Raw genomic sequence first — 121,665 nt, 5'->3', positions numbered from 1 at the left:
GTGGGAGATTGATGATGCTGGAACGGATTGTTTCTGTATGAGTCAATATCCGAGTAACTCACTATATGGAAGATGGGATATTTCCTAGAAAACAATGCCCTCTAAAATGCACTACTTTTCCTAATCGGCAGTATAAAGTATACAAAAATACAAGTAGTTATTAGAATCCGAAAATGCAAAATTAAAAAAGTTTTATCTCGAGTGGAAATCTTTTAAGATTTAAAATTTGAAATCCAAGAAAAAATGTGATGGATGAGTTTGGACATCCTGAATCCTTTCTTTTGTTCACCGAGCGATTACTTGTTAAAGATGCTCCACCACCGACACAGCATAAATGATATTCATTATATGAACAATAATTGGTATTTAATCGTGTATGTATATGCCTAATTAACACAAAAAAATAATTTGAAATAATATCTTTCGCCTTTGATGCATGCGCAATCAGTACTTCATTCCATATAGGATATAGTGCCACGGAATTTTTTCGGGACGCAATTAAATATTTTTCATATTTTGAACTTGAAATAAAATAAGAAGCTCGAACTTTTTTAATGGTGGTTATGGTGTAAAGTAAGTAATTTTTGTAACTAAAGAAAAATATTAAATCGTCTGCTCCTGTTTTTGATAGTGAAAAAATACCATTTGTCAGCGGTGGAGCATCTTTAAGAATTAGGATTAATACTTTAAGAAATTAATCATGATTGCTTTTATTATTGTTTCTTTACAATTTTATTTTTTATTTGATTCATTTCATTTTATCTTTTCTTTAATAATACATATGTATACTGCGTTATTACAAGTTTACATCAAAACAACTTTGTTACCCATTATCAGTTCTCATAAACTATCATGTAACTATTTAATCTAGGCAATACAGTACTGTATATATGTCTCTTTCTGTACACATTTCACAAATCATTCGTCACTAGACGCATTTGTATTTATTTTCCGGTTGTGGTAAGCTATTTCTCAGAAAGCATCGCTTTCCTTAGACATAACACTGGCCATTCTGTGATGTGCATATGTGTTCCGGAAATTTACGACCGTTTTATGTCCATGTATTACATACATTTTCGGTTTCTTACACCGTAGAACCATGTTCACGTTAAACACGACATAGCCAGACAAATATTTTATTAACAACCGGTAAACATGCGTCCTATTTTAAACAACAAATAAACCCCTCAAAGAGAAAGAGATAAAAAAAAAAAGCAAAAAAGCAAAAAACACAGAATTTGGACCGGATTACCTTCGCTATAGGATGCAAAACCTATCAGAGAATAAGAAAGAAACTACGTCAGGCACTCCTGTATACAAAAAAACTGTTTGTAAGTTTAAAAATCTGCATTTGATTGTAAAACTCATTCAATTGTTTTGATCAGACAAAAAGTTTTACTCTACTGGTACTTATAGTCTTTTGTTTCCATTTCATGTTATAGCTAGGTTGAATTCATTTTCGTATTTCATTTTGTGCCATGACATCCATGTAAAGTTATGTTGTTTTTATTTTCGTATTTTTCTCAAGCATCTAATTGATTATATATATAGTCATTCTCAGCGTCGACCATATTGGGGTTTAATGTATCGAACGATTTCAGTATTCAAAAGCAAATTTTGCTACAGGATGATATTCTGTCAAGGGTCGTTAAAATTGCCGTTGATCGCTTGAATATAATATTAACTGAAGGGGATATTTTCCTTTGTTTTGAAATTTGCTTTCCATAAAAAAAGTTCAAATTAATCTTAAGATTACTTTTTATAACCATTCAGTATAAAATGGCGTCAGGATCCTTATTTCCAAAGAATTTCTTTAGTTTCCAAAGAAATAAATTGCTATGGTTTTTCTTATTATTATTTCCTATTCTGCTTGAATTCATCGAAGTCATATTTCCAAGACCTAACACGATTTTATTTCATCTTTTAAAATATTTCACGTAACGAACCAAGCATAGAGCTGTATTCTGACCTTCCGAATGACTTGGTCTCTGTTCTACCGACTCTAGATTTGTGCTCTACCCTGCCGAAGGACTCTGTTCTGACGAGCCTAGATTTGTGCTCTGCCATTCTCTGTTCTAACGACCTCAGTACGTAATGAGCCGAACCTAATAAGCACTGACCACTCCACGGGACTACATGACGTAGCCATTTATCTCCCTGACAGTTTGCACTTGTCATGGCGTTCCTTGGCCCTGTGTATCATGTCCAACATTCTGTCCACACACGTTCGCGACAAGACAGGAAATGTTGTATCCGCGAATACACAATATCCTTTGATAATATGTTGTATGTGTAATCAAGTTTTAGGGATACGGCGTGCATACACCATACACGAAACGGTTTTCAAGCTTGGATAAACATAGTATATGGATAATACAGTATGACAGTTGCAGTAAATGCTGTTTCTAATTTGACACTGAATTGCAAAAGGTTATTTAATTGCCATTTTTAAAGCGGCAACTGTCGTTGTTGAAGTAAAAAGAAAATCCACTTTAAATATTCACAAAATTGTAAACATTGAAGAATATGTTTCTTAATTTATTTTTATACTTTCAAGCACATTTAAAGATATAGAGTACATAAACATAAAAACATTAATAAATTAAAAACATTTAAATAGAAAATCGTTACTCGAATCATTGATCAATTGTACCAGGACAAAATATTGCTTTGTATGAAAACTTTCGAAAGGTGAACGTAGAACAGAACCAAGCATGTCAGAAGAATTAGCGTTGATTGCTTCAACAACAACATTGATCATACACATATAGGTCTGATAATAAATGTATTACAGCTTAAAAGTATTTCATCAAATACCATGAATTGGGATATTTGGCGCCGTTATATGTTTGCGCTTTTGCATCAAAATGAAAAGTTAAATGGTGTGTATAAATTTGGCGTTTCCATATGTGCTCTTTAGACTTTTGACTTTTGACTTTTTCATAATGTTGATCTGAACAATATAAAAAATTCTTAATATGTAGTTGTATTTCGTAGGCCAATGATTGATTATCAATGTATGATATCAATGATTTCTAATTCTAAGAGATTGGCATTATTCGCACTTTGTGCATGTTCAATATTTTATCTTTCCAACAGGTACTATTTTTGGTGACCTCTCTTGGTAGTTGTTTAAATATCCTCTTCAAACATTTTTCTCGTCTGGGTCTAATTTCAACCGCATTCTTTGTAATAATTAAAGGAAATACCTTAAGTTACAACAATGTCCATAGGTATCAAATCAAACTAAACATTACATATGTTAAACACCTGTGAAATAAAGAGTGTGGTTCCATATATCTCTTCTAACGATGTTTAACATAAACAATGAAAGACTTTCGTGATGCCTTTGTTAATTTCAGTGGCTTGTCTTTATTTTACCCACCAGAAGGTGCAACACACAGCCAAAAGTATCTCGAACAATTCTAAACATTGAGTGCGTCATACATTTTCTGAATCCAGTAGACTTACTCATTACTAATACCTATTTTTATCATTTCCAGTTACAAAGACGTTACCATGACAACGACGGATATGAAGATGAATTCGGGAATTATCACAGAACAGAGAAACACCGCCACCACCATCATTATAATACCCACAATTCCATGGGTGCAGGACCGGGTCTCGCGGCGGCCAACGAATTGTATAATATCTCCACAAGTAACTCTTCCATAAACAGCAGAAGGAAATTGAAATCCGGTGAAAGACATAATCAAAAGAGACTTGGTTTAGTGCTGTTATTATTGGTGGGAGCTTTACTCATAGCTTTTGGAGTGGGACTGTTGGTGTACTTCCTCTTAATGGATGGTACGTATGACGTCATAATTTGATCTAGCTTGTAACGAGCATTTCCAATGGCATTAAAATTAATTTATCATCGCTTAAAGGAAAAATGACGTTTACGTTTGTAATGTCGGTTCTGATTGGTTGATACAACGGCGTGATTGTTTCATAGAAAAATCGTCTATTAATATGGAATTATGAAAAATATCTATAAATGTTTGATTATAAGGATTGACGAAATTTTCTTTAAACGTTACGGAGATATAACACAAAAATCTTTGTGTGATCCCATCATAAACCGCTAAAATAACATATAATACAGATATAAGGAAGACTCTCTGCCCTTTTAGGTCTAACCTGTATTTCTCTACGTTTAAAACACGCTTTAACAACTTTTACCTCTTATAACGATTGCCAACGTACTTACCACTAAGCTGGAATTTGCTGTAAATCCTATAAAAAATAGGAGAGAAAGTTGTGTTATCGGTACCTTTCATTGGTCATATTTACCGTTAAAGGGCGTTGGACTTCAAAATCGCGAAACTATATCGCCGCGTAAATATGCTGTTTTACAGTAAGTTTACAGTATTCAGGTCATGAAACATCAGACAGCTGTAAACCATCTTTCTTTCGTGAGCTTTTTACTTTCGCAAATTTCGCGATCAGGGTAGATGCGCCAAAGTTTATAGCTGCGAGTCATTATTTACCCCATATTTTTATATCCGGGAATTTTAATCTTCCCGGACTTATCTTAAAATGGAAATCGCGAGTTTATTAGTCGCGAAAGAAAGTTGCTTTGCAGTAACATAAAGTGATGAATCTTTGACAGCTTATAGAGCTGAGATTAGAAATAAATGCATTCAGTATATTTTTTTATTTCATTTTTACCCAAAAGAAAAATAAATCTTAATATGTTTTTTTCATATCAATGCATGTTTTCATGTCTTTTTTTTTTTCGATGACTAAAATCTCTCGGTATCAATCCTTACAACTATCTACTGTAAGGAGTGATATGGAGAAACATTAAGAAACTTATGGAGAAACATTAAGTTTCTCCTGTGATACTGAGCCCGGAGGTTCGTCTTGTGGTGTGGTGAAAAATTAACGACTCCCGCTACACAATGAGAAATGATAGCTCCAATTTGTTGAGGGCCGGGGGCGGAGGTGTACTGCACGTGCTGTCAGTCACCACCTTATAACCACACTCGTCTTCTGGACAGTTGGGTTACTCATCATCAGCGGACAGTCCTCCAGGGGCAGATTTAGTCGGGAGATATCTATACAGGCATGGCACACAGGATTAGTGATAATATATATATATAAAACAATCGTGAGATGTTTAACTGAAGAAAATAAATAAAACAATCGTGAGATGTTTAACTGAAGAAAATAAATCTTTGAATATATAAATGAAAATACTTTTATGCGTTTTTTATGTATAAATGTGTACACGGAATCCAAATATTTTTAATATTTAACTATGATACCTTCCCTTAAGAGATAAATAGATAAATATATACAATAAGTACATTTGCATTGAAACATTTATGAAATATACAGCAAAGATCTTTTAGAAAGTTCAGATTTCTTCAGTTGAGGGCAAAGGTAGATTAAAGCTTCATTAAAGAATTTTACGATTTTATTCATTGTTCATTTATAACAGAATCAAAGTATGGGAAATATAAATATTCCATTTTAAAAAGTCTTAAATACTATTGGCCCTGTATCGCGTACATGGATAAAACAAAATAATTTCACGTTATGTTGCATTATAATGCTACTACATAAATAAATTCAAATTACAAATAACACATTTCGTTTGTACATTACATACATTGATACAGATAAAAAAAAATCGGAATAAACATTTTAACAATAAGTTGAGAGTAAAGCATTTTTAACAAAAGATAAAGAATAAAAATGCCATGGATGAGACTTTTCCGTAATTGCAGAGCTCACCTGATATACATTATCGCAAATGAAGCAAAATACGAAAATATCATGACAGATTAATTAATAAATCCAAGTTGTTTTGATATGAATTTATTTCATTCAGTTTCATTTTTACACAATAAAACAGAGATAGCACTTAGTAACAATAAAACACAAAGAAATACAATTTGGAAATAAGTTTAAAACTTAATAAATCCGTAACCTTTGCGGCACTTGTATCCGAAATGGGGACTTTAAACTTATATGTAACAATGAAACAGAGAAACAGAAATGTGATAATATATGTTTATATAAGATCGCACAGACATGGTTAGAATACGAGAGGGTGATGCTCAGAAATATAATAAGTGAAATAAGTAATTTTCTAACTGATGTTTTTTTAGAACGCGAGGAATCTACTATTACATGTCAAAATTCTAATTGGTCATCCTTCTTTATGTAAGATTTTTGTTTCCATTTTCATTTTTTTCAAAACAATGACCCCACGGAATGAGTATAATGATAATAAATCAGTACGTGTTATCAAACACATAACGGCTAGGGTTAGACTCTGGTGTGACAGTTGTAAGTGCAGAAAGACCTCAGGGGCTTGACCCTGTCTAGAGGTCAAGCCAGTTGACAGGACGCTGGCAGCTCTTGGTATAACTCCTTATACTGATAAATGTTCCTACTTTGATGGGAATGCATCCACCTCCTATATGAAACGTGTTTTCTCAATGACTAGCTAGATGGTATCCACCAAAACTTATATAAAGATCGCTGAGAGCAACTCATCTAATACATAACCGGTATTATATTGTGTTAGGGTTGGTATATATTAGGAGGATGATAGTGATTCATGTAAATGTATAGAGAAGACTCATAGAGTGGTCAGCGGCACTGTGAGGTGTATTATACTAGTGGTGAATTTACAACAACAGTAAAACCTGTCTTAGTGACCACATGCTTAAATCAGAACATATTCTTTTATCCCAAATGACCAATTCCAACACAATATTACATACATGTAAAGACCGCCTGGCCATAACGTCAGCTATTATAGAAATACTGCTTGCTGAAATAAAGTTCATCTGATTACGTAGCAAAATCTATGTAAAAAATGCGAATTTAGAGAGTTGAAGTTTGAAATAAGATATATAACTTAACATAGGAATACAACAAATACCCGATATTTCCCGTACATACACAAAAAGAAAACTTTTGGGGATAAGGTACATGTATATTTTAGTGTTACTTCAATTTGACCCCTAAATCTTGCTAAGATTTTTGCATGCTTATAGACAATTGTATCATATTTACTTATAATATTTTAATCTCCGGATATATGATGTTATTAGTTGCGAATTAAATATACCAAAGAATATAAATTATGTATGACCGTGGATGTCTCGGTAGAAAAAAGACCTCGCAGGCTTAAACTACACGCAATCAGAATATTAAACAGGATGAGAGAAGCTATTTAAACATAATACTACATCATTGATGTCTTAAATCTATAAAATGTTTTATTTCTATTTCAGCTCCTGGGCATATCAGTTCAAGTAAGTCTAAAGTTCATCATTTTTTATCTAGTAGTATACACATACAATTGACACACCTTTCTTATGTTCAATCGTATCATTTGCCAATTTTGTATTGCCTATTATGCAATTATATAGAGTTAATTGCCCTTGCGAGTAGGTATTTTGACGTCATGTCTTTTCGAGCGTAACGTCATACATTTAAGAGAAAATGACACGGGTTTTACTAAAATTTATAACGTCATAATACCAGCCACAAGGGAGTAGCTAGCTCTGCAAAATGCTCAGACTGAATATATATTGGATTAAACCAATCATATTACCACTTGGACTACATTTTGGTTCGTCTTCAATCCACCTATCTATTAAATGACGCATTATAAATGTCGTCAAAATACAATATTGTTTGCATATAAAGAGGGATGAGTTTATATTTTGCATGTCATAAAATACATAAAATAAACGGCATTCAGAAATGTCTATTTGCTTTATTTTTCACATGTGTAAAATGGAGGATGATTTGGAACATTCTGTAAATACATGCAGATGTAAATGTCACTTTTTCAATTGTTTAAAACAGATATATTTCAAATGTGTTTTACCTTTCATCTTAGCCATTTCTATATTATGTAGTATAATATTTCATTATGACAATATCCCAAAATCAAGAGTTGAGTCTCCCGTGCTGTGATATACATAAAATACATAAAAAACTTTACTTTTTCACAAACAAGCATTTACAAAATACCTATAGTCATTTTACAGATTTATACTGATATTTCGCTATGTTTTATCTACAGATGCACACACAGCCAGCGTATCAGTGCCCTTGCTGAACCAAACATGGCAGCCGGAAATGGCTAACATGTCGTCTGCCAACTTCAAACAGATAGCAGACCCGTTCTGCGGAGAGGTAATACTCACTTTGTTTTCAGAAGCGAATATCCCTTAATTGTAAATTCCTTCCGATAAATAATAAAATTCATTCCTCTAAATAACAACTTAAAGTTTTGAAGAGGCATAACAATGATAAAGTAAGCATTGAAATATCTTATAGTGTGAAAAAAAAATCAAAAAGCGAAAGAAAGTTTTTATATGTTATGACAAAGACTTTGTAAATGATGTAAACCGATTATACGCCGCGATTTAATACACATTTTAAACTCTAACGTCATTTTATAACGATTTTAATGCGCCATTTTGCAGTTTTAATACACCTGTGCTGGACCAGTTTTGCGGTGATCTCTTTTCGCGGTTTCTTACCCAACACTTAAACGCGATATTTGATTGTACGCGGAAATATACTGGTTTACAGTAAAATATCGGTAGCAATATTGATATATAATAACATGCGAGAATTGCATTAGAAGAGTCGGAAATGGACGACTGGTCACTTGATGGAGCGATCATATCATAATGGCCGAATTATTACCGCGCAATGACCACACCAATAATTGTACCGTAAAAGTCACCGCGGTTATAGATCAGTGGGCGAAATCATGGCCAACAATTAATTTGTCAGACTTGAGGTCAAAGCTACCTTCTCATTGGATAGTTAGACTTAATTTATTCAAACGTCACAAACGAAGGTGAAATAGTGCATGTATTGATGGCTTGTCGCGCAGAAGAAAAAAAATGCGAACGCTAAATATGTACGAGGTAATTGCCTCCCCCAAGAAAGGTATTCTCTCAATTTATCTGTAATTTAATTGAGACTTAAACGTGTAAATTCATTAAAATGTTATTGCGAATGAGTTAAATATTTGTTATTCTACTTGTTTACATTATTTATATATATATATATTTGACAAAAACCAGTCCTTCAGACAGTAAACTAAACATCTCAAAAATCTGTATTACCAATAAATTAAACATTTGGAATTCTCGAAAATCTATGTATCATTGAAAGAATAAACAACTGTATGTGTTCGGATCTTAATGTGTCTAATATCTTGGAAGAACTGTTTCTTACCAATAAAAGTTAGGGACTTCTCGAGCATTTACGTGTTTCTTTATGAAGATGGCTCCTAAGATAGTAACATTCACTCACGCTCGGAACCCCTCCTTGTTATTCGTTATAATTTTTATGATATCTTTACGTCTTGACATAGATGTGTCATTAGTTTTGGCTCGTTTCCATCTATGGCAGCAAAAACGATGAATGTCGTAAGGTGGTTATCAGAAAGTAAATAATGTGTTTCTTTATATGTTGTCTTGTGTTATCTTTATCACTGATATATGAATTATTGCCTTTGTGAATACAACTCAAACACAGAATCTTTCTTTTTTATTCTTTGATATTATGAAATGAACACCGATTCTTTAGGATGGTAATGAATTCACAATACCAAAGATAAAACTGCAAAAAAAATATAAATGCTACCAGTACTTGTGTAAATAGGCTGTACAGTTTTTAATGCTATGCGCAACCGGAAGTGAAGTGACAGTTGAAACTGTAACCAGTAATTAAATGACCACGATGTATCTTCACAAGCTAGAACTAGCTTACAGCGATCCGACCACAGCGATTCAGCGATATCATGAAATGAACACCGATTCTTTAGGATGGTAATGAATTCACTATACCAAGATAAAACTGTCAAAAAAAAAAAAAAAAAAAAAAAAAATGGAAAACAAAACTGTTTTAACGTTGTGAATCTAATGAAAGCGTCATCGAAAATATTAAAGTCTTGGTTGAAGTGTAATACTCATGCATGGTATTTCAATTGTTCTTTCCATGTCATTTCTTCATTAACGTGCATATTGTAAACATTTTTATGATTCAATAATCATAGAAAATGAATAATGCGTTTTTGTGTTACGATATCGATACATAAATGCATTGATGTCTGCTTTCTGTTTTAGGTTGACAAGTATTTTATGAATGCGGGCTACATCTCTGACAAGTATCGTGCGTGCAGCGTCAAAGCTCTCAGGTAACTTTTTTTGTCTTTGTTACTGTATACAAACTTTCCTCCGCGTGCAATACATATTTGCGAATTTTGCGATCAAGGGAAATTCGAGAAATTTTAGGTCCGCAAATTGATTCCTTCCACAATTCTTTCACAACTAAACAATAAAAATTTTCATTCAATTTTAAATTCGTGAAATTTTATCTCCGCGAAAATGTTTGAAGCGGAAATCGCGAAATTTAGTAGTCATGAAAGAAAGTATGCAGATGGTATTGATAAGGATTAAAAGTTCTTTGTGTGTCTTATAAGGTATTTAAAGTACACTTGTATTATACGGTATTAGTTTTATGTAATTCCATACTTATTATATGTTTTTAGAGTATTTGTTGTAAACAATGTTGTGTAGGGCCGTAACTGAAAGAATAATTTGATGAAATAAATATCTTTCCTTTCAATTTTCAGAGTTAACCCAAATCCTGTTGCCTGTAAATGTTCAGGTATAATTGGGTAAGTATGAGTTTTTTTTGTTTCAAATCGCTCTCTGCATATCTGTGAAAATAGTGTTTTAGATGTACTTATTTTATTTCATTTCGATATATAGAATCAATATATGTGCCTATATTTTTATCTTTGGTTAACTGCTTATAGCACTTCGATTTTAGAATAAGATAAAGCACACAGGTACTGTAACCGCGGATATTTTTGCGTGTGCTTAGTTTCGCAAATCGCACCTGTACACATTTCGTGGTGTTATTTTTGCGAGTATCAACAAAGTTCATACATATATAAACGATTACGCCCGGGTAAAGTTTCGCGATTAAGCGATCTTCGCGTAAGTCGCAAAACTGTCCCCCTCGCGTAAATTTCCTTATTTTCTGTACACAAAATCTAAATGAGATCATCTGATGTATCCTCTGTAGTAAGTTAGGAATTTGATATTTTATATATGTTTTAATCTAAATAAATCAATATCGGTTTCGGTTTTTTTCTCAGGACACAAAGCGGAAAGACTGTGATAGTAGATTTCGACCTGTCTTTCGCTGGCATGGTCACGCAAGGGGAGATAATGCGAACATTACGAGAAAGAACAAAAAAGATATTTAAAGATGGATTCCATGTGATGTTAATTAAAGACTTTGTCGTAGACGTCACGAACATGAAGGTTCCAGTTCCGCCGACACCAATCCCAGATTATGGAGTAATTGGTAAGTGGATTTTTTCTGTACTACGTCATCCTGCTGGTTAGTTTTAGTATCCCAGGAGAGAAAAACACATACAAACAATTTTAAGAAACTGAGCAATAGGGAACTTAATGCTTCCTGACATGTTCAAAAAGGTAACATTAAAAAAAAAACCAGAAATAAATGAATAAGAACAAACAAATAATAAATCAATAAATAAATCTAAATTTGATCCATTGTGGTAAACCACTTTTGTTTTGGAGAACAATTCATGTAAAATCTGATTTGTAGATGCGGTGTTGATTAATCTGACTGTCCGTGTATACAACCTAACATGGAGTGATGACCTCGCCTTTAACTTCTCTAACGAGTACCTGCGACACTCCATTCCTTTCTGTGAGGATGTAAGTCTAATGTTTTATGTACCATTATTGTTTTTTATATAAAGATTGACAATAACATCTATAAAGCCTTGCAGCCTTTCTATGATGATATATATATTGTGGAGTTTGCTCTCTGAAATCTTATTGTAGGTTTCTATACTTAAAGTTTCCTGTCCTAACAGACCGTTTTGATGTTTTCTTTATTGTTCCTTCCAAACTCATCCCTGGAATGGTAAAATGAATGTTATTACATTTTGTATTTTTTTCTGTATTTGCAGATTGCCAAAATTTTCAGTTCAAGTCTATTGAGTAGTCGATACCATGACTGCCATGTTCAGGGATTTGGGTAAGTGTTGGTGAAATCAATTACTGTCTTGTATGCCATTCGAATCAAGTATATTCTGAAAATGATCATAAAGATGAAATCATACATGTATTACTACTATAATAGCATTCTTTTAATTCAATGATATTTTACTGTAACTGACTTTCTTTCATTATATAAATTTTTCACTCCACAAAAGAAAATCTTCTCAAAAAAATCCTTTGAAAACTTAGTAGCTGCGAAAAAAAAACAATTTACAGTACCGTTCAATCAATTAATAATGTTTAATTTCATATTAATTTCAAATTAATGATGCATTTTAGAAATAACCCTGTCACCGTAAATACCCACGTGACATTTAAGGGTAAACGATACCCATTGATGCAGAACCATGTGATACAAGTAATCAAGGATAAATCCAAGAAGATCCGAGTGAATGATAGAGAATTGAGGATGATCGGAACACTTCTAATAGAACCTTTCGATGGCGGCAGTGTTGACGTCATTGACGTAGGCATTGACTTGGGACCTGCCCCTACTACTACCATTAAACCCACGCCAAGCACACCAAATCGTGAGTAACCTCTGAAATACGAGACACCTTCCGGTGATTATGACGTCACACAAATCACATCAACATATGACGTCAGAATCACCGGAATGTGGGACTATTGTAATCGACACTAAATTGTACTTTACCCACGCCGTTTTAGTATTTCGAAATCGACTTATCGTTGTTACAACGACCACACTACTTACCGTGTACCTCCACGTACTTTTCCTGTTGAGCATCTGTCAAAAGCTATAGTTACACAAGTGGTGTACAATTGTATTTTAGCGGTAACGTTGTGTTAGCGAATTCAGAAACATTGCGCTAAAGCATCATGCAGCAATTCCTGCGAAAGAAAATTAGTTTTGAATTTGAAATTAATATGCATGCACTTTTTACGATATTTCTTGATGCGATTAATAGCTTATTTTTCATTTCATTTTAACATATGTTGATAAAAGTGGGAGTGTAGTTATATTGAATGAAACAAAGCTGTGTTATTTGCGTACAATTTGATGTTCACTTCATTTGGTTGGTACTACATTTGAGCAAAGACATTTGTTCTAAGTTTAAGTATATTTTTTTTATTTCAGCTGACCAGACGATGATAGCAGAACTGACAGTTTATCTATATAACCTCACATACGGCAACGATCTCAAAGATATCAACGGAGCACGTGCATCATCACTGGCACGTGCATTCTGTAAAAATGTAGGTCAACTGGTTATAATGTATACTTTTCATTTTCATAAATGTAGATTTATTGCCCATGTGAACATTATTGTAAAATGCTAATCGTAGATTCTTGCTGTTGCATGGCGTTGTGATACATTAGATATACAGGTACATGTAATTACGTGATATTATAAAATATATAATTACATGTAGATATTGTTTAACCATGCCAGATGATGTTAACCGTTCATTTAACGTTCAATATTGGCATATAATGTTAATTTTGTTTTCAGTTAGAAACATTTTACGTTCGAAGTGATTTGAAAGATTCCTTCCAAATGTGCACAATGACAGGTTTCCTGTAAGTAAATTACTCTCTTAATAAAATATTAAGATATCTGTTGAAATTAGAAAAATCTCACTGACGGTGACAGTGATTCGAAAATGAAGATAACAACGTTTGCATTCTTGCTCCGATCTTTCGAATCAAAAGTTTAGACTATCTTTATGTAACATTTGTAACGATGTAACAATTTAGCTTAAATCAGCGTTTGGCTTAACTTTGTTTCAGGAAATCGTGGTCTGATATACATGATGTTTAAATAAAATGCCAAAATCAAGACACCCGCATGAACAATTTTGCAAAAAGGACACATTGCTAGAAGTAAAATCGTGATTTGATGATTATTCATACATAAACGTTTACTGATATTTTGTATTTCAGGCCACCCGATCAGGGTAAAAGTTACAGCAAGGGCCAGTTTTCTCTCATGTTTAAACATCCTTGGGGATTCAGTGTCGACCATTTTATTTCACTAATAAAGAAAAACGCTCCAGAATTCATAGTGGATGATAAAGACACAGAATTAGATAAACTCAAAACATATCTAGTGGGCGATCTTCTGGTTATTCTCGATGGTATAGAGGTCAAGATTGTTTGGAGAACAGAGGCCACTATTATGCCCTCTAAAGGCGCTCAGTCTACACTGACCACCTCTATGCAGATCGATACACTGACCAAGACAGTATACGTCAGTGAGACGCCGATGTTGACTCAGCCAGGGAGCTCCGGAACATCAACCGTCTACGTAGTGTACGGTAGGTCATCTTCATAACTCATTTCCAAAAATATATAATGATAGCGCTGTAAGGGGGATGATTGGTAGATATGCTAATAAATTAGTTTATTCTGTCGACGTATCAAAAGTACATTTATTTTGTACGTTTTTGGTATGTGCTTCCTGACATGATTCCAATAGGAAAATGTATATATATAATTCACTTTTAAGAACAATTATTAAAAAATATTTCCCTGTTGATTCTCGTTAAATGTGCGTCTTGAAATTATGACCTGGTATCTCCATTTTCCATCATACTCCTCTGTACTTTTGTTGATATATATCAAATGAAATGAAAATAAAATTAAAGATTTAGAAAAATGAAAAGCTAACGGCTCACACAAGTCAAATATTATTAGTCGCATTTGAAATAAGATTCGTTACCAACTATCGGTATTTGTTTGTTTGTCTTTTAATCTCAATAGCAATTTCGTTGTTGCAAAAATGAACAAAGGTTAACATTTGCTGTATTTTTATGTTTAACGTCGGTTTATTTTAGATGCCACATATGCCAATATGACGTATGGTCTCTACGACTTCAAATACACGAGTGACCTGGCTAATCCAAACTCTCAGCGATATCACGAACTCCAGTCGACGTTCTGTGATGAAGTAATATTACCTACCTCTTTATATCTTGTTATATCGAATTATGTTTTTTGTGTGTGAACCAGTTGGTGTATCTATTGTCACTAGGGATATAGAAAGCAAATATGTTATGACATATTTTAATTAAAAAAATATAACGTTGAAAACATAAAAACGGTAAAGGTAGCAATGCTGTAAATCACACATTTCATCGAATTCAAATCTTAGTTTAAAAGCAATCTTGAATCGGTTAGCCCAGTGATAAATTTGTACAGTTTTCATTACAGATATATAAGTGACTGTGTAAATCATTATTAAACCAACATTCTTTCGCAACTAATTATTTTCGCGAATTCTGTTACAAAACCAGTTTGCAGAGATAAATATCTGCGAATAAAAACAGAATGGAAATGCTTCTCATAACAAGTTAGCCCGATATAGATTCTCGTATATAAACGTTCGCGAATTTACTTTGACCGCGTAAAGTTAATTGCATGAGAAAGAACGTTGGTTTATAGTATACAGAAAATACACTGCTGAGATTTGTTCGTTAACAGTAAATTATAAAATTTAAAACATTATTTCAGCCATATTATTTACACAAATCTTTTTATTTGTTTTAGAATATCATGACATGACTTTTACTGTACATAATATGATATGGTGTTTACTTTCAGTTACGTCGTTATTTCAAATCCGCAAGCGTCTCCAAACATTTACAGCAGTGCCAAATCGATTATTTCCAGTAAGTAGTTTTTTGTCTTATTATTACAATATTTATTTGATGTTATAACTGCTGTTTATTATTTGTATTCAATAGTCGACATTTCCTTTTACCTATTGTTGATATTAAATAATCGACATTTCCATATAGTTATTGTTAATATTCAATAACTGACATTTCCGTATACCTATTGTTTATATCAAATCTTATATTCAATAATCGACATTCCCATCTACTTATTGTTTATATTCAATAATCAGCTTTTCCAACTACTTATTGTTTATATTCAATATTATATGTAATATTCAACATTTCTATATAAACTGATGTGGTCGTCTCAAAAGTTTCAATTCATCGACGCTATCGTGTGGATTTCGATCCTACCAGCTTCAATAGAAGTAACATGAACATAGCCGATTGAGCTACACATTCAGTACGTTACATGATGCATTTGATTGACTAATGGACTCTATAACTCGTGTGAATATGACCCCTGTCAGAGGTCACCTTAAAAGCTAAATCTCATTTACGGCAGTTGATAAATGTCTCTCAATACAGGTAAATGTATATTGTTCCTTTTCATGTTTTCAGACGCTTCCCGAGCAATGTCAACTTTCACCTCACCTTTTCGGCTCCCAACGGAGATTATATAAGGGATGACATCACACACGTATTTAAGAATGTTGCGCCTCACGAAATGCGGGACGGCTTTGATCTGGTAGATATCGGAGCTCTGAAGTTAATTTGGGACCGATCTGACCTTGACCTCAAGGTCACAAATTACACTGTGGATACAAAGACGATCAACATTTCTCCAACAATATCTACCGCTGTGTCTGCCACTACCACCATTGTATATTGTAAGTATATTTTATTTTGCTATAAAACTTAAAACACATTGTTTTAGCTAATTGAGAATGTGCAAAACATTTACTGTACTGTTAAACTTTTCGCGAAGAGAACAATTCGCGGTTTTATTTTGGATACTAATACAAGGCGAAAATTGAACGCATATTGTCAGTACTCAGTAGCTACATATAGAGTATCAATTTTGTCATTCGCTCCTCTCCTCTTTTATTCCCGGGTATGTAATTTCGCGGAGATTAAGTAGACCGCGAAGGTAGCGAAATTGAATCCCTCGCGAATAAAAGTAAATATACAGTATATATTCTTTTTTGTAGTTGGTTGTAAAATAGTAATGATATTACTTCGTGTCTTGTGTTTATATCATTTTATCTTGATTTTGTACTTTTAGGGTCACTTACACCAACAAGTTCAAATGAATAAGTAGCAAAAAATCTTCATTTTTAAAATCTATTCAATGTATTTACCATCATAACAATTATACTATCGCATTTTGTTGTTTCAGCGGCAACAAAGGTAGATCTCACTTGTAATTTGTACAACAGGAGTCTTCCAATTGAATACTCTGATAGAGCTACGTATCCTTTCAAACAACAGGAGAAAAGCCTTTGTAGTGATGTAAGTGTAATAAAGCAGTTTCTTATATACTGTATAGAAGAAAAATCCGTTTAATGATTATAATTATACTAAAGCAACCAATCTGTTTCTCATGACTTCATATTTAAAATTTATCTCAACTTGTAGTTGATATTCATCAGTTGTTTCACGTAACCATATTATATTAACAGGTGAAGAAATTTTACAACAACAGTGTGTTGAACTCAGAATTCTTGGAATGCTACATAATGAATTTCGGGTAAGTTTTCATTTTCATGATCCATTTACATCATGCAAAATGATAATAAAAGAAAAACAATAGACCGTTTAGCAATTAGGATTAAGAATCTAATAACGACATTGGTAATTATAAGAATGTTTTAATAGACTCATAATTAAATTGTATTTATGTGCAGTGGCACACCATAAAAGTTATGCCATTTTATGTTTAATGTCGTCCTCGATACTCCAGTGGTTACTATCACTGTCGTCGTATTTACCCATGGAGTATGTCATGACAAAAAGAAAGGCAGTCACAGGCCAGCAGATTCTATGAAGATTACAGAGAGCGAAGCCAAATTTCAAAACCACAAAATCAACGCCAATGCACTTGCTGTTTCATCCGTTAGTGCAGACGGAGCCTTCAGTTTTGCTATGTCACAGTCCAGGGGTGAATGTTACTACAGTGATAGTAACCCTTGTAATATCGAGGATGGTTTACTGTTGAATACTAATCATTGTTTTAGCCTCAACACATCACCTAAGACAATCAAGTTCAGCAGCTACTTCAGCCATGCCTATACCTCGAGTCTAGCCGGCCTAACTGTTGACATCCTTCAGGTCAACGCACCGAAAGTGGTAATTGCAGGGAAGGACTACTTCCGGTTGGATAATCTACTCCTTGAAACCGGAAGTTGTAAGACGAACATGAAACCAGCGAACTGGACAATGGAAGATCATTCACAACATCCACATATCTCTACTACTCCTACTTTCCCCGAAGCAACTACCTCACTTAGTAAGTACTTTGTTAATAGAAAACGTTGATCGATATATTTGCCAAACTGCTGATTCAGATAAGGTTATGTCCAGTTCCCGAACTAAATTTGGAAAAATTAGGAAAGCAAGCTTTCTGGCAAGGGAGTTCACACTTTCAGAGCTTAAAACATTTATATCACAATATTCGTTTTAGTAAAATCAAGTCACCGCAAGATCAATACTGGAATGGATTTATATTAAGATATAAAAGTTGAAAATAACTACTAGTGGTTCTTAATTATGTGTATTTTGTGCACCTTTTCATGTTTCACGTCTTTTTTTTTTCTTTTTTCTTTTTCGGTCAACGTAATTTGTGCAAATTCAAAAACCTGCAAATACAAAGGAAATATTAACAAGGGTTTAAAATTGACAATGCGCGAACATTTCTACTCTCGAAATTAAACGATTAGACATTATATCTATATAATAATGTTAATTTGTATTCCTACACAGCTATGATTCCATGCCTGCTGAACAGATGTCAGCACGGATCTACATGTATTCAGACGACACAGCAAGGCAAAAGCAACTGTATCTGTCCCCCTGGATGGAAAGGCGCCTTCTGTGAATATGGTAAACATATTTTAAGATAAAAAAACTTCATAAAAACGCTTTTCGCAAAGTATTATGATGGACGCAAGCAATCATTATTTTCATTAACAAGAAATAATTTGAAGATACAAAATTTCTATATATCACATCAAATAATCTGTTTGCTTTACTCTCATGAAAAACGTTTCCCTTTACTTATGTATGAAAGGCGCAAAACAAAGCCTTATCTTCTTTAGCAATGAATACGGGCATTGTGATATTTTATAGCACCAGACAAGATCTCAGACGACCATCTCACTTGTGTTAAAAACACCATAGAGAGAAGCGTAAATTATAATGCAGTTATGTCTGAAGGTGAATTCTATAACTAATCCTGATGTTCCTGTTGTAGATGTGGACGAATGCGAAGTGAACATGTGTCAGAATGGAGGAGTATGCGAGAACACACCGGGATCCTACTACTGCAAATGTCCTATGGGATGGACCGGAAAACACTGCCAAGACGGTATGTAATAAAGCTATTCAATGAATTACCACAAGAAGGCGAGGAGAACATATCGAAACATACTCTCATCACACGAGTAAAGAGAACAAATACTCATACATGAGTACAACTACAGTTATTTTTGCAGTGACTTTATTTGGCATTTCCATGCCTCACTGCTTTTTCATGCCGATTTTATTTCCAGATTTAACATATCATGGGTCTAATTTACACATTCATAAGAATTCCACGGCAATTACTGTTTACAATACCTGCTCATCCGCAAAATGCGCGAAATTCAATAGAACGCAAATATGTGTTGTTTTAAAGTGTTGTAATGTTTAACATTTCAGACTCGAACGAATGTAATATGATGAGTCCATGTCTGTACGACGGCAGCTGCGTCAATACTCCTGGTTCCTACATCTGTATGTGTGTACCAGGAAGGACGGGCACAAACTGCGAATTCGGTATGTGTTTATGAGTGTTAAGTCATATTTTAACGGGATTTCCCTCACAAAAAAGTGTTATCAATACTTGATGATGTTTGTATCCGTGTATATATTTTATCAATAGAGTAACTTTTTCGTACATGTTCACATACTTGTTACAATATGCGGTTAATGACTGCATTCAACAACTCCTTTGATAAATTGGGTTGCTTGCCTCTGTCTTTTTTTTCAAATTTGATCCCATAATATTTTGGTAGATTTACAAATATAGAGAACGTTTCTGTAAATATTCCTTTTTTGAAACTGCACCTATCATTACGACTCCTTGTGAAACCGTCTTTTTTTGCGATACCGTATTATTATATGTTTTTGCGATACCTTATTGTTAATAAATCTAAGTTCCGTATTGAAATTAAATTTAAATGTTTTGTATTTCACAGATGTGAATGAGTGCATGCAGACCGACATCTGTCAAAATGGTGGAACTTGTGTCAACATCCCGGGTTCCTTTTTCTGTTCGTGCGACAGAGGCTGGACAGGAGACCTCTGTGACGTCGATATCAATGAATGTACACTGAACGTATGTCAACACAACGCTAGTTGTCTCAACACCCAAGGATCATTCCGCTGTGTTTGTCCTACGGGCTGGACAGGAACCTACTGTGAATTAGGTAAAATGCCATTCACCTTATTCCTAGATACACCGGCAATATTCGTATAATATAAAGACGTTGCGTCAGGCATAAACCTTGCCTAAAGCTTTTTAGCGATTTCTTTGATGTAAATGCCTTAAATAATCTGTTTTGACACCAATCATCAACGGACTGAATTAAATAAGCTACCATGAGGACATTTAGTCCCTGGAAGAGGAATGATATTTTTTTCGGATGACGCATCACAGCGTCTGTCTTAAGTTTATTCGAATATTTATCTGTAGTTCATGTTCTTTATTAACTCAATATGAAAAAATATTAACTTTATCTCGTATTTCAAAACTTTGAATCATAAACTTTTAAACATTCATCTCCAGAATTTTCCTCACGATATATTTTATATCATTAATAATCAAGAATCCTCTGTATGGCTGTCCATATGACATCGATACAGTTGTATGGCGCATTCTGTATGTTTAAAGGGAATATATGTATTTTTTGTCTTTTGTGTAATTCTTTTAAATGCGGAAACATTGGCCAATAATATCGCAAATACATAATTATATATTTCAGATGTTTTCGAATGTGTAGAGTATCAAGGTATTTGCGCTAACGGAGCAACATGTATCAATACGCAAGGAGGATATAGATGTCGCTGTCCGCAAGGTTGGAAGGGAGACAACTGTACCGTCGGTAGGCAAATATATGCATGTTTTTTTATACAAACTGTCGTATTCATTCTTATTTCAGAAGAGGAATTTCAAAGTTATCATTTGTGTTGCATATTACCAAATGTAACAAAAGAGATATAACAAAAGAGATAAACAAAAGAGATAGAACAAAAGAGATAGAACTACTATATGATTTAATTAAAGGCAGATAAATGAGGCGTGCATAGCCTCATCTAATAACGCAATAATGCATATTTCAGGTTTTTTTTTTAAATTCAAAACATTTTGACTTACTAAAAAGTGTATTATTTTAATGTTTGTAACTTTTGTTTATAGATGAGCTCGAGTGTGCCACAAGTCCCTGTTACAATGGCGCCACCTGTGAAGAGGTGGGAGGAAGCTACAAGTGTATCTGTTTACCTGGGTACACAGGTGTTAATTGTCAGCTTGGTGAGTTATTACCTTTACTGAAATAGTGTATTCAAGATTCATCTCTTCTTGTTAGTAGGTATTGATTGTGACGATGTGAGTTTGTAACCATGAATTCTACTTGACAAAGAAAACGTTGATTATGTTTTTACATAAAAAATAATGACGTAACAATCAATACCTATTCACAAGAGATCACAAAGATGTAATTTGTTATTAACGCCGTTAATTCAACTAGAAATACAACAGAGCGTTTTACCTGTACATCGCCATATTTAACTGCTGTAAAGATGTCGTAGAATATAAAAATGTGAAATTTAGTCGCCGGGAAAATGATTTGCTTTGCTGTACATTATGGTTGGCGATTAGAACGGGTCGAAACAAGGCCGAACGAAACACAAACGATCGGGACCACTGAACGGTTATAACGTAATATCGCCATTCATGGTATGGAATGGAGCTTTGCAAAACTGCCTGCCAGTCAGTTCAGCGCCACAAAAAGGAGGACGTATTTACGGTCGTGACTGTAGGTTTGATTGGCCTTCTACGGAAGTTTTATTGCGATTATTTTTATACATATTAAAATGCTATTGAAAGGACAATTTTGAAAGATATTCATACTTGAGTTATAGTTATGTATTACTGAAATGAAATGTAATTTTCAAACGTATTGTTCATTGCAGACATCAATGAGTGTTATACCATGATAAACGTCTGCTCAGGTCGTGGAGACTGTATCAATACCGACGGAGGCTATAGCTGTAACTGTAATCAGGGATGGATTGGGCAATTCTGTGAAAAAGGTAATATCATGAACACGACATACTGAATGATGATTTGTGTATGAATATTGCTTAACCGATATTCTGAAGTAATTTAGTTTTGTTTGTAACAAGCATTTTCATTGGCTTAGAAATTATGTTATCAACCAATAACGTAAAAAATGACGTCACTGTTTGATTAGTAAGTTATTGCTTATATAGTCCTTGCCTGTTGCTCAAACCTTTTGATTTATTCAATAAAATTGGTTGAAATGAAATGAAATTATTAATTGATACGATAGCGTAATGATGTTTAAGAGAAAAAAATCTATAAAAATAAAACAAAGATAAAAAGATTAAATTCGTGATTTGTTTAGAATACACTTAGGTTTTTGTCGTATATTTCCATAACATTAAACGCTTAATAACTATATAACGAAAACAAGAAATCCATGTATAAGTTATTTCAAAATCCTTTGTTTCCTTTACAGACAAACCAGAGTGCCTTGACTCCCCTTGTCAAAACAAAGGCCAGTGTGTGGAACTGGAGGGATTCTATCGCTGTGACTGTCCAGAGGGTTTCATGGGCACAAACTGTGAAACAGGTGATGACAAAACACAAAAAAAAACGTTCAGTAGAACTCTGGTGCCTCGAAATCGAGTGACCTTGACTAAAATTCGAGTTAACCGTACCTTCGAATTAAGCAAGTTTGACCTAAGTTTGTAAAAGTTCCGAATAATGCGAGGGCGTTAATTATAAAAGGGTACTCTACCAATACAAGATATATTTATCTTGGGGAAAATATAAAAACTACGTAGTTTTTGCAATAATTGATTAGTGTGTTAACAAAACATAATAAGATTGTTGTATCTCATATTTCAGATGTTCAAGAATGTGCTACAAATCCTTGTGCCAATGGTGGTAGCTGTTTCGATACTTTTGGATCGTTTTACTGTGAATGTCCAACAGGATTCACTGGGAAATATTGTAGAGCTGGTAAGTATTAAAGACAGCCATCACTTACTACAAAAATCTGCAATTGAATTTATATCTCTTTATGTTTTCTTACTTTCTCAGTCTTTAGTCGTTCTGCACAACATCAAGAATATATAAACATAAATAGAAAAAATCGATAAAGGCTGAGGCTGAGAATCTGTGACCGTCATTTTAGCATTATCCATCATGTCCTCTATTCCTAACCTATACACACGTATAAATATGTATAAACGTATAGCCCTTGCTTGCTATTGAATATGTGGTTTACCCTAAAATCAGCAACCGTTGTTTAAAAAGGAAACTATATTAACATTTCTCGAACATTTAGTGAAAATAACAACATAAATAAAATCAACAATATTTGTTTTACTTACCCAGACATTCCAGAATGTGATGCTGCCCCTTGCCAGAATGGAGGAACTTGTGTTAACACGTTCGGTTCCTACTACTGCACATGTCCACTAGGCTGGGTAGGACTTAACTGTTCCTCAGGTATGCAGCTATATACACTGTATACATCATTATCATATTATTGTTTTGTTATTTTCATTTGTAATATTTTGTTTTTCAAATACCAATAATTTTATGTTATGAATATCTTCGATTGTATGGGTAAACGATTTAATTCCATTTATTGATTAACATAATCATTTATGTAGCTGTAGAGGAATCACGGTAGTTGTGACACGAATGGCGTTACCTTATCATTGAAATCAGTTATACTACTTGAGCAGTAGAAAGGGACCCGACAAACAATGTGGTCAAATTTATATGATTATGTCGTTTCTGCTTCGAAAAGATGTGAACATATTATTTCTGCTTCTAAGGTGTGTTCAGATACATCTTTTTCGCGGTGTTTTGTTCAAAGTGATTGTGTATTTCTGATTGAACAGTACATTGTTCATAATTTAGAGTTATGGTCTTTCATGAAATATAGTGTGTCGATATCGTATTTCTAGTTTCAAAATGAAAACTATTTATTTGCCAGGTGTAAATGAATGTCTACAATTCCCGTGCGCTAACGGTGCTACGTGTGAAGATAACCCTGGATCCTATGTATGTCATTGTCCGCCCGGCTATCACGGATCGAACTGTGAAATCGGTAGGTGCTATTACAATGTACTGAGAAAAAAATTATGCCTCAAATCTGTAGGTACCTAGCAATGCTTCCCCGTGTGTTTGAAGAAGTAAATGTATATATAGAAATACAAGGCATATATACATGTATTGATTGCAGAGAAGCTAAAAGGCCCTGAGCGAATAAGAAATATGAATTATAACCGCTATGGATGTTAACCATATAATCATTATTTGATCAGGAACGTAAAAAAAATAGTTTCAGTAAAAAAATAAACTTTAATGTTACACCCTATAGCTATAATTTTGTAGATGGCCATGAGTGTTTCCTCAGTAACCCATGACTTTATTATCATGAACACTGTGATATTTTGTATATAGTTAAGTAAATGACGATGAGTATTCCCTCAATAGCTTTTGATTATATAATGATTTTGTAGATGACGATGAGTATTCCCTCAATAGCTTTTCATTATATAATGATTTTGTAGATGACGATGAGTACTCCCTCAATAACTTCTGATTTTATATAACATTGTAGATGACAATGAGTGCTCCCTCAATGACTTCTGTTTTTGTATAACTTTGTAGATGACGATGAGTGCTTCATCAATATCTTCTGTTTTTGTATAACTTTGTAGATGACGATGAGTGCTCCCTCAATGACTTCTGTTTTTGTATAACTTTGTAGATGGCGATGAATGATTCCTCAATTGACTTCTGATTTTGTATAACTTTGTAGATGGCGATGTGTTCCCTCAATATCTTCTGATTTTGTATAACTTTGTAGATGGCGATGAGTGCTTCCTCAATATCTTCTGATTTTGTATAACTTTGTAGATGACGATGAGTACTCCCTCAATGACTTCTGTTTTTGTATAACTTTGTAGATGACGATGAGTGCTCCCTCAATGACTTCTGTTTTTGTATAACTTTGTAGATGACGATGAGTACTACCTCAATATCTTTTGATTTTTGTATGACTTTGTAGATGACGATGAGTGTTCCCTCAATATCTTCTGATTTTATTATGATTTTGTAGATGACGATGAGTACTCCCTCAATATCTTCTGTTTTTGTATAACTTTGTAGATGACGAAGAGTGCTCCCTCAATGACTTCTGTTTTTGTATAACTTTGTAGATGGCGATGAGTGCTTCCTCAATATCTTCTGATTTTGTATAACTTTGTAGATGACGATGAGTACTCCCTCAATGACTTCTGTTTTTGTATAACTTTGTAGATGACGATGAGTTCCCTCAATATCTTCTGTTTTTGTATAACTTTGTAGATGACGATGAGTGTTCCCTCAATATCTTCTAATTTTGTATAACTTTGTAGATGACGATGAGTGCTCCCTCAGTAACCCCTGTATGAACGACGCCCTGTGTATCAATACGGTTGGGTCATATGTTTGTCAGTGTGGAGATGGTTGGAGCGGTCAATTGTGTGCAGGAGGTAAGCACCTCTTCTGAGGATATACACTGTATATCATATTCACTAAATATGTATATCATATACACTAAATATATATATCATATTCACTTAATATATTTGTCATATCATTGCTTTTCTACTCCATGTCAGATTTCTTACGTTCGTACAGTTCTCATCAGTCTTGACTTAAGTGATCAATGTCTTACGAGCTCTTACCATTAAGTGATCAATGTCTTACGAGCTCTTACCATTAAACAACTTTTATATTCATTATGTTTTGGCGACATATTTTGATATGTATTCAATATTTAGTAAGATTGTGCACTTATGTATTCGATAGATGTGAATGAGTGCGTGATGAACCCGTGTGATAACAACGGCACGTGCGTGAACTCTCCTGGATCCTTCACGTGTCAATGTGATCCAGGCTGGACTGGTCAACGGTGCCGCATAGGTAGGTTAGAATTTAATAATTAAAAAGATATTCTAATAAGATTAATTATTCAAAAATCCCCGATCACTTTCATCAACACAACAAAGCTGTAAAATAATTAAATTGACGTAAAAATTGCCAACGGAGTAAACACCATGACAAATAGTTAGCATGCACATTTCAAGAAACCAATGAGCAGTCTTTCTTTGATAATTACACGACGTGTGCAATAACAATAGATGATACTATATCACAAAGATATATTTCTTCGTGGGATCTGTTGTAACATTCAGTTTTAGCAATTTTGCAATAAAATGAACTGTTTGGGAGTATCTTTTGAAAGATAATTACATTTCTTTTTCATAAATAAATCGTGATAAAAGAAAATTTGATATATTTAGATTACTTAGTTATTGCTAACATGTTTTCTTTTCGGGAATAAATCGTTAAGTTAGTTACGTATATCAAAACTTGGAACGAATTAAAGCTGAAAGTGATGATGATGTAGGAAATCAGAAATGTTGATAATTATGTTTATGTTTCAGATATCAATGAGTGTAACACGCAGATCTGTCAGAATGGAGGGACTTGTATTAACTCCGCTGGATCGTATAGGTGTGCTTGTCCCCTCGGCTATTTCGGACGTCATTGCAGTCAAGGTAATCCATCAAATTAAAAACACCGTATGAACACAATATGAGTGTTAAGTAAAAAGTATCGTTGAAAGTTTTCTAAAGATATTTTACGTAAGTCCAAAAATGATAACAAATGAATTTTTAAAAAAATGTTATGCGGAGTTTGTTCATTGAATACTTTCGTCCACCAACAAAAATGGCTTTCATACGATTTAGACTGTTAATAGAACGCTAAACAAAACAAACCTGACTTAACCAAAGTGTTTTGTTGATTACAGAGATAGATGAGTGTTCACGTAAGCCGTGTGCCAATGGAGCGGTTTGTATCAACACGCCAGGATCATACTACTGTAACTGTAAAACAGGCTGGACAGGCCAAAACTGTTCTAAAGGTGATTACTTTTTGGTACCTGTATGTAAAACGCTTTACTGTTTATCGTCGACATAACTCGGCATATTGCTAGTCACCTACCTCAATGAAATAACAATTAAATGCGCCTTTCTAATGTATGGCAGAAGTGCCGATTATTAGTTTGAAATAAAGTCGTATAATATTATAATGATATATTATATATGACAATTTTGATATCGCACCCTTTATCAGCCCGAGACCGCCATATCAGCCCAAGGGCCGCAGGCCCGAGGGCTGATATCAGGTCAAGGGCTGATAAAGGGTGCGATATCAAAATTGACATATCATAACCTTTTTATCACACATTTTGAAAAAAAAAGAGAAATTTTTTTTAACAATTTACAACGGACATGAATTATGAATTCGACGGGAAAATTAAACTACACGTATTAAACTGTCTAATTTATTCCTGTGTCTCTTCTTGTTGACAAACGCATGTCGTTGATTTCATTTATACCGAATACATTCTTTTCGTGTTATAATTATGTGAATTGCGATGCTTAGTTTTCGGCACTGTGGACAAAACTCATTTCAACCTGATCTTACTTAAGACAATATCTCCAGTAAAATCATCATGAAACAGACTATTTCTGATTTCTGATATCTTTCTCAATACGTTTATCCGAGAGCTATTTTGAAATTGAAAATTGTATCCGTTATTCAACTTATCGTCTGTAGGAAACTGAATCGAAGCGGCAACTCTAAAATCCGGAGTGAAAACCCCGGATGACGTGATATCAGCCCGGGCCGATAACTGATATCAGCCCGGGCTGATAACTGATATCAGCCCGGGCTGATATCAAATTATGACGTCATAATGTGATATCAGCCCGGGCGCTGATATGACGGCACGGACAACACTAATATCGCATGGGCAAAACGTTCATTATCAAAGACAAAAGTGTGATAATATAATGATATATCTTCTATACAAATGTAATTCCATCTTTAATTTCATCATGTGTTTTTCCACAGAATGTATTTTCAATTAAAGCTTTTGTATAGTGTATACATCCGCAAATCAACGATATTGAATCGTTTTTAACCAATCCAATTGATTCACTCCACATATTCCACGTCCTACAAATCTAATTTTGTTGGCCTATTGGCAATCTAACGTCCGACCGATAATCAGTTGTATGACAACGCTGTGCAATATTATTAAACGTATGTTATTTTTTTTCGCTCTAGACGTGAACGAGTGCGTATCCCTCGCAGAACCTTGTCTATTTGGTGGTAGCTGTTCGAACACAAACGGATCATATGACTGTTTCTGTCTCCCAGGCCGTGGAGGACCCACATGTGGAGATGGTAAGATCGGAAAGGGACCTAACCTAGGATCTAAAATGTGTTAGGACTTCGAACTGAATCAGTAAAATTTCGGACATTTGTCTTGTAGATGAAATAATACTAATAGGTCGTATTAAGATAATGTATAAAATAACATAAATTTTGTAACTGCTACCGATTTTAATGCTTCGATAGCGCAATCAGGGCAAAAACTATCGTGATTCTTCTACTATTACAAAACTGATTATGTTTATTCAAAATATCAGACGTTTATATAGTAAAAGCGAAGCTGAGACCTATGGTTATTAAACATGGATTATTGATTTGTTTTATTATTTCATTCTTTTTATTATTATTATTTATTTATGATATATAATATTTTGTTGTTTTTAACATTGAGTTAAGATTTTAAGTTTCTAATATACAATCCTTTCAGATACGGATGAATGTTCACTTTTTGCCCCGTGCCAAAACGGTGCCACTTGCGTTAACACAGAGGGTGCATATACCTGTATTTGTTCCAAAGGTTGGGCAGGTCAGAACTGTGACGTAGGTAAGTGTCATAATTTTTTAACATTTTACGACCTCTGAATGTATAATTCTAACATTTGGTACCGATGTATGTAGTTATTCTGTAATGTTACAGTCATTCCACACGGAATTTTCAGATGAAATGGGGACTTGGAATTTCTATTTGAGTGATGCAATGAACACGAAGGTGCAAACGATGATTTTATATTATTGTTTCCTTATTTTTCCCCCACAGACGAGGATGAATGTCAGACAAACCCCTGTCGTCATGGCGGCACGTGCATAAATCTGATTGGTTCTTATCGCTGTGACTGTCCTGATGGTTGGATGGGAAATCGCTGCGAAAGAGGTACGGATCATTTGTTTTATTAATTGATTTGTACCATTATCGAAAGGAAATATATCACTTGTCATTAATACAGACACAGTACGAAATACAAATATTTTAATGAACTTAAAAATACGAAACTAAACTATTTAAAAAAGTTCTAATTTGATTTCGGTTAATATGTGGATAAATATGACTTTTGTACTGTCTTATATGGTTACATGCTGTATTAACAGATCTAAATGAGTGCGAGTCCTCGATTGTGTGTATGCATGGAGGCACGTGCATCAACAACCCTGGATCTTTCACGTGCCGCTGTCCTGCTGGCTGGACCGGCACTAAATGTGAACAAGGTATGTGTAACAGGTTAATAATAGATTATATAGGACTAACTAAAACTGTAATACTAAGTTGACATTTCTGTTGCTCTCAGCATACGTATGCTTATACCTCTTTTATAAACAATGCATTTTCAACTGTAAATACAATATTTCATTATTGGGTTTTTTTTTCGTTTTAGATTTCAATGAATGTGGATTCCAAAATCCATGTCTAAACGGAGCTACATGTAATAATATCAACGGCTCTTTTGTGTGTAACTGTGTGGGTGGCTGGACTGGGCAAGTTTGCGGTGAAGGTAAGACACTCGCTTTGTTGTATAAGCAAATACTCAAAACTCATAAAAATTGCATAATTCACATCTATGTGTTCGTTTAATAAAATGTAGTACAAATCTTTTGAACTGAATTTCATCTTCCTGTCTGAAGTCTATTTTCCTCATGTTTGTCTACAGATGTAAATGAGTGTCGGGAGTTGATCGCTCCATGCTCTAATGGAGGGACCTGTCGGAATACTCCTGGCTCCTACTATTGTGTTTGTCCACCGGGCAGGACTGGCAAGCTCTGCAAGGAAGGTAGGCCATGATAATATCGATAAAACCACGTTCTACAGATAATTTATGCGCTTTCGAAGTACATGCAAATAACCCTTGTCTTGATATTTCCTCTAGCTTTCTCGGTTTTGGAGTTGTAAACAGTTGCGGTTTGACCATATTTTAGGAGTACATTTTATCATCTTTCTGAAAGTGTACTTAGTTTGGCACATTTTTACGTTGCTCTATGATACTAGATTCTAGTTGATTTCGTAGAAATCGATAGAGATCAATTCAAAATGAAAGTAAAATATTTACGAAATGTGAAAATAGAGAAGACAACAACATGACACAATGACTTTTTTGTTTCAGACATAAACGAGTGTCTACAATTCCCTTGTCTCAATGCTGCCACTTGTATCGATATGGAGGGATCCTATCGTTGTGAATGCTCCTCGGGATTTACCGGAAGTAACTGTCACCTGGACATCGACGAGTGCCTTACCATGAATCCATGCCAACATGGCGGTAGTTGTATAAACCTGTTCGGGTCCTACACCTGTCAGTGTCCGTTGGGATGGACGGGAGACAATTGTGAGACTGGTACGTTAAAATTCCTTTCCTTCATTAGAATCTTCTATTACATAGTTTCTAATCACAGTTGTTGATATTCGCGAGAGTTTTAATTTCACTAAATTTCCTGATTATCTGATGTTAACGAAATCATATCTCTCGAATTTAGAGGGCATTGTCATGTCAATAACGATTTAAAAAACTACGAAGGGCTTTCGGGAATATACACCCTGTGCGAAAATTCACCAGCGATATAAATTATTATACTATGAACTTTATGGATGCCTTTGCAGTTCCTTTTTTGGTTTGGCATTATAAGGAAACATCTATGCAAATTTCTTAGTTGATGAGGCGTTTTATTTTGTGTATAATTAAATTTTAATGAATGTTATTTTTTGGTGTGCTTTATTTTGTAGGGACCGAAACCACTATATAAGCAATAGCCAATGTCTTATCCCTTAGACATTGTTTTTGTCATTAAAGAATGAAATTGATACTGATAAGAAAAAAATCATATGTATTTCAGACGTGGATGAATGTTCCGTAATGATTCTTCCTTGCCGGAATGGCGGGGATTGTATCAATACCGTAGGGTCATACAATTGTCAGTGTGTCACCGGCTGGACAGGCCCTGACTGCAGCCAAGGTAAGCCTGAAATATGGTGTTATTCTTTTATTTCTTTGCTTTCTTAATTTACTTATTTTGTCTACTTTGGTGTAGGTTCAAGCTTTTTTTGTTATGTTAAAGCGAATGAAAAGAATCTTTTTTAATGTTTCGTCAATATCGTTTCTACCTCAAAAATAATAAATTGAGACAAACATATGTTTTTAATCATTTATAAGAAAGATGTTATGTGTGTTTCCATTACCTTTCTCCTACATTATTGTCCTAAAAATGCATTTGTTAAATTTTGATATGTTGCGTGTTCATTTCTATTTTATAAGTTTAATGCCTCTTACAGACTTAAATGAGTGTACGCTATACCAACCTTGTCTACATAATGGTCAGTGCGTCAACACGGACGGTTCTTACGCGTGTCAGTGTACCATGGGCTGGACAGGCAAAGACTGTAAAGATAGTGAGTATCTATTAACATTAGATTTTAGGAGGAATATAGAGAGTAACTACGTCGCTGTGGTTGCATGGCTCACCATGGTTTATGCTAATGAATACGCAATAAGACTTCTAACGCGCTCTAGAACACGTTCGTTGCGTTCATACTACCGTATATACATTCAAAATGAAGATATATGTCTAAATGAATGTCAGTTACCCTGTGCAGAAGATTATTCAATATGCCATACATAGAACAAATACATATATGCAATACTAGTTAATATGAATAGTTATGCACTCCAGTTTAGAATTGTATATGTAATCCATATTTGATTTAAATATATTTTTGTTTGCTTGGCATTCAATTAATTTTCAAATTGTTATCAAGACCTGTCCCTGCATGTATTCCATTGTTAACTTACATTGTTCACAAACAGCCAAACCTGCCTTAGCGACCACTTTCGTATAAAAACAACCTGCTTGATAAGGTCACTTCCGTAGCATCCCAAATGCACAATTACTTAAACACAATTTAAACTATGTATAAAGACCACATGGCTTCAAAGACCATTTTATATTGATCTTTTGATGGTCTTTATAGACAGGTATGATTGTACATGACAGGTTTGGTGGTTTGCAATGTATAATATTATGTTTTGAGAACGAAACAGTAACCGTGCCTTCTTGATATCTACTTCAGACAAGAACGAGTGTCTGTACGATCCGTGCAGAAATGGCGGCACCTGTCAGGATCTGGACGGCACCTTTATGTGTACTTGTAAATATGGATGGACCGGACCCGAGTGTGAAACTGGTAATTTGATATTAATTTGATACTAGCTATTTACGCTAATATACCCTGATTATTGCTGATAGCATCGATAACATTCAGTAGAGACATAGTAATGAAGATTTGGTAGGTAGTGATGACGATTTCATTGATAGCGAGGAAGTTTTGGTAGATGATAATGACGATTAGGTGGAACAGTCAGGTATGACGATTTGGTAAATAGTGATGAAGATTTGGTAGAATATTGATGAAGATTTGATAATTAGTAAAGATGATTTGGTTAAATAGGGGTGACGATTTTGTAGATAATGATGGAGATTTGGTAATAGTGATGACGGTTTCATTGATAGTGCTCAGGTTCTGGTAAAATAGTGATTAATATTTGTTGAATAGTAATGAAAATTTGGTAGATGGTGATGAAACTGTGGAAGATAGTGATGAAGATTTGGTAAAAAGTGATGAAAATTTGGTAGATAATGATGAAGATTTGGTAGATAGTGATAAAGATTTGGTAGATAGTGATGAAGATTACGTAGAAAGTAATAAAGATTTTGTAGATGGTGATGAAGATTATATTCTGCATCTATTTTTTCAGATTTTAACGAGTGTAATATGATACCCTGCTATAACAACGCTACCTGTATCAACACGCGAGGATCATTCACATGTGTATGTCCATCCGGCTGGACAGGCAGTCTGTGTAATATAGGTAAATATTCATTTTCTGTTCATAATTCTATACTTGACGACGTTGTATTACAGGCCATGAGAATATGTGATTATTCATTTTCACAAATTGGTATTACTATTATCTCCGTAACTGTGTTTCCATCGTAGATACACATTTTGTCATAGAAACGCTTACCCTTCAGGAACGTTTGATCTTTATAGGTATTCAATGGATAGTTATGTAATTAACTTTTTGCTCGTCCTCGTAAAGGTAATGCTGTGATGGAGTATATCGTTTCTACACATTACAATCACAATTTGTGTTTCCTATAAAAAAAATCTTCGAACTTGAGATACATGCCCAGACTCCGATTTCCCATTAGAAACTGAAGTCAAAACGTTATACAAAGGTTACATATGAAGAAAACAAAACTTCAAAGTCTTTCGTTTTGAGAAATCGCTGCCTGGGGGTCACTTCTTATTTTGATCAATTATAAATATGATAAGATTAGCCTCGTTCTATTTACTTTTTCAATGTTACACGTACAGATTGGGATGAATGTCAGTTCAACCCGTGTCTTCACAACGCCACGTGTCTGAACACTGTTGGAGGATATCAGTGCTTCTGTCCACTGGGCTGGACCGGAGATCGCTGTGAAAGTGGTACGTCTTTACATATCAACTTTTAATGTTTTTTGAGGAATTTGTACTAATTCATAGTTTAGAATAGTAATTTTGGCAATGATTTGAAGCACTCTTTTTGATCGGTTATACTAATTTCGCGTTGCTTTTTTATAGATTAAATCTAAATTAATGCACTTAACAAATTTTGATTTAGACAAAGAACAGTAAAAACAATGATACATGAATTTACAACGTTTCGTATTGCCCTCGGTTAATAAAAAAGTGGCAAATATACTAAATGATATCAATTGAGTATATCGGTATATAAAAGAAACTCGTTGGTAGATATCACATTGTTACTTTTTAACAATTGTGTTGTAAATTAATCCTTTATGATATCAAAATTGGACACATTTAATCATTACAGATGTTAATGAGTGTGAGGGATTGAGTCCGTGTATCAATGGTGGAACATGTATCAACTCGTATGGTTCCTACTACTGCAGGTGTCCTTCCGGCTGGGAAGGCACGAACTGCATGACGGGTACGCATTCAAATATGCTATAAATCCTTTAACTATATCCAGTTCATGAACTTTGTAAAACTATGTATTAAAGAAGGGAGATTATCCTTGTATCACCATGCGTGATTTCTGTTTTAAAACATGTATTAATAATGTCCGGTAAGATAATAATTCTATCAGGTTTTATTTTGAAGTTTGACATTAAATAAATTAAATAATATTCACTCTCAAGCAAATCTTTTCGTATCACTCCTATAACTAATTTATTGTTTATCTTTCATTTTGCTTGTTATAGACACGGATGAATGTTTGCTAAACCCATGTCTCAATAACGGTAAATGCATCAATACGGCTGGGTCGTATCAGTGTCGATGTCCACCGGGCTGGGAGGGAAAAGACTGTCGACAAGGTATATACTGTGAACTGCTCTATTTTCATGAGATACAAATTTTCGCGTTATTACACGAGAACTGAAACGCGACGATCTCGGATGTTGCGTAATGAGTATATGAAAGGTCAAGTGAACGAAGTATTTTCTGTAAAAAGCCTTGATTGGAAATTGATATTTTTGCGAATATGTATCAAAAATCACTATAGAATTTTTCCCCCTTAATTGCCTTAAACTTATTATTCTACATTGCCATGCGCAAAACATAAACAATAGATTAAGAATAATTGTTGTTCATACTTTCTGTGCATGCATTGTTGATGTAAACAGCAATGTCGTTTATTGATAAAACCTAATCATTTTTTTAAACATTGCAAAACTTTAAGTGGAGTTTTGAAAACAATATATATGTCCATACTCATATGAAAAGTAGCATGCATACTCTAAAGTCAATAACCAGTTTACCTAAATAAATGGTACAAGAAAATTTTCGAATATTTTATATAGCATCATGGAATACTCTCTCTGCTTTATTGAATTGTTCCTGTGGTTAACTTTTAGATACTAATGAGTGTTACTCGAATCCTTGCCTACACGACGGATCGTGTATTAACACTGTTGGCAGCTACATGTGTTATTGTCCGGAAGGATGGAGTGGAAAGATATGTTCAAATGGTAAGATTTATGATCGAATTAGACTTCAGATCAACCTTTTTTTTTTTTTTTTTTTTTTACTTTTTATTCAATATACATAAATTATTTTTGAATAAACATTGGTTTATATTGATGGTTTAGCAAGTTGGTTGATTTTTCGGTGCCTGTTTTATTTTAAAAAAAATATTAAAAATACGAAAGCCAATGTGTTAAGGTTGTTAAAGAGCCAATTCAACTTGGTCAGTAATTACTATTCTGTAATTGCGTCTTAGAATTTTGACGCACAGGAAATTTATATAATTATGTACTCATTTTAACTTCTTTTTTATGATTATTTTCAATATCTGAATGATATCCATTAACGTTTTATGACGCAGATACAAATGAATGCGCCCCTGGTGTTGATCCATGTAAGAACGGCGCCACATGTCGTAACTTAGAAGGATCTTATATTTGTGATTGCCCGAAAGGCTGGCTCGGCAAGAACTGTCAGGAAGGTAGATATCATACGTATTCCATTAATTGGAGATTGGATTTGTCCATTATAACCGCTCATAGGTAAAACAAAGTGAACAGATATGTATAAAATAATATCGAGAAATTAATGTTGTTTCAGCATTTTTTTTTATTCTATTTTTATCTCATTTGTCATATAATCACAGTGCACTCGCCATAACTCAGAAAACTTACAATCCAAATACAAGTACCAGGGGAAAACTTTGATTATTTACTAATTAGATAAATTCTGTCCGTCCGGAATATATAGCTGGGATAGATAGACCACTGTAGTTCGCTTATCACTTGTTGTGCAAGAATAATATAGTTTGTCTTTTTTGCGTTTTATGTATCAATATTCATACACGTCAGTAATCAAGTATCCGAATCTTCTATCATCAATGGAGCCGTAAATATTTCACTGGTTTATTGTCTACGTTGCAGACGAGGATGAGTGCCAAAAAGAACAATGTTTCAATGGCGGTATCTGTATAAACACCAATGGTTCCTATACGTGTCGCTGTCAGGCTGGCTGGAGAGGCGACACCTGTCTGGATGGTCAGTTTGATACAGTTTTATCTCATTTGAACAATTTTATCTCATTTGAAATCGGTTGCTTTATAATTCAACTTTTAAATGGGCATTTCCTAGCACATATATGATTTATCAATTTATTTATCCATCAGATAAGTTTTTAATATTTGAGTGGAAGTATGTTTTATTCTTGGTAAAAGTTTGTGTACGGTCAATCTAGATGGTCATTTAGATATTGATTATATCGCTTAAGCGCAACCATCAAAAACTTAAGAGCATTGCATCAACGGAATGAATAAATAACACAACGGAATGAATAAATAACACACAATTTGCATCACGATATACCGTTTCCTGTAACTATTACAGATATAAACGAGTGTGTAGAAGCCCCCTGCTTTAACAACGCCACGTGTGTAAATTCACCGGGATCTTATAGCTGCCGATGTCCAAATGGCTTTGTTGGACCTACGTGTTTCATTGGTGAGGATTACATCAAAATTAGAGTTTTATTACATCAATGCATTGTGCCACTCTATACATGTACATGTATAAGTAAATCTTTTTCTGTATTTGCATATTAGAGAGTTGTCTACCCTTGCAGGTGGATATTGATTGTTTTTAATGTTTTTTATGAGTTTACGTCATTTTTCACAGGATATGACCTGATATTTGTTCAGCCAGTTATGGCGTCACAATTGATACATACCCAAAAGGGAGATAACCCTGTGAAATACAAAGACTTAATAGAGCGTAAAATACACCAGCGAATTTTAAAATTTAAAAGAATTATATAATCATGAATTCGGTTTTAATATATGGAATGCTGTCGTAATCGCCTTATCTGTTTTTGCTTCTGTAAAGCAACAAAAGGTTTTCTTATGAGTGATTAACCAATTTGAATGAATAGTTTGAACTTATATGAAAATATTCGTGCTTCAAACAATAAAGTAAGAAAGATGGCACAAAGTCAGAACTCAAGGATTTTTGATAATTTTCCGTGTTAATTTGTCATTCTGATATTGATATAATAAATGTCATATTATAAATTGTTTAATGATTTTGTACAGATGAGGACGAGTGTAAAAGGTATCCTTGCAGAAATGGAGCGACATGTATAGATAACCCAGGTTACTATACCTGCGAGTGTCTACCCGGCTGGCAGGGACCTAACTGTGAAAGAGGTAATAATAACCCAACAGTTGATCGCAAGGCGGCATGTAGCCATTCCTAGGGCTCGTACACCCACGTGGAACTCAAGAATGTCGGAGCAAATTTGCTATTGCATATCTCTCTTACAATAGAATGACGCCTTCTTTAATTATTTTATCTCGTTTAGACCCTATTTCGTGAACAAAAAAATACCCTATATAAATATTCAAAACACTGTTGAATCAAATGATGGAATACCTGGAATTTTTAATAATTTCTGGCCGACTTCATGGACAAAGTATGACTTATGAATATGAGATATCACACAAGGGGAAATATTTGCAAAGAATTTTAATGTTTGTCTCGACTTTATCTAATTGGAAACTTTATATCCATTACAATATAATTTCCCATCGCATTATTTACGGAGGATTTATGTATTTCTCGCAATTTTATTTGATTGGAACTTAATATTCGTTAAAAAAATCCAAATGAGCCTTGATATATTTGAATACATTTAATGTTTACAGCTTATGCTACCGACTACCTAATACCATTTAAAGTGTGTGTTACCTATGCTACCTATTGTGTAATGATATTTGACGTCTGTTTTGTTCCTTAGATGAGGTTGATTGTCTAAAGATTGACATCTGTAACTTCCATGGCACCTGCACAGACTTACCTGGCTCCTACAGGTGTGACTGTGACTCTGGATGGCACGGATCCGACTGTCAGATTGGTAAGGTTTTCAACATGATTATATTACTTTAGTCCCTTTATTTGAAAATTTCATGTATATTTGGTCGACGTAACACGTAATTCGGGATTTCATAGAAAATATTTGTATTGAAATATTTTTTCGTCGTGTTATTGTTAATTACATCTTAACTAAAAGGACAAATCGTGTTCAGAAAAAAAATCTTTTCGTTTACGTATTTGCCATCCAAAAATTGAATTATTTAAATATAGCGAACTTCTTGTAAGATATTAGAATTAATGGTTTCCGCATTACCATTTGAAAATATTTTATTTTCCCTTTGTTCATTTCTTTAGTTTACAGAACGACAAGAAGATTAAGAATTTAATCAGATTGAGTTTGCGTTTGTTGGGCGAATTTGAGTTTTGTTAATGATATTATTACGATGCCGAGATTCGTTTTTATGTAATAAAATAATCGTTGTGCCTGATATATATCATCTTAATGTTTTATTTATGATTGAAGATATAGACGAATGCACCAGCGATCCATGTCTGAACGGCGGTACATGTAACAATCTCCCTGGGTCATACGAGTGCGTCTGTGCTGAAGGGTGGACAGGCAAGAACTGTGAGGGAGGTCAGTGTAACGTAGAAGCTTATAATAAACCTACCGTGAACGTGAAAATTTACGCGGGTTATTAAAAGGCCTTTTCACCACGAAAAAAATCACACACAAAAAATGAGAAAAAAATCAGGTTTTTTTGTGTGTAAATTTTATGTAAATGACTTGAGATGCACATAAAAGAAAAAACGGTTATATTATATATAATTAACAATAGAAAATACAAGAAGTCAAATGAAACAAATATGATAGCAAAAAACGCAATATCATCTTCAGTGAGTGGGGATCCGGAATCAAGTTAGGTTTTCTTATGACCTACAAAAGAAGTTATCGAATATCTGGTCACTAACAGGCGAACAGTTAATTTGGAGTTGGAGCACAAATATGTCACTATATTTATATTATTCATTATTTTCTGACAGATAAAGATGAATGTAGTAAGATCCAGTGCCAGAATGGAGGACAGTGTGTCAACATTATGGGATCATACAGATGTAACTGTACAGACGGCTGGCTCGGACAGTACTGTGGTATAAGTATGTATAAGCTAAACATCATGGAACAAATTCACGTACCACGATATACCGTACGTCAATCAATTTGTTTTGAAGTACAGTCGAATCTGTACTAACGACCATCTGTATTAAACGACCCTCTGCATTTTCACTATATATTATAACTCTATTAAACGACCATCTCTCTTAGTGTATCTATTGTGCGAAAAATTATTTTTACGAATCATAATTGTTTAATTGCTTTGTTACATTCAGTACCAACTTACAAAGAAAGATGACGTTGTCATAGGCTAACGCAAACTAACATGATTTTGTCTCTCCTCAGATGTTGACGAATGCTTATTATCGCCACCTGTGTGCATGAATGGCGCCACCTGCCAGGATAAACAAGGCAGTTTTAGTTGTATATGTGGTATGGGCTATAAGGGACCTTTCTGCGAAATAAGTAAGTATATAAATGATATAAGCGACCTTTCTGTGAAATAAGTAAGTATATAAATGATATAAGCGACCTTTCAACATCAGTGATATCCCAAAAACTGCAATATCCCACTACAATTATGTATTTTGGTAAAATGTCATAAAATACAGCAAAACAACTATTATAGTGACATAACTATTTTTCTTTAGGGCCTTTGAAAGTACAGTTGTACTGGAAAATACAATAAGCAGTTTTGAATGTCTCAATAAGGAAGGCTGTTTTCTAGCATGTATCTTTGATCGAAATGACAGCACGAACTTGGTATTGATCTAGTTGACATCGGAGGTTACCAGTACTATTGAGAGTGCATCGATCAGTGAACTTCACTTTTTTATACTCTATAACTGTTTCAGACATTAACGAGTGTATTGAGGGCGCTTATCCTTGCTTCAATGGTGCGACTTGTATGGACAATGACGGGGGATACCGGTGTATATGTCCCACGGAATGGTCAGGCCCTCAATGTAACAACGGTACGCTTCTGTCATGGTCTTACTTTGGTTTTGATAGGGAGGGCATATATTATTATGTATACAATTAAAAGGAAGCCAGATTAAACTAGATTTGTTTTGTTTTTAGTTGTCTTTACGGGGAAAAAACCATATAGAAACGATATATTCAACATCGTTAAAAATAAGAATAATTTATTTTCCTATTATTGTGTTTGAGTATTTTACAAATTATCATTATTTCTTTTATTATTATTTTTATAATATACTTATAAAACAATAATAAAAACAATAATTTTTGGATTTTAAGTGGTGTAATTGTTACCACATAGTCATTTTCAATAAGATTCAAGATTAATATTTACCTTGAATTTCAATACATCACATAATATATATGAAAATCTGTTTAATTTGCTGATAACAGATAATTATGTTGTTATCAACACACTCTATGATACAGATACGGACGAGTGTAACCAGAGACCCTGCGACCATGGTGGTAATTGTATTAACACTGAAGGAGGCTTCTTGTGTGAGTGTCCTGCCGGCTGGAGGGGTCCTCTCTGTAAGGATGGTAGGTATACCATAGGGGAGGTAGTGGAATGAAAATGTATGTGAAATAGTCTTCCATTAATTTTTTATGTTCTAATTATACATTAACAATTAATTATTTCAAAGCATAATGAATGAGAAAAAGGCAGCGGCTATAGACGTTATGTTGTAATCATTTTTCATCATGATACATATAGTTTAATTTTTAATGTGATGGAAATCTTAAATCTGCTGTCTTATTTTCGTCAATATATGTGGATCATAGGACACCTATTGCAATTCTCACAAACGCAATTTAAAAAAAAAATGTGGTAGTAGCGACTGACAAGGAAGCTTGCAGCTGTCAAACAATATACATTCCCATTTATTTTATTAATGGATACTTTTTTCAGACGATAATGAGTGTAACAAAGTACCTTGTTTGAATGGCGGAACGTGCACGAACACCATCGGCTCTTTCCGGTGTCAATGTGCCGAAGGCTGGCAAGGACCCGTATGTGACAGAGGTAAGGGATCAAAAACATTTTTTAGAAAAAAAAAATAAAAAATAAAAAGCGTATGATAATAATAATTAACATTGATGTAATTGAGTGTTTATCTTAAAAGTCAATAGTTGGACAAAGTTCTGCGTTAATTGGCCTTCCATTAGTCCTTACATATTAAAACGACGGTCAAGTTCTGTTTACGTGGTCCAGTTTTGACCTTTGAAATTATGGAAAAGCACTGTGTACATTTATCACAGTTCTAAATATAAATTCACCTAACTCTTTGAAAGCGAGGCTAGGTGGAAATGTCACCACGGATATAACCAGCCGAGAGGACGTTTTAGGATTCCTATAATATAAGTTAATTTCTACGCAAAAGAGCGATTTTGATGGGAAATTTTATTATTCTATTTCATACGAAATTACACTGTATATATTAACACGAGTTTACCGACTTTAGCCTTCCTTTGCTCGACTATTCACTTTAATCTCGGAACACTATCATCATCATCTTTTCGGTGTATTTTGTATTTATTGGGATTAACATTTCAAAGAAGAATGGTTTTAATAATACTTCAGTACGGAATTTAGAACCATACTTAATGTATCGCTTGAGGTCTATGGATATTGGAACAGTTTTAAATTCGGTGTTCTTGAATATTCCATCTTCTTATGACGTAATTAATTCGTGAATAAAATTTACGTCGTTTTCTCTAAAAAATAGATATTGACGTAGTGCTCGTAGACACATGACGTCACAACTAATACCTACCCGCAAGGACAGATAAGTCTGTGATATGTAAATTCGGAATACAAAAACTATGATTGCAGATGTGAATGAGTGTCTCCGAATGCCGTGTTTACATGGCGGAACATGCCAGAACACCGTCGGATCCTACAAATGTGTGTGCTCGGCCCAGTGGAGCGGTCAGAATTGTGAAGTTGGTGAGTCTCGTATTCTGTCTCCTCGTCTGATAACATCGTGTATATATTTGATGATACTTCTGATATCTAAGTCAATATTATATAATACAGTATAGCCTGCTAAACCTGCCTTTGCTAACAAAAGATCTAAAAACATGGATATAGCGGCCAAATATGTTGGTCTCGATGATCAAAATTTTACATTAAAAGTTTTTATCGATTGTGTGGTAAGCTCTATTTATGCAAAACTGTTTTATTTGAACCAAATTGTTTTACAGATATTGATGAATGCCGTAATATTCCATGCCAAAACAATGCTTCCTGTACCAACTTGGACGGCTCATATCAATGCAACTGTCTGCCTGGATTCTACGGTACCTACTGTGAAAATGGTAAGTTTGGAGATTATTTTTCATAGAAAAATGCTAGGCATAACCAAAGACAACATTTAGGCATAGAAAATAAAATCTAGCATTGTCTTCTTGGTTAAAGTAACGCTTAATACATGTATATCATTTAATTTAATCGTTCAGCTGTTCGAACGGAAGAGAATGACATAATCTTAAAAAATCGGAGTTAAGATTGCAGCCATAGTTAATCCTAGAAAATGAACTATATAAATGCGAAACATAATTTAATGTGATTGTTAATTTAAAAAAAAATGTTAAGAAAAGAAAGTGATTCAATTAACGTGATGTTTTCTTTAGATGAGAACGAATGTGAGATCCTAGCTCCTTGTCTGAACGGCGGCACCTGTCAGAATACGATCGGATCATTCAGATGTATCTGTCCAGTCGGATGGTATGGACCCACATGTAACCTTGGTGAGTCTTACTTCCAGATGAGAGATCTTGATTACGTTTTACAAATCAAAGCTCAGAATTGCATGAGACATATGTGCTGATGAAATAGAACATCACAAATGTGGCATTGCATGATGATGTGTATCCTTTAGATATATTCGCGACTTTGTATGACGTTGAGAGGATCTCGAGACTTTAATAAGTGGTGTGGTAAGAAATGACTAAGTCGTAAGTTACCTTTCAGCCATATGCAAAAAAAAAATGATTTGATAAAAGGAAATTTTTGTTATAACAGAAAATATATGTTTACTCACGAACACATTTGCCTTTATAATAACATGATATAACATTACACTTTGTACTATAATTTCAGACAAGAACGAGTGTGACACACGACCTTGCCAACATGACAGTACCTGTATAAATAATGATGGTTCCTACACGTGTCTATGTAGAATGGGATGGTATGGACCGGACTGTGCGCTTGGTAAGAATTTGGTTCTTCTGTGCTTCATTTTGGAGTTTTGTTATTCTAAGAGTAAAATTAAAAGAATTAAAGTTTCCAAAAGTACACTCATTATATATCTGCTGTATGAAATGCCTTTTGACACAACACTGACTTTAGTCAATATTGGAATTAGTTCAAAAACCACAGATTATATCTTAAAACTACCATAAAGTGTACATTAAAGATATTTGTTATTTTATAACAAAATTATTATACATTTCATTTTAGACAAAAATGAATGTGAACAAATGCCATGCAAAAATGGAGGCAAATGTACCAACACCGGTGGTTCCTTCTACTGCGACTGCTCGCGAGGATGGTCGGGAAGCACGTGCACAGAAGGTGAGCAAAATTTGTATCTTCGCAGGAAGTCGTACATGCTAAATATTGAATAAAAATAACAAAATTGATTAACGCCCACAAATATCATTTTAAACAAAATTTCTTAGTTATACGGTAAACACTAGTCTTTTGGACCATATGCTTAATTTTGGATGCCAAATAGTAATTTCTACACAATGTGACATGACACGTGAATAAAAAAAACCTGACCATAAAGACCTTGTTCAGTTTGTTACTTAGGTGGACTTTGTAGGCAGGTTTTGATTTTTGTTTGTTCTTATCAGTATTTAGTATCGACTCTGCCACATACAAGATACACATAATGATAAATGTTCTTAGTGAAAACATATATTACAATATGCAGTGTATTTTAGCTGAATATTCCAAGTTTCATTCATAGATAAGTTTGATACTTTCTATTGGATCTCGCCCGCTGCTCTTTGAGTCAACATATAGACCGATTAGTGATTTATATCTGGTTATATTCCAGACGTGGATGAGTGTGTCAACAATCCCTGTTTCTATGGCGGATCTTGTATCAACACCCCCGGATCTTATATCTGTCAATGTTTGCCGGGCAGAGAGGGGACAAACTGCAGAAACGGTAAAGCAATGAATATGGTTACCAATGCACTTAATATAGAAATCTACGCACAAAATATGGAAACAGGATCAATAAATCAATTTGTTATAACAAAAACATATACCTTGCATTTTACGTACTAAATATGTAATTCTACGTATTAATGTGGAAATCATATCAATTTATCAAATACATTTCATTTTTGACAAGCATCTTTTTTTTAAGTATTTCAAGAATGAATAGGTATATGTTGAAATTAAACTTTTGTTAAACCCTGATAGTATGCGGTCAATTGATACCGAATTATCCGTTCTTGATACAAAGAACATTTTACAAATGGTATAATGTGGTTATTCATTGAATTTATATTTTAGATACAAACGAATGTCTGACCATACCCTGTCTGAACGGAGGACAATGTATCAATACCGACGGCTCGTACTTGTGTCGATGTGGTAACTACTGGAAGGGCAAGAATTGTGAAATAGGTACGTGCATCACATGTTTGACATATAAACATTTTAGAATTAAATACCCTAGGCTAACAATGCGGTCATATTTTCATTACATCTTGTTCTAAAAACATTTTCAGATAATGCAAAATTTTTTAATTGCTTCAAGTACAAAAAATGTACAAACTTAGGCACTATCAAGATTTACGTAAAATAATTTGTTTTTAAACATTAAGATCAATAACTTTTATTTATAATAATTACTTGTTTGGCTAGCTGAATGACATATAATAAGACGAGCAGTGTAATAATATTTCAGATATATTGCTATAAAGCGCATTTAGCATATCGCTAAATGGTGCTTGCAAAAATTATGACGAACACTTACAATAAATTGTTGAACAAATTAGCATTTTTATGGCATAATGCTAAATGTTATTTTCGGTTACAGATGTGAACGAGTGTACGGAGATGGATTACAGTGTATGTATCAACGGGGGAACCTGCATTAACCTGGCCGGTAACTACACCTGTCAATGTCCACAGGGCTGGTCCGGACAAAGCTGCAACATCGGTACGTGATCAAGAAATTAGAAAATGTAATACCATACTAATTATAAAAGTTTGATATTCATCTATAATTTTTTTTTCAATTACAAATGAAGTGACAAAAATGTAAATTACGATTTTTCCCCTTTTACGTAAAATGCATTTCATTTGACGTATATTTCAGACCATGGTTCGATGCTGTGTGATGCAAAATCTGTCATTATGCACTTTTTAACTTTTATGAAATATTTTTATCCAATTTTTACTAATATCGGTATGTGCATTTAAGTGCTGCTCCATTGGGCAATGCGATAGTTTTTTTATAGTTACAAATCATGGCAGTTTTGTCTCTATTGAGACAGTAAATGGGAGATTCAACTTTGAAATTTTGCGTATTTCAGATTTTAACGAATGTATAAACGATCCTTGTTACAACAACGCCACTTGTCGGAATCTGGACGGATCCTATATTTGTCAGTGTACTTCCGGTTGGAGTGGACAAAACTGTCAGATTGGTAGGTTGACTTGGTAGGATCCCAACATTTATTTAATTTCTTTGTGTTCCTTGTGTAGATTTTTAATGGATTGGGTTTGTTTATATGTGCGCATTTGAAATTTTCAACGTGGTTCATAAGTTGTTTGTGTGTGTTCTGTGCATTATTACATAAACTTCTAACTCGATATTCATACCTTGAAATATATTTGAATTTGTATGTCAATAATCCAATAATGTTTTGTTTACATTCTAGATGAAAATGAGTGCCAATTTAACCCATGTGAGAACGGCGCGTCATGCTATAATAGACCTGGGTTCTATGAATGCACGTGCGCCCCTGGCTGGGAGGGCAAGAACTGCCAAATAGGTATGCATATTCTGTACTCATTCCTCAAGGATGCTTTGTTACAATCCATGCAGAACTCTATATTATTACTTTCATTGCTGCATTGGATTTATTCCGTCATAATGCCATTAATTGTGCCATCGAAAAGGTCAAGTCTCGTATTGTACTACCAAAAAGCTACATTTCAACACTTTAAAAAGAATCTAGTTTTGGTGACAGATAGCTCTTCAATAACTTTGGATATTGCCATTGTTTTTCCGTTGACATATTTCATCGTAACATGATCTGCTCTAGTATAATGCAAAGGGACTAAAGCACGTGCCACGGGATACCCTATAACGTTTGTGCGGGACTAGTATCTTTTTAAGGTTAACTTGAATGATTTTTTATGTTATGGGATATAACACAAAAATCTGAGTGTACTCTAAATAAACCGCGAAGGACTCTTTTGTCTATGAAATCATTACGCCGTACCTTAGCCAATCAGAAGCAACGTTAAAACGGCGACGGAATTTCCTTTATGGGCTGTTTTTTTAAGCCAATGAAAATGCTCGTAACAAGCAAAATTGAATTATAGTGGAAATATTCCGCTAAAATAACGTTAACCCGGAATATCATTGTTTAACGTCATACCATAGAAACAGTAGTCCCACAGAAACCTTACTTTATATCATGTGATACGTGAATTGGTCCAATAGAATCCAATGTTTGATCTTACAGATATTAACGAGTGTTTGATGATGCCATGCCTGAACGAAGGATCGTGTATAAATAGTGCCGGGTCATTCTCCTGTCAATGTCCGCGTGGTTGGCAGACAAGTGTGACGTGGGTAAGTCATTACTTAGGTGAATTACTGCAACCTAGATTTGTATAGCGAAAGTGCTGTAACTAAGATGGGTATTCCAGGAATTACTGTGACTTTAAGTTATATTGACCATAACTGGGCGAACAATTTGACATGTTCTTTGTCTACTAGTTATCTATTGAATCTCATAAGGTTTGATGAATAAAGCTGTGAAATCACACCACAACTTTGCTTCTTGATTTGAACATGAGTACTCATTTTACTATAATGTTGACGTTTGTATGATCATTTCTAGCAGTCAATTCATTATTACGTTGTGGAAAAGTAAACGCTAAGCGTTGTAAGCATTGTGATTCTCTAAATGCTGGTAAATTGTGGTGGTAGATAACATTTTAAAAGTTCTTCTTCATAATGTATTGTTCTACAATCCTTATGAAGCATATGACAAGAAATAGTGACAAATTCCACAACATTATTAAGTATTTTAATTAATTTCATTGAAATTCCAAATCGTTAATCAACACGATTAAACAGGTACAACATGCACGCTGTACCCTAGCCCGAGTCAAAGTCACGCACGTTAAACAAAAGGAATACATAACCACCGAGGAGTTATGAAATTATTTTTAGACAATAACATGCATCTAATAATGTTAACACAACTGTAAGAGCGTTTTTAGAAGTTCTAGACAAAAACTTCTTTGCAACATAGGCAAGGGTCAGGGTTCGGCATACAAAGCTATGTGTAATGGCGATTGAACAGTTCACATACATTTGACTACAGTGGGCTTTTCTGACATATCACAGTTAAACCAACTAATCTAATTTTCTTTAGAACTAGTTTGTATCCGAAATATGTGCAAGTTTCAATGTACTCTTAGATCGAATTGTCTCTTTAAATATAAAGACTGATTATAAGTTGTTCCCAATCGGTTAACCTTCCATTCATTTTAAGGAAATTGGTTACGTTGATATTGTAATATGTTAACATAAATAAAAAATATCCTTCCAGCGAGCTAGCTTACAACGATTTCAAAATTTTAACGTCTTATTTTAAATTACCACAAAAGTTCCTATATGATGTGTGTAACATGTGTATAACTAAATATTGACGTAGGAAGTGATAATGTTGTTAAGGATGCCAAATTAGTATGAAGTTGCTTATTGTCAGCAGACCGATTGCAAGTATTGAAATTTACATTTCAACTATTCTATTTACGTTAGACGTGGACGAATGTTTGCGCTTCCCGTGTCAAAATGGCGGTACATGTAGAAACTTACCTGGATCGTTCAAATGTGATTGTACACAGGGATGGTACGGAGACGAGTGTCTTAAAGGTAAGCCAAAATTCCGTAAAACAAACAAATTTAAAAAACCTGCATCGACCTTTAAACAAAACTAAATATAGTGTTCATTGCAGTTCTTCTAAAACAAAGTGCACTGCGATAAAACAAATAATGCGTATAGTCTACGTTTCAATTATTTCGTCTGGATATCAGGGAACTTATAATGAAACAACTGGATAACCTCATGATTATACTTACATTTTGTATTTGATATAAACTTAACATATGTATAATGTAGATATACGTTTTAGCGCTTTCACTCCAGAATGTTTACACTTTATTTGCATTTATTGTATTTGCGTTTTCATTTCCATTGTTAAAGATATTGACGAATGTAAGAACCTGACCTGCCAAAACAATGGTCGCTGTATCAACACCCCGGGCTCCGTTCAGTGTCTGTGCGGAACAGGGTGGACCGGGAAATTCTGTGAAGTTGGTGTGTAACTTGATAATCTTCAATTTCATCAAAAAATAACTGTATATTCAAGATTACTTATCTTTATAATAGACATAACTTATAATAGATTACTTTTAATTTTGGCAATACGATCTAGGTAGCATACAGCTTTAAAAATATGTTAACCCTAGTAACTTAACCATATCAAATTTAACACAAGTTTCAGAAAGTGTTTGGTTAATTGTTTTGCACCCATAAAAATACAATGAAATTTGTTTTGTTCCATTTTATTTATAATTACTCAGTATCTTCAAAGTTTAAAGTTCGGATGCCATGTGATTCACCGTATTGTTACTTGGCTCACTGTTATTGATTATTAGTGTATTATTTATTAATATCTTTTACGAATTATGGCCTAACAAACCAATTGCGTTGCACTTATATATTAGATTAACAACATGCTTTCGTATATATGGATATGTAAACGTAAATTTATTTACATTCTCTTTTGTAGATATTAACGAGTGTAACGTCATGTCATGTCTAAATGGCGGCACGTGCATGAACACCCCTGGAAGCTACAAGTGTGTCTGTCCCCCAGGGTACACGGGCGAAGTCTGTAATCTAGGTAGGTAGATTAGAAAATGATTGATTAGTTTAGCCAAACAATGGACAATTGCGTTTTTACTTCAATAAATGAACATTGAAAATAAAATATTTAAGTCTAGATCCACTCTTCTGACCATTTATATTTTTCGGCAAATATCCCGGATTTAAATACTTTGGTATGTGATTGAAAGTCAAGATTATGTTGAAAAATATAGACCTTTCAATAGTACTTCTATTCAATAATAGTAATAATATGATTGTAATTGCGGATTTAAGTGTTTCTGATCATCTTGATTTACTTCACACATTTCGATATACAATGTAAAAATGTATTTCATCAACAACCATTTACTATTTTTCCCCAGATCGTAACGAGTGCATGCTGTACCCAGGAATCTGTCAGAACGGTGCTCTGTGTGTCAATACCATAGGTACCTACACGTGTCGATGTCTGATTGGCTGGACAGGAACCAACTGTACCGAGGGTCAGTAACTATACAATTACTATATAAATATACTGTATAGTTGTGTTTATTGGTGGGGGATTGATTTTGCTATATTGGCGTTAAAAGTAGTTTCCGCGAACTTAAGTACACGCGAATAAATGGCCACATTGACAAGAAAAACGTGTACGATATAGCTTATTACTGTTCCAAATAGACTAATTTAAATGCGAACATATCTTAAATTGTAGAGCGGATCGCGAAATGTTCCCTAAGTAAAATTAAACAATTATACAGTATATTCATGATATTTGCACATGTTGAGAGAACAACGTTATGGGAAAATTATTTAAAAAAAACCTTATGATAAGCAAGATGAATAACGGCGATTAAGAAACCAAAACTGATTGATATATTAAAAACAATGAAACATATGTATTGTGCAGAAAGACCCCACCTTATCCGTGCAAAGTGATGAAGTTACAGGAAAACCAGTACTTGGTTATGCTCGTAAAATATAACTCAAATGCTTATGTCTACAGACGAAAATGAATGTCTCCAAGACCCCTGTCTCAACGGAGGTACGTGTAATAACCTACCCGGAACATTTGAGTGTACTTGTCCAAAGAACTGGGAGGGCCAGCGATGTGAACTCGGTAAGGTTATATAAGTTATAATTCAAAATATTGTACTGCTAATCCAACACCATTGAAAGAGTTCATTAGTTCTTTGAATATTATAGTAGCCATCCAGTTCAACGAACTCCATATCAAATACTTATCTTGTAAAAAATATCAAGTTCAGGTTTTAGCTTATTATGGTGCCACATGTCAATTGTAAACAATTTTTAAAACACATAAAAAAGATATTGGAAAAAAATCTATAAACACCCAGCCAGTTTGGGCTTATAATACAATTATTTTACATGTAAATAAGTTGAAGCTCGATTGTACATACATTTAATTTTGAGCTATCTTAACATACTACCGCGTAATTTCGCACTATTTTCTTATCCATTACTCTGTATTGCAGACTATAACGAGTGCTCCGAGATAGGCATCTGCCAGAATGGTGGTCTGTGTATCAATATACAAGGATCATATACCTGTCAATGCCGAACAGGGTGGACCGGAAATAACTGTGAAATAGGTAAGTCACGTGGTTATAACCATTTGAAGGTCAGCATATCATAAAAAAAAGTTTATTATCAAAATGCTGTGCTATACTTTCAGCAACCAGACATTTGGGAGATAGCGTATCATATATTTCAAATAAACGAATAAAGATATCTAGAATAATATGCCGCCCCTTGCAATTATAGCAAACAGTATTACCCATATCCACCACGCCATGTCCTTTCAATTCAAATCACGTCCCATCATGGCCGATCCCGATTTCATATTATTATAGTTTATGTAATTCTAATTTCAAATCAGACGCTGTATAATAAATATAGAAACATATTTTCGTTCCAAAATTTAAATAATGAATTGCGTTTTCAGACGTAGACGAATATTTGATAGGACAGTGTTTAGTTTCAATTAAATAGGGTATAATTAATAACATATTTGAATGCAGAAAAATACTCAATCACTCTTTTCAGATGTAGACGAATGTTTGGTTGGACCGTGTCTAAATGGTGGCACCTGTCAGAATACACTTGGTTCATATCAATGTATATGCGAGACTGGCTACACAGGAGATAACTGTGAAATAGGTAAGTGCATACATGTATGGATTCACATTATACATTTAAATGTTCTGTGTTGTCATCAATATACTTTAACATAGAATGTGTTTAAAACTTGTGATGGTTATGATTTAAATGTTTTAAAGTGAGTTTTGAACACGAGTTCAGGTTTCCACTGATTTGACGATAAACATAGTCCAAGACTAGATTAAAATGTCTGATAAATCCATGATTTTTTATTTCAGATGTGAACGAGTGTCTGACAATGCCATGCCAGTTTGGTGGTACATGTATCAATACTGTCGGTTCTTACCTGTGCCAGTGTCCTCCCGGCCGATCAGGTGTCAATTGCATAGGCGGTAGGTAATCTTAATGTTTTGCTGACCAGTTCAGAATATGTCATTCCTTTTACTTGCAATCTATCCCCTGACTCGCATTTATCATATGTTCTGTTCGCAAACCATGTATTTTGATGTTGTTATTATGTATATTTTCGCCTATCCATATCGATGCATGTTATTTAGGGGAAAGTATTTTGCGAAATATCATATGCAGTGCAGTAATTGATAGAAAATGTTTTTCGCTTTGTTTCCATAGATGTTGATGATTGTCTGTCAAGACCATGCCAGAATGGTGCCACATGTGTGAATGAGATTGGATCATACAGCTGTATCTGTCGAACAGGCTTCACGGGACAACAGTGTGAGAGCGGTGAGTATTGTTCCGCCGCTATTCCGTCTTAAGTTATCTTCCTTTTCAGGTCATCTGACCCGAAGGGTCAGGATGACCTATTGTCATCATGCACCGTCTGTCGTCGTACGCCGTGCGCCGTGCGCCATGCGTAAACTTTTCATTCAAACGACTTCATCTCAATAACCAAAAGGCCCAGGGTACTGATATCTGGCCTGTAGCATGCTGGGATAAAGGGCTACCAAGTTTGTTCAAATAAATGACCTTGATCTTCATTCAAGGTCATGGGGGTCAAATAGTGCTAAAAACTTTTAACGACTTCTTGTGAATAACTAAGAGGCCTAGAGACCTGATATTGGGCATGTGCCATGCTGGGATGAAGGGCTACCAAAATTGTTCAAATGAATGACCTTGATCTTCATTCAAGGTCACAGGGGTCGAAAAGGCTAAAATCTTTTAACGACTTCTTGTGAATAACTAAGAGACCTAGAGACCTGATATTGGGCCAGTGACATGCTGGAGTGAAGGAATACCAAGTTTGTTCAAATCAATGACCTTGGCCTTCATTCAAGGTCATGGGGTCAAATAGGCTAAAATCTGTTAACGACTTCTTGTGAATAACTAAGAGACCTAGATACCTGATATTGGGCTGCTGGACTGAGGGAATACCAAGTTTGTTCAAATCAATGTCCTTGATCTTCATTCAAGGTCACAGGGTACAAATAGGCTAAAATCTTAAACGACTACGTTGTATTATGCCAATAGTTAGATGACCGTTAAGACCCATGAGCCTCTTGTTTCTAGTAGGTATCGATTGTGACGCCAATACTTTATGGGCAAGCATGACGTCATACGCTCTGAATAATATAGCATTTTACGCTCATAAAAACATGACATGATAATTAATATCTACCCGACAAGGGCAGATTACTCTGTAATATGTTGAACAAAATTATATTTAACTGTTAACAAACATATTTTGGTGGCAATATAAGCTTAACGAGATTGTCAATAACATTTTGTTCGTGATTTACACTTTAAAAGTCATGTTGTACTTGTAGTTGAAAAGTTTAAGCTTCGACATTTTTTCGCTAATACCAATTGCTAGCTAAATACGAAATTTTGTCACACACGTGGAAACAAGCTGGTTTACTGTATCTGTTATATTTATCCGTGATTATACTGGTAAAATCAAATCGTAATAATTGTGTCAAAGACAAATGCTTTTAGGCGTAATTGTGCTTTTTATTCAATAGATATAAACGAGTGTTCGCAGACGCCTTGTCTAAATGGTGGTACCTGTATAAACAGTGTCGGATCGTACTCCTGTCGATGTCCAGCGGGATGGACCGGCGATAAATGCGAGATAGGTGAGTAAACTATGAAATTGTAGTGTCCATGATTATTTTTTGTTTCAGTCAAACTATTGTAAATGTGCCAATATAAGAATGACTGACTCTAGTCGATCATAGTCACGTTCAAATTGGTGAAATTTATTATAAATATACCCAGAATTCTTAAAGTAAAGTGTATAATAAATTTCGACAATGAAAATACAAAGTACTTGCTCTACAGGAACGCCTGGTCTATACATTCCGTCTGCTTTATTAGTGCTGTATAAATGGTATTGTTTCCATTCTGAAAATATGTAATTATGATGCTACTTATTACAATTTCAAGTTTAATGAAATATGTAGCTTTTTGTCATAAATCAATATCAACAGGATGGATGCCAAGTTAGATGACAGAAGTTTACGTGTACATTTCATTCTATTATTGTGTAGATGTGGACGAATGTCTGACCAGTCCATGTCGGTTTGGCGGTACTTGTATCAACCAGCCAGGCTCTTACTCATGTATCTGTCCGCCCGGCCGTACTGGACAGAACTGTATGGGAGGTATGCAATCCATGATACTTATTACTTTAGTTAGTAGTTGATTTGTTACCCAATCATCTGTTTGACGTGGTTGAGGTTAATTTCTCTTATTCATATAAACCGAATAGTTCCCTAGTTTAGAAAAGAGAGAGCATAAGAAATTGGTTTCAGATACCTTGATTCTTGCAAAACGTGAACATTTTCGCATGTGGACATTTTCGATAATTCAATATGATTGCTGTGTGATCATTTTCGCGTTGTGCTTCTATATATAGTGTTATCTGAAAAATTGAAAATTAATATCTCAAGATTTGTACTTAATTATCGTGGATTTATTGATGAAGATTCAATGAAAACAAATTAAGCACGTTGGGAATAACTCCTTTATAGTATGCCATCGAGCACTCATTACCTGAAGTATTCGTATAGTAATTACATTGTATAAAATGTGGTATTATGTAACCATGTACTTCTATAAACTATTAAGAATTCCTTTACAAATAATGCTATTTGTTTCAGATGTCAACGAATGCTTGCAGAATCCATGTCTTAATGGCGGCAGCTGTATCAACAACTTCGGATCCTATTCCTGCTTCTGTCCTGTGTTCTACACTGGAAATGACTGTGAAATTTGTAAGTTGCTATTCCATATGAAACAAATGAACTGTTCTATTTTGTATTTCAAATTTAATCACAACCCCTTCCATGATAAATGTTTTGGTAAAAAAGCTGTTCGTGTCCACTGAGGGCATTAACTGCCTTGACTGTATTAACCAATCGTCGGTCCTCATCCATTCCTGATTGAATTGAATTTTGAATGTCGCAAGGTCAATAGCGTACTTTTTTACCTAGTATGATCGATGAATATTGAATTTAATATCTATAAACCAACTTACTTTTGCGTGCAATTAAATTTTGCGGGCGAAAAGTCAACACGAAAATTGATCATCGCGAAAGTGTATCAGATATAGGTAAATTAGATCCCCTCGCAAAATTCAATCGCCGTAAAACAATCGGTTTGAAAACGTAACGGATTAATGTCGAAACAGATAAATGTTGGTTTACAGTACAAGTGGTGTATGTTAACCACGTTGATTTCCTGTTTCTTTTACAGCTATAGAGACGATAATAGACTACTCATATCCTGTGCTGAACCTCACCTACACACCAGCCCTGGCGAACAACAACTCGTTTGAATTTCAGAGGCATGCGCGGTCCTTCTGTAATGAGGTAACGAGCAGTAACAAAAAATCAAAATTGAAAGCTCAAAATGCAAATAATTTCAATGGCAGTTTGTATTTTATTTATATATGTATGTACGTTTATTCCATTGAAAATGGACAAAAATTCAAATTTGAAAGCTCGAAATGCAAATTATTTCCATGGCGTTTGTATCTTATTTATATATACGTTGATTCTATATATATATATGAATTGCTTGTACCTTTGAAAGCAAATATACCTTATTACAAAATGTTCAACGTAAAGATACAAATTAATAGACAAGTTTATGAAAAATAGACAGAATAAATGTTATAATATACATATTAATCGAAGCTTTTAGTTCTTTATGTCTACTTGTATTTGTTAATGTAACTAGATCGAAACTATGCTGAAAGGAAATCCTGCCCAGTTCCCTAATTTCAAAGAATGCAAAGTCAAATCCTTTGGGTAAGTTTGCGATTTACTTAATTATCAACTATATCTATCCGTATTCAACATGGATAACTTTGAAAAAAATCCATTCCATTATGTGAAAACGACCGGAATATTCACGTTCACCGTTATGCTAAAATAAGGTAATATTGTAGAAAACTTTAAACTTTTTCAATACCATTAATTCATGGATGGAAAAGATCATTTTGTTATTCAAAGAAATTCCAAAGCTACACTATGCGTAAAATATCAACTTAATTTGATAAAAATACTAAATGCGTTCAAAGAAGCATTAAACTTATCTCCTTTTGGTCTCTAGTAATAACCCGGTGTCGATCGCTTGGGACCTGGTTTTCCGAGGTAACGAGCCAAGAGCATCACGTGACGATGTATGGACGTACATCATACAGGGCCAGACTCCAGTAGTCATTGGTGACTCCCTAGGAGTAGAAATCGGAGACCTCTTCATCTTCTTCGACAACTACACTACAACTGGTGTAAATCTGGACCTGCGACTCCTCAATCTAACGTACTCTCAAAACCTCGCCAATCCGAACTCATTTGAATTCAAGATGGCGGCAAGGAGTATATGTGATGACGTAAGTCTTTTTTTATTTTAATTTGTTCACTATTAACTTATTTTTATTGGGATTTTTTTGTCTCTTTGAAAAGAAAAGACAACATACTACCTGAATACTGTTTACGCTAAGTATGACTGTTATCGCTGAGTAAAGATTGCAAAACTCGTAATTTGAAATCCATCTAAACCTTTATGTATTATTTACTTTCCTTTTGCAGATTGACTCGTTTATGAAAAGGCATCCGTTCGATTTCCCTCAATACGTGAAGTGCAATGTTCGCAGATTTTCGTAAGTACTCTTTGTTAATTCAGATTTTAGATCGCACAGTAAAACTCCTCAGAGTAAAAGAGGTTCCTCCTTTTGGTATTTCAAGCCATTAAATTGACTACTAATTTTCCGAATTACTACAAAGATTTTGAAGTACGAGTATATGGTATTATAATACCCTGGCCACTTCTTTCTCGTAGAATGTTAATCATGATCAATTTAACTTAGTCTCCCCTGTTTCATAATGGACTGGTCTAGTCTTTGATATAGAAGAGTTGACATTTGTCTTTATGGATGAATTAGTTAAGTCACTGCTTGCTTAACACAAATCATATGTTTTAAATATAATTACCTATTGCGTGTACATCGCCCTTACTGTACTGAAATATATTAATATATAAATTCTACATTTTCAATAGGAACAACCCCGTACGAGCCAGCGTTGACCTTACATTTGAAGGTGAAAGGCCTTCCCAGGTGCTGAACGCCTTATTCTATGAAATACTGTTGCGTGAGCGACCTTTGACTCGGTTCGGTAACTACCTCGGATACAACATCGGGGACTACATGGTGTATTACCAAGACTACACAGACTTCACACGAGTACCTCTTACTTTCCGGATCCTCAACCGAACCTGGACCTCTGACCTCGCTGACTCCAACTCATTTGCATTCCGAGGTCACGCTGACTTGTTCTGTCGGGACGTAAGTGCAAAATACTTATATATATATATATATTTGTGTAATTGCTGTAACATATTGAGTTCTTTTTAAGCGCCTAAGCGGCCCTGTCATTGTTTTGTTTTGTGTTCATAAGCGACTCCCGCTAAATAAATCAGTTAGGTGACCGTCATCTTGAGAGAGAGTTGTTCTTCCAACATCACAATTGCTGGGGATGGCTTACCATTTTGTGATGAAGCCTCCAAATGTCTTACATTTTTTTTCAAAAAACATTAATAAAAGAGTATGATGTATGTGTGTAGTTATGTGATAATACTGCCATCGATTCAGACAATATACGCGTAGCTAATGTGTAATCAACACCATATAAAATACGCACCTATTATAATACTAAAAGTAAGCACGCTTGAAAATAAAATTGGGGCCACGTTGAAGTCCAAATATACCTTTTCGGAACTTTTCATCTATAAGGATCTAAGTGATTATGAACGCTATGAAAAGACCAGGAACAGAAAGGTTTTATAATTACTAAAATATATATAGTAATGAAAAATACCTGTGGTGATTGTGTTTTTCAGATTGAGAGACTGATTAAGATGCACCCAAGTCTGTTCCCAACTTATGAGTCCTGTGCTATCGAGTCCTTCGGGTAAGTATGTTCGTTCAGAAATTGAGGTATTGTTTTTATTAATAATATTGTAATTGTGTGTAATTATCATACACTTCATGAGTTTTATCTGAAAAACATCTGACTCATATTGGTGTATTTTATCATTGAACCATTTTTTGGAAAAAAACCAACATGATGGGATGAAAATGATAAGAAGCGCTTTATGTACAGTCCTTGCTGTTTATCTAGAAGAGCAGTTCACATTTCTCAGTTGATACTATGAAATTATCTATATAATTCATATCTAAAGTGAAAATATGTTTTATTACAGCCAGAACCCGGTCACCATAACAGCGGTCCTACAATTTGGCGGGACCCTATCTATACCAGATTATCAGCAAAACGTGGCGGGAATTGTGTTCGAGGATGCGCCCCGTTTCCGGTACTTTGATGCGATAGGCCACTTGGTTGGGGATTTGTTGGTTTATTACGACAGTTGGGAGTACATCCTGCACGGTAAGCGTCTTTTAGAGGATGATTCACTGATAAAAGTTTTTTGGGGATCGAGATTTCTTTAATTTTTACTTTTCTCATAGACAATGCATTTGCACAATATTTTCCTCATCTTAAAGATATTTCGTATTTGTGAACCCAAATGTTACACAAGACTTATATTATTAATTTAAAAAAAATCAATTTAAAAGGAAAGTAGATTTACGTTTCGCAACTTTTGCATAGATGAAGCGTTATTGCTTTTTCTAGCATTGTACTCAATACCGTTGTAATAACCGAAAGGTGGGGTATATTTAGACTATGCATAACTTATGTATGTTTTAAAGAATTGATCGATTTCAAATTCATAAATGACGTGTTAGCATTTTCTGTCTTGTTCTTTCAGACGCTTGGCTGTCAAACACAACCTTCTACATCCACAAGTTCGGATACTCCAATGAGTACAACAACCCGCAGTCTGATCTCTTCATTAACTTCCAGGATGCCTTCTGTGATGACGTATGTATTTAGTCATGTAAAATAGATATTGATTGTAGATATAGAAATTATACGTCTTGCATTAATGCCATATCGGTAAAAAAAATAATTATCCCAAAACAAATCTTTACTATATCAGCATATTTCGAAAAACTGTACAGTATGTATCATGTGTTTCAGATCGACAATTTCTTCCGCCAAAGTTCCTTGCGTGACAGATACTACCGGTGTTTCATTGATAATATTGGGTAAGTTCAACATCATTCAAGTATATTTTTTACACCTGACTGTATGGTTAAAGTGTCTCAATGAGGAACATTTAAGACTCAATTATTTTTTCTATTTATTGTTTGTATAACAACACTATTACATTTTGTTTATCGTTTATATTATTCATCAACGAGCATTAAAGCATTAATGTATGTACTTTACCCTATACATTTTATACATCTATTTGCTGTCACGACATTTGATGTAGTTAATTTTCTGAACTAACTTTCGTTAATTTTCTACCTTTTTTCTCACTCCTTTTTGGTGCTTGTTTTTTTTATTATTTTCTTTTTTGCAACTTTTTCTTACATGATCCTCTATGAAAAAACTCATTATTCTATTATATTGACCTTCCAGTGTTACGGACCCTCATACACTCACCTTTAAGATGGTATTTAACGGTACGGCCGAAATTCCACAGAGCCTCCTTTTGAAGACTGTAAGTGACCAAGCACAGCACTTCCTGATTGAGAACAAAGACATGATGTTCATTGGCCAGCAGCTTGTGTACCTAGGTGGAGGCTGGGAGAATATAGCCATCAACATATCTGACTATCTCACCACCATGATACCACCAACCACAGAGAGTCCAGGTATGTTCTAAGGATACGAAGTCACCAATTTTGTTCTCCATATTGTAATTTTAGGTCGCGTTGGTTGGGTGGTATAGATGCCCCAGTATATCATCACAAGTTTCTCCACCTCTTGTTCGATTCCCATGTGTGGCACTGCCATGTACTGAGCGATAGTGCCCTCCGCCATATACACCTGACCCGTCCTTATATGACCATGGTTGTTAATAAGGCGTTAAACTGGTCAAACCAAATTTGTAACAATAAAATTGATATCAAAACTATCAAAACTATCAAAACATTTGCATGATACGCCTTTGTGAGTAATACACTAAATACCCGTATTTAAATGACCATGAGTTACGTATGTAAATTGAATATGGTCTTTATCGCAAAATAAGACAAAAGACACTGATTGATCTAGGAAATACTATGCTGATTAATGTATTGTTTACTAAAGTGTTTATTGTTTCCAACAGTGAACACCATTGTGAACATTTCGTTCGTTCTGTTGAACTTGACCTACACTGAACAGCTGAGGGACAAGAATTCTGCAGAGTTCATGGCACTATCCGGACCATTCTGTGACTACGTAAGTGGACTATTTTCTTTTTTTGTTTACATTCCTTTGTGTCAATGAAATTGTGTTAAACAATTTGGAATTGGTCAATGGAATCATATGCTGCCGGTAAGTCTCAATTATCAATCTTAATTTCCACGAAGTGTCAAATTTTTCTGCATTATTTCTATTTTCTGAGTGACACGTGAAAATTACTGTGAAAATGACATCTCTATAGAAAGGACTCTTATCTATAAACTCGACAACTCCATTTAGAGAAAGTTACTGTAATACCTTTGTATACAGGGTAACTGCTGACTAAGGCATTTTATAGACAAGTTTGACTGCGTAAGATAAATCAAATGATGCAAGTTATGTCGTACTCCTATGTTAAATACAGAAGTAATCAACTTACAAATTGCTAAATCACTAATTCATGATTCTTTTATTGGTTATTACAGCTGAATAACCTATACCAAGGCCGTGACAGATTTGAACAGTATTATCGCTGTAGTGTGGAATCGTTCACGTAAGTTGTTTTCTAAAACCATTTTCTTCGCGTTGGATGATAGGGTTTATGTAATGACACTGTTACACTACCAGCTATTCCGTATTTGCATATTACGGAGTTAGCTCCCTTGCGGGTTGGTATCGATTGTTACGTCATTATTTTGTGAGCGCAATTCACGTCATTTTCTCAGAAAAGTATGACGTTACGCTCGCAAAAACATGACGTCACAATCAATACCTACCCGCAAGTGCAGATAACTCTGTAATATGCAAATCCGGAATATATAGTCACTTCATCGGACAGATGTTGAAAATTTGAAAATAACAGAAACTTGAAATAGTTTCCAGTTAATCAGAAAGCATGTCGGTAAAACATTTTACGGTACATACAATTTTTATCATATCTTTTCAGGAATTCTCCGGACAAAATCAATTTCCTGCTGCAATTCCGAGGAGACCAGGACCAGACTTTGAAGGACTTTATATTCGGAATATTGATAGAGAACGCTCCTAGAACGACGGTCAATGGTCAAATCGCCATCGTGGTCGGACCACTGGCTGTGTTTGAAGAGTCTTTGATATTCCAACAACAGACTGTGTCTGCTGAAAGGACACCAGGAGGACCGTCTGCAAGTAGTAAGTACAAAGAGGTCATGACCTTATCTAACTGATACTTTGACCCATTCACCCCTGTTTACACAGATGAAATCGTCCAAATCTAAGGCTGGAAGAATACATTTTGAAAGCTCAGGGGTGGATTAGTTAAATTTGAGTGTTACATTATGTATTTTAGATATTGTTAATGAAATTATTTTGCTAACTTTAACGTTAGTGAATAATTGATTGATTTTGGATAATTGTAGCAATGAATAAGCGCACCATAGCAAATGTTTATAATATGCATTCAGTGTATTATTATCATAGCAAACCAATATTCTGAAACAGGATGAATTCAATGAAAAGAATCGTGTTTATATATTACCATACATTTTGTTGTTATGTTCAGAATTAAAAGCCAAAAATTATATTGAAATAAGAATATTGTTTTAATTGAATATGCATTGTGAACGACCGAATTTCAAATGCTTCTATATTATGCTGTTTATGATATTATGTAACGCCATATAATATTAACATCGATAGCATGGCTACTATAATTATGTTTGAAACTAAAAAAGTAAAATTATACCCTTGAATGGTCTGACGACTATATTCACCGGATGACACGCATATTTGTATTTAACGAACGATGACGCTTATATACTCATAATGACATCGCTTATTTGTATTTACGAATGACGTTGCTTATATGTATTTATGAATGACGTTGCTTATTTATATTTATGAATGACGTTGCTTATTTATATTTATGAATGACGTTGCTTATTTATATTTATGAATGACGTTGCTTATTTATATTTATGAATGACGTTGCTTATTCATATCCAAGAACCTATTAATAAAAAATATGGCATGATTTTATTCAAGATATGATTGATATCAACAGTGATCATATGTGATAATCAAAACAAGACGACGCTTCACGTAGAATGTATTCAATAGAACCACTCAATAACGTTTGTATTTGATACAATAGTACATGTATCAGTTGAATGATACAATACTATTATACAAGAAAGCAGAACATAGACCCGTACCTACAGTACCTGTATGTAAATTTGTAAAATCAATTTCAAACCAAATTAGAAGTAATATTGTGCAGATGTCTTTAACAACAGGAACAAAGTTAAAATCGCCTTACGAAGATAATCGAAACAATACACGATTCAATTTTAAGAAATTAGACGGCTACGATCGCCTTGAATGAAAAATTGGAATTAATAGTTTGACAAAAGATTAACAAACAAAAAAAAAAGATTTTTGAAAATTTATTGAGATGAAGATATTTTCGGTGCCGCATCACGTTATTTATCAAGCCGGATGAAGAATTGTAAAATGTTTTCATGGAGGATACGATTCGACATCGACATAAACTGATTCTATTGGTATAAAATTGCATTCATGGAAGCTTAAAAGGCATGGCTTTCTAACAATCATAATCACTAATAAATATATGTATGTATGAACAGTAAGGATATAAATGTTGTATCTGCATGGCGAAGACGTTTTACTACAGCATGAACTCGGCTTTAACCAAGTATCGAAGAATATATCTACTGGACAAGGCAGGTATACCTAACGCTGTGCATGATGGGAAGACTCACACAAGGAATTTGTACGATCATCGGTTAAACGTCACGTGACCTTGGTTACAGATCCATGCAAGGGCATTACGACTATTGGTCAGGATTACTTCCGGGGCCCCACGTGCAGGGACTTCGTTGTGTGTATGCTGGAGGAAGCCGTCCCCCTAAATTGTCCCTCTGGAATGTCATTCAATGCAGTGGATAAGAAATGTTCACCAGACAGTACCTGTAAAGCATAGTCTCTGGAGGCGGAAAATGGAGGAATAATCTAGCGATTAAAGAACATACACGCTATTAGAACTGACAAAATATGAGATTTAATGGAAATAGTTTAAAACATCTGTTGGTTTCATCATCAAAAGTGTTCCTAAATCTAGATTTGAATTTGTGTTTGTTCGTCGGAAGTAGCACGTGGAGATATAAAACAAATAACAGGAACAATTCGATCGCGAAACGTTTTAATTGTAACGACCAAAAAATGTTTCTACATGTATGATTCATGTTGAACTGAGTGATCGTAAAGAATGAGACATAGTTGTTTCCCTAGGTAGTTTGGACTCTAGAATTGTTAAGTTGATGTGATGTGTTTAGTGTCTATTTGCCATAGATGACTAACAAAGTAAAACGTTTTGTTTGCCAATTTGTTACGTTTCAGTGTACAGTCATACCTAAATATCAAAGTGTTATAAAAGAAGTACCCTTCAAGACGCAATACTTCAAAACCTTCTTGAAATGCGGTTACTGTACTATAATTCAATATGATTGACGATAGCCTATAGTTGATGTAGGGATATTCAATATGATTGACTATAGTATATAGTTGATGAAGGGATATTCAACATGGTTGACTATAGTATATAGTTGATGTAGGGATATTCAATTTGATTGACTATAGTATATAGTTGATGTAGGGATATTCAATTTGATTGACTATAGTATATAGTTGATATAGGGATATTCAATATGACTGACGATAGTATATATAGTTGATGTAGGGATATTCGATATGATTGACTATAGTATATAGTTGATATAGGGATATTCAATATGATTGACTATAGTATATAGTTGATGTAGGGATATTCAATATAATTGACTATAGTATATAGTTGATGTAGGGATATTCAATATGATTGACTATAGTATATAGTTGATGTAGGGATCTTGTGGAATAATGTTAGCAGAATGTGACGAAAGTAATATACTTAGTAGCATGACATAGAAGACTTGGGTAATTTATAAAAGAATTCGATATGGAATTGCTTGTATGTGAGAGAATATTTAACACATAATCGCATTTCTCAGTTACTTCGTTAAACCAATGAAATAATAATTAATTTTTCACATATCTACAAAACTGCAGTATTTCATTTATTTACAGGCATATGTGTGAGAGGCGAGATTAACAAAAAAATATTGTACTAAAGATGTTGAATATTAAAGTTATTGGTACAAACTAAAATGTTTGGAAATTTATGTAATTGATTTTCCATAGACTGCACTTGTTGAGGACATCACCTCATACACTATTAACACTATATCGAATACACTGAAAGAATGTATACGAAAACCACCATTCATATCTACACCTCAGATTTTATATACATGTAGTATAAAGTTAATTTAAATATTCTAATGTTCATTTAGTATGTTACACAGGGGGATTGTAATTTTAGTACACTTTTCGCGACTTTAAATTTACATTGTTTCTTCTTTTAAAACTGCTCTTTTTAGCTTCAATCATATACACTAGCGTTCTTGTTACGATATTTCCGTCGGATCTCTTGAATTTATCATTATTATTGTTGAGATATGGTAATTAACAAGTGAAATTTGTCAACGAAGCCTTCTGGAGAAGCGGGCGATCATTGCAAGGAAAAAAACCCAAACTAATAAAATAGTTTACAGGATTCAAATTCAATTGCAGAACTTTAAATTTTAACAATAAGAACATTCCAAACATTCCAGAAATGATACGAAACACTTTCTAGTTTTAGAGTAAGCGTTCTCTGCCATACAAGTCTAGATCAAAGCGACACCCACCATACAAATCTAGGTCAAAGCGACACCCACCATACAAATCTAGGTCACAGCGACACCAACCATACAAATCTAGGTCAAAGCGACACCCACCATACAAATCTAGGTCATATCGACACCCACCATACAAATCTAGGTCACAGCGACACGCAACATACTAATCTAGGTCACAGCGACACCCACCATAAAAATATAGGTCACTGCGACACCCACCATTTAAATCTAGGTCACAGCGACACCCCCATACAAATCTAGGTCACATCTGATTTAAGTTGTAACAAATGGAAATTGGGTTGCAAAAACAATATTTATCTGTTCTATAAAATCACAAGACCAGACGGACTTATTATTTTATCTTACTTCTAATTCAATACCAGTACAAATGCTGTCATCATCGCCTTCATATCGTGTATTTCTGATAAATCACGATTCAACGTTTCTCCTCTGAATATCAACATTGAATATCAAGGTTACAGGACATAGTATAGCTCAGCTTTGACTCAGTGTTTCGGTTTGATATTTTCTTCATCCGAATTCGTACAATCCTTGATTATAAATTTTTGAAAGAGTTTTTTTTTTTTTTTTTTTTTTTTTGTAAATTCGTTTGTAATTAATATAATAGGTAATTTATTTATGCTTGTTCTGTCAAAAGTGAATGAAGAAATTAACTGTTATTAGTAACTGACAATAAATCGTAAAATATGCCTTTTAATAAAATACCGCGGGCAGTATATATTTTACAAAATATATACAGCACTCAAATACTAAAGCATAAATTACATGTTAAAATTACTGGTATTTCATTACAACTAAGACAATTTTATTTCCCCTTGCAGACGGGACGACCCCTGCTATGCCGACCACGGGCGACTTAACAACGCCTGCAATCTTCGCCGACCCATGCAAACCAGGCCGCCACAACGAGTACTTCCCCGTCCCTGGGGATTGTCACAGCTTCTACGTGTGTTCCTTCGGCTCCACCTACATGTTCCCCTGCCCCGGGTCCACGGTGTTTTTTGTCAGTAAAAACATTTGTGATAATAACGACGGAACGATAATATGTTAGTAACGTTCCGTGAAAATATGTCATTCTTGCGAAACATGATGGAACGATATGTTAGTTAGGTTCCGTGAAAATGACATTTTAGTGAAAAACATGATGGAACGACATCAGTCTAATGCATTTTCCCATTTTTCGTTTATTTATTTTTGCAACCCAATGGAACGGCATGTTCATTACTTTACCACGAAATAAAATCATATTAGTGCCTATTTTATTCCCTTTCTTGTATAAATGTTTTAAATGTTGTACAATAATTTCAGTATTGCAGTATTGTGAGATTTCATTTTGTGAAACATTATAAATGTTGATAATTTCATTTTGTATATTATATCATTAAGCATTTATAGTATTTTGTTCGTTAGCGTTCCGTTATAACATTCGAAATGTTGTTAAACCAGTTTCTTTCATAGAATAATAATAAGTATTGTTTACGATTCCCACAGATAACTATAAAATTTAATCTTAAAGATGCTGCACCACTGACGAATGGTATTTTTTCAATCAAAAATAGGAGCAGACGATTAAGTATTTTTCTTCATTTATAAAAGTTACTTACTGAACACCATTACCACAATTGAATAGTTTTAACTTCTCGTTTATAATAAATTCAAGATAATTTTTTTTTAATTAATTGCGTCACGAAAACTTTCCATAGCACCATGCCCTATATGAAATTAAGTCATGCGCCAAAAGTAGAATATATTATTTCATATGCATTTTGTGTGTTAATTAGACCTATGTACACACGATTATAATCATTTAATGTTAAAATGGTGGGTATGTATCATTTATGCTCTGTCGGTGGTGGAGCATCTTTAATAGTTCGTTATCAGTCAAATAGAATGTATAACTATAATGTAGCTATCACTTCTTTTTTCGCGAATTTAATTTGAGCGGCTGTAATTAACTATGAAATGTGTGACGTCAATATGAATCCTTCGTATGAAATAAGTATTATGCACTCGTATATATGTTGTTTTTTTATTCTAGTTATGGAGATTTAATGGAGGGATATGTATTATAAACCATTGACATCTCCATAGAATGTAACTTGTTTAAGCTGAATGTTCTTAAGACAATTAACTACATGTATTTTAAATTGGTTTATGAATTCCACAAACATTTTATGTTATCGTCCTTTCATCGTTTATGTTTGCAAAAATCATACATTGTTTGACATAAAGTCATTAACTGTTAACCTCATTAAATTGTATCATTTTTCATTGTTGTACATGTCGAGAAAAACTCATATTCACTTACATATACAAAATGTTAAATGTTCATTTTTTTCCAATGCAAATTCACCGTTAATTCATCACTTTTATGTTTATGTAAGATTGGCATGCTTATCTACTTACTTATCATAATTTGAGAATAATTGCTGTTGAATATTTTAAACTTTTGTTTACTGAATGGGAAAAATAGAATGTTCTATTTACATTGGTTTACTAACTAATGCTGACGTTCAATACTTAAACGTGATTGGACAGAATGTTTAGGAAGGCGGGTGGGGAGCAACAAAAATATTTTCCCCTGAAAATTGGATTGTAAAATTGCTCTATTGTTCTAAAGATTGTTTAACTACAATGGAAATTTCTTATTCAAAATAAGCCATTATAGTATTTCGCTGAAAATAATACGGTTTAAATGTTAATAAATTCGTTTTAAATTCATTATGAGTCCTCAAAGATGTTTGACCAATTGCGCATGATTTTGGAGAAAATGGAAATCTGATATTTTCATGCGTCTTGCAATGGTGATTAAGATTTTCATAATCCAATACACAAAATAAGTTATATACGTAATCTCATCATCGTCGGAGACCTATACGGTTGATTGGACTCGCTCACTGATAATGATAAATTTAGCTTAGTTTAGTTGGTCTCGGTCGATGATGAATTTAGTAAATGCATACTTAAAGATGCTCCATCGCCGACAAATGGTATTTCTTTTTTCTCTATCAAAACCGGGAGCAGATCAATTAGTATTTTTCTTCAGATACGAAAATTACTTTACACTATTACCACCATTGAAAAGTTTGAGTTTCTTATTTTAATTCAAGATAGAAATATTAAAAAGAATGAATTGCGTTCCGAAAACAATCCATGTCCTAATGCCCTAAATGGAATTAAGTACTGAGTGTGCATGTACCAAAAGCAAAATAAATGATTTTATATGCTATGCCTACCTTACGAGCAAAATATAAAGGTTTCTTTAAAAAACTTAATTAACACCAGAAAAATGCATACTGTTACGACACCAAACATATTTCAAATTGCCTGCGTAATATAGGAAAACAGTGGAGATCAAGTCGTACCACGCAATAGTCAACTACCAGTTTCGGTATTTTATATAATAACCAATGAACATTTTATTCTTTTAATCAAACGTTCAATGGTCACTATGCATTTAGTATTAACGGTAAGTTATAATTTTTTAGGACTCAACAAAATTATCGTTAATTAGGACACGGTATGGCGCTTTAATTACACAGATATATACAACACGATTATAGTTATTGTTCAAATATATGTGTCGGTGGAACATCTTTAAATATTATTTCATTATGATGTAAAAAAAATATCATATAATAATATGCCATTGGTGCTATCTGAATGTAGCCACACAAACATCGAACTACACTTCCAGCATAAATAAAATTATAGCGTAGTTCTGCGAATATGACTATATCTATGAAGTATATCAATTAAACTTCAGGTTAACTTTGTTGATGTTGATATGAATTATGTGATGTATTCAAATATGATACAACATTGTTTTAAATAATATCTTAATTGCAAGAAATATGATGTATGAATTAATGTTTTACATAAGTTGACTTTAAATGTTTGTATAAAAATATAAATATTTATTTAAATGACTGCAATAAACAAATAAAATATATTAAATAATACTAATTGTCATTTCTTTTATCGTGTAATTACAAGATCATTTACTAAATGGTGAACGCAGAGTGAAAGGATTTGAGGCAAATAATTTGAAAATCATTGTGAAAAACCATAAGTTAAATTAGTATTTTCATCATTAGATCTTGTAACCCAAGCACTAGCAACTATATTTATATATTTTGTTAAACGATCTTTTGGCAGTTGTCTGTCGCCATAGACACGATTTTGTCGTTTTGATCTATCCGAGTTACTTCTCTTCGTTACTCCGTCTGTACTGACGGAGTGAAAGGAAGACAGGTGACTCGGATAGATCAGAAAATGGATTTTGTACTAGACTGATGAATTCCTTGATGAAGTAAATAGTCTTTTGCTGTGAACGCATGTCAAGGGTGTGAAGATGTTTCTAATTTGATCATAAGCAAGACAACTATTAATCCAGTTCTTTTACATTTATTATAAAAATCACAAAATAATATCCATGCGAAGCCATCTTCATATAATTTACATCAACTCGATAACATTAAAATAAGATTATATTCATTCAGTGAAATCGATAACATTACAGTATAAATCTTTTGGATATTTTTTTTTGTGGATTTTATGTAATTTTGATTTTGAATAATTTTCCAAAAAGTACACCTATAAACATATAATCATTTACTATAATATCACTAAGTAGGCTAATGGCATAACATTAATATCAAGTAGCTTTAATTCCGTCATAACGTATTGTGATAAACACAGTATACAGTGGAAGTACGTGGTATGTAGGTATAATATCAGAGCGATAACTTAATGTTTTGAGTATATCGCTCGTCATAGGTCTATCGCATCACTTATACTGTCTTCGCTATATTTATCACCATTCCGTCATTTATATTGTAAAGTTATCTCCCTTTTGAGTAGGTATCGATTGTGACGTCATTATTTTGTGAACAAAACTCACGTCGTTTTCTCTGAAAAGTATGGGGTCACAAGCAATACCTGCCCGCAACTTATACTATGTAATATGCAACTACAGAATACTGTAATAGAAGGGTTCAACTTTTAAAATAAATACTTTATTCTGCTTGGCTCATAATATTTGGTTAGAGCAAATTATCTTGTTCTAGCAAGATCTGGCAAATCTCCAAAAAACCCATCTCATTTATTAATTACATTGGTATGCTATGCTCTTAAGGATAGGGATAGAAAACTCATTTCTGATTGGTAGTACATGTATCCCTGTTCATAATAATTTGAATTGCCAATAAGATGCCAATAAAATATTTATCAATATAGTGTTTCTGTCTATGGCTTTAGCGATTGCATATATTTGTCACTTTCCTTTCCTGATAACAGTCTAGTTTTTACTTTCGGTTTGCAGTGGGAATCTCTCATTAACAACGTCGAACATTCTGGTGAAGGTCTCTATTTCTTGAGCACCAGAAAACACCTGTTTCCCATTGAAGAAGAACGTTGGCACACCTGAAATCGAAATATATGCTCATGTTCAATGAGAGCAAAATTCGAAGTACATTTCATTTTCAGTGAGAACAAAACTAGCTTTTGGTTCTAGAAATAATTCCAAAAAATATCAGGTCAACCTGGTTTCCATTTCCTTCAACAAGAATTTTTTCTCTTCTGGATTTAAATATGTTTCTTCTTTCTCGAATACATCATTTAACTAGAACTATTTTCCTGGAGGCCAGCTTATAACCCCCAAACCTTCCCCCCACCCCGCAGTTTCAATATTCACACATCTTCATTGTATAAAGATTATTGCAACCATGTTTCGGTGAAATCTCTCCAGTAGTGTATGAGGAGTAGTCGGTCGATCGTTGTGTTGATATAATTATGATTTCACTCAATGAGATTTATCAAGATATTTTGTCAAAAATAACGAAATTTCTGAAACTCTTGAACTATTCAAAAGTCCTGTCTGTTTCATTGACCTTCAAGTCAACATTTTCCACAAGAAAAGGTACCTCTAAAACGCGATATGAAATAAATAACATATTGCTTACCTGATATTCCCTTTGCTGACCATTGCGTTGCTGTATTAAACACCTTCAGTAGAGCGTCCTTGTCATCAAGGTAAGAACTGACTTCTGACCTATTTAATCCCACCTCCTCAGCCACACCTAACAGAGTTTCGTCTCCCAGAATATCGCCGTCTGTGAAGTATTTCTGCATCACAAAACCATAGAAGACATATTTTTAGTTACCTTTTCATTTCTTGCATCGTCGGAAACCCACCAGAGACCAATCTATCGTTTGTGACACGAGCAGTGACTTGTGGGTTTCTGAGAATACGTTTCTCTGGTTTCATGAAAAATATTACACTAAATTCCTTGGCTTCCCTTACGGTATCCGTTGATTTTAAGGGAGATTGGCAGGGTCACAAAAATTTAATCAGTGACGCAATAGGTGTATAAGTTGTACATACTCAGTAAGCTTGATCGCAAAATTTTGATTCGTAAAAAAAATTCCGATTTTGTACAAGTTCTATTCTCCTTCCCCCAAGGATGTTTCTGGCCAAATTTTGGTTTCAATCCATGCAGAACTCTAGGACAAGTAGCGATTTATAGGATTTACCTCTATTTCCCCTATTGGGCCCACCCCTCCTGCCCCCGGGGGGTCAGAGCCAAAATTTATATAAGTTCTGTTCCTATTCCCCTAAAGAATGTTTCTGGCCAAATTTGGTTACAATCCATGCAGAACTCTAGGACAAGTAGCGATTTATAGGATTTACCTCTATTTCCCCTATTGGGCCCCGCCCCTCCTGTCCCCAGGGGGTCAGAGCCAAATTTTTACAAGTTCTGTTCCCCTTCCCCCTAGGATGTTTCTGGCCAAATTTGGTTACAATCCATGCAGAACTCTAGGACAAGTAGCGATTTAAAGGATTTACCTCAATTTCCCCTATTGGGCCCCGCCCCTCCTGTCCCCGGGGGGGTCAGAGCCAAAATTTATACAAGTTCTATTCCCCTTCCCCCAAGGATGTTTCTGGCCAAATTTGGTTACAATCCATGCAGAACTCTAGGACAAGTAGCGATTTATAGGATTTACCTTAATTTCCCCTATTGGGCCCCGCCCCTCCTGTCCTCGGGGGGTCAGAGCAAAAATTTAAACAAGTTCTGATCCCCTTTCCCCCAAGGATGTTTCTGGCCAAATTTGGTTACAATCCATGCAGAACTCTAGGACAAGTAGCGATTTATAGGATTTACCTAAATTTCCCTTATTGGGGCCCGCCCCTCCTGTCCCCGGGGGTCAGAGCCAAAATTTATACAAATTCCCTCCCCCAAGGATGTTTCTGGCCAAATATTAGGACAAGTAGCGATTTATAGGATTTACCTCAATTTCCCCTATTGGGCCCCGCCCCTCCTGTCCCCGGGGGGTCAAGCACTAAATTCCTTGGCTTCCCTTACGGTATCCGTTGATTTTAAGGGAGATTGGCATGGTCACAAAAATTTAATCAGTGACGCAATAGGTGTATAAGTTGTACATACTCATTAAGCTTGATCGCAAAATTTTGATTCGTAAAAAAATGTCCTCGTATTAGCTGAAAATTCCGATTTTGTTTCTTCCGCAAAAATGGACTGCTGTCGAGAAGTAACCAAAACATATAAATGGTTATTAAACGACTATGTTGACATATATGAAATAATAAGATATATATTTGTGTATCCTGAAACATGTTCAAAAGCCTTAAAACTCATAAGTACATACAACAACACGGGGATTAATAAACCAACACTACATCAGGGTTTTTTTAGTTTTTTTTTATTTTTATTTTTTTTTTTTTTTTTTTTTTGAAAGGTAGTATGCCTTTATCTTGATTTTTTTTTTTGAAAAGACAGTTTATTTCAGACCTTGAAAAGCTTTTCAGCAACATCGTTTTGAAGGACTCCGTCATTCTTTTCTTTAGCAAACTCCATCAAAGCATGAGGTTTCAGAGTACTCGGGAAAATTGGGCTCTTGTTGGCAAATTCTAGTCCTATCGCTGCACCCGCCTGAACCAAATGTTGGAGTCTGGAAATAAACACCAATATTACAGAGCATATATAAAAGTAACGCACGAACAAACGTATAGCTTTTACCTATATACGTTGTGCCGTTTGAAATAGTCATATATAGTACATGTATTATTGACAGAACGGATAGACATTAGAATGTTTCTATTCTACATGTTCATACATTGTCTATGTATTGACAATGCATTATGCCCCGATCCTGTAGATTTCACCAGAGTTTACAGACTTTGATCATACGTGCCTGACAATTCCCACCAGTGACATATATATCACACAGTTAACAGTAGTTTATAGACTCTGGCCACAGGGGTCTTAGAAATAGTTAGTTTGTTTATCGATTTGATTTGGTTTGTTTATTTTTACGATCCTATTAACAGCCAGGGTCATATAAGGACGTGCCAGGTTTGTTGGTGGAGGAAAGCCGGGTAGTACCAGGACGAAAAAACCACCGACCGCGGTCCAGTCCTGGCAACTGCCCCACATAGGATTCGACCCCCGCATCCCAGAGGTGGAGGGCTTGTGGTAATATGTCGGGACAATCTTAACCACTCGATTTTTGAAGTCCTCAGGGAGTGATATAGATCATCTTTAGACGTTTTGTGGGACTAGATCTAAAATTGATCAATTTTGTATTGTACAATTTAGACCCATAAGACGTCTAAAATGGTCTACAGGCACTCTAGTGATTGGTCCAAATTTATACAAACCGTAACTAATTATCGTCTCCTTGTGTCAGACTGTGATATGTATATGCAAATCAAAAGTAGAATATTATATATATAAGTTAATTAGTTAAGACAATTACCTCGGATTGGAGGGGTCCATATAGGCTGCAGGTTTAGGTCTACCCTCGGGAGGTGTATCGGCCCGGAGGAAAAATGGTTCCCAGCGAACGGTAAAGTCGTATTTATCTTTCAACATTTCCATCGCTTGCTCCATTTTTCTCTTCCCGACCCAACACCATGGTCAGATGACGTCGCTAACAACATCAATCCTTATTCTTGCCTTTGTCAGTGCAGACATATTCTACTCCCAACCACTCGGACGGTTATTCACGGCAAAATAGATATCCTACTACTTATAATTCTGTGATATGTCCGTCAAACGTTATCGTTTGTCCTAGTTCTTGACATCAATCGCGCACTGGCTTTTGTGTGACCTGGTTGAAACGATATAAATAGCACACAACCGCTGGTAAATCTCCTTCTTGTTCCATTAGATTTTAAGGATTAGGTCATAAATAAACTTATTACTTTGCCATATTTATATTGAGGACATTATTCATGTAACCAATATCAACAAAAAGTATCCGAGTACGATATCCATATATGTATATCTATGTTTAACCTATTTCAGTCGCATTGACTGGCTATACTAAGTGAAAGCGCCCTATGCGTTATACACGGGACATACTAATATAAAATGCGGAATATGTGTTGTTACTACATTGAATTACACCGTTGTCTTAATTATCGCGTGTTAGTTGATTATCACTGCGCCAGACAGCAAAACTTCACTGTTAACATAGATTCACATTCGATACTCCGATCAACTATGATCTCTACACCCCTGGACTATCTTATAATAAAACTGAAGGCAGCTCAGAGAAATTAATCTGAACCAGTCACAGGACTGCAAAGATTTCCTTTGAATACTACAGCGTGAGAGCGAAAGCCACATAGTCAAACACAGTGTACCGTGAAATGGTTATACTGCGCCTTTGATGTACATCAAAGGACTAAATTACCTGTAATGGGCTGTTGTCTCCAGTTTTACTATGAGATATAATCCATGGGTGTAGAGCTGGTAAGTGATCGAAACCCTGGAGTATCGAGGCTGACATAGATCTAAACACGAAATCTTTGCATTTGTTTTGTGTTGTAACCTCATCTTAGGCCATCGATATAAATTTCTTAATGTTATTATTGTTTGTAGGAAACATTTATTTTTTGTTTCGGAAAGATAGTGGGTCTTTAGATAGACAACATATGTAAAAGCTGTCTTTGATGACGGTATCAATGAGCAAATTTTGATAAATTACTTTTAGTAGTATGGTGCAGCGTCCGCCTATCCTTCCTTCATTTTTTAATTAAAATGATTTTTTCTCAAATATCAAGACTCCGCGGACACGATAGTGCACATGCAATATGTTCGGGTGAAGTTTGTTCTAAAACATGACCTTGACCTTCATTTAAGGTTGTTGGTGGTTATTGGTGTATTATTTAATCGTTTAACTACATATATCACTGATTTAAATTTCTCTAAATTTAGACTTAGCTTATGTGTGATTTTACATGCGTCTATTGTACGGTGTAGGTGCTATGCTTTTTGGTGTACATTTATAAAATCACGTCAATACTTTTTCCTCTTGAAACAGTTTATGATGCACGTAAATCAAGGTTTTGATTTAACTTTCTACGTTTTATATCAGTACAAGAAAATATCATCAGATGCCATCATTGTAACAAGCTAAAGTTGCCTTATCACAAGGGTATACAGAATATAATAGAAAGAAATCAGAGTTACCGGGATTGCCTTCACAGAGAAGTAATGTAACACGAAAACAATTTCAACTCTACTTTGTAAGTGACAATATAAATCCAAGTTAATTTATGAATGTTCTAAATATACTTCAATGTGTTCTACTAAATAGTTAAACGTTAATTTTGGACAGAGATACATTAGGTTATTATGAGTAGATAACTTTTCGTAGAATACACCTACCACCAATTGTTTTCTTGAGAGTCTGTCCCATCTTTCTAGTGTTATGAGTTAGCTGGGCGGACATGTGACAGGTGATGCTGATAAGAAAGTAAGCTGGAACTAAAGCATGAATTAAATCGTACATGTATTCTAAATACACCTATAATTATACTAAAAGTGTCCAGAAATGCAGGGACAGGAATCCAGATTTTCAGTATTTACTTGGATTTTATACTGCCTCATTGTAAAATCAAAAGCTGAGTCGCAGAAATTTGTTCCGGTTTCCTGGATTGTTTGACCTATTCTGGGACAGTTAAAGTTGCTTTGGAGGGGGTAAGGCAGGGAATAACTTTGCATCCACATTGTTTCCACCCTGACTACACCCCTGTCAAGTATGATTATTACAACATTTAAATTCCATAACTTCAGATTTTATCCTTCAATTACTGTAATGCTTTCATAATTTTGATTTAATGTATTCCTTAAGTTCAGGAATGATGAAACTGGGTAAAAATGTAAAATTTTGTACAGTGAATGTCTTGATGGAGGTGTTATAAGGAGATTTTATAGGCTTGACCAGTGTTGCCCAATATCTGTCATCATAACATTTAACAATAAAATATTTTGAAATGTTGGAAATGTACTGACAAAACAAAAACAACAAATATGGTGCTATTAGGTCTTTTTTTAATTCCACAAATGGACGCTATATTCTAATTATAACAAACAGAAAGACTTAAGGGTTTTGATCACTTTCCTTTCTCTCAATCTCATCCCTCCTCTCTTCCCTACCTCTCTCTCTCTCTCTCTCTCCACTCTTCATTGAATTATTCTTGTGTTCTGACCATGGGATAGCAAATCAATTACATGTATGACAATAAGAAAGCATAATCATAAACATCATTACATGTCTTCAAAAGAGTGACCTTCAGAAATGTTCAAGGTTATTACAAAATCTGTGATACTCCTTCCAGATAACCTTTGTCAAATATAATCTATTTCTGCAATGAATGTTGGAATTTTCTTCTAATCTGGTTACTCTGGTATAATTTTTAGTAGTGAATAAGATGCAGCAGGATTGCAAAACTGATTTAATTGTTAACAAACCATAACATTAGGTATATTACAAGACACTCTATGTATATTCTCATTACATGCACTGAAATACTTCACTATAACTGGGCTGCGGTGGCCGAGTGGTTAAGATGTCCCGACATATTACCACAAGCCCTCCACCTCTGGGATGCGGGTTCGAATTCCATATGGGGCAGTTGCCAGGTACTGACCGATGACCGGTGGTTTTTCTCCGGGTACTCCGGCTTTCCTCCACCAACAAACCTGGCATGTCCTTACATGACCCTGGCTGTTAATAGGACGTAAAACTAAACAAACAAAAAAAAATCACTATAACTAATGTACCTTGATCTTTATGACAACATGCTCCCCTTGTAGTGACATTGTATTACACACAGGGACATGGCCAGGATTTCTAACCAACAGTATCATATACATACTGTTGGTTAGAAATTGGTGCCAGGTCCCTGTGGTATTACACATTTACACCATCCAATACTTCACACACAAATCAAATATTTTTACAATATTCATTGATTTCATCCATCCATTAAAATGCTTTACTTATTTCACTGACATTATTAAGTTCTAAAGCTTGTTGCAGACGGTGCACAGTCTGTTCTTTTCCCAAAATAAACATTATTTCTCCAACTCTTGGTCCCTCCTGTAAAAAAAAAGATAATAATGGAACATATGCTATGATTTGTTACAATATGCGAAAAAAGTTAAAATGAAATACCACATAGAGGTTTGTGCTAAAAAGGCAGATGTTTTTTCTCCATAAATCTGTGAATCTTTTTGAACAAATGTAATCATCTATATCCATGATACACTTTTACTTTAAACATATTTTATTGTAAAACACAAAAGGATCGGGCACAAGTTATTTCAACTTAAACAGCTGTCTCCTAACATTTTAACACAATTAACATATTATACATGATGACTTAGATATTAAATACAGATTAAACAATAATAATTCAAATAATATTACATTAAATAATTTAATAATACTATGACTATAATTTACTGTAGTAAAAGCCTTTGTATGTTTAAAGTTTATATGTATGTTCAGAATCTTCCAGTGGACCTAATATACGATCGCACATGTTCAAAAATTTACATGATAAACTCCCCTTAACACATACGTTTTCTTCCTGGTACATGTCTTGTTACCCTGGTTTTTAAAATATTTTTTAACAGTCTCCCCTGTCAATTATTCTGAAAATGTTAGTAGGTTTTAGAGCTACTGATGTTTAATGAGGGAAAAAGTAAATTCTTACCACTGATGAGCTAAGTACAAATCTCAGCACTGGCATTAATTTCTTTGGGGATATTTTCAAACTTTTGGCTTTTTTTATAAGAGCTGTGTTGATTTCCTCTGCCTCGAACTTGTCCACTGTATTAACAATTTCCAAACCAATATTTAAAAGAATGTCATTATCTATACCAGTTTGTTGTAAGAAGGTAGATATATTGTTTTTATCAGGAACTTCCCACAGAAATATGAACTGTTCTCCAAGGAGATCCTCTGGCCTTGTGATTCTTTCCTCCTGTAAAAGGAATAAAACAATAATATAACAAACCATGTCTATACAATTGTACTTAAGATAGTCAGGGGAGATAATTTAAAAGGGAGGTAATGGAACTTTTTTAGTAAAAGGGAGGGAGATAATCTTCAATCAATAAAGATAGTATAATAGAGGAAGAGAAATTAAAAATATATATGAAAGGAAGTGTTTCTCCAATGAAATACACGCAAATAATTGAAACTTATGAAAATGTTTCTATTCTTTCCCTGAAGAATTAATAAATATCTCCAACAAGGAGGTTTAATTACCGGTAATGCCCATTTTAACAGACTTCTGAGGTGGTCTTCATTAAAAATTAACTTTGTAAGTTCTTCATCTGATAATCTGAAAAAACGTATTATGAATTAAAACCAAATTAATAACCTTAAAATTACAAGAGCTCCAAGAGGGATCTTGGCGCCCACCAAAGACTGATCTATGTCTGACAATTGTCAGATGGATCTTTTATCTACTTTTCAAACTTCAACTATCGAAATCCAAGATGGCAGCCTGTAAGCCATCTTGATAACCGATCCGTCCTAAAATGTACTATGCAGAACTAGGGCCCAAGACGAAAATACGTATGGAATTTGAGAATGAACCTTGCAGTACTTTCTGAGAAATAGTGGTAACAAACTAACTTCAACTATCAGAAATCAAAATGGCGACTGGTTAGCCATCTTGTCGACCAATTGGTTAAAAAAGGCAGTATGTACAATTAGGGCCCAATTGCAAGGGAAACCTACATATGTAATTTGAGAATCATCCCTTCAGTACTTTCTGAGAAATAGCTGTAACAATTTTTTACAACCAAAATCCAAGATGGCGGCCTGGCGGCCATCTTGATAACCAATTAGTCCCAAAACGCAATATGCACAAATATGGCCTTAGGGGAACCTTCATATGTAATTTGAGAATGATCCCTTCGGCACTTTCTAAGAAATAGCGATAACAAGATTTGTTAACGGCTGTAATGACAGACCACAGACGAATGGCAATGTGAATAGCCCACCATCTGTTGATGGTGGGCTAACAAATGGTGGGATGGTGGGCTAAAAATATATGTGGTTCTGCAAAACAATATTGTTAATATAATATTATTTTAACTATTTGATATATATCAAAATATATTTCCAGAATTGGCAGCATTTTGTTTTTCAAACCTCATCATAGAATATATATCTTATCTCAGTTTTCAAAAGCTAAAACTCATCTTATCTTGATGCATTTATACAGCTATGAATGCAATAGAACTTTACACAGACAAATCAACTTGTGAAGTAACCACATCAGTACCTGTTTTTGAAATGATTTTTGACTAGTTGTATGGTATACTGGACAAGCTCATGTTCACCTTCTGTTGTGTCAAGTTTTTCTAAGCAGAGTTTCCTGCTAAGTATATCTAAGTTCTGGGGATGAAGCCGGCCTGAATGAGCAGTCACATTCTTTATATCAAACTGTCAAAAGACAATATAAATAATTAAATAAAAATGTAGAAATGATAAAACAAATCATTCAAATAATGGGAAAAAAACAATTAATATTTTGAAGAAGAGGCTACGTGATTAAATTACATGAGATCACAGAGGGATCTTGGCGCTGGCCACCAAAGAATGATTCTCCAACTGTTCTGATCAATGGAACAAGAGTGGATTCTTTTCTTCTTGGTTTTCAAACTTTAATCCAACATACCGATATATCAAAATTCATATGAAATCGTGCTTCATAGATGCAATTTATGATTCCCTATTTTACTTGCTCTACATTTCTTTTAGGTATTTGCTTTTATCCCTTCACCCCTAAATACCACTCTACTTACTTCAAAAATATTCAAAGATCATCTATGACATTACTACCTTATATTAAATGTAATGATACGATTGCCTATCGTAAGCCACTTATAAAATGAAATATTTGATGCGAGATCTAATCATGGCATGATTAAGATACTCGCCTTTATTTTTTATTTTTACTTAACATGATCATGTCATTAACAAAGACTTTGAGGTCATAAATCATGCGACATAGTCCAGAATACCGACTGAAACAATGCGGAACGACCATCGTGCAACACTGCCGTATGATCAAGTTCTAATGGTTTCTTAGCGGTTTTTGTAATGTAGATGTTTCAATTTGTTACTCTTCATATATATGTTCTAATCATGTCCCTGTCTATGATTTGACTTGATCTAATTGATCTGTCATCTACAGAACTTCTTCTTGTCCTTCTATTTTTTCTTTTTCTTGTCCTCAAACTTACTTACCTTTACCCTTGAGTATGTGGAATACATTTTCAGATTTTGTATATTTACGAGCATGGCTGTATTATCACTTATGATTATAACTGTAAATTCGTGCAGGGGCCTAGGTGACTTTACGCAAAGAAAAGACATATTTTCATGACCTTAAAAGTAAAAATCACAATATCTTTTTGTATCCAAGACACACATTTTACTGTAGATTTAGAAAATCAGATAATCTGAATGGGGTTATGAATGTTTTTTCAATTCTTACAAATCCAATGCCAGAGGTGTCTTCTATTTAACAACAATTTGAATTTAAGTTTAAGAAAATTAAGAAGGATCATACTGGAAACTTTTTAGCGTTAGAGATAGAAATTGACTGTAATGTATGACTCTGATAACATTATATGGACCAATATAAAGATGAACCAAATTTCTTCTATTATATCAGAAACACTTGATGAATTTGAGAAATATAATGTCTATTATCTTGTGGAGATTTTAATCTGGTTCTCAATCCTCACCTTGATTACGATAAGACATATAAAACTGTGAACAATCCACAAGCTCGAGATAAGGTATTAAATATAATTGATGAATACAATCTGATAGATATTTTCAGGGAATACCATCCAAACCAAAAAAGATATACATGGAGAAAATTAAACCCTCTGAAACAATCAAGATTAGATTATTTTTTGGTAAGTGAAGGTTTGTTATCTTTTGTCACCTCCTCTTCTGTAGAACCTAGTTACAGATCAGATCACTCTATTGTAAAAGTTAGTATTGAAATTAAATGAATTTAAAAGAGGAAGGGGTCTTTGGAAGTTCAATAACTCTCTTCTTTATGATACAGAATATGTTCAATTGATTAATAAGGTTATTACAGACACTAAAAAAGATTATTGTCTTCCTGTTTACAATCAAAATGCTATTGATGACATAGATGACTCAATTTTACAGTTTAATATAGATGAACAATTATTCTTGGAAACTCTGTTAATGAACATTAGAGGTAAAACTATCTCCTTCTCTTCCCATAAAAAAAACCCAAAGAAATTTAAAAGAAAATAAACTGATACAGACCATACAAGATTTAGAAAACAGTGAAGATACTGATATTTTAGAAATAGAAGACAAAAAGAAAGAATTAGAAGCTATTCGGTCATATAAATTAAAAGGTAGTGTGATAAGATCTAAAGTTAAGTGGGAGGAAGAGGGAGAAAAACCTACCAGATACTTTTTAAACTTAGAAAATAGAAACTTTGTTTCTAAAATAATTCCCAAAATACAAAAAGAAGATGGAACAGTAATAGATAAACAAGTAGACATCTTGGAAAATACCAAACAGTTTTATGAAAATCTCTATAAAGAGAACAAAAACATATAAATAATGTTGATCTGGATAATTACCTAAATTTCCCTGATCTACCAAAACTTACAGAGTCAGAGTCACAGTCTCTAGAAGGGGAGATCACTCTCACAGAAGCAAGCTATTTTTTAAAAAACATGAAGAATAACAAAAGTCCAGGATCAGATGGTTTCACAGTAGAGTTTTTTAAATTTTTTTTGGAACAAAATTGGTAAATTTGTAGTTCGATCTTTAAATTTTGGTTTTTCAAAGGAAGAATTATCAGTAACCCAGCGGCAAGGAATTATTACATGCATACCAAAAGGTGATAAACCAAGACATTTTTTGAAAAATTGGCGTCCAATCTCTTTGCTGAATATCACATATAAAATTGCCTCTGGGGTGATCTCTTACAGAATGAGAAGTGTTTTAGATAAACTTATAAGTCACGAGATCAAACTGGGTTTTTATCAGGGAGATATATTGGTGAAAATACACGTCTACTGTATGATATTATGAAATTCACTGAAGATAATGATATTCCTGGTATGATTCTAATGATCGATTTTGAAAAAGCATTCGACTCCGTGTCTTGGAATTACATTCGGAAAGTTCTAAGTTTTTTTGGCTTTGGTAGTGATATTTTAAGATGGTTTAATACTCTACATAACAATGTTACATCTGCAATTAATCAAGGTGGAAATCTTTCTCAATTTTTCGATATAAAACGATCTTGTCGTCAAGGTGACCCAATAGCTCCCTATATTTTTATTCTTTGCGCAGAAGTATTAGCAATTCGACTAAGAAAAAATTTGAATATAAATGGAATCATAACAGAGAACTTTGATATTCTCACATCACAATATGCTGATGATACCTTTCTCACATTAGATGGGTCTGAGAAATCACTTCGTGAGACTCTAACAGAACTAACTTCTTTCCAAAAAATATCTGGTCTAAAAATGAATGTAGACAAAACTGAAATAATTTGGATTGGTAGTATGAAATACAGTAACGAAAGGATGCTTCCGGAATTCAACTTTAATTGGGGAAAAACTAAATTTACGCTACTTGGGATTGACTTTGATATAAATCTGGATAATATACCAAAACTAAATTTTGACAAAAAAATTGTTAAACTAAAAAGTCTGATCAGCTCCTGGAAAAAAAGGAAACTGACTCCTATTGGTAAAATTCATATCATAAAATCACTAATGATTTCTCAATTTAACCACTTATTCATATCTCTTCCCAACCCAAGTGAAAAGGTTATAAAAGAAATAAATACAATTTTATTTGAATTTTTATGGGATGGTAAAACAGACAAAGTTAAAAGAGCCAATATCGTTCAAGAATATTTTAATGGTGGCTTGAAAATGGTAAATTTAAATGCTTTTATTAATTCCCTTAAATTAGGTTGGATCAGGAGATTATACACCTGCGAAGGGAAATGGAAATCTATTTTAAAGGAACACATTGATTTTGATTTACTATTAAATGTTGGTGGTGAATATATTTTAAGATGTATTAACCTTTGTACAAATGAATTTTGGAAAGATACTTTTAAAGCCTGGTATAAAGTGAACAGTTCCAAAGAAGTTAAAGATTTACAAAATAAATCCTTTTTAACAGAAAGTATCTGGCATAACAAAAAACATAACTGTTGGTGGTAAACCCGTTTTTCTACAGGGCTTGGTATAGATTAGGAGTTCACACAATTGCTGATCTTCTGAAAGATCAAATAAACATAAATTTTTACTCTTTTGAAGAATTTTTACAAAAATATGATAATTTACACACCAACTTCCTTCAATTTCAAGGACTAATATCTGCTGTTCGTAAACGTCTGCCTAACCCTCAGCCACAAAATCTATTACCACTTATACGTCCATATGTTCCCCTAAATATACAGATTTTCTTTTCAAATATAAAAAAATTCAAAATTTCTATATGCTATTCTTAATAAGTCAGAAACTGAACCTACAGGTAAGCAGAAATGGCAAGAAGAATTTTTATTAGATGAAGAAGAGTGGAAGCATATTTATAACATTCCTTTTAAAGTAACAAAAAACACTAAACTTCAATGGCTTCAGTTTCGTATTTCTCATTATATTCTGACCACCAATTCAAAATTATTTAAGTATAGTATAGTAGCTAGCCCTATGTGTACTTTCTGTAATTCAGAGAGAGAAACAATAATTCATTTAATGTGGGAATGTCGAGAAGTACAAAATCTATTGCAAAACTTTGAAACTATTTTAGATGCTCTTTATATTCCTTTTTCAATTAACAAACAATCCTTTCTTCTTGGTCTTACAACTAACAACCTTAATGCACCAGTTGATAATGTTATACTTTTAATCATTAAACAATACATTTACAGAACAAGATGTTTTCATAAAACCTTAAATATAAACACATTGGCAAAAAATATAAAAGAATATTATAATATTCACAGACACATATCAAATGGTCAAAATGATTTTTTGAAAGCAAAATTTATAAAAAGTTGGAGTAAGTGGACACCGTTTATACAATTTGATATATGAACTCTTTTTACGAAAATAAATTAAGAACCAAGGATAATTAATTTTAAATCCTGACAGCTTACCGGTATTACTTTCAACAAATTCTCTACCATTAAATAAAAAATACATATTTCCACATCTCGACTCTATCCTCCTATACAACTTTTTCCTCTCTAACCTATCTTTCTTAACCTCTTATAAATGTCATGTATGTCTGAACGAATGTGGGTGTATGGAAACCTTTGAATGTATATAATAATTTAAGTAAACTCTTTGGTATATGTGTGAGGGTGTGTGTTTGTATGTGTAAAAGTATAAATGTGAATGTCATGTAAAATTGATACAAATGAAATACTTTTGTTTTTGTGTTTATGATGTTAAATTAATTGTCTTTGTCTGTATTGTCTGTAAAAATGAAAATGATTTCAAAAATAAAAAAATTATAAAAAAAAAAAAAAAAAAAAAAAAAAATATATCAAATTTGAGACAGATTACTTCATTACTTTCTGAAAAATATTAGTAACAAAAATTGTTAACGGACCGACAGAAGGACAGACTGAAGGACAGATGGAAGGACAGACAGACCATGGACAAAAAGCGATTTTACCCTGTCTGAAAGGAAGCAAAGATCCAAACCTAAATATCCCATCTCTTGTGGTGCCTTTCTATCAGTTCATGTAAGTATCAGACAAATTATTGATGAAAGGAGTGGAAGCCTACATCTTGGCTCAACATGTCTGGGAAAACCTTTGGGGTTTTTTTCCTTGAAGTCAATTTTACTTTTTTTGTTGTGAGAAAGAAAGGGCATGATTTTTAAGAATGTAGTAGCTTGTAAATATTGCAAATTCATCAGATATTGACTCAAGTGTCATCCATTATATAATATATCACCTTTTGTACGAGTTGGTCTAGTGAGTAACACTCCGGTGTTAAAGAAGACGTCCCAAATCCTCCACCGGTCAACGTCAGATAGTTTAACAGCACTAATGGAGAATAGCCCTTCTTCTGTTTGTAGATAAAAACAATGATGCTAGATAAAAAATGGGAGGTTTTATCATCCAGTCTATATCTCAATATTTCATCAACTTAAATACTGGGTTGGTGATTTGTGAAACATCCATGTCTCTTGGGCAGAAATCAATATCGTTGATCAATAAGAAAACCAAAAAGCTCTACCATTTTAAGATCCTTGGTTTGGTTTGATTATTTTTTTGACAGGCTATTAACAGCCAGGGTCGTTTGAGGAGGTCCCAGATTTAGATGGTGGATTCAAGCCGACCAGCACTCAGTACCCGGCAACTGGCCCATGTTGGATTCGAACTCATAACCCAAAGGTGGAGGGCTTGTGGTAATATATCTAATAATACTACTTTAAGATACAATAAACAGTTTACAAGTCACTTTATCATTCAAATATTGTTCTTTCATACTTTATGTTGATATCTTATCGAAAGAAAATATGACGGAAGAGGGAAATATGACATCAAAAATAAGAACCAACAGAAATGATTACCTGGTGGTGCTTTTGGCCACCAAATAAAATAAGTTATAAATCTCCAACGAGACTTTTTATACTGTTTTATTTCATGAGCAAAATCCATAATAATTACCTTGAAATAATCCACAGTGATATCCCCCTGTCTCTTTGATAGCTTAGTTCCATTTCTGTAAAAAAAAACAAATATACTACAGTAAACACAATCGTAACAAACCACTGGGTATGAAAATAACTTACTTCATTACAAACGTGTTACACACTCTAGACATCTTATAGCAACATTGACGGGAAATTTGTAATCATGGGTTTGTTGTAAGCGTGTTCATTACCACATGTTTTACTGTATTTGGATAATATGTATTTGGTCAATTTGTAAAGTAAGTTTATGTTGCATGTATCTTTTTTAACACTGGATAAATTATTGGACTAGTTCAGTGATTTGAATTGGCCAGAATCCAGTTCAGACGGAGTTCCCTGTACAACAAAGCCTCGTTCATCTGTTCTCCATTAATCCAGTTAACCCCCCCCCCCATTCAGCCACCAATAATCAAAATTATTGTCTTCATTTACTATTCCGTATTTTGCATATTACAGAGTTATCCGCCCATGTGTGTAGGTATTGATTGTGACGTCATGTGTTTCAGAGGGTAACATCATGCTTTTCAGAGAAAACGATGTGAGTTGCGCTCACACAATAATGACATCACGATGGATACATGAACCTACCCGGAAGGGAGGTTACTCTGTAATATGCAACGACAGAATAAATTACATACATGTATTATTATATTACTCTAAGCAAACCATTTTTGGCAGGTAATGAAGGTGCATGTGGCTGAATTAACAAGGTTCCACTGAGCTCAACTTGATTTGCGTTCTTCTAAGCATAGACGTCTTCTGAGGTGATCTTTCAGCTTATAGATGAATTAAAGAGTTTTTAGACTCGGAAGAGCTACAAATTGAGCGATCAGAAGTTATATTCTAGAAGAGGACAAATTAAGTTAAGCTCTGTACTTGCATGTTTTATAACAACGTTCAGTACTTAAATGTCTTTATTTTGGTACCAAAACAGAAACACTTACGAGTTGAGTATCAGAGGGAGATGAGCAAACCTTGGTGGCTCCAAACCTAAGGCCTGGTACAGTACAAGGTGTTTAGGTGTGGACGACTGCCATTCCTATTGTAAGTTATAAACAAGATTTTAATTGTACAACATATTATTTAATAAAACAGAGTACTATATTTGAACAAAAAAGTGCCCGCTTCCCTATAAGCACGCCTGTCCCTTTTTGTGGCATCAATTTCACTTACATCAAAATAAACACATTATGAAAATTTGAAAATCCTGTTGGTATCTTTAGTTGATTTCTTTTGGAGATTGATTTATGGCTTACTGTAAGCAGCAATTTTATGAAAGGTAAGTCCAAATTTGGTTTTATCAAGCGTCCCTTTATTTGGAAAAAAAAAATGCGCCCTGGGTGCTTATGCGCCGAATACAGTAAATGTTATTCACTATGGTCATACATAGCTAGCTTCATTCACAAAGAGCCCTAAAATACACAATCCAGCGTTCTATTAAAAGATTCTTTTAGAAATTTCTACTGTTATATTCCTTAAATTAATTTTCTTCTTTTTTTTGTATCAATATGAGAATCTTTAATTTCTGTGGCTTATTCAAGATGGTTGATATTCAATATGACCTTTGAACTTTTGACCTACTTCTCCACGAAGCACATGTGTAACCTTCATATAATGGTCATCCACAACGTTTGCGAAATGGTACGTAGGATACCCGTCAGCTTTCAGCAACACCTGTAAATATCAACACCAAATGATACACACAAAAGATAGACAATTGATCATAGATATTAATTTCATAAATTTGCTTGTTTCTATGGAAACTGAGAAATGAGCTTGACTGTGCTGTGAGCTGACAGCCTGTGGAGACATTACTGTAAATTGTAAAGTGGCAGGCCTCATGTACATTTGTTTGATGGAGTAGCTGTCAGCTTCTACAAAATAATTCCTTCTAAAAATGATTAAGCTTCACACAGAGCATGCTGTGAAAGTTTGCAACTCATGCTATGACAGAAAAAGTTTAACAATTTTTAGAAAATCCACTTAACTGGACAGGTAATTGAGACAAATCTTCAATATTCACTATGCTACTACGCTAATGAAGATCCTACTGTGACCACCCAGTTGATAAATCTCCATGAATTCTGTGGAATATCCATGGAAATAATCACAGAAATTCCGTAGAATTTTTCTCCACAGAGTATTGGAAATGATTCCGCGGAGAAACAAAGAAATTTCCACAGAATATCAATAGACTTTTGGAATCTCCGCAGAGAACACCACTTGAATTCTGCACGGATATCCACTTGAATTCTGCACGGATATCCAATGAAATCATGGCAATTTGGATAACAATATAAGGTGATTTCTCAATGGAGATTGCATGGAGAACTGCAGAAAAAACTTTCTGCTTACTGAGATCTCTGTGGAGATTCCAAGTAGATTGAAAGGAGATCTCCATGAAGATTTCATGTACAAGATTGAAAAATCTCCACAGAGATTCTACATAGATTGAAAGGAGATCTCTACGGATATTCTGTGTATATTAAAAGGAGATATCCCCAGAGATTGCAAGTAAATTGGATGAAGATCTCTGTGGAGATTCCACTTAGATTGAAAGATCTCCATGGAGATTCCTCATGTACATTTGTTTGGTGGAGAAGCTGTCTGTTACTACAAAATAATACTGTCCAAAAAATGATTTAGCTTCACACAGAGTAAACAGTGAAAGTTTGCAACTCATGTCACGAAGATTCCGTATAGATTAAAAGGAGATCTCTGCGTAGATTCCACTGAGTTTGAAAGATATTCATTGAGATTCCACATAGATTGAAATATCTCCATGGAGATTTGACTTAGATTGAAAGGAGATATCCGCGTAGATTGAAAGGAGATCTCCGCAGAGATTCCGTATACATATTAAAAGGAGATCTCCGTGGAGATTCCACGTAGATTGAAAGGAGATCTCCATGGAGATTCCATATAAATTGAAAGATCTCCACGGAAGATCTCTGTGGAGATTTCTTGTAGATTGAAAGATCTCCATGGAGATACCTCATAGATCGAAAGGAAACCTCCGCAGAGATTTCATGTAGATTGAAAGATCTCCACAGAGGTTCCACATAGTTTGAAAGATCTATAGAGATATTTCACATAGACTGAAAGACCTCCACAGAGACGTAGATTGAAAGGAGATTTCCGCGGGGAGATTCCATGTAGATTGAAAGATCTCCATGGAGATTCCACGTAGATTGAAAGGAGATCTCGGCATAGATTCCGCATATATATTACAAGAGCTGTTGGAGAACAGCAAAGCTCGTCTATTCAGAAGAAGTTGATGTTCAAGTATTTACTATTTGAAAATATCGAGCAGTGCCCTCAGTCTATATTATTTATACATGGAAATATGACAAATTAACAGACTCAAAAACCCCCTAAAGGGCCCCAAATTGGTTGTATTATCACGTTCAGCATCCATACACATTAGGAAAATAAAATCATAAACATTTATGATGACTTAAGCTTAAACAATAGACAAAATAGAAACTGGCTCAAAAACTTTAACATGGAAATATGACAAATTAACAGACTCTAAAAACCCTAAAGGGCCCCAAATTGGTTGTATTATCACGTTCAGCATCCATACACATTAGGAAAATAAAATCATAAACATTTATGATGACTTAAGCTTAAACAATAGACAAAATAGAAACTGGCTCAAAAACTTTAACATGGAAATATGACAAATTAACAGACTCAAAAAAACCCTAAAGGGCCCCAAATTGGTTGTATTATCACGTTCAGCATCCATACACATTAGAAAAATAAAATCATAAACATTTATGATGACTTAAGCTTAAACAATAGACAAAATAGAAACTGGCTCAAAAACTTTAACATGGAAATATGACAAATTAACAGACGCAAAATAAACCTAAAGGGCCCCAAATTGGTTGTATTATCACGTTCAGCATCCATACACATTAGGAAAATAAAATCATAAACATTTATGATGACTTAAGCTTAAACAATTGACGAAACAGAAACTTGCTCAAAAACTTTAACGTGAAATGGGACGCCAACGCTGACGCTGACGCCGGGGTGACAACATTAGCTCCCCCTATTCTTCGAATAGGCGAGCTAAAAAGGAGATCTCCATGGAGATTCTACGTAGATTGAAAGGTCTCCACGGAAGATCTCCGTGAAGATTCCTTTTAGATTGAAAGATCTCCATGGAGATACTGCATAGATTGAAAGGAAATCTCTGCAGAGATTTCATTTAGATTGAAATATCTCCACAGAGATTACACATAGATTGAAAGATTTCCGAAGAGATTCCAATAGATTGAAAGACCTCCACAGAGATTTGATGAAGATTGAAGGGAGATCTCAGCAGAGATTCCATGTAGATTGAAAGATATCCAGGGAGATTCCCCGTAGATTGAAAGATATCCACAGAAATTCCTGTAGATTAAAAGGAGATTTTCGAAAGATTCCATGTAGATTTAAAGATCGCCACTGAGATTCTGTGTAGATAGAAAGATATCCATGGAGATTTCCCATAGATTGAAAGATCTCCAAGGAGATTCAGTGAAGATTGAAATATCTGCACAGACTCCATGTATATTAAAAGATCTCCACAGAGATTCCTCATAGATTCTGAAAGACTATCTATTAGATGATATTCTAGGATGTGATTACTGGTATGATAATAGTGCGTGTATTTCTGACTTACAGGATCACCCTCCACGTGGTTGATTGCTATATTTCCGTACACCAGGTCATCCCAGTTCCGACTCCAATCATCCACCTACAAAGCAATCAGTAGCATAACCAATGAAAAATTACTACGGGGATGGAGACACAACTGGAAGTCTTGATGGAACCGGCCATGGATACAAATAATACAGAGGCCTCACACTGGAAAATTGCTGCGGGGATGGAGGCACATTGTAAAATCTTGATGGAACCGGCCATGGATCCAAATAATAGGCCTCACATTGGGAAATTAATTATACACTCAAACCTGCTATATAAGACACATCTATAGAAAGGACACTTGTCTATAAAGAACTGATTCGTTGACCTCATTTGGTGCACTTAACTATATAATTGACCTCTTTATAAAGGACACCTGTCTATAAAGGACATCATCACCTAAGTCTAATTAGGTACACTTTACTATATAATTGACCTCTTTATAAAGGACACCTGTCTATAAAGGACAGACTCATCACCTAATTAGGTACACTTTACTATATAATTGACCTCTTTATAAAGGACACCTGTCTATAAAGGACAGACTCATCACCTAATTAGGTACACTTTACTATATAATTGACCTCTTTATAAAGGACACCTGTCTATAAAGGACAGACTCATCACCTAATTTGGTGCACTTAACTATATAATTGACCTCTTTATAAAGGACACCTGTCTATAAAGGACAGACTCTTCACCTAATTAGGTACACTTTACTACATAATTGACCTCTGTATAAAGGACACATGAAATAACCCTGGCTGGTTATCATAAAAGCACTTAAAACTAGATATAAACCAAACCATTATAATCTTACCTTCAGTCTTACCACCCAAGGAATGCCTTTAGACTTCTTTTCCTCTATTTCTTCTGTTGATAATTCTCTACATTTGTTATCATATTTAGGAATCTCCTTTCTTCTATACGCTTCTTTTCTCAATAAATTCAGTCGGTTTTCTGTACAAAAGCAAGGGTAGGCAGCACCTTTCTACAAAAGAAATTACATATAAAACAATGCTTTTGACTAAAAAAATTTCTTTCTATACTGACAAGCATAATATTGTCCCCTATATATAGACCCCTATAAGACCGAAAACATCTTTTAGTTTAACATGAAATCAAAGCACAACGGTGTAAAGGTAAGATGTAAACTAAGTATCACTAAGTTTAAATAGGTTATCATAATTACCGAAGCATGAACTTGAAGTAGTTCAGTCTGGCATTAAGTTTGCATTCATATGTCTTTGCAGTCTTTGCGATTACGATAATTTGAGCGCAATTACTCTTCTATTGAATATATACAGGGACATATGAAATACTAGCTAAAAGAAGCAGAAATGAAATAATAACTAACCATTAAAAGTCACCAATTTTGTTTGTAAGCCTGGCTTAATTATTATTAATAATGATATTCTTAATAATTAGATGACATTGTAGGTTTTATACACTTACAGACCACACAAGTATAAACGCCTCTCTGGCATTCTCACCTTTAACAGTGTATCTATAGCCTCCTGGTAGATATGTTTTCTTTCAGACTGAAATCAGAAATATATATATTAACATCAGAATTTAGAATTCTAATTATGCAAATCACCCAGTAAACACATAACATGACATACTAAACACATAACATGACATACTAAACACATAACATAACATACTAAACACATAACATGACATACTAAACACATAACATGACATACTAAACACCTAACATAACATACTAAACACATAACATGACATACTAAACATATAACATGACATACTAAACACAATAACATGACATACTAAACACATAACATGACATACTAAACACCTAACATAACATACTAAACACATAACATGCATAAACACATAACATACATACTAAACACATAACATACACAAACATGACATAAAACACCTAACATACATACTAAACACATAACATAGACATACTAAACACATAACATGACATACTAAACACATAACATGACATACTAAACACATAACAACATACTAACAACATACTAAAACAAACACATAACATAACATACTAAACACATAACATACATACTAAACACATAACATGACATACTAAACACATAACATGACTTACTAAACACATAACATAACATACTAAACACCATAACATACATACTAAACACATAACATGACATACTAAACACATAACATGACATACTAAACACATAACATGACATACTAAACACATAAACATGACATACTAAACACATAACATGACATACTAAACACATAACATGACATACTCAAACACATAACATGACATACTAAACACATAACATGACATACTAAACACATAACATGAACATACTAAACACCATAACAATGACATACTAAACACATAACATGACATACTAAACACATAACATGACATACTAAACACATAACATAACATACTAACACATAACATGACATACTAAACACATAACATGACATACTAACACATAACATAACATACTAAACACATAACATGACATACTAAAACACATAACATGACATACTAAACACATAACATGACATACTAAACACATAACATGACATACTAAACACATAACATTGACATACTCAACACCTAACATGACTTACTAAACACATAACATGACAAAACTAAACACATAACATGACATACTAAACACATAACATGACATACTAAACACACATAACATGACATACTAAACACATAACATGACATACTAAACACATAACATGACATACTAAACACATAACATGACATACTAAACACATAACATGACATACTAAAACACATAACATGACATACTAAACACATAACATGACATACTAAACACATAACATGACATACTAAACACATAACATGACATACTAAACACATAACATGACATACTAAACACATAACATGACATACCTAAACACATAACAATGACATACTAAACACACATAACATGACATACTAAACACATAACATGACATACTAAACACATAACATGACATACTAAACACATAACATGACATACTAAACACATAACATGACATACTAAAACACATAACATGACATACTAAACACATAACATGACATACTAAACACATAACATGACATACTAAACACATAACATGACATACTAAACACATAACATGACATACTAAACACATGAACATACTAAACACATAACATGATATACTAAACACATAACATGACATACTAAACACATAACATGATATACTAAACACATAACATGACATACTAAACACATAACATGACATACTAAACACATAACATGACATACTAAACACATAACATGACATAACTAAACACATAACATGACATACTAAACACATAACATGACATACTAAAACACATAACATGACATACTAAAACACCTAACATGACATACTAAACACATAACATGACATACTAAACACATAACATGACATACTAAACACATAACATGACATACTAAACACCATAACATGACATAACTAAACACATAAACATGACATACTAAACACACATGAACATGACATACATACTAAACACATAACATGACATACTAAACACATAACATGACATACTAAACACATAACATGACATACTAAACACATAAACATGACATACTAAACACATAACATGACATACTAAACACATAACATGATGATACTAAAACACATAACATGACATACTAAACACATAACATGACATACTAAACACAATAACATGATACATACTAAACACATAACATGAACATACTAAACACATAACATGACATACTAAACACATAACATGACATACTAAACACAAAACATGACATACTAAACACATAACATGACATACTAAACACATAACATGACATACTAAACACATAACATGACATACTAAACACATAACATGACATACTAAACACATAACATGGACATACTAAAACACAAAACACATGACATACTAAACACATAACATGACATACTAAACACATAACATGACATACTAAACACATAACATGACATACTAAACACATAACATGACATACTAAACACACATAACATGACATACTAAACACATAACATGACATACTAAACACATAACATGACATACTAAACACATAACATGACATACTAAACACATAACATTGACATATTAAACACATAACATACTAAACACATAACATGACATACTAAACACATAACATGACATACTAAACACATAACATGACATACTAAACACCTAACATGACATACTAAATAACATAACATGACATACTAAACACATAACATGACATACTAAACACATAACATGACATACTAAACACATAACATGACATACTAAAAACACATAACATGACATACTAACACACATAACATGACATACTAAACACATAACATGACATACTAAACACCTAACATGAACATACTAAACACATAACATGACATACTAAACACATAACATGACATACTAAACACATAACATAACATACTAAACACATAACATGACATACTAAACACCTACATGACATACTAAACCATAACATAACATAAACACATAACATGACATACTAAACACATAACATGACATACTAAACACATAACATGACATACTAAACACATAACATGACATACTAAACACCATAACATGACATACTAAACACATAACATGACATACTAAACACCATAACATAACATACTAAACACATAACATGACATACTAAACACCTAACATAATATATCAAACACATAACATACATACTAAACACATAACATGACATACTAAACACCTAACATGACATATTAAACACCTAACATGATATATTAAAAAAACACATAATATGACATACTAAACACATAACATGACATACTAAACACATAACATGACATACTAAACACATAACATGACATACTAAAACACATAACATATGACATACTAAACACATAACATACATACTAAACACATAACATGACATACTAAAACACATAACATGACATACTAAACACATAACATGACATACTAAACATCATAACATAACATATACTTTAACACATAACATGACATACTAAAACACATAAACATGACATACTAAACACATAACATGACATACTACTTAACACATAACATGGACATACTAAACACATAACATGACATACTAAACACCTAACATGACATACTAAACACATAACATGACATACTAAACACATAACATGACATACTAACACAAAACACATAACATGACATACTAAACACATAACATGACATACTAAACACATAAACATGACATACTAAACACATAACATGACATACTAAACACATAACATGACATACTAAACACCTAACATGACATACTAAACACATAACATGACATACTAAACACATAACATGACATACTAAACACATAAATAACATGACATACTAAACACATAACATGACATACTAAACACATAACATGACATACTAAACACATCATAACATGATATACTAAACACATAACATGACATACTAAACACATAACATGACATACTAAACACATAACATGACATACTAAACACATAACATGACATACTAAACACATAACATGACATACTAAACACATAACATGACATACTAAACACATAACATGACATACTAAACACATAACATGACATACTAAACACATAACATGACATACTAAACACATAACATGACATACTAAACACATAACATGACATACTAAACACATAACATGACATACTAAACACATAACATGACATACTAAACACATAACATGACATACTAAACACATAACATGACATACTAAACACATAACATGACATACATAAACACCTAACATGACATACTAAACACATAACATGACATACTAAACACATAACATGACATACTAAACACATAACATGACATACTAAACACATAACATGACATACTAAACACATAACATGACATACTAAACACATAACATGACATACTAAACACATAACATGACATACTAAACACATAACATGACATACTAAACACATAACATGACATACTAAACACATAACATAGACATACTAAACACAAAACATGACATACTAAACACATAACATGACATACTAAACACATAACATGACATACTAAACACATAACATGACATACTAAACACATAACATGACATACTAAACACATAACATGACATACTAAACACATAACATGACATACTAAACACATAACATGACATACTAAACACATAACATGACATACTAAACACATAACATGACATACTAAACACATAACATGACATACTAAACACATAACATGACATACTAAACACCTAACATGACATACTAAACACATAACATGACATACTAAACACATAACATGACATACTAAACACATAACATGACATACTAAACACATAACATGACATACTAACACATAACATGACATACTAAACACATAACATGACATACTAAACACATAACATGACATACTAAACACATAACATGACATACTAAACACATAACATGACATACTAAACACATAACATGACATACTAAACACATAACATGACATACTAAACACATAACATGACATACTAAACACATAACATGACATACTAAACACATAACATGACATACTAAACACCTAACATGACATACTAAACACATAACATGACATACTAAACACATAACATGACATACTAAACACATAACATGACATACTAAACACATAACATGACATACTAAACACAAATAACAACTAAACACATACTAAACACATAACATGACATACTAAACACATAACATGACATACTAAACACATAACATGACATACTAAACACATAACATGACATACTAAACACATAACATGACATACTAAACACAAACATGACATACTAAACACATAACATGACATACTAAACACATAACATGACATACTAAACACATAACATGAACATACTAAACACATAACATGACATACTAAACACAACATAACATGACATAACTAAACACATAACATGACATACTAAACACATAACATGACATACTAAACACATAACATGACATACTAAACACATAACATAGACATACTAAACACCTAACATGACATTCAAAACACATCCTAACATGACATACAACTAACATAACATGACATACTAAACACCTAACATACATGACATAAAACACCTAACATAACTACTAACACATAACATCATACTAAACACATAACATGACATACTAAACACATAACATGACATACTAAACACATAACATGACATACTAAACACATAACATGACATACTAAACACATAACATGACATACTAAACACATAACATGACATACTAAACACCTAACATGACATACTAAACACATAACATGACATTACTAAACACATAACATGACATACTAAAACACATAACATGACATACTAAACACATAACATGACATATACTAAACACATAACATGACATACTAAACACCTAACATGACAATATTAAACACTAACATAACATATAAACACATAACATACTAAACAAACACATAACATGACATACTAAACACCTAACATGACATACTAAACACACTAACATGACATATTAAACACAATAACATGACATACTAAACACATAACATAACATACATACTAAACACATAACATAACATACTAAACACATAACATGACATACTAAACACCTAACATGATATATTAAACACATAACATAACATACTAAACACATAACATGACATACTAAACACCTAACATGACATACTAAACACCTAACATGATATATTAAACACATAACATGACATACTTAACACATAACATAACATGACATACTAAACACATAACATGACATACTAAACACATAACATGACATACTAAACACATAACACGAAATACTAAACACATAACATAACATAGATACTAAAAACCTAACATAACATAATAAACACATCTACTGTACATTGAAATATATAGGGCTAACAGTTTTAGAGTACATAGCATGTCAAATTCTAGAGTCCAAAGTTTTCAACTAGGGGAGATAATCTAGTACATTGTATTATAATTTAGCAGAGAAATTCTAATCAATGATTTAGAATCTGGTCTAAGCTAATAAACTGTTTGCTTATAATTAACATATTGTATAAGTATTATTTAGTAAATGTTTAATTCACAACTCTTTAACCATACACATGATAAATAAGAGTTAAAAATCCTTGTTAACGTAGACCGTCCCTTCTGTGACCTCATACGTTTGTAACGTTGCTTTTCGGATCCCGGCAAACATATTTTATTTCTCCGTACCCACTTATAATAACTCGCTTCGGATATCCACAAATATTTCGTCTGCCAGCTTTCCCAGTGTTTACTTGACGTGTACCAATCTAAAGTTGTGAACTGTGTGCTAATCGCCGAATGTAGTGTAATTATGAAGATTTGTGCATGAAGTAATTCCAAGAATCATAATGGTCGCTAAACAATCACATGGAATACACATGGATTGACGGGGACCCAACTGAACATCAGAATGACCGTCATGCTATGTACCTATGTTTTTGCAGGATATAACTTAATTACCACAGTATGTCACAACTTCGCTAGCCAAGGGTATTAGTCCGATTCTCTTTCTATTACCCTTGGCTTATCTGTCTTCAGAACGGGTGGTCCCGCACTGCGCCACCTGCTGAATCACCGCAGTTGCGCCCCTTCCATTTACGTAATAAGCAACCAATTAAAAAGCTCGTATCATTGTTGTATGGTTGAAAAAATGACAGCGCCCTATGAAACACGCGTGTTGTTTGCGACAGATTCAAAATACCAAAGATGAACATGTGTGTGAGTCATTTGTTTATTAGTGAGTTCGGACACCAGTTTTTGCGTTTCATGCAGAAGTTCTGCAGTGTCCAATTTTGTAACGAGATCGTAGTATATCTTTTAATTGTTTGATTTGTGAAACATAAACCATGCGCGTACTTTCCAATCTGCTTGGAGAGCAACGTCTCCAAGACGTTCATTTAGCTGGTATAAAACATCTTAATTGATTAAATAGATAATAATATAACTTCGCTAGGAGATGATGTTGACAGGCATGACATGCCTGATGCCTCATTGTACAAATGTAGGTCACTATATATACTACCGCTTCAGTTCAGTTTTGTTGACAAATCAAAGCTGCGTTTTCATTGGTCGCCTGAACCTAGCCGCATCCAATCACAATTTGAAAGCAAAAACACCTAATCTGAAGCGAGATATGCCAAGGGTAATAGAAAGAGAATCGGACTAATACCCTTGGCTAGCGAAGTTGAGTATGTCAATGCTGAAAGAAGTTAGCGGTGTTTTTAATGCAATCATTCGAGTTTTGCGCTTCGATAGATACGAATCGTAACATTCCGGTATACTAATTTTCGTCCGGAAACGGACAAACAATATTCAGAATTAAAATTGCTGGAACATATTTTCATTTTATTTTTTGTTAAAATGTTTACTTATGATATGAAAGATGCTATTACGGAAAATATTCTATCAGTACCACACAGAGCAAAATATTTGTCTCAGAAAAAGCTGATACATTTCTTACAGAATTAGACTCTTTTTGAAAGTTTGAGGTCAGGCCTACATGTAGCTTGCAAACTGGTTTGTTATATCTTGTTATATATATATATATAATAGATAAATGAAATCATTCAGATATGTTATTATTGTGTTATCTTGTAGGTTCCAATAATATAATAAATATAGAAAATTTACAAGGGTAAATGAATAACATAAAAACATTGAAAAGTGTTAGCTAGGGATTCGCCTATTTTAAACGTTTTCAGGCCAAAATTTAAGGGGTATTAGAAAGCAAATCGGTCATATTTTGAAAAATAATGCGGTGAGGTATAGTTTTTATTGGCTTTTCTTATTGCAAATAGGTCAATCTTCATGGAAATTCTAAAAAATCGATTATTCATGAGATCATTTTTTCAGAATAAAAGAAAACATGACTATTTTGATGCAATTTTTCACTAAAATTGGGTCCGGAATTACTTTTAAAATAACGATATTTCGTTTTAATGTGGAAAACCCAGCTTATTTGATATAGTTATGAATTATATATCACCTACTGAATGTATGAAGATGTTACGAGCATATCCTGTATATGTTAAGTGATGTTACAAGGAGGAAATATTATTTATTTAAAAATCCTTAAAATCCGGAATATTAAGTCGTTAATACATATCTTTAAGCAACCACGGAAGAAAAATTAACACGGTGACATATTATTTTTATGTGATTTTTGTGATCAGGGTATACCTAAAATCAAAATATCAAAAAATTAACGAAATCCCTGAGAGGAAACTAGAAGGGACGGTCTACCTTAATACTAAAGAACCTACTTGTACATGTATATTTGTATACCGGCTTCATACCATATACTTGGCAGATCACCCGGTAATTTCATTTTAATACCTAGAGTGTTTAAATGCAGGAAAAATCATACGTGTAATTTTTATCTTTCTTTCAATTGTCCTATATAAAGTTGCATACACTTTCTGAAAGTAGCTAGAGAAGATTTCCCTTATTTGTATAGGCAGCTTAATTTCCAGAAAGAAATATGCGAATAACTAGAGTACCGGTATTCATATTCAGACAGAGACAGAATTTTGCACCTACTTTTTACTCCTACATACGTGTGAATACACTAAATTTACACCAGAAATGAACACCAAACAACAATTTTCGAAATCTGTACATGTATATGTCAGCCTTATAATCAGAAGCCCAATAAAGTACATTGTGTGATAATTATAATTAATTATAGCAGCGTTATAATTTGTGAAATGATAAAAGAATTCTCTGATCTACTAACCTGTATATAAGGCCCATACTGTCCTCCAACTAGTGGTCCTGTGATAGAAAATGTATTGTCTAGTTAATTAGTCTACTTCACAGTAATATAAGGTCAAATAATATAATGTGTTTCTGGTATCAAATATTAACAAGAGGCCCAGAGGGCCTGTATCGCTCACCTGGTTTGTAATGCCAAGTAATGTTTTGGATACAGGTTCATTGTTTCTTTTCTGAAGGAATTTAAATATTTACCTCTAATTCCCCTATTCGGCCCCACCCCTCCTGCCCCCTGGGGGTCAGAGCCAAAATTTATACAAGTTCTGTTCTCCTTCTCCCAAGGATGTTTGTGGCCAAATTTGGTCACAATCCATGCAGAACTCTAGGACAAGTAGCGATTTATAGGATTTACCTTTATTTCCCCTATTGGGCCCCGACCCTCCTGCCCCTGGGGGCCCAGAGCCAAAATTTATACAAGTTCTGTTCCCCTTCCCCCAAGGATGTTTGTGGCCAAATTTGGTTATAATCCATGCAGAACTCTAGGACAAGTAGCAATTTAAAGGATTTACCTCGAATTCCCCTATTGGGCCCCGCCCTCCTACCCCCGGGGGGTCAGAGCCAAAATTTATACAAGTTCTATTCCCCTTCTCCCAAGGATGTTTGTGGCCAAATTTGGTCACAATCTATGCAGAACTCTAGGACAAGTAGCGATTTATAGGATTTACCTTTATTTCCCCTATTGGGCCCCGCCTCTCCTGCCCCCGGGGGCTCAGAGCCAAAATTTATACAAGTTCTATTCCCCTTCCCCCATGGATATTTGTGGCCAAATTTGATTACAATCCATGCAGAACTCTATGACGAGTAGCGATTTAAAGGAAATGTTGACGGACAGACCGACGGCTGAACGGACTCCGCGCCATGACATAAGCTCACTGGCCCTTAGGGCCAGGTGAGCTAATAGTGCAGAATCTGCATATGTATTCATGAAACATGAAATTTGTATTTTTACAAAACCATCAATCTTTTATTTTTTTTTTTTCACTTAAAACTCCAAATTAAGAATAAATGTTTGTGCTAAAAGTTTGCAATTGTTTTACCTTCGTCAGGAGATAACCCTGCCCAGTCCAGCACATTCATTAAACTTTCTGTTGCTCCTTCCATTTTTCTGCTCTACAAAATTAAACAAACAAATGAATTTTATTGTAACATATCTTGTACAACTGCATGTATATACATCCTGGATACTCATTGAGTTGCTGCCATCGTTATATCCATCCCTGGACTACCTCATAGTAAAATTGGAGGTAACAGGAGACACATGTAATTTGATCCTTTGATGAACATCAAAGAAACTGTGTTAATGGTATACTGTTACATGTGATTAATTGTTTTGCTTTGAAGTTGGGCTTCGCTCTCACTCTCTGTCATCTTCAAAGTTAGTCTTTGTAGGCCTGTGATTGGTCAGTCTTTCCCCCTGAATTGCCTCCAGTTTAACTCTGAGATAGTCCAGGAGTGGATATATGTATCCATTAGAGTATTGAGGATGCTGTTCATGTATATCACCAGAAACATGTATTAGATATGTTTATATAATATATGTTTCTGATATCATAATCTGTAATAAGTTAATAAGGGCACAGCCCTTCATGCCCAAACACGAAGAGCGAAGCACTTCTAAGGTAACATATACATGAAAATATAAGAAAAAACTCAATCTTCAAAATTCAAACCTACACACTGACAGCTTCAGTTTGCGGCCGCCATTTTTTACCCACAGTAAAAAATCCCATCAGCATGAATGCGATGGTTTGAAGTCAGCTCATTATATAATCATGCGGTTCAAATGCTTTAATGATCCAACGAAGGTAATCTTCATCCGGGAGAAGCTCAGTGCTATTGCTCTCTATTTTGCAAGCGTTCAAGTGATAGACCACCTTCCAATATAATCAGCTGGCCAAAAACGGAATATCTGTTACGGAAATAAAAAAAAACTCTCCCTTCTCTTATGTGGATTTCCTTCTCAAATGGGGTCTTAGGACAAGGATAGAGTGTAAATATATGAATAAAAAATAAACAGAAAATTCGGCTCCGTTTTTTCCATAAATTGAACTTTTCAAAAGTGCATAATTAATGGTTACTGGAAAATCTGGCTGTGCCCTTTAAGGTCTTGTCTTCAGTCATATTATGAATTTTTTTTAAATTAAATATTTTCAAATTATTTCAACATTCAGAATATTGTTTGAGAACCGCAAATGCAGAGAAATAGAAAGCCCAGAATTGTCCCTCGTATAAATAATATAAATTTACATTTAATTTTCGCGTTAAGCTAACAAATATTCTCCTTGTATCATCAGCTGATTATTTATTTCCAACTATATCAGTATATGGGAGTATGGGCTATTTTATTACATGATTGGCATTTCTCTTTTTTGTCTGTAAATACTAAATAGGGAACCCTATTTGGTTTCCAGGAAAATTTAGTAAGCTTCAAGTATTGAACAGTACAGTCGCTGTTACATAAAAGTAGCTTATAATCCATGCCATGTAACATTAAGTTAGAATTTTATTTTTCTGAACATATTATATAATAGTTTGTACATATTTTAATCAATCATATGAATTTTCAGTGTTTAAGAGTTTTTTTATAGTGGACAAAGTTTGACAAATTCATACATTTTTTAATAGTGCATTATTCTTTTTAATTGATTAAATTGTTGTTTTGAAAATCACTTGTTTTATTTATGCCCATACTAAATCAATTTAGTTAATTGAAATTATCATAAATATTGGCAACATTAGAAATTGTATCTGGTGACACTTTCCGTCCATTATAGAATATAAATTTTATAAAAAAACCTAATTTGTCAATGAATTCAAATTTGGTGTATCTAAATTGGAAAATTTTATTTTAAATGGATATTGTATTTGTAGATTTGTTTTTGTGTACAATACTTATTATTATTTAAATAATGAATTTTTTTTAAATTAAATATTTTCAAATTATTTCAACATTCAGAATATTGTTTGAGAACCGCAAATGCAGAGAAATAGAAAGCCCAGAATTGGTCCCTCGTATAAATAATATAAATTTACATTTAATTTTCGCGTTAAGCTAACAAATATTCTCCTTGTATCATCAGCTGATTATTTATTTCCAAACTATATCAGTATATGGGAGTATGGGCTATTTTATTACATGATTGGCATTTCTCTTTTTTGTCTGTAAATACTAAATAGGGAACCCTATTTGGTTTCCAGGAAAATTTAGTAAGCTTCAAGTGTTGAACAGTACAGTCGCTGTTACATAAACAATATTTGACATACTTGATCAGTATCTTCTACTCTCAGGATGAAGACTCCCTTGTGAGATTTTGCTTGGCAGTAGTTGAAAAGCGCTGTCCTTAAAGATCCTAAATGCAAATACCCTGTTGGACTTGGAGCAAAGCGTACTCTCACTAAATCATGACGAATAAAGCTTCTATTGGTTGAAAAATTGCAGCATGACAAAAATTTTCTCCAACAAATTTTTCTCGTGATTTGTTTCATGGGCAGCGCCATTTTGAATACCGTAAACCAGCACATTTATTACGACATACTTTTTTTCCATAAATAAACAACTAGAATTGGGTGAAAAAGACCAAATAAACCAGTATGTGAAAAAAGAATGAAAAAAAACATAAATAAAAAATAAATAGATAGTTCAATATGAGATAAAAGAGTAAATGTGTATAATATTTTACGACATTAAACCGGAAGCACATGTCTGCCGTAGGTCGTTCTTGCAACCATGGAATGAATGTCATCAGCCATCAAAAAGTCGTAGAACACACACTGTTTTCGTAAAGTAGAACGCTAAGACATCATGACTGTAAGTATACATAGGTTACATTTATTTGAATGAACTTTTCATCCTCGGATTTCTGCAGATAGGTTAACAGATCTAGATTTACATGTTCAGCTGTACATGTTAGCCTCATTATACAACAGAAATGGCCTACTGCAATATTTCCCCTGCTTCTGCTATTGCCCATAGTAACTTTCTATTGTTTTGATTCTGACATGATTAAATTAAACTGTGTACATAGATATAAAGCAAGCATTGCTTCAGTGTTATAATTTTAACTTATAGTGGAAAAGCTAGAAAAAACATACATACAACAGCATCAACTTAGTTCTAAATGTTGTAGATAACACTTGAATTTAGCCCTAAATAACATTGGTTGTCTGGATCTATAAATAAATTATTAGATAGAAATATAAAATATCAAATTACACCCTGACTCCCAACAAAGGAGGGATAAACAGGATTCTCTGTCTAGTGCCCTTTATAATTTGTTACATAATAATAAAGCACATCTACTCCCTCTTAATTTTATAGGGAATTTTGCCTGTTTTGGACCATATAAGATAGAGATTAAAGCCATAATTTCCTAATGAGGTGTTTGACATGTATGAATGTTTGATAGAATTCATTTTGCTAGTAGTCTTCTTTAAAGTATACCATGTTTGATCAATTAGACTAATATATTTTCTCAGAATAACAACTTATTATGCTACCCCTACCCCTTAATTTTGTGCCTACCAAATGCACAATTTTCACCAAGCATTTTGTTGCCAAGATTTAACCCTTTATAAAAAAAGTTTGGTTTATTTAAACTTTTGTTAATTTTGCATTATCAAAATAGGAAAAGGTTGTTCTTTCTAAATCAGGAAGAAAAATTGGGGGTCCGTGTGCTTACTTTTTTTGCCCCATTTGATTTTTTGTTATTTTTCCCATTTATTTTAGAGTAAAAAATAAAAGTGCCCAAATTACCATTAAATATAAAAATAAAGTCACAAAAGTGTATCGTTTCACATATTAATGCTCAATATTTTAATTACTACGAACCTGAGTAACGATTTGCAACAAAAATTAGCTAAATACAGCTAAAAATGCCGGCGCAGTAATGATTTAAGTAAAAAACAATTTCAGTAAAAAATGGTAAAACTGTGGCTCTTTACTGGAAGCAAAAACAGACACAATTTCAAAAATGGCCGCCAAATGGGCCATTTCTTAAAATCCCCGTATAAAAAAATCTACTAAAAATAGAAATGTAATTTTTTGACAAAATTTGCATCTGGCAACTTGCTACAGATACTGATAAAATTATATTTGAAAATCTCAATAACTTCTTTGGTCTATGTTGAAACGAGACTTCAACAGGACCAAAACCTCAGAAGAATACATCCTTAAAAAAAACTTCTATAGAGAATTTCAATGAAATTTGGTGGCAAAAATACTTATACTGTTACATACATGTAGATGTATGTATTAATCTATATCTGAACAAGATACCTCCAGAGTTATGGCTTATAATGCCCTTTAAAAAAAGAGGAGGGTGGGGGCAGGGGCTGACACTAATGGTAAGTGCTTGTTATATATCAGCCATGTAAATCTACAAATCTTTTAAGTTGGGGATGCTTTGAGATCTGCAAATTCAGTCCCAAATCCAGGAAATTTTGTCTAAGAATCATAAATTTCTCTGAAAGAATCCTGAACCCTGTACATAATGAATTTCTCCAGCAAAATTCTCACACTTTGTACTATGCAATATCCTACAAAAGAACCAGGGTTGTCAATGAGAACAGTATGGTAGCTACGGTTGTAGCGGAAAAGATATCACCTTCTAACTTTGGAAAAGTCAGTCAGAAGGTGGTATTTTTTTCGCTACAACCGTCACTAACAGTATGGCAGCCCCCTAGTCTGCTAGGGAGAAAAAAATAGTATCTACTTTTGTATGTGTGTGTATGTGTGGGCAGTATAAGTTGGCCTAATGAACAGTTCTAGTTTATGTCTATAAGCTAAAAGTGATATCATTATATCCAATGAAGTTCATCACTTACTGAATTATTAAATAACTTTAATAAACTTTCTTTTTTCAGTCAGCAGCGATTTTGTTGGGCCTGGGTATGGCAGCTGTTGGTGTAGCTGGTAAGTTATCACTTCTGGTGAAGTTAATCGTTATCTTTATGGTCGCCATGATAAACTGATAAAAATATGTCACCACTTTCTTCTGGGGTTGCTAAAGATACAATTTCCCAGATTTTAAAGCAAATACTGTATAAAAAAATATATGTTATTACATTTAGTGCTGCTTTGGATAACCTTGTCTATCTGCAGGGACATTTTCTGCAAGTTTAATATGCGAATACAGAGCTGCAGATAGCCTTTCAGTCACACATATATGAATGAATAAAATATAAAGAAATATGATATTGGATCAATCTATTATTTTTACATCCATGGAAACTAAAGACAAGTTTATGATGAAAAAAATCACAGTTTTTAATAAAAAATGTTTTATTCTTAACTTCTTAAGGCCGGGCGTATCTGAAGTATGGAAAAAATGCACATCAACGTGTCAAGCAAACACTTGATTCAATTCCAAATGGGGTATGTATGATAAATGTTTTATGTAAGTTTTGTTATAACCCATTGTTTACGAAAATTGAAATTGAATTATTAAATATTTTTTCATAGATATCAAACAGAAAGATTATTATTTTAATGACATGTATATATTTTATTTAATTTTATGTATTTAATGTACCTAAAGATTAAAACAGCTGATGACATGATTTAAAGAAAATTGCTTACTAAAATACCAGTATTTTCACCAATATTGAGATTTGTTTTTGTCTTTTTCAGTCATTCAGTAAATACTACAAAGGAGGGTTTGATCCAAAAATGAACAAAAGAGAAGCAGGTCTTATCCTCGGTATCAGGTTTGTTTAATTATTTACAATCCATCTTAACAGTTAGAATTTTGCTTACAATTCATCTTAATAGTTTGATTTTTGAATTCAGAATATGAATGCTTTTAATGAATTTTTCACATTATTTGACAAAATAAAATACTTTTTAATGTGCAATTATGTTGATTGATTATATGTTTGTTTTGATCATTTTACCAAATCAATATCCACTGTCATAATATTGCCATTCTTGGGAGATTTTTTTCATAGATTTATAAATTTAAAAAAAACCAAAAAACTAATTGACAATGAGATTGTCAAATTAAGTATGAAAACAAAGGAAAAATTATTATTTCATCATTAGAGTTATCACTGTATTGTAACAGTAGAAGATATGGTTTTGTGAATTTTTCTTTACTTTTTTAGCCCCAATGCCAGTAAAGCCAAGGTGAAAGAAGCACATAAACGGATCATGCTTTTAAACCACCCAGACAGAGGTACACAACTTAATACTAGAGTTCTAGATATTAGGCAAAATAGATACAATTTTTATCTTGGTTGATTACTTTTTACCTTGTTTGCTGAAATTTAAAACCAGATATATATCAGTAAGTCTAAGGTAGCATACAGGGGTTTTGACAAGTTCTGCATGCCAAGAATCAATGGGTTAAAGTTAGTTTAACCCATTGCCTACCATCATAAATTAAACCCTACATATATGTTTATCACACCATGAAAAAAGTGGTTAAAATCTTCTGATATATTACCATAAGCCCTCAACTCTGAGTTTTGAGTTTGAATTCCACATGGGGCAGTTGCCAGATACTTTACTGTAAGTGACATAGTCAATGATTTATTTTTCTGGGTATTCTGACTCTCCGCCAACTTTTTAAACCTGGTCGTTTCAAATTACCCTTGCTGTTAAGACGATGTAAAAAAAAAAAAAAAAACATTAATTTGAATTTCATTCTTGGTCATGGAAGAGGTGACCTTCTGTGAGAGTACAAACAATTACCATAATTGATATAACAAAATACTTCATTTTGTCATTGCAGGTGGATCACCCTATATAGCTGCCAAAATAAATGAGGCGAAAGATTTCATAGATGCTTCAGGTCCGAAGAAATGAGACATTTAGCCACCAAGCCAGTGATTTTGTTAACATCATTGAAATGGCCTTTTAATCAGTCATTCGTCATTGTTACCAACATGTTTCACTATGACATCAAGGAAATATAGATTCTCTAGAGACGAAAATATACAAAAGACTTGATTTTCATGTCATTGTCGGATAGACTCGATACACCATGAAGTGGAAATAAACAAGAGGAACTATGTGACCAATTTTCGTTCATATGGCTATCTAGAAAGAAGAAGTTTTGCCAGTTGAATTTGTCAAGAATGTTGGCAATATTTAATTACAGTAATAGACAAAGAAATACAAAAGTTAACTGTTCTAGCTGGAGTTGTGTGTTTATAAGTGTGTATTCTAACGTGTGTTTGTGCGGATGGCTTGTGGTTGTATAAAGACATAGCAACAGCTCCAGAACAAGAAAGGAAATGTTTCACTATTCAACTGCAAACCTATGCAAATAGGCCAGTCTTTGTGGATGAATTCAAAGTTCTACCAGAAGTCCCATATGTCCAAAATATAGGCCAGTCTTTCCGTGTCCTTCCGTCCGTCCTTCCGTCCGTGAATTCATCGCTATTTCTCAGAAAGTGCAAGTTCTTTCCAAATTTCATATGTCCCCTAGGGCCATTGTGCATATTGTTTTGGGACCAAATATGCAAGAAGTTTATACTTAAAGTTTTTAACGCTATTTCTCAGAAAGTACTGAAGAGATCTTTCTCAAATTTCATATGTAGGTTCCCCTAGGGCCCTAGTTGTGCATATTGCATTTTGGGACCAATCGGTTAAACAAGATGGCCGCCAGGCAGCCATCTTGGATTTTGATACTTAAAGTTTGTTATCGCTATTTCTCAGAAAGTACTGAAGGGATCTTTCTCAAATTTCATATGTAGGTTCCCCTAGGGCCCTAGTTGTGCATATTGCATTTTGGGACCAATCGGTTAACAAGATGGCCGCCAGGCAGCCATCTTGGATTTTAATACTTAAAGTTTGTTATCGCTATTTCTCAGAAAGTACTAAAGGGATCTTTCTCAAATTTCATATGTAGGTTCCCCTAGGGCCCTAGTTGTGCATATTGCATTTTGGGACCAATCGGTTAACAAGATGGCCGCCAGGCAGCCATCTTGGATTTTAATACTTAAAGTTTGTTATCGCTATTTCTCAGAAAGTACTGAAGGGATCTTTCTCAAATTTCATATGTAGGTTCCCCTAGGGCCCTAGTTGTGCATAATGCGTTTTTGGATCGATCGGTCAACAAAATGGCCACCAGGCAGCCATCTTGGATTTTGATAGTTAAAGATTAATATCGCTATTTCTCACAAAGTACTGAAGGGATCTTTCTCATATTTCATATGTAGGTTTCCCTAGGGCTCTTGTTGTGCATAATGCGTTTTTGGATCGATCGGTCAACAAAATGGCCGCCAGGCTGCCATCTTGGAATTTGATAGTTAAAGTTTGTTATCGCTATTTCTCACAAAGTACTGAAGGGATCTTTCTCATATTTCATATGTAGGTTTCCCTAGGGCTCTTGTTGTGCATAATGCGTTTTTGGATCGATCGGTCAACAAAATGGCCGCCAGGCTGCCATCTTGGAATTTGATAGTTAAAGTTTGTTATCACTATTTCTCAGAAAGTATTGAATGAATCTGTCTCAAATTTCATATATAGGTTCCTCTATGGCCCTAGTTGTGCATATTTCGATTTGGGACCGATCGATTTACAAGATGGCCGCCAAGTTGCCATCTTGGATTTTGATAGTTGAAGTTTGTTACTGCTATTTCTCAGAAAGTACTGAAGCGATCTGTCTCAAATTTTATATGTAGTATGTTTGCAAAAGTTTGAAAAGCAGAGAAAAGATCCCTCTTTCCATTGTCAGACATAGATCATTCTTTGGTGGGCGCCAAGATCCCTCTGGGATCTCTTGTTAACAAATATACTTTCTTGTAAGGATGTTTTAATGAAATACAATGTATATGTAGTAGATTGAATGTTAAGTTTGTGAAATAAACCATTGAATTGATATGTTAGTCTGTTCAACTTACACATGGATATATTTATAATAGTCTAATGTACTTGCACAACATTGTAGCAGTGTAGTTTCTCCTATTTTGTCTAGAGATGTAGAAATAGAGTTTCTCCAGTCTCTTAGGGGTGCAGATGTGTATATACTCCAATCTTGTCTAGAGGTGTAAAAGTAGTTTATCTATCTTTGTTTAGTCTAAAAAAATAAGGGTGTAGAACAAAGCATACCGGTAGTTTCTCAAGTAACTTTTGTCTTGTATTTAATTAGCCTGCTACCGTTCAATCTAAGCAATCACAACCTATTTCAATAGTCCCATTCATTTATCACTAATTCTACAGTTTTGTAGGGAAGTGACACAGGATATCATAGATCTAGGGGGAGATAACCCCACAGAAATATATAGTTTAAATATCTCACTTTGTTGCCGAAACTTGCAGTTTTTTTATAATTTACATTTTATTCAGTTTTTTCATCAATACATGTAAAGTACACAAGATAACTGTGATCAATGATCATCATACATACATCATATATATTTACTCTTTCCCACGTGTGTAATCATACATGTACCCTTACACTCTGCATAGCTTTTTCTCATGCTGTATAGATTATCAATATACATACACAAAACACTCTTCTTACTTGCTTAGATTCTTTCCTGGTCAATTAAACTTGCATTCACATATCCACAGTACTTTCTAATTTTTAAGTATAACATTTTATCTATTCATACATTTACATCAACATAAAGCACTTTCTTACTTAGTTTATACCTAATTTTTATTCATACATACATTTAAATTCACATATCACATTGCACTTACATTCCCGCAGAATACTTTCTAAGTTTCAAAACTTACATTCCCACACATTACTTTCTTAATTGATAAGGTTGCATAAGGCTTAAGTGTTTATTGTAATTATTTACAAATTCATATCTGTTACAGATATATACAGTGTATATACAGTATACAAGTGATGTCATTTTGTAAGGGTACAATAAACAAGTTTATATTAAAACAGCAAATATTGAAGAAAAGAAAAGAAAAAATCTTTGTATTCATTTGCTTTAATTACAGTTTATAATTTGGTCAATATGACGTGTAACAGTACTATGTATTGATTATAGGAAAGAGAGAGAAATTATGATAGATAGAAAGATGAGAAAAGAAAGAGAAAAAGGAGAAGAAGAAGAGCGAGAGAAAAAAAAGGAGAATGTTATTTTAGAACAAATTGGGTAGGATGGTAAAACATAAAGCAAACATGTTAATGCAAAAACATTCTTTTATAAAACTGGAAATAGTATATTGGCTTTGTGAGGGGCTATATACCAGAATACACAGTTATCAGGGGAGATAAATTCACTCAAATCTGATTATCTGAGGAATAAGTATTTATTAGAGAAGGGGGAAAATACACACACACACACACATATATATATATATGAGAATAAATATTAAATAAAACATATAACATTTATTTAATAAATCTCAAAATATTTTACATAATCATATATCTTATAATAATAGTGTTAATCAATGAGGTATTATTTATCCCAATGCCTAGAGCGTAACTAATTTGTCCCATTTTTTCCATTCCCCTTCAAATTTAAGTTTAGCGTTTTCATCCTTACATGTAGAAACGAATTTTTGGATTATGTAGTTGTCTTTAATAATGTTTATGAGAGAGTTAATACTAAGTGAATTATGTAAACATCTCACTCTATAAATATACTGTTTTATAATGATTATAATTTCATTATCTACTCTGTTACTAGGTAAAGAATTCTGATGAAGGATACCGAAAAGGAAAGTTTTTTTATTAAATGAAAATGGAATATATAAGGCTGCCAATAAAGTTTCAAGACTCTCTAGTAATTTTTGTGTTTCTTTGCATTCCCATAATAGATGGGTTATGGTTTCAGGTTCAGTGTTACACAGAATACATAAAGGGGAAGTAACAACACTCCAATTTTGTACAAAAATGAGTTAGTAGTAAGAATGTGATTGAATCACTCTATACTGAAACCACTGGAGTTTTGTGTTTCTTGTTACCCAGAAAGGAATTTTGTAGATTTTGCACCAAGCTATTGTATCAATGTTCTCAAAAAATATTATTCCACTTTTTGGTACCAGATGGTACTATATCTGATTTTATAATGATATTATAAAAAAGTTTAGAACCTTTCTTGTCTTTGAGAATGAAGTGTAGATTAATTGGTACATAAGGATAAGAAATCTTATAAATAGAGACATCATATGCTGAAAGGAAATGTTTCACTGCGGAAATAAGACCATGGTATTGTAAATAATTTGTGTTCACTTGATATTTTTGAATAAAATCAGCAAATGAATAAAATTCGCCTGTGCTTACGTCTTTTAAAATATCATTCACAATGCAGATGTTTTTTCTGATAGTAGGCCCTATAGAAAATATCTTTTCCACCAATTTTAATTTTATTATATTATACCAAATAGGAACTTTCAATATATTTTCTTGTAAGAAATTATCATGATATTTTGTATTTAGCATGTACCACGATTTGAAAACATCTATCCAGAATTTATTTGAACACCTGTTTATACACACCTGAATATATTCTGAACCACAGTTTGCAAGACGGTCTAAATCAACAAAAGTTTTTAATATAATCAGCCATTTCTCATTACTCTTAAAGAGTCTTCTAATCCAAGTGAGTTTTAGAGAGTTAATAAAAGCACTAATATTGGTCATTTTCAAGCCACCATTACAATAATTCTGAACAATTACTTCCCTTTTAATCTTATCTGGTTTTCCATTCCACAGAAATTCATATAAAAGTGTGTTAAGTTTCTTAATAAATTTATCATCAGGGTTAGGAAGTGATATAAATAGGTGGTTAAATTGAGATATGAGTAGAGATTTGATAATTTATATTAATTTTTCCGATAGGTGTTAATGACCTCCTATTCCAAATCTAATCAGTGATTTGAGTTTAGTTAGCTTTTTGTCAAAATTAAGTTTAGGGATCTCATGAAGATTTACACTAAATTCTATTCCTAACAATGTAAATTTTTCTTTTCCCCACTGAAGATTTAGCTCAGGTAAATAATAATCCTGACTATACTTTCTACTCCCAATCCATATAACTTGAGTTTTTTCTACATTCGTTTTTAAACCTGAAAATTTTAGCATATTCTTTGAGTTCACATACTGCTTCCTTTAATGACCTCTCTGTTCCATCCAGTATGAGTGAAGTGTCATCAGCATACTGTGATAATAAAATTGGACAGTTATCAATATTTACACCATTTATATTTTCATTATTTCTTAATTTTGTAGCTAACACTTCTGCACAGAGAATAAATAGATATGGTGCTAATGGGTCCCCCTGTCTACAGCCCCTCTTGATATCAAAAAATGAAGATAAGTTTCCTCCTGATTTATAGCAGCAGAATGAACATTGTTATGTAACGTTTTAAACCAGTTTATTATACTTTTACCAAAGCCGAAGAGAAGAAGAACTTTTTCAATAAATATCCACGAAACAGAATCAAACGCTTTTTCGAAATCGATCATTAATAACATGCCAGGTATCTCATTTTCTTCAGTAAATTGCATAATATCATATATTAATCGTGTGTTCACACCAATATAACGACCTGAAATAAAACCAGTTTGATCATCACTTATTAATTTATTGAGAACAGTTTTTATCCTATTAGCTATAGATCCAGATGCAATTTTGTATACAATATTCAAAAGTGAAATTGGTCTCCAGTTTTTAATAAAATGTCTTGGTTTATCTGCTTTAGGAATACATGTTATTATTCCTTGTCTCTGTGTTATAGATAATTGTCCTGTTTGATAACCAAAATTGATTGATCTTATTACAAATTCCCCTAATTTTCCCCAAAAACATTTAAAAAATTCTGTTGTGAACCCATCTGATCCAGGACTTTTATTATTCTTCATCGATTTCAAAGTATTTCCTGCCTCTTTAAGTGAAATTTCCCCTTCTAAATTATCAGACTCATTTTCAGATAGTTTTGGTATATTATAATTATTGAGATAATGTTTTAAGTTGACATTCTGAGTATCAATTGTGTTTGAAACATCATATAATTTTTTATAGAAAGAATGCACTTCTTGTAAAATTACTTCCTGTTTAGATATAATGTCGCCATTATCAATTTGTAATTTCGGAATAATTTTCGAGGTGTAATTTCGGTTTTCTAAATTAAAAAAATAACTTGTAGGTTTTTCTCCTTCCTCTGCCCATTTTGCCCTTGATCTTATAATACTTCCCTTGATTTTATGCGATCTTATTTTCTCTAACTCATTTTTTTTCTCATGTAGTTCATCCAAGTTAACACTATCTTGTTCCTCGAGTTCTTTTATTTCTTTATTAAGAGAATCTTCTTGAGAGTTCTGTTGTTTTTTCTTATAAGATGAGAATGATATTGTTTTTCCTCTGATTTCCATAAGTAGTGTTTCCAAAAATAGCTGCTCAGATATCGTAAATTGAATTTCCGAATTTGAAATAGTTTCAATGCTATTCAGATTATAAACAGGTAAAGAATACTGTTTCTTAACTTCATCAATACAATCATTTACTGTTTTTAAGTAGTCCAAATCATGAAGAAGTGAATTATTAAATTTCCATGTTCCTTTACCTCTTTTGAATTCATTCAACTTAATTAGTATTTTTGGAAATGAGTGGTCCGATCTATAACTGGGGTCTATACCTGAATAATTAATGCTGGGTAGTAAACTTTCCGAAATAATAAAATAATCTAAACGTGCTGTTTAATTGGATTCTTTTTTCTCCATGTAAATCTCCTAATGTTTTCATGTTGCTCCCTGAATACATCAATAAGACCAAAACTTTCAATTTATCTCCAGAACTTTATCTCTAGCCTTAGGATTATTTACATTCTTATATGATTTGTCATAATCAAGATCAGGGTTTAAAACAAGATTAAAATCCCCACATATAATTACATGAGTACAATTAAATTCTTCAATCGTATCTGAAATATTATCATAAAAGTCAGGACTATCGTGGTTAGGTCCATAAATATTTACAAGTGTAATATGTGAACCTTCAATTTCTAATTCTAAAGCTATGAAATTACCTGTATTGTCCTGTCACTCCTACATGTAACAGTCTTTTCCCTAAGAACTTTAAACTCAAAATAACTCAACATCTTCCTGATTTAGCCATAGATTTGAAATCATCTATGAGCGTTTAGGCGCCTAGGTGGCCTGTTCTTGCTCATAGGTTGCGAAGGTTTTTTCTCTGGGTCACCAATACTTGTTCTCTCGTAAATTTGCTGGCACATCCTAAAATGAACCTCGTGATTACTCGATAAAACAAAACTTATTTTGGCTGCGGCGGACATTAATTTTAGCAATTTTACATGCACTATTGATCGATTTGGAGACCACTTTAAATGTAGTATTGAAACGACTTTTTTGTGATATTCCTTATCACATGTGGAGGATAATTAAAGTGGGATTCAAAGAAGTTAAAAAGGATGTTTTTGTTTTGCAAAAAAACAAAGGTTAGTTAAACTAAATCACAGCAAGTATGTATACAAAAAGCTTCATGCTCCTCAGACCGCTAAAATTAAACTAATGATAATTTTATTAATGGTGTCAAAATGCCCTAAAGATTAAATTCCCTGTATGTACTGCTGCTTATTTATGCGCCTCCGCCTTCCCTTCTTCTGATGACGCGGGAATTTTTATAGTTAAATTTAACTACCCATCCCCCAACATGAGATGTATTTTACAATGTTCTTAAATTCTGCCCTTTTTATGACTTATAAAATCAACTTTGTATTCATAATTAACATGCGACTTTGGGGATGTCTTTCACTCAAATAAGTACATCACGATATTTGATAATGCATCTTCTAAACGGAAAGATTGCAATATGCACATGTTACTGTATTCCGATTAGACTACACGACCAGAGCTATAAAATAATGGGAGACTTTTTTCTTTAAATTTTATTTCACCATACTTTACATTTTGGTTCCCCCTAATTAGCCTGTTAACCTTTGTTACTATGTTGTCTCTAGCACCCTGGGACCACTAATTACAAGCGAAGATAATAGCCGTACTATGATTAATGAATCGATTCAGGTGTAAGGTTTAAATATACGACTAACCTTGATTTAAAACAATCAAAAATCTCTAATTTGCCAAATTTATCACCAGGCTCAGAATCATACAATCGGCTTAGCCGTTCAATTGTACGATCAATAAAACAAAATGGTTCAGTCCGTTTGGGGGGGGGCACCAAGTAGACTACATATACTTTCTTTCAATAGAGAAGTCCCAGGCAATAGATTATACAGTTTTCATCAGGGTAACCAGTCATCGACCAAGCCAAGAGCTGTATCAACTCTGCTATAAGTTGAGTCCTCTTGTTTTCTCAACTTCTCAAATCTGCAAAATAGAAAAGTGATCATAAATTTGATTTGGTAAACAAGAAATCAACAATCCATTGTATATAGAATCTAAAGATAGAAAAGTTTTGTGAATGAACCCTTGCTGATTTGTAAACAGTTCGTGACAGTAATGGATCGGCCATTCTGCTTTAAAAAGATATTTTCTAAAAGACGAATGAAAATTTAAGAAAAGAAATGTTTTGGTAGTTGATTTAGATATTGGAGAGATCAAAGACGTTTTTTTAAACACGGAAATGAAACACACAGCGTGTAGCGAATTTTTTGTAATTCAATTTATAAGTAAGCTCAAATGACCGTTTTGATGACTCTAATTTGACATTTTCCTGCATTGTCATTGCCTAAAACTTAAAAGAGAAAAGTGTCAAATAAATAAAAACCTCATAGATTTTCCGTGCCTCTATTCAATAGATTACATGTTTAGTCTACCAAATAAACGCCCCCTCTCCCTACTTAATTTGTTCTACTCCACATTTTTCACTACGCTCTCATTTCAGAGTACTTTAAAGTGAATAGTCGGTCCGGCAAAAGGAAACCAGTCTAAATGCGTTCTTTGGCCTTCCAAAAAGTCATTGTATACCATAAATGATGGTCAAGTTCTGCTTACGGTGTCCCAGTTTTGACCATTGAAATTTTGGGGGAAGCCCCGTGTAAATTTTTAGCACAGTTCTAAATATAAATTCGCCAAACTCTTTTTGAAAAACGAGGCTGCGTGGAAATGTCAACATGGACATGCGTTTTTGCTCCAGTCGTGTCGGTTTCGTTTCGTGTGATAAACCACTAATGCGGTATGCAAATTGTTGTTTTGAGATGATACATTTGATGATGCCAAATGAAGTATTCTTACATTAATGACAATGCTTTGTAATCATTTTTTCGATAAAGCATCATCTTGTACATGGAAATCGACACAAATATTCGGGGGCCGATGCCAGAGATGGGGGCCCCGGCAAGGGGCAATTATTGCAGCATCGCATTCGTCGTATTTTTTACATGAACCGAATCATGAAGGTTAAATACAAATAATCGTAACATAATTTCCCATTTAAAACCACACGAAAACGTTCCATAGAACGTCCCATGCATGTAGCTGTCAAAGATGTAAAATAAATTAGCTCATACATAGATATTTTACAAGTACAATATACATGTATGTGTTTTCAATTATTCGTGTAGTTTTTTGCAAGAGATTTAATTAAATTATCTATGTCTCTGGTTGTTTTTTTTTTTTTTTTTTTTTTTTTTTGTAAACAATATTTGATGTTCTGGAGAGAGATGACATGAATGTCCAAGCTGGAAGGAAAGAAACTTTTATGATGTATATGTATCTGTACAATGTATATATATGTAAAAACGTACATTCCATGTAGCTGCTATAGAATTACAACTATAGGAAATTCTCTCAAACATTGATAATATTTAATTCTTCACATAATCATGTAGGCCTATGCTGTGAGAATTAACACATCATATATATTTCCATGAAAACATATAGGCCTACATGTATGTTACTTTCCTTTTCTGTTGTTTCCTGTTCTTTTTTGTGCTCTGGAGAAAAAGATGATTGAGTTGAAAGAAAAGTAATTAATTAAGAAGAAATGTGTACCACAGTAACTTTTGTCCTGTAGCCGAGGGGTTCTATACTGTTTTTAATAGTCCAGTAATTAATAATTAAATTGAAAATTTCAAAATTAAGATGAAATTGTAAATTCCATTTTTTGAATGAAGTGGTTCCCCTCCTTTGAGAGTACACAGTGTGTATACCCCTTTTGGTTTTTTTAGGAATAATACCTGAATAGGAACCTGAAATAACATGACAATCAATCAGGTATGTGTGTGTTGTGGGGCGTGGGGGTGGGGGCCAGGGGGGGGGGGGGGGGCGGTTTGGGGGGGGCGGGGGGGGATGGGGAGGCGCGTCGGGGCTATTAAAAGACAGAAGATATCACATGAGGAATACGGGAAGTATGTTAATCTTGACTGTGGGGGCCGCGGGTTGAAAATATAGAAGAAATAGCATAGCAGATAACCTGGTAACTGTGGCGAGAGGGGCATGCTTTATCATTTTGATAATCTATCGGTCATTGCCATACTTTGGGAGATTATTACACAGGGCTTTTTTTGGTTATTTAGTCTACATTGATTTTGGAAGCGAAGAAACCTTTTGAATCCACTATCGGTTTATGATACGCATCCTTTCTTTTTTTCCCGTTCCTTTTTTTTTTCTTTCTACATGTGTAAGCTATTTCATTCTGTATTTCACCCTTGTCCGCACATGTCACAACTTCCCAATACAGGTACCAATGTTTTTTGTCTTCTAGAAAACCTAAAATACCCAAAGACAGATGCAGACTACATAACCAGTACATACATAACTACATTTTAGGTCTTATGTGTTTTAGTTAGATCTCACATGTGGTTATCATACAAGTATTAAAAACAATAAAATAGGTCTATGTAACAAGTATTTAAACATAGACAATAAGAATGTGAAAATTGGTTCATGAACAAAACATGAATTCTTTAACATTTACAGATAACTTGCCTCACGTTTATGAGTCTTTTATTTATATGTTGATGTCCTACTGCTCTTAGTTAACAGTAGAATTTAGAAATCCGCTTCCAAAAAGACATTTTGGTATCTACTATTAGGCCCTATACTGAAAAAAAAAAAAATCTCTCATATTTTAAAAGTAATTGAAAAAGCCTAACCTATCTCACAAGCCCATGACAAACAACATGCCGGGCCAGGCATATGGATGCAAAAATTATAATCACCTGCGATTCTCAGAGGACTAATAAAAACAAATATTTATTCTACAAAGTTAAACAATGACAAAAGTATTCGCATCAAAAATTTTATTACATGAATTACAGTTAGAAAGGGAACATTTAGATAAATGAATACTGTTTAAATTGTTCTGATTCTATGCGATAATTATAGGCTCCATATTGGAAAAAGTATACTTTCAGATCTTCATATTGATGCTAATTGTATGTATATGTAATACATACTCTTGTAATACTGGTGCCGAAGTAGTGATACCGCGTTGATGAACTATTCTATAATTCATGTCACTTTGCATGCCATCGGGTAGCCTGAAAAAAAAGAACTCCAACAAATTTTTTTATAATCTGTTGGAACTATCGTACCAAAGAATTAGAAATGATCAATTTCAAATTATATATACAATGGAATATAATATAATGTTAGGTTTATTCTACACGGGGTTTTTTTATTTTTTTAGACGAAATTTTTTTTTTATTTGTAAAGATGCGGGACCCAGAAAACCATTTTAATAAGTTTATGTCTGAAATGAACTCTATGAGGTCAATGACACTGCATTCTGATTTAGAATCAAATATTTGTCTTCAAAAAATACACATACAAAATTCAGATTTGTTCTATAGATCTCCAACAAAATATTCAGAATAATATAATGA

General features: G+C 33.6%; 5 protein-coding genes across 5 annotated transcripts in view; 2 read left to right on the top strand and 3 right to left on the bottom strand.

The window, feature by feature from the left end:
- Nucleotides 1–8,103: 8,103 nt before the first annotated feature.
- On the top strand, nucleotides 8,104–66,973 carry LOC138307114 (fibrillin-2-like). Its single transcript, XM_069247744.1, has 96 exons — nucleotides 8,104–8,172; nucleotides 10,125–10,195; nucleotides 10,634–10,678; nucleotides 11,165–11,376; nucleotides 11,644–11,756; nucleotides 12,014–12,081; nucleotides 12,384–12,634; nucleotides 13,204–13,322; nucleotides 13,580–13,647; nucleotides 14,011–14,384; nucleotides 14,904–15,016; nucleotides 15,670–15,737; nucleotides 16,308–16,576; nucleotides 17,086–17,198; nucleotides 17,369–17,436; nucleotides 17,924–18,195; nucleotides 18,669–18,788; nucleotides 19,159–19,272; nucleotides 19,605–19,721; nucleotides 20,144–20,374; nucleotides 20,930–21,049; nucleotides 21,364–21,477; nucleotides 22,140–22,259; nucleotides 22,709–22,822; nucleotides 23,101–23,214; nucleotides 23,593–23,706; nucleotides 24,203–24,316; nucleotides 25,632–25,748; nucleotides 26,068–26,181; nucleotides 26,706–26,819; nucleotides 27,074–27,187; nucleotides 28,399–28,518; nucleotides 28,934–29,050; nucleotides 29,264–29,377; nucleotides 29,593–29,709; nucleotides 29,877–29,993; nucleotides 30,150–30,269; nucleotides 30,600–30,830; nucleotides 31,327–31,446; nucleotides 31,763–31,879; nucleotides 32,558–32,671; nucleotides 33,243–33,356; nucleotides 33,866–33,979; nucleotides 34,368–34,484; nucleotides 34,759–34,872; nucleotides 35,413–35,574; nucleotides 35,883–36,002; nucleotides 36,445–36,558; nucleotides 36,904–37,017; nucleotides 37,605–37,718; nucleotides 38,309–38,425; nucleotides 38,909–39,022; nucleotides 39,430–39,543; nucleotides 39,848–39,967; nucleotides 40,357–40,476; nucleotides 40,913–41,026; nucleotides 41,397–41,510; nucleotides 42,321–42,434; nucleotides 42,692–42,805; nucleotides 43,121–43,237; nucleotides 43,590–43,703; nucleotides 43,953–44,066; nucleotides 44,557–44,670; nucleotides 45,024–45,137; nucleotides 45,553–45,675; nucleotides 46,052–46,165; nucleotides 46,400–46,513; nucleotides 47,213–47,326; nucleotides 48,523–48,636; nucleotides 48,968–49,081; nucleotides 49,557–49,670; nucleotides 50,017–50,136; nucleotides 50,637–50,750; nucleotides 51,127–51,243; nucleotides 51,698–51,811; nucleotides 52,030–52,143; nucleotides 52,382–52,495; nucleotides 53,731–53,844; nucleotides 54,259–54,372; nucleotides 54,871–54,984; nucleotides 55,466–55,581; nucleotides 55,952–56,022; nucleotides 56,327–56,606; nucleotides 56,806–56,876; nucleotides 57,275–57,560; nucleotides 58,115–58,185; nucleotides 58,478–58,662; nucleotides 59,045–59,157; nucleotides 59,317–59,384; nucleotides 59,764–59,999; nucleotides 60,458–60,570; nucleotides 60,999–61,066; nucleotides 61,460–61,683; nucleotides 63,324–63,487; nucleotides 64,750–64,813; nucleotides 66,131–66,973. Exons 1-96 carry the CDS (start codon nucleotides 8,116–8,118, stop codon nucleotides 66,358–66,360), a joined length of 12,318 nt encoding a protein of 4,105 aa, XP_069103845.1. The 5' UTR covers nucleotides 8,104–8,115; the 3' UTR covers nucleotides 66,361–66,973.
- A 2,727-nt stretch (nucleotides 66,974–69,700) lies between these two features.
- On the bottom strand, nucleotides 69,701–74,441 carry LOC138307298 (uncharacterized). The gene is made up of 4 exons (XM_069247953.1): nucleotides 74,085–74,441; nucleotides 73,118–73,277; nucleotides 71,273–71,435; nucleotides 69,701–70,733 (listed from the first exon to the last, which is right to left on the bottom strand). The coding sequence occupies exons 1-4, from the start codon at nucleotides 74,216–74,218 to the stop codon at nucleotides 70,609–70,611; spliced, it is 582 nt and encodes a 193-aa protein (XP_069104054.1). The 5' UTR covers nucleotides 74,219–74,441; the 3' UTR covers nucleotides 69,701–70,608.
- Nucleotides 74,442–76,656: 2,215 nt separating this feature from the next.
- Nucleotides 76,657–105,598, bottom strand: LOC138306897 (nondiscriminating glutamyl-tRNA synthetase EARS2, mitochondrial-like). Its single transcript, XM_069247446.1, has 14 exons — nucleotides 105,204–105,598; nucleotides 102,977–103,049; nucleotides 101,902–101,939; nucleotides 92,577–92,624; nucleotides 91,904–92,074; nucleotides 91,061–91,135; nucleotides 87,967–88,059; nucleotides 87,330–87,424; nucleotides 86,360–86,414; nucleotides 85,641–85,754; nucleotides 79,924–80,084; nucleotides 78,897–78,972; nucleotides 78,340–78,609; nucleotides 76,657–77,720 (listed from the first exon to the last, which is right to left on the bottom strand). The coding sequence occupies exons 1-14, from the start codon at nucleotides 105,459–105,461 to the stop codon at nucleotides 77,607–77,609; spliced, it is 1,641 nt and encodes a 546-aa protein (XP_069103547.1). The 5' UTR covers nucleotides 105,462–105,598; the 3' UTR covers nucleotides 76,657–77,606.
- Nucleotides 105,599–105,615: 17 nt separating this feature from the next.
- Nucleotides 105,616–110,143, top strand: LOC138306898 (mitochondrial import inner membrane translocase subunit TIM14-like). Its single transcript, XM_069247447.1, has 6 exons — nucleotides 105,616–105,747; nucleotides 107,802–107,850; nucleotides 108,239–108,312; nucleotides 108,568–108,644; nucleotides 109,041–109,111; nucleotides 109,670–110,143. Exons 1-6 carry the CDS (start codon nucleotides 105,742–105,744, stop codon nucleotides 109,741–109,743), a joined length of 351 nt encoding a protein of 116 aa, XP_069103548.1. The 5' UTR covers nucleotides 105,616–105,741; the 3' UTR covers nucleotides 109,744–110,143.
- Nucleotides 110,144–114,875: 4,732 nt separating this feature from the next.
- The window catches only part of LOC138307113 (eukaryotic translation initiation factor 2A-like), a 21,865-nt gene continuing 15,075 nt past the window's right edge, over nucleotides 114,876–121,665 (bottom strand). The window contains exon 17 of the mRNA XM_069247743.1: nucleotides 114,876–115,016. Within this exon, the coding sequence (XP_069103844.1) occupies nucleotides 114,876–115,016 (141 nt within the window). The remainder of the gene's footprint in view (nucleotides 115,017–121,665) is intronic.

Source organism: Argopecten irradians, chromosome 14, assembly GCF_041381155.1.
Source record: "Argopecten irradians isolate NY chromosome 14, Ai_NY, whole genome shotgun sequence".
Classification (NCBI taxonomy): Eukaryota; Metazoa; Mollusca; class Bivalvia; order Pectinida; family Pectinidae; genus Argopecten; species Argopecten irradians.
The sequence above is the reverse complement of the archived record's forward strand: the minus strand, read 5'-3'. Positions and strand labels throughout refer to the sequence as shown.

Excerpts from the sequence above, each read along its gene's own strand:
- LOC138307114 (XM_069247744.1), top strand. The coding sequence starts at position 8,116 with ATGGCTAACATGTCGTCTGCCAACTTCAAACAGATAGCAGACCCGTTC. Across the intron at positions 25,749-26,067 it reads CGGTCAATTGTGTGCAGGAG|ATGTGAATGAGTGCGTGATG; the intron begins GTAAGCACCTCT and ends TGTATTCGATAG. Across the intron at positions 60,000-60,457 it reads ACCAACCACAGAGAGTCCAG|TGAACACCATTGTGAACATT; the intron begins GTATGTTCTAAG and ends TGTTTCCAACAG.
- LOC138306897 (XM_069247446.1), bottom strand. The coding sequence starts at position 105,461 with ATGTGCTGGTTTACGGTATTCAAAATGGCGCTGCCCATGAAACAAATC. Across the intron at positions 86,415-87,329 it reads CTCCCTCTGATACTCAACTC|AAATGGAACTAAGCTATCAA; the intron begins GTAAGTGTTTCT and ends TTTTTTTTACAG. Across the intron at positions 78,973-79,923 it reads AAAAATCATTTCAAAAACAG|ATTATCAGATGAAGAACTTA; the intron begins GTACTGATGTGG and ends ACGTTTTTTCAG.
- LOC138307298 (XM_069247953.1), bottom strand. The coding sequence starts at position 74,218 with ATGGAGCAAGCGATGGAAATGTTGAAAGATAAATACGACTTTACCGTT. Across the intron at positions 73,278-74,084 it reads ATGGACCCCTCCAATCCGAG|ACTCCAACATTTGGTTCAGG; the intron begins GTAATTGTCTTA and ends GTTTATTTCCAG. Across the intron at positions 71,436-73,117 it reads TTGCTGAAAAGCTTTTCAAG|AAATACTTCACAGACGGCGA; the intron begins GTCTGAAATAAA and ends TTTGTGATGCAG.
- LOC138306898 (XM_069247447.1), top strand. Across the intron at positions 108,313-108,567 it reads TTGATTCAATTCCAAATGGG|TCATTCAGTAAATACTACAA; the intron begins GTATGTATGATA and ends TGTCTTTTTCAG. Across the intron at positions 109,112-109,669 it reads TTTAAACCACCCAGACAGAG|GTGGATCACCCTATATAGCT; the intron begins GTACACAACTTA and ends TTGTCATTGCAG.